The sequence below is a fragment of the Aptenodytes patagonicus genome, chromosome 14, assembly GCF_965638725.1.
Source record: "Aptenodytes patagonicus chromosome 14, bAptPat1.pri.cur, whole genome shotgun sequence".
NCBI lineage: Eukaryota > Metazoa > Chordata > Aves > Sphenisciformes > Spheniscidae > Aptenodytes > Aptenodytes patagonicus.
The window spans coordinates 7,816,946-7,961,124 of NC_134962.1; the positions used below are offsets into that span (position 1 = coordinate 7,816,946).

Consider the following 144,179-nt stretch of genomic DNA (forward strand, 5'->3'; position numbering starts at 1 on the left):
AGAGAAACCAAGTGGGGTTTTTTTTCATCCACGTTCACGCTCTTTGAAGAAAAGATGCTACACGATTGACCTATGATAGGCAGGTACTAATCACTTTATAAATATATAGTCATCTCATACTCTGATTATTCATATTAAGAACAATTACTGTAGATTAATATTTTGCCAACTGCATTCTCTGTCCACACTGTTTTGGAAAATAGCTTAAAAAGACGATTTACGTATGCTAAGATTTCATTTTTAAAAACAAAGTCATAATGAGCAGGTATTTCCACAGAACAATACATTAATCAAAGCAGGCAACAGTCCAAAAGCAGAATTACAGCGAGACAGCATCTCATTTTTTTTCAGGATGTAATGAGTCAGCAAATTAAGACATTTAAAAATTACATTCAACTCCACATAGTGATGGGAGACATAGTTCCAGGGACTGATGCTGACGTAGCAACATCATGTATGAACAATTCTGACATTAATTTGATACATAAATGTGGATTTAGAAAACGACTGTTCAGGAAAATTAGAAGACACCATTCTGACTTACAGCATCTTTTGCTATTCCCAAATACAAAGTAGTAAGTGATTGAATATGACTGTGACTCCAAAAGCTTTTATTCAATACCGATGCGAGCTTTAAAGAGCCCTCCTTTCTCCCCTGTCAACTTTTTGCCATGTTGTGCACTGAGCTTACAGTGTTTGTGCTATGTGAGTTAAGACTGAAAGACAACGGATAGATTTAGTATTTCCAGGGCTGCTAAAAACAGCTAAATAGCATTACAGCTGACTGTGAGATCATGCCCTATATATTACAGAGAAACTTTTGTCAAACAGGCATTACAGTGCAAATCAAAGATTCCCCATTTCTATTGTTTTTATACTTAAGTATTTTCATGAGTGGAAAAGACCAAGGAAACTACAATAAGTGCCTGACTTTATTACTTTAATCAACAATGCAAATATTCCAATCTTGATGCTTTACCAACAGTATGAAGTTAATGCTTTCCTAAACAAATAAATAACTGCAATAACCAAAATAAGAAAGCTCTGATTAAATAGATGGAACCCAAGACAGGAAACTTAAACAAAAAACAAAACAAACAAAAAAGTGGTGGATTTTTTTTTTAAATGTAATTGTAACAATGTCAAAACATTTAATAAAACACAGAAAAGTTGTATGGTATATTTAGAACACCTTTAACTGTCCTCAGCCTCAAGATTTATGTTATTTCCGAACTTTGCATAGAGCTGAACTTTCAGGTCAGATAACACCCTCTGAATTGATTCCACTCGGGATTCTAACACTTCAATTTCTTCTTGTAAACTTTTCTGAAAAAGAAAAAAAAAAATCAACTAGTTATGTAAAACAAACTGAGTCATGTTTGTCAGCAACGTATAAACAATAAAGAAGTACCTCTTTGCCAACTTTTTGCCAAGTCAGGCTGTAAGACTTATTACGGGGCCAAACAAAGGCTAGCATGACTTTGTATACTGAGATCCCAGTTACGGCTTACCGTGCATGCACATCCCCCTCCTCACATCATAAATCAAACGTGAACTTTAGAAAGTAAAAGGTTCAAAGGATGAACAGATCATCCCATTCCAACGCTCACTGCCCAGACAAACCTTTGCCTCCTCCAGCATCTCTTGTGTCTCTTCTTGGGAATGACTAATGAAGACATCTCCAATTTGGTAGGGTATCAGAAGTGAATCACCATCGTCAAGCATCATGATGTCATCACAAGCATCTTCCAAATTCTGAAGTTGTTTCTATTTATCAAGACGTAAGAAAGGTGGTCACTTTGTACTAGGTAAATTATTTCAATAGATACGTTGTCATGCTATCAGCCGAATAATGAACTCGGCGAGTCTTCATTTTGGGCAAAAATCCTACCTGCCAGCATGATATCAACATGTTTAATAGAACAGTTCCAGAGCTGTAATTTAGCATAAGTATTTAATTCAATGGACCTGTACCAGTAGAAATTTCTAGTCAATACTCATTATCTGTCACTAATAGGATAATTAATTGTCCAGACAAGGGGGAAACACTTCAGATTTAAATTTCACCAATATCTGATATGTTCTTACACAGAAATTCTTTTATTTAGCTAGATAACAGAAAAAAATAATAAATAAGATAGCAAATGTTAATTACTTTATTGCAAAAGTAGGATTGCTCAGAGTCCCAGCACCTTAAGCCATCAATGGAACATCAACATAAAAAGGCAACATTTTTACAATATACGTATCAGGCAAAGTCATTATAGAAAACATTTTGTGACAGTACTAGCATTTTTTAAAAACTCGGTAAAACTTCTTTGGAAATGCTATGACTGATGAAGGAAAGTGAATTAATACTAAAAAAGAAAATTAGAACCCTCTTCAGCCTAGCAAGAGAAAACCTCTGCGCTCATAATGACAATCTCTGTCAACACATCGAAAGAAGAACGTAACAAACAACTGCCTTACTGGTTCAAGAAAAAATAAATATGAACAATCTCAGGCAGGACATTTTAAGAACACTACAAACAGCCATTATATATAGACAATGCTTCATATATGACAACTAAGGAGTTCTAAGAACTGCATGCAGAAATATACTAGCGGCCTTTATTTCTCGTGACCTCTTTTTCCACTTTAACATTCTCCGGCTATTTTCAAAGTATAAGAAATTCCATATTAGAACCACAGCATTACTTACAGTAATCCACAGCCCATTTTCTGTGTTACAGCTGAAAATTAATTCAGAGCAACAACGAATAAGTGATATCTGAAGCAAATATACCTTTTTCACTTCTATTTCTTCTTTCAGCTCTGTGATCCTGCTGGTATTTCTTGCAAACTTGTTAATTTTCTGTTGATCTTCAAAAGTAACATTGACATCTTCTGCAGCCTGCAAGGAGAAGAGCTCAAAATGAAGACTTCACTTCTTACATTAACTTGACTCTCACTACAAAATTACTCTTACAAAGCTTCTGAAAAATAACTTTACAGCCGCTACGTTCTGCTTATACACTTGATTCCTTGAAACGCCTCCTCAAGGACATCAGCAATACCCACATTTAGCTGGGCAGAGGCCCTAGCAACATCCAATTAAAACACCAGCTATCCATGGCATCCTAATACCAAAGGTTGTTTTCTTGACAGCACTGACAGTTGAACCAGACACCTCTGCTCCAAGATCACTGCAGGGTACAGCGCAACATGTCGATGTAATCTGTCAGCAACACCATTTTATGCTAATTGGTCAGCCGGGATGTGCTACAGGAGATTTTAAACCCACTGAACCGTGCCTGAGGCAGACTCTCCCTGACTGACCTGCGGAGATGGCGGCAGGGGCTGCGGCAGGCGACCCGCTGCTGGACACGGGCTGGGTGTCCTCCACTTACAGACAGTTTGCGCGGCAAAAAGGGCTTTAGCCAGTTCACAACAAACTGCGCCAGCAGACTCCGTAGCGTCGGTGTAACCGCATCCGCACCTCCACGCCTGATGGCACGATGAGCCAAGATAACAACGCCAGGACCTTAACGCACCGACAAGCGACCGGGGTTTTTTCGGCAGGGCCTAACCCGGCGCGGGCCTGACCCGGCAGCGGCCTAGGGAAAGGGAATCCCCCCTCCGGCCCCGCACAGGGCTGCCGTCCGGGGGGCTGCGCGAACGGGGAGCAGGCGCTCAGGGAGGCACCTCCGGGGAGCCGGAGCGAGGGGTGGGAGGCGGCGGGAGACAGCGATGAGGCCGCGCCGCCCCAGCGCCGAGAGACGCCGGCCCCCAACGGCCGGAGGGCCCGGCCGGCCGGCCCGCCCGCCCGCCCCGGGAGGCGGCAGAGGAGCTGCCGCCTCCTCGGGGGGAGCCCACGGCGGAGGGAGAGGCCGGGAAGGGGAAAAAGCCCTCCGTGCCCTGCTGCCACACTCACCGCTTTCTTCATGGTGGCGGCCATGTTGGTAGGGCTGAACTATTCACCCTCCGCACAGAGGGGGAGCTGGGGGCACGGGAAAACGGGGAAAGACGAGGGAAAGCGCCCGGCGGCGGCGACCCTGCGCGGCTCGGGGCTCCTCCCTCTCCCCACCGCCCCCAGTCCGGCGGGTGCCCGGAGGCGCCACAGAGCACACCGTAAACCTCACCCCATCCCCGCAGCGCTTGGTACGTCCTGTTTAAAGGGGAAGAGACCCGACTCCGCCCCCCCCGCCGACCAAAAAGAGGGCTGTGGCTGCGGCCTGCCAGTGCTGCCGCCAGGTGGCGCCATGAGATGGGGCGTCGGCGCTGCGGGGCCTCGGGGCCTCGGCCCTCCCGCCCTCTCGGTGCTGACGCCGCAAGCCCGCGGGCGCCCGGTGAGGGCCCGGCTCGGTGCCGCAGCAGCGGCAGGGTGGGGTACCAGGCGCCTCCCGGGGGAGGACGGCCCCTGAGCGGGGAGCGGGGGGGCGGTCGGGCCGTGCCCAGCCTGAGGCCGGGGCCAGGGACTCCTGCGAGCTGTCCGCAGCCCTCACCAGCCAAACCAGCCGCCTTTCTGGAACCGGAGGTGGAAGAGGCCTTCAAGTTCAGATCGTTGCGGTGGGGCTTTTCAGGCAAAAATAAATACTTTTCTGAAAAGGCTGGTTGACAGCTTCTAAACAGAAACGGGGATAGCTGGCATTTACGCTGCATAATTGCCTCCACATGCTTAAGTTTATTTAGCTTCGCACAGCTACAAAGCAAAAAAAACAAACCAGGTCATCATAACATTTCACAACTGCGGGGGAGAGGCCTGGCATCGCGCGTTCCTGATGCTCAGCTGCAGTGGGTACAAGGCCCGTGATGCAAAACCCTGGGGCCTTGGTGGATGGGCACACCTGGATGTTAAGCGACACGAGGGCTCAAAAGTGACAGGATTTCTGAAGGTATTCGCACCGGTGGAGGCTGGCCCAGCCACCGCTGCTGGCAACAGTGGCTGAGACTCCTTGAGACTCTGTGATCGGCTCCTGATTGGGTCTGCCAAGACCTTGAAGAATGATCGGCATCTCCGGTACCCGTGAGCTTTCAAAAATCTTAATACACCTCAGCTACAAAGATTTCCAAGCGATACGCTGTTGTGCCAGTGTCAGGTGGGGATGGCAACAAGCCTGCAGTGTAAGATTCAGAAAGGTGTTTGAAAATATCTTCAGGTGTTTTGCTGTGATTCATCTTTCTGCTATGCCCTCCTGTGAGCTGCAGTTGAAAGTCATTAGAGTTAGACCCAAAGAAAGTACCTGGGTACGGAGGGTCCAGGGCCCTGGACGGTGCGCTTTTGAAGCGTCTGGCTTTGGAAGGGAATTTGGAAAGCTAGGTTAGAGTCTGCGGCTCACTGAGCAGTGTCTAGGGAGAATTTGGATCTCCAGAAGGAAAACCAGACAGTGCTGTGACCAAGGAGCTGTCTAGGGTCAGTACATTCAGTCCCAGGCAGCCAAAACTGCTGAACCTTTTCTCAGAGCTGCCGAGAATCGCCTCCACCAGTTTGGAGTCCAAAGATCAAAACCATTTCCTGAAGGCAAAATTTATAACCTTTCTTTGTCAAGCTGTACTTTAAAAAGCCTAATACCCTGATTGCACGCAATGGTCTTATTCTTCAAACTCTTATTCACGATATGGGAGGCTGATGTACACTTCCCTGCTGTCTGATGGCATCCAAATTCACGTTTCCTAACGTGAACGTTCAGGCGCTCCTAACGCCTGAACGATAAATAACTGTGCATGTTATCCAATGACTGTTTTAATGAAAAATATAGGAACAATCAGCGGAACAGAGTGATAGTGTTTGCTTTTGTTAGAACCCCTTGTTGCTGAGGGGGAATCCAGTCTTGCAGCTGCAGGAGAATCCTTGCTCATAGGATAGCTATACGATAGCTCATAAAAGTCCATTCCAAAGGGAATCCATGGAGAACAGTAGAAGACAACACCCAACAGAAGAATGGGTATATATTTCAAAAGTTTCCTATTAATTTCCTGCAATTAGGCCTTACTAGGAAGAGCTGAAATGTGGCATGCTCCATTCAAGTCTTAGCACATATACTAAGACCATTCTCTCTCAGCCTTGACTTTGTCCATCATAGATGGAAACAGTATAGCAGCCCTACTGCCTGCGAGAATGAAAAGTTTGGGTTCCTGCTTTATTACTTACGGAGATGGAGCTTACACCAATGGTGTTCAGCTTCATTTTGTAGTAGAGCTGGCTCAGGAGCTCTCTTTCAGTAACTGCTTTTTGCTGAATAAATGTAAGAAAGTCACAGCTACTTGTGGGAAAGATTGCAGCAGGTTTCTAGCTTAAAAATTAGTCGAGGGAAAAAAAATTAGAACTATCAAAATATTCTATAATGGATATTTACTGAATGAAAAAGTTCTGTTTTTTTCAGTTCAGAATGACTGCTCGTTTTAAAACTCCTGTTACAAATTAGTAGAAAAAACAATAGAAAAGAAAATATTTTGAGTGGCCCTCAGGCTGACTGTTACATTTTATTTTGGTGCATAATTTTGACTTGTTTCCCACTGAGGGAAAAAATTATTCACAAAAGTTCTCCCTGGAGAACTATGTTATTATTAACTTAGGTAAAAACATAATCCTAATTCTAAGTCTTTCTTTTTCTCAGAGAACAAACTCGCATCTCTCTGGCCATTCTCCTACTCTTCCCTAAGTCAGCTATCTTCTCTCTTCTTAAAGGTCCTACTATGAAAGGATATAGTCTAAACCATGGTTATTTCCGCGGGTTGATTAACTGAATAATACGTTAGGTCTGAGCCAATGTAATTTCCTTCAAGAGAAAAGGAGTGGATTTCGTAAGAATTTGATGACATGAAGGCTTTGAAAGTAAATCTTTTTCTCCCACATGCTCAGGCAAGATTTGCGGTGTGAGCATGTTGCCAAGAGTAACTTACTGTAGACCTTTCTTATGTAAATAAAAGTGAAAACAGTGCACGAGTGCAAACATCTACTCCACATTTAGTGGAGTAAGATAAACTCATTGAACTCAGTGACCTCATTTCTCTTTCAGTTGCATAAAAGGACTTGCTCTTTCTTGTACTGGTCCTTGTTGTTGTTGTGAGTGTGGTTAGCTTCACCTTGCAGTTCGGTGGGATCCCTTCCATGGTGTGTATAACCCCCACGCCCTTCATTGTACGTCTCCTTTGCGGTTCTTTTTCACATTTTCATTTCATGTTACTTGCTGTAGCCTTTTGCAATACAGCTCAGTGGGAAAGAGTCTTCCCATGCTCTTTGCTGCCTAAGTAAGTTGTTTTGAATTACCAAACTCTCTACCCTTTTCCCTGAAGTTACACAGAGCTCTTTCTCAGTCTTTGAGCATCTTGAAACACCCACACATCAACAATGTTTGTTAATACAAGATGCATTAGAAATGGAGAAAACTTAATGGAGACTTAAGTGGTTGGTTTATCTAGATTTAGCCTTTATGAAGTGGATCACTATTAGCAAAAGCCGCACAAAGTTGTACTATTTTAATTGTGCCAGTATACTAAAGGGGTACAGCTTCCGTATCATGTAGGCACAGAGCTAGCAGTAGCATGGCATTTCCGATATTAGACAACATGACTTATTGTGGCATGAAGGTCCTTATGTCAGAATGCCTATGTCTGGCCTTCTTGTACCAGCGTTGCGGGAGAATGGAGGTTGAAGAAAAAAAAATCCCCTTCTAAGGGTGTTCTTCTTTTCCAGAAAGACATGCCAGCTCTTAATGATACAAGTCTTAAGTATTTATAGGACAAATCCCCCTTAGTTTTTCATTCTTTTGTGGTCTGAGAAAAGGAAGGCAGATTTTCTCAGATTTCTAACTTTGTTCTTTCAAAGAAAGAAAATCCCTCCTGTTAGTCAAAAGCAACATCACCATTTCATCATTCAAGCCCTCCTCTATGTTCATATATATCCAGCATTAGAGTTATTAAATTGCATTAGGTCCTTTCTGCAAGTCATCCCAATAAACTTCACCCTCTGTGAAGGAAACTGCTCTTTTCCCTTGCTGTAGTGCTTTGCAGATAGTTCTGCAGCGTCAGCTGGAGCCATGAAGCCAAGGGGAGTTTCTGCTGGCTGTTTGTGTCTGAGATGGAAGCTGGAGATTCCCTTTTGCTGGGAAATCCCTTTATGGTTAAGCACAGTAGAAGACCTTACTCCACCTTTGTGGACAGTGCTTTATAATCCCGTAATTCTGGCCCAGCAGAACAGCTGTTGCCTCATGCTGGTTTTATTTAAAATAAAAGGTAAGAGCTATCTCTGCAACCCTGCCCTTCCTCACCGCTACTTGGCATCTCAATATCAACAGGGAATATACCAGAGTCCAAAATATTAGCCATGTATTCCTGTTACTCCACAATCCATCCTGTTCCACAAATGTTTCTAGTGGTGGAACATCTCTCAGTTTACCGGGAACTTTTTGTGGCCCATACTGGAAGTCTTTCTACAAGGCCTACAACTGCAGCATCAGTCTTGCTCTTTTTTGACTTTTGTCGTTCATCTTCAGTAAGAACTGCTGACAAACTACCTGGAATTAGGTCTTCAGTTACACCTGTACAGGTAGAAATAATTTCCTTTCTAAAAGCAGCGCTGTCAGTGCCAGTTTCAGAAGTCGGTATCTATTTCTTGAAAAATACACATAAGCAGGAGTAGAGTCCCGTTCCCTCCTTAACCATCGCCCTGCTGGATTCTTTCATCTTAAAGCATTACAAACTTATTTGCCACTGAATCTGGAGGCTGGTTCTAAACTCACAGCAGGTCTGTCAGTAACGTGCCCTGTCTGTAGTGTCACTCAGCCTTTCTTAGTCTGCACAAGTTTGTCTTTTTTCTTTTTTCCTTTTTTTTTTTTGGTGGGGGGAGAATCACAATGGAGTTTGGGAGAAGAGTTTTCCTCAGGGAGGTATCAGATGTGCTCATTTGATACTTTACCAAATAGAGCAATAAATATATTAAATGTTTCCCAAGGGCAGTAGTTGCATTCAATAGTCATACATCTGAGGAAACTAAACTCTTCTGTAGAGAGGTATGTGGCCAGACATTTGAACGGAAATAAACAGCAGGATTTCAGGCAAAGGCTTTATCTGATGAACTACTGATGCAGTCTGCTCTAATCCTTCCAAAAGCAATGAATAGGAGTAACCAGGATGTGGCCCAGAGGGTATTGAGTTCAGTGAAGCATAGCCCAAGTGCCTTTTGGCTGACTAATGGTAAAGGAAAATAGAGTTTTCATATTTTCTTATGGCTCTAATGAAGACAATAGAAGCAAAATGCACTCAGTTCACAGGAATTCACTACTTAAAGTTCAAACTCATCTCTTTGTGGTTTTACAGAAGTACTGCTGGATTAATAGTATCTTTTACATATCTATTACACCTTTCATCAGAAAATAATCTAAAGACCACAGACAAGGATTGTTTCACGCACACCCTCCCTGGGATGAAACACAGCAATGCTCCATGATAGTAAAGACCATCAGAAATCTCCTATTTATTTGCCATTTCTGGGAAATTTAGAGACCAGATGTTATTACCAAACTGTAGTCGTAGGCAAGATGATGATAATACTAATAACTAGCACTCCTCCTCTCTGAACACTTGCAAATGGTCATAGCCATGGTGTTGTATATGATTCAGAAGGCAATAGCTGCAAATGGCATAGAAGCTACTAACAGCTGGTTGGGGCTCTGAGTTCTGTACTGGCTCAGGGGGGAGACACCGCTTGCTTAGTCACTAACTTGACCTAAACCATCTTTCTCGTATATTGGCAAGAGTTCAAGATGCTAGCCTCACGAGAGCATCACCTATTATCTTGGTATTTCAGGGGATTTTAGAGGCCAGATATTAATATCTGTGAAACTCGTAATTCTAGAAATATAATACAGTATAATACAAAAATAACATGAAAGACTATATTCACACAATTATGCTTTTTGAGATTTTATAGCAACATGTCAGCGCAGGAGCAATAAGGTAAATATTTTTTATTATTATAAGATAAATGTAAGAAAAATGTGCAAGAAAAATATTGTTACTGTCTTTTCTTTGACAAACTGGCTAGTAACATCTCATAGAAATAGAGCTTTCGAGATCTTGGCAAGTAACAAGCATCTGTTTGCTTTCAAAAGACTTGGTATGAGGTCAGTTTTACCTCAGCAGAAACACATCCATCAGACTGAAAGTAATCTGTGCAAATGTTACAGGCTTAATCAACAAATCCAGTAAATTGCATGAGTTTGAGTCTGATTCAAGTGTTTGTATAACCAGCTTTAGCAAATTCTCTCAAGACTTCATATAACAGCTATTTTTCTAGGCAATTAAGACAGTCACACAACAACTAAAAGCTTCAGGTTCATAAATGTAGATCTTCATTTTAAATTTCAAGTGTTGTTTGAATTAAAGGGATACTCAACATCTCCTGCTTCTGAAAGCTTTCCTTGCTTTTGGCAAACAGGTTTTGTTCACTTACTTACATTGTAGAGTTATTAATACCACTAAAACTGAAAATAATTTAATAATTGTTCAGTACCGTAACACAAGTGCTACTTTGCGCATTAACTGCCTGTGAACAAGGCAACTGCACACGTAAAATGTCTTAGCAGAAGGTTAAAAGTATCATTGCATAATATAAAAATTAATAGACACGATTGCTCTTAAGTACACTGTTTCTGTAAGCAGAGCTAAAATCAAGATTAATTTCCCAATGGGGAAAAATCACCAAGAATTACTGTCTCAGAAAGCAGATAGCTGCATACATTCATTTTGGCAGAGATGCAAGTGTCAGGGGATTTTACAGCTGGAAACATAAATGCATAAATACCTACAGAATTTAGGTGCCTTTTGGATTTGGGATGCCTGAAGATCTACATTTTGCACTGTATAGAGATCTAACACTCCGTGTCTCCATGTGATAGGGCAAATTTTAACTGACTCCTTTGGCCTGAATCTTGGGCATAACTTGACCACCCAGATGCTTCTTTAGACTTTAGGTGGAATCTTTCACAGTCCCTCCTCGTGCTTCCCAGGACCCTCCTGCTCTCTATACCTTTAGGGTCAGTTAATGAAGACAGATGTCTAGATACTGCGTATTGACACAGGACTGTCTGCAGGTCTAACCTGAATTGGATGCAAGCTGGCCTGATTCTTAGATACATCATCTAAAGTCACTACCACCCACCACAAAAAATAAAGGAGTTTAATGGTAATTTATGGAATCTATATCATTATAGTCTTTTGTTGATACTGCTAAACTAAAACTGCTAAACTGGGTTATGGACATCTGGGAGAAACAAGGCTGAGAAAAGCAACAGGGCTTGTCCTTTACTAGCTTAGTGTGAAGGTATCCACCCACAATTATTGCTCAATCACAAAATCATGATTCCAGTAGGTACTTCTGGGCCATCCTGAGGGCTTCAGTTCACTCTGAATTCCCTCAATTTTCCCCTGGAAGTGTTGAAGACTAGTAAAGAGAAACCAGGACTTCCAGTATCACCTTCCACGGCACAATATCCACTAGTGAAATTCCTACCTCCTGAACGTGAACCATATGCTTTGAAAAATGAAATGTCCTGACAGATTCCTAAATGCTCCTGCTTTTTAAACTAAATGTGCTTTCCACAGTGCTGTGTGGAAGGTGAAGAAAGCTTCTAGACTTCTGTCAGTTCTGTCCAGAGAAAAATTCAGCCTGGGACAGCAACTCATTCTCGCAGCATCCTAATGCACAAATCCTTTGCTACAACAACTCCCTTCCCTGCTCAAGGAGGAGACAATTGCTGAAAGAGACGAGAAACTGAAAAAGCCCAGAGAGTGGTTCTAGTTATCAGAAGAAAAGGGAAGAGCCAGTCAAGTCCCGAGTATCTCCAAGCTGACTGTCAGAACATCTTGTCGTGGACCTCAATTTCTTGGTCTATGCTCACCACTTTCTCCCTGACTTACCTCCCTGTAAGCTTAACCTGTCTAGAAAATGAAGTATGCGCGGAGCATTGCTTTTTTCATGTATAGCAGATAATAAATATTTATTCACAGAAAAGATGATTCTTTTTTTTTTTTTAAGTAAACATTAACTATGCTTAATTTAAGTCAAGAAACCTCTTAATTTTCTTGAACCGTGTACTTACTTAATTAGAGACTCCTTCAGTAGTTGAATGTCGCAATGTTTATTGCAGAGGTAGCTATCTCAAACAGGTCATGGCCAGCTAGAAGATTCCCTGGCTGGTGGAGTTTGAGCTGTTCATCTACCTTTCTGTTTTTCTAGATCCCTCTCTAAGGATTACCTTGGTCTCAGTTTGCTCAGCAGACCTTTATTTCCACACTGCTACTGTCATCTTGTAGGAGTGTAATCATCTAGGATGCAGTGAGATCGGAAGAGTTCAGTGTTAAAAAACTAATGTTTGAGTAAAAATACAATAAAGATTTCCTTTGTTTTCATTTTACAGTGAGTGTCTATATAACAACTTTGAGGTCTCAATTTTTGAATACATTTCAGTTTCTCTTCTGTAGAATGGGAATTACTGTACTTTCCCATTTCCTAAGCTGAAGCTAAATTCATCAATATTTACAAAACTCTAAGATCCTCAGCTGGAAAGAGACATAGAATTAAAAGTGTATAAACAAACACGAGCAAAAACCTGGAATAACAACTTTGTGTTTTGACACTAGAGTTTACAAGTTGCATTCAGTTTGTCTTCCCCAGCATTGTGAAATATCTTGCCTGTGACAGAGATTCTCCCTGTGTAGTCTACCCATTTTCCTATGGCACTTTTACATCGTCGCATTTTAGAAAACGCAGGAGACTTCACGAGTACTTTAGGGCCAAAATAGTAACAAAGTTTTTTCCAACAAGGAGAACGAGTAGAGGTCAGGAGACAGGAATTGTGTAGTATGTCACAAAACAAACCTGGAATTACAGGTATTAAGAAAGAAAATCCACTACCAATCTAAAGCTCTTTCCCACTGAGGAGTTACATTGGTAATATTTAGTGTATTTGAAATGCGCTATATGAAAAGCAGTCAGTTCAGTTCGCATGAGCTCAATGCTTTTGATATGTTTTACAATACATTGGAAGTTCAGCTGTTGTGTTTCAATGAGATTTCCAAGCACACCTCAGTCTCTTAAATCCTGGTGAGGAGTTCTTAGCTCGGTGGGATTTCCAAGCTTTATTTAAAGAATGTGTTACTATTGTTTCCCAAGAGGTAGGACTAGCAATTACTTCGGCTTAGGAAGCAGCTCTAAAACTTGGACTTCAGGTACTGATTAAATATTTTAGTGATGAAGAAGATATGCTGCAATACAGCCTTTCTGTAGCTCTACAACAGTCCCCATCAGATCTACAGAAGCACCACACTGGCAGCCCATTTTTCAAGGAACATTCTCTCCTGACATCTGAGACTGCAGAAATCAAACCACATTTTTTTCTGTAGCAAAAAAGAAGCATAGAAGAATATGTATCATAAGCTGTTCAGTTTTGATCTTTAGATATTTCCTGGTCTTTGACCTAAAAATACTCCTTGCCATAGTATAGAAGTGAAGAGGGCTTTTCACTCACAGTTGTCATTAGCTGTTACGATTATTAGAAAATATTGGGAAGTCTTGTGGATAGACATCTGTGGGACAACGGTGACATCTTCACTGTTACAGGTGCCTCAGTAGAGTGATACTCCTGTGAGGATATGCCCCCAAAATTCAGTTCAAGAACCCTGTAACTACTGTCATTTTAAGATAACCCTTGATATGTTCTAAAGGTCACAAGAAAAGATTTTGCTGAAAATTAAAGGCTTGTTTTTGAGACGTCTTGAAAAGGGAGGGGAGGAAAGAGTGAAGGCTGAAAATGCCCTTAGAACTGCACTTTACCAGAAATCGAGGCAATCATTAGCTCTCTCAGCTCCAGGCCTAGCTGAGCTACAAATATACTAGCTTCCCTGCCAGAGAGTTACATCACTACCACGGAAGTTAAATAAAACCTTTTCCATTCTGTAATTTAAAAACAGCTTAATAGAGAAGATTTCGTATTAACAGGGTGGTTTCTTTCCCATAGCAGCGACGAACATGGAAAAACTGACCTGTGCCCAGTTTAGTCTTGACTCGCCTATTCCAGACTCTTCTAAAGAGATCGTTTCACAGGCACTAAGCTGTGAACTTCAAATGAGTTCATTTTGACTCCTTAAGTAGGCAGGTGTCCACAGAGCACACAAGTTGTCTCTTCTTGTCTGGTTTCTGAGAAGAATTTACCGTTGAACGAAGCCCGAACTGCGCTCAGTCTACAAGGACAGCAAGATGTGTTTTCAGTAGAACTGGTTCAAAGAAAACAAATCACAAGAATATCAACTTCTTAACGTGTTTCCCTAAAAAAAAAATTGCAAACCTTTGAACCAGCTTTAATTTTAAAGCCCGTCTAGAAAGTGTTCTGATCTTGTGGCCCACGTAGTATGATCCCATAGAAGAAAACCACTGAAATAGGGGGGCAGGATTGGGAAGGACGTACAAAAATCACAGAAAGAGTCTGCAGTGAGATGTCGTGCTTTTGTACATTTTTCTCTGTATTGATCACCGCTACCTTGGTCTTTTTATTGTTATTAATTTGACTTTGAGACATGTGCCTTTATGGGTCTCAGGTTCCGTGTCAGACCCATCTTCTGATTATTCCTCTGCTTGTCCCTTCTCGAACACACCCATCTATCTGCACATGCTGCATCTTACTGTCAGACACTGAAATAAAGGGGATTAAGAGCTGAGTCAGAAAACGCAGCTTGGGAAAGATGAAAAAAGGTAGCGTGGGGTGGAAGAAAATCAAGTCCTCATTGTAGCATACCTGTCTTTCCTGGAAATCCTCTGGTTTACGGGTAACTTTTTGTCTTGCAGCAAGATCCACAGCCTCTCTGACTTCTCTTGCAAGGAGAGGACAGAGACCTGAGTACCCAGATGACCTGAGCTGCTTTATCTGTGCTAGCACCTCTCCTGCCTTCACTTAGCATGAGAACCTTTGGCTCTCTCTGAGGGTTACTGTGCACTTTCTGATTAAAAGACTCATGGCAGTAACTGATTTTTGTCAGAATTTAATGGCTGCCAACACTAACAGTGAAGGGAATTTTGCCTTCTCAGACGGTGCCCTTTTCATAAATAGGTGGTTAGTCAGCCAGATAGGGTAAGAGCAGTCCACCCACCAAAAACTTGTTATTCCTCAGCTCCCTGCATTTTTTATTCCGTCATTTCAAAGTGCAAATTCTGAAGGAAGACTGAACTACTCAGCCACCTCTGCATTGTGGTATGACCACCACAGCCCCCCACCCCCCCACCCCCCGCTTCATGCGGATGCACCCTGGCCGCCTCACCCCCCTAAAAAGCGGAATTAAAAAAAAAAAAAAAAAAAATAGAAATTGCTTTATGAGGCCGTCGGCACGAACGCCAGGCAGCTTCACCAGGGAGCGGGTGCCGCTACCTGCCGCGCTGGCCGCCGCCTGCTCCCGCTCGTCCCCGGGGGTCCGGAGCCGCGGCAGCCCCCGGGAAGCTCCGCGGGCGGCGGGGCCGGGGCCGCCGGGAGCCCCCGGGAAGCTCCGCGGGCGGAGGCGCGGACGGTGCTGGCGCGCTGCCCTCCTGCCTCGCCTGAACCCTCTCATGAACCGCTTGCCCCGCAGCCTCCCCGGGCCGGGCCGGGCCGGGCCGGGCCAGCCGGCCCCACCTCACCCCACCCAGGGCTCCCATTGGCCCCCGATGAAAGTCCAGCGAGCCTCCCGGCTGCTATATATATACATATATGCGGATGGGTGTCTGCCACCGCGGCTATGGGAGGCTGCAGCATCTTCCTCCGGCACCCCGCCCTCACCTGCGGCCGCGCCGCGATGCGCCCCGCCGGGCGCGGAGCCCCCGCGCAGCGGCTCTTCGCCTCCTCCCTCAGCGCCCTGCGGCCGGCGGCCACCCCCCCTCCGCGGGGCCGCGGGCACCCCCTGGCCGCCCTGCCCGGCCCCCCCAGCTGGCCGCTGATGGGCAGCCTGCCCGACGTCCTCTGGAAGGGGGGGCTCAAGAGGCAGCATGAGACGCTGGTGAGGCGGGCGGAGGGATGGGGATGCTGCGGCGGGGGGAGCAGGGGAGCGCCTCGCACTCACCCGGGGGGGGGGGTCTCTTCTGCGCCCCCAGGCTGAGTACCACAGGAGGTTTGGCAAGATTTTCCGCATGAAGCTGGGGGCTTTCGACTCGGTGCACATCGCAGCCCCCTGCCTCCTGGAAGCCCTGTACCGCCGGGAGAGCGCCTGCCCCCAGCGCCTGGAGATCAAGCCCTGGAAAGCCTATCGGGACTATCGCGACGAGGGCTACGGGCTGCTGATCCTGTAAGTGGCACCCACAGCACCCGGGCGGCCCTGGGGAGGTGCGGGGAAGTGCAGGGAGCGCCGGCTGCTCCCTGCGGTGGGGGGGGAGCCGGTGCGGGCGAGGGCGGTTTCCGAGGTGCCCGGGGGATGCTGCGGCGGGCGGCCGCCGCCAGCCGACCTGCCGCGCCCGGCTCCGCGGGGACCGGGGCGCCCGCCCCGGGCTGCGCTCCCGCGGGGCGGCTGTTCTGCCGCCCGGAGCGGGTTTCATCCCCTGTCCCCCGAGAAGGGGCTGCGGCGTCAAGTTTGCGCCCGGTGGTGCGATGAAGGGGCGTCGGCGCCCGGCGATGTCTTGTTGCACATGCGGTGGGTTCGGGGTTTTTTTCGTCTTTCTTTCTGCTTTAAGCCTTCCTCTTTTCAGCCTCGCTGTTTTTAATTCAATCTAGGGAAGGAAGGGACTGGCAGAGGGTAAGAAGTGCCTTTCAAAAGAAATTAATGAAACCCAGGGAAGTTGCGAAACTGGATACCACAATCAATGAGGTACTGCGCTTTGAGAAATTCTTTCTCTCTCCCCTCTCCCCTGGACAGCTGGGAAATAAAAGCAGATCAAGTGATCAGGTTTACCTGGAGAGCTGTTGATCTGCTCTACAGTGGTAAAACCATGAGTTAATAGTCTGAAATCATTCAGGGAATAAGAAGTGCAAACTGGTTATCAGGGTCTGACCAAAAGTGAGACCACACAGAAACCTGTAGTTGAGATTGCCTGTCTCCACAGAACAATAAGATGATTCCATAATGATACGGGCTCCTTCAAACAGAGTTTTTGCTTACTTTTCTTTCATTCGGTGTTTTTTGCCTTTACTGCTTCGTTCTTGTGTTCCTCCCGTCAGGGAACACCTCCTTCTTTAACCTCTGTGTTCCTCATTGAGTTTGAGGAGCATCTGTGACAAACAGCTTAATCTTCTTTATTGTGAAACTCCAGTATTATCCCAGCATCAGACTGAAGCATTTCATCCCTGTGGAGGAAAGCTCAGTTCATCGAAGTACAAGCAGCAATAGCACGAGAGTCATGTAAAATCCAAACACGTGTTAACACGGGGGGAACTGAATCTTGTTCAACAAACAGGAAACATAAGTATTCCTCTCTCATGTGAGATTGTTACCTATTTAAAAGACAGCTGAAGTGTTAAATTAAACAGGATTTTTATTAGTTGATGTCATTTTGTTCCCTTCTTCTCTCTCTTCTCTCCACTGCTTAGGTCCTGGAGGACTTCATGCACAGAATAGATGATGTTTGTAACCACAGTGGACAAATGGAAGATGTCTATTCAGAATTCAACAAATGGTCATTTGAAAGTAAGTTGGTTTTTGCCTAAGAATGGTGTGCATTTTGTACCTGCCATGGCATTCCAGTTAAAGTATGATCAGTGATGAATGTGTAGGCTGACTATTTCCGAGCTATCAGCTACAACATCATGGAAAGTGGGTTGCAGAAAAGCCAGGGAACTATCAGTACATGTGCAAAATTCATCAGCAGCTATACAAACTCTTCTGTCTGGTTATCTATATGGCTTGTAAAAAAATTCAAAAATAGTGACTTATAAATCCAAAACTTGTGGAATCACAGTGCATTTATCTAGAGTGGGATCAGATAGCACATGACCATTTTTGTCCATCTGATATTTGTTAATTATCAGCAGCACAAGATCAATGAAATGATCCAATAACAGTGAAGAAGTATTCATTGTAGACAAGGGTTGGAAAATCCCATTTAAAATGTTTACGTTGGGATTGGGAAGCACTGGAAAAAGTTACCAAGACAGGAGCCTCCATCTTTAGAAACCTTTCAGAGTACATTAAGGAACCATCTGTCAGGAATGACTTAGGGCTGAGGAAACTGCATCAGTGGTTCCCAACAACAGGGGTGGTCGGATATAGTGTGTAACCGAACGAGCTCTGTCAGACCTGTCTGCTCTTGGCTGGCTCATCTCAGCAACCTGTGTACTGAGTTCCTGAAAGTGTTTTCTTTTCCACTGTCAGTGGTGATGTCTGATTTTGGAAAGGGAGAAATAGGAAGTGACAGCTTTAAAAAAAAAAAAAAAAAGGCAAGTGGAAAGAGGTGGAAACTTGTGGGGTGTGGGATGGTTCAAGTGTTTGCAAGTGGTTTCTGGCTGTGGAAAGGGTTAGGAGGCGTTGGACTAGATGGCCTCTTCAGACCCAGTTTTGCTGCGACTCAGTTCTCTTCAGTAGCTTTGCCTAATAGCTTATTTGCCAAATATGCCAGCCCTGCTTGGCAGAATGATCTGCTGCTCATGAGGGGATCAGTGGTGATGCTTATTTGTGAAGAAAGTGCTACTGTAAGGGCAGCTTAGCTAGATATACTGCTACTTGGGTCTGAGGCAAATGTGCAGAAGGTGTTTTGAAGTGCTGTTCTCACAGGTGTGAGTCATAGAACATTTTTCAGAAGGATAATCCAAGCCATTCCTTGTCAATAAATGGTGGACACTGTGCACCCTTTTGTTTATGTCATTTAATGACAATATTGCTTAACAACAGGTATCTGCCTGGTGCTGTATGGAAAGAGGTTTGGTCTCCTACAGCAGGATGTAGAAGAAGAAAGTCTAAACTTCATCAAGGCTGTAAAAACGGTATGGAAGGGTCTTTACCGGGGGCTGTAGTGATTTTCTGCCCCTACTACTATTAAGAGGATACCAGTTTAAATGGGTCACCTGAAAAAAGAAACTCAAGCTTCTGTGCTACATGTATATTGGCAGCGTTGCGCATCCAAGGTGACACTTATATGTGCAAAGCTAGTACTGACCATCTGACTGTCCCATTTGTGAGATGCCTAAATATGTAAGGGAAAAATGCTGTGTGTGGACATCAGGGTAATCCTGGAAATATAGTTGTCAGGTTGGTTGGTTAACTTTCCTCTCCCTCTGAGACACCTGTTGTGCAACACTGCTGTTTGTTGGGTGGGACTCTTGGAGTTGTGTAGGATTATGCAAATATGCTGGATTTGGAGGTTAGTCATTCCTGTAAGCACATCTGCTGCGCATCTTGCTGCAACTTGGACTCCGGTGATATTTATCTGCCTGATTTTAGCCATCTAAAAGGTAGGCATCTAGCCTAGCCTAGTTTTTTAGCTCCATCTGTTGTCAAGGGAGAGAGAGGCACTGCCAAAGGGTGGCTTGTCCCATTGTAAAACAGGTGTGTAAAATAGATAGGATGAATCACCCACGAGAGAAGCCTCCTATCTTCCACTGGCTGTCCCTAATTTTTAGCTGGATGCAGTCTAAGTAGGTTGAGACTCATCCTTTCTGTCCAGGATGGAAAATCTGCCAGAATCTTGACTTCCTGAAAATTGCCTCACACTTTACAGTTTAATGTTGTTCACAGATTGCAAGTAGATAGATTAAAGAAAGATTTCAAAAACTTTCTCCACGACAGATGATGGCTACTTTTGGAATGATGATGGTGACCCCCGTGGAACTTCACAAGGGTCTGAACACAAAAGTCTGGCAAGCTCATACTAAAGCATGGGATGATATATTTAAAACAGGTTATTGTTTTAAACACGATTTCTCTCCTTTCCCTTCGTCCCTGTTTCCTGCTTGGTGGAATTAACTTTCTTCATACTTGCTACTGCCCTACACTGCTGTTAATTGCTGCCTTCAGCACAGATTCAGACACCTTTGCTGCAGCTGACCACAAACCTATTCCAAGCACGGGAGCACTGTTTTCTTATGACTAACACTTAGGTCTGGTTGTGGGGCAATACCCAAACCACACTGAAGCCCCAGAAATTTGGGAGCCAGAAACGTCATGAGTCCAGTTTAATCTGTCATAAAAGTAAATAGCCAGCAAGTGCATGATCTCTTTAAAGGCAAGGTACAGGAGTGAGAAAAGGGACCTCTCTCAAAGGGACCTCAGAGGGAGTTGTTTTCTTGAGAAACAAGAATTTTACATGCAACAAAAGCCTGTTTGCTAAAAAAAGAAATTATAGATTTTCTGAACAACCTGGAATTTAGTCATAAGCCTTAAAAACAGAAGCAATTTAAATCATAAGATCAGTTTGGCTTTTTGACAACAGTTTCTGTTTATTTAAGATGAATCAGCTTTCAACATTACAGAAATTACTCTAATCCAGATATGAAGTTGAGTTTGTATTTTTCAATATTTTGTTAGTGACAGTGATAGCTAAAGATTAAGAAAGGTTTTGGCACTTGGATGGCTGTAGCGCTGAGTGATATATTTCTCTTAGATACTTGAGTACTTAATACTTCAGGAGTTTTGCTCATGCCAGCCACACGTGCACTTATTTTATTGCTTCTTAGTTTATGGGTATTAGGAAAGACACTTTAAACCAGTTTTGTTCAGAAAAACCAGTTTGACACCTTCATTTGACATGAATAGCTCCTTACTAGGAACTGGTCTTAACAATTGGGATATTCATGAGAAAGGGTGGGCAAAATCCAGTCCTCTATATTTAAGAAAAAAAACCAGCATGCAGAAATTTGGCATCTATTTTTGCCTTCTCATAGTAAATCAAAGGCTTAAATTTCCCCTTGGGGGTCTGAGTGCTAAGTCTCTTTGATTTTTTAACACCTTGATCCCCTTTGAAAATCCAACCTAATAAATTTCACACACTTGTATTTCTGCTTGCTAAATATTTCACTCAACACATCACTGATTTCCTTTCCTAATTTAAGAAAGCAGAATTTCTAATAGTTTGCAGGAGCTCCTTCTATTCAGAAGTGATTTTTGTGACCGAGTTCTTCATTTAAAAAGTGAAAATACTATTATTTATTCAGTATAATGCTCGTTGCTTGAAAAAAGAGCACAGCTTGGCACCCTCTTTCAAAATCCTGCATGTAAGATGTATTTTTGCTTTTATTTTTAAAGTGTTTTCAGTGATTTTTCCATTAATTGCCTCCTGCTCCTCCCTCCTCAGCCAAGCACTCAATTGACTGTCGACTGGAAAAGCACTCTGCCAACCCTCAGGAGGATTTCCTGTGTGACATCTATTCTGGAGGACAACTTTCCAAGAAGGAGCTGTACGCTGCCATCGCGGAGCTCCAGATTGCTGGAGTTGAAACGGTAAACCTGACTTTCCAAGAGCTTGTTAAAATTAGCATCCTTCCAACTCCCTGCTTTCTTCCATAACACCTGAGAGTGCGCTAATCCTGTAGTTGCTTCGGTGGCCTAGATGCAAGTAAATTTGTACCTGAAATCACTAGATTCTTTCTTCTGTTCATTACTCCTAGAGAACAACTCGGGTGGCTCATAATCCCTTAGGCTTACAAAATTCTGTAAGGCAGTGACCAGCCATAAATGTTGCTTTGAACTTTTGGCAACTTGTTTTTTCTGTCATCACAAATGGAGGTCTTACATTTCTTTTTGGTTTGTTTCAGACGGCCAATAGTTTACTGTGGGCTTTGTATAACCTTTCACGCAATCCACATGTTCAGCAAAAGCTTTTCCAGGAAATACAGAGTGTTTTGGCTGCTAATGAGAGTCCAAGTGCTGAGAACTTGAAGAATATGCCTTACCTAAAAGCATGTCTGAAAGAATCCATGAGGTAAAATTGTCAAATAATTTGCAAAAAGCAAAATTATCACAAAGTTTTTTACCAGCTAGTGTGTGCGAGGGAGAAAGAATTTTCTAGTATATATAATTTTGTTCACCTTGTTGTTTAGGGTAAACTATGACAGGTACATGAAGAAAAATACTGGAAATCTAACGCATTTTGTTTCTTTCACTGTAGATTAACACCCTCGGTGCCATTTACCACTCGTACCATCGACACAGAAATGGTTCTGGGAGATTATGTACTGCCCAAAGGGGTAAGTCAATTAATTTAGCTATTAGAATATTTTGTCGTTAATTAACTGTCCCGTAAGCCATTGAAGTTGGTCATATTTCGGTTTCAAAATGACTTTGCCAAAGGATGAGTCCCAGGATAAGGAAAGAGGAATTCACACCAAGAATTCCCATAAACTGAAAACCATACCTCCCTGCACTGCTGTTGGATTAGGCAAAAATATTTTGGTGTGCTATTTCAAAAAATTTTTTCAAACTTTCCAGTGATTTTCTGAGGAAACTATGACCTTTTCTGTGTTTGAATTAATCTTCAGAGAATTACATGACATCTTCTGAGGAAACTGCCTCACCTTTACTGTTGCATTATTTTTTTCCGTTAACAAGCTGATTCACTTGGTAGCTCTAAGCCAATTTGTAATGAGACTCTCTCTATTGCTTTGTTTATAGACCGTACTAATGATAAATAGCCATGCCCTGGGTTGCAATGAGGAGTACTTCAATGGCTGGACTCAATTTAAACCAGAGCGCTGGTTTCAGAAGAACGTAATAAACCCTTTTTCTCATGTTCCATTTGGCATTGGGAAGAGGATGTGCATTGGGCGCCGCGTAGCAGAGCTACAGCTTCACTTGGCCCTTTGCTGGGTAAATATTCTAAAAATGGCACTCCGTACACAATGTTGGGTTGTTCAACATTTAACCTGATCAGAAGATCTAGAAGCCAAAGCATGCTAACTGAAATGTTTGTGTTTCAGCTCATTCGCAAATACCAAATTGTAGCAACTGACAAGAAGCCAGTAGAAACACTCCATTCAGGAATACTGATTCCCAGCCGGGAGCTTCCCGTGGCATTTCACAGACGATAAGGTATGTGCATAAGGGTCTCCTGAATACATGAGACTTTTCTTTGAACCTCATTTAGAATTTTCATAGAACTGCGAGTGTAAGAGAACAGATGTTTTTCTAAGCAATGTGAGATGTATTAAATGCCATCATGTTTTGTTACTTTTAACAGAAAATATTCTATGTACTACAAAAGAAGACAAATTTTGTTTGGCTTATGGCTCTGAAGTTTGCTGTCTAGTTTTAAACTCCAAGAGAGCATGTCTTCTGTGCATGATGCAGATCAGAGATGGGGAAATCAAAATGTATATACTGTTGGGGAAAATAATAACCATTATTTTGTTATATTATAACTTCTCCACTGCATTTCTAGAAGATATTTCCTGAAAAACAGTATTTGATTTTGAGCATCAATGTACAGATTAAAAAGAAAATGCCCTAGTGAAGGAACAGTACACCAGGGTACTACAGAGTTTAGATTAGAAAACTTGATTTTAGGCAGAAGGACAAAGAAAAGAAATATCTATTTGTAAATAGTCATGCAATGTTGCAACTTATTATACATTTTTGGTTCAAAAAAATTGAATGTAAGATTTTCTCTGCTCACAAGCTTATACAAATAAGCTAACAAAAAAGCTTATTTGTATAAACATCTAAATTGGATAACTGGGTGTTTGATCTAGAATTAAGTCCTCAAATTAGAAATTAAGTGATATTTAAATACTATGGGAGATATTTTTTTGCTGGCCAACACCATAGGAAAAAACTGCCCAGTATAACTTGAGTAAGGGTATTAATTCCATTAACTCCTTTAACTGAAGTTTGTTCCGTGCTATTTGCTTTTAAACAGTCGATCACTATATAGATTCTTTTTCTCTTTAATACAGCTTGCAGAAAATAAATGACAACCCTGCTGCTGCCTTCTCTGAAAAAATATACATCGACTGGGAAAGTCAAGGCCTATGATAACCAGTGGAGAAACTGCAACACGTGTCCCTTGAACAATTGCTGAGCCAGAAATAGTACCAAGAAAAGCTCCCATACTGTTTTACTGGAAAAATGTGGTTAGTTGGGTCAGCTGTACTGTACTTAGCAGTGTTAAAAGGAAAGAAAAATACCATGCACATTGATATACCTATGCAAATATACTGATTTAGTGCAGCTGAGGGACTGTACGGGGTAGAGCTTGATAATGAGCTGTGGAGTGTTGTGTATAGCTCTTGTTAGCACACAGTGAAATTATTATAGCCTCAAGCTGTTCAACAGGCTAGCTTGGAAAGAGCTGGTTTCCAGTTTGTGGGTATCATATAGGACCTGGGGGAACAGTCACGACTGAACTGGTCCTGTTAGCTCAGAGTTGAAGAGCTTTGAGCAGTCAGCTTAGGGGAAAAGAAACTCGCTTAGTCCTTATCAAATTACCAATGTCATGAATTAAACTGAGAAGTAAGATGGCAGTCTGTAATAAGGCTAACAACAGGGCTTAAAAATTAGGGTAATTAAAGAAGTATACTTTCCCTAATGTTATTCCCTTCCTTAATAAAAGGGAAATAAGGACAAAGGTGTGTAACAGGATTTATTCCTCATGCCTGCACAGTACTTTCATTTGAACAGTTGCAATACTGTGCCTGCCACATCCTTTGCTCATACCCATAGAGTTTCATGCCTCCAACTCCCACACAAGCCATTTTATCACACCTTTATTGTAAAACCTTAGTGGTCTTTTATTGCATGAAAGGCCTTGTCCATAAATGGAATCACTGGAATCCTATGGGTTCTGCCACTATTAAATGATGATTATCCTAACAGGATAGTTACTTCATCAGATGAGTAATATAAAATGTATGTTTCAAAGAACCACAGGAAATAAGGTTCCTAAACATTTCGAAGAGGTCTATTTCTTGTGGAGATTTCAATACCTGTATCTAAAGGTTAAAGCTGTCACTGCCCTGCATGTAATACCGTATGTTAGCTATTATGGTCACTAGTGTATTTTTCCTATGATGCAGTTTCAAGTACAGGTTTATGTATATAACCGTGAATGGTTATTTTTATTTTTTTACATTCTGAAACGATACAAGTTCTTAGCATTTGTTGGTCTGTCTCCTGTGGTTTTTATGTTCATTTTCCTCTGCTGTTGTACTCAGACATGTGAATGTAACCATATTACGTAAAACAATTTGTGCATTATCTGAACCTTTCTAGTCAATTTTATAATAAAATAAAGATTTATATTTTTTTTTCTATAAATAGTCTTCCATAGTTTATTATAAAGTCTTTGTAGCATTACCAAAATCTTGTCTTTCATGGTAACTTCTTGCAAAAAAGTTGCTGTGGTACTTTCATCCCTCTGCTTAATATCCTCACTGGGCTTGAACGTGAAACTCCACAAAATCAAGTTACTTTAATTCACCACTGAGAAACTTCTGCTTTGTGATACCCCAAAGTTGCTCGATTGTGTGCTACAATGACACCCTAGCTGGGAAACTGTTTGCAAAGCCCAGCTCCTGGCCGGAGGGTATAGTGGGCACTGCCTGGCGCAGGACCAGCCCAGGGAGGTGGACCCCGGGTTAGCAACTCCCCTTAGCAGGGGCGTTAAGCCCTGCAGCACAGAGCTTTGATGCCAAACTCCTTTTGTGCCATTAATCTTCTTGCCATTCCTTCAATCCAGGCTAGCCCTAGTGTTCAGGATTGTGTTCAATCCACGCCTACAGTCCCTTTCCCTCCGTCTAATCCTATCAGACCTCAGTGAATGCTAATGTTAGGAGGCTTTCTGCATCCATAGCACAGTCTGAACTCTCTCTCCAGCATGCACAGTACTGAGGCCTCCAGGGATGGGATTGTTACATTTCTCTGCCATTATGACAAGATAAAATCAATATAAAGTTTTGAGGAAGGATGAAAACAGTTTGAACCTTTGCAGGATCAAAAGATATGATGTATTTAAAAACAAAGCCATCCACCCAGCACTGTGACTGACAGCCTGATGGTTACACAAAGAGCAAATCTGACAGTTATCAAAACCATGCTGGCTTTGCCAAGTCAAGGCTGCCTCCGGCTGAGTGAATGATGGTGTAAGAAAAATCGTACAGCACTCTGTGAGAATGTCGCTTTTCTGAAAATCATATTGCAATGTGTCTTTTAGAGTGGCTGTAGTTTGTGCTGCTGAAACTAATCTGACAGCCGGGAGCACTGGGTCCTAGAGCCCAGGGAAGGTGGGCTGGGAGACCGTAGGTGTTCACCAGATCCCCGGGGAGCTTTGGCAGCTCATGCTAAGGTGCAAGACCGTGTGGGGAGATCTACCCAAGCTTCTACAACAATAATATACACGAAGTCTCTTCTTATAGCATTATAAACTAGTATTACTCCATTAGAGCCAATGGAGTTGTGTCAATACGAAACAGGTGTTAACAGAAAGTCAGGACTATTGTTCAGTTCCAGGCATATCACATCGCTCACAAATGCGCCGACAATTTAACTTCTAAAGACAACGAAAGAGAAGAGGTGTTATCTAGTTGAACTGACCTTGATCAGCTATTTCGAAATCCTTTATTGCTTCTGTGTAGTAAATCACAGGTTCATGCTTACTGGACTGCTTATTATTTTCGCTATTTAAATTTAGTGGACCCAAAGATCTATACAAGTGTTGCTCTGAGCAAGGTTTTGACCAACTCTATATGAGCTGAGGTACAAATGTATGCTGTCTCCTGGATTTCTAAAAGTACAATAACCACTGACCTGGAAAATTTTGTTCCGGAAGCTTTGTAGATTTTCAAGTTCCTGAAGTTTTCAAAGAACTTCATTAATCTGCTACCTCAAAGTAAATGTCCAAAGCAATTTACCTAGGAAATAGGTAATTATCAAACAACACAGATAATGAATGACCAAGGCAGACTTTCACATTAAGAAACGCATATGGCTTGCTTTTTCTCGTATTTCAGAAGTGTGAAAAACAGCACGATGCTTCTGAGATTAATAAATGTCTATGAAACCTTTTGCCTATGGTCAGCTGGATAAATTCAGCTCAGTTCTTTGCCTCTTTGAAATGATTTGCTCATTCAGAATTACTTATTAAAAAGACAATGACAACACTACTTCCCTGTTATCGTTTCCTACAGTTACTCCTCAGAGGAGGATAGTTGGATCGTAAAATGAATGGAATTAATTGGCCTCCACATTAACTTTCTCAACAAGGAAGCGAACGAGGTTTACATATCCAAAAGGAAGTCAATTCTGTTCAGGCTTTGGGCATGTTAGTGGGAATGATATAGACAAAGTTGGAGCCAACTGATCTGTGCTTTTTTATGAATAAAGAATGCCAGTTTTCAGGACTGACAATCTGGCATTTTTCATATATGTTCTGTTCATTATAAGCTGGCTATTATATAGTATGCTCTGAGTCAGTCTCTGCATACACCTTTCAGTGCTGTGATTAGATGACAGATAATGTGTTCTAGTTTGGCTTCTTCCACACTGAGAAGGTTCTTTGTTCTCAAGAACTAGAGGTAGAATCCATGTCTGTGTCAGTGCTGACTTTAACTAACTGATGAGGCAAAATAACTCAAGCTCTGAAAAATTAATTCTGCAAGATGTTCATAGCTGAAGTTCATTTTAGAACAAATTTTAGGAGAACAACTCGGCATGTGCTTAATTTTAAATATGTGAAACATCATCTTGACCTCAGCGGGACTGCATGCGTGTGTGGGGGGTTTTTAATGCATTATCACTTTTTATAAAAGGAGAAAGTTTAACAATTTCCAGCATGTCTTTTGGGGCACAAATATCCAAAATTAACATAAGGGTTGTAGCTTTAGAAGAAAAAGCTGCCTTTTCACTTCAGATAATTGAAACAAAGGGCCTATTGAGGTTGAAACCACAAGCAGTCTCATTAATCTCTTACCCTGGATGCGTGTGTTGTTCTGATAACTTGTGGATTGATATGCCGTAGTGTGGGTGGCTGCATTCAATTTTTTTTATGTGTCCTTCCAGGCATGGCTTGGGAAAAAGTATGAGTATTACATTACAAAACTGAGCATTATGCTTATGCGCTTACATTTATTCTTGGGTATTTCTGAGTATTAGCTTTCAAGAGACTAAAAAACACAGAGATGCTAAATTGTTTTGTCACAGAAACAGCACACGTCCTGACCTTTCTGCCAGCTCTCCGCTCTCTTGTACCGTAGCTCAGGGCTGCAATCCCACTGCCTTAAATCCCTTTCACACACCAAGGTATAAACCAGGAATACATTTGTTGACACTGAGAAATGTAAACTAACATGAAACTGGTATCAGCCACTACAGAATCAGTACAATTCTTTGGGCAGGGAAGTGTAACTGGTACGGATGGAGACCACACTTGGGGTCTGGTTCAACATTACAGTGTACTTTTTCCAAGACAGCCCAACTCTCTGTGTGAATATTACTGTTCACTTCTTTCTTGTCTGTTTATCCAGAAGTGCATTAACACCTCATACAATACCTATCTGGACCTTATCTTCTGTATTCTTCTTTGCTAGCAGAGGAAGGACTACATTGACTTTCAACTCTTGTCCATAGTTTTTGTCTCAGCTGTATGATCAGTAGCCTGTGGCTTGGGAACAACACAAAAAGTTAAACTTAAGCGATAGTATTTGGATCCAGAAGGAGTTTTAGAAATCTTTACATTGTGGGGTTTGGATGGAGCTGAACACTTATGGAGCAATCCTCCTCCTGACAAGGAAAGCAACAATGAGACTTCTTTATAAGACAAAATATTTGTCTCCAAGGGACAACGTCAAAACAAGTGTGGAATGGAATGCATTTTATAATCAGGGTAAACTATACTTTGCTTTCTTGGGCATGTTCCTTTCGACAAGTTTGAACTCTTTGCCTCTAATTGTTAAGTGTGTTGAACGAACTCCAGGCACCGCATGTCAGAGGAGGAGGGAAGGCAGCGGAGGCAGCAGCTGGCAGGGAGCACAACAAGGCAATAAAGGGGAACTCTGAGTATGAGAGTTACCTCTTGGTCTTCCCAAATTGGTATGCACGTTTATGATACTTTACCCTCCGCTATCTACTTAGGTGCCTAGATACTTGATAATAAATCAAACAAATCGCATCTGATTCATCCTGCTATTAAACTGTGTTCCACATAAAAACAGGAGATAGGAGAGAAGCGGGGGAATGGTGCAGGTCTTGCTTACCTTGAACTAAAGGGTACCCTCACTGTCAGATGGACTTCCAGCAGCACGGAGTTGGCTCAAGGTGAAGAAAGGAAAAAATGTTCTCTAAATTTAATGGAAACAATGGAAGGAAGTCTTTGAAAAACTCACACCTCAGGCAGTACGGGTTGCACTTATCTAGACTTTCAAGTTCCCACAAAAAAGCCCTTGTTATCTCAGTTATACCAATGAAAATCACAAATAGTTTTGCAGATGAGGTCAATGCCTGAATCAAGCTTAGTCCCACTTGGTTCCGGGCAAAGGTACCCACATATCTGATCAGGGGTCAGCCAAGAGCCAGCTCAATCCATGAGCAAAGGCCATCCTCAGTCCTAAAACTGGGAGCTGCTTTGATGGCTTTGCAGGAACATTCAACCGCAGGCTGCAGATACCCAACTGTACTTTGTCAACACACTCATTATGTTGAGGGTGCAAGTTGATAGGATTAAACTGACTGTCCTACCGTAAAGCACAGGAAAAGGCCTCAGCTAGGATCCAAATTTTAGTCATTTTGAATGGGACCTGCAGAGCATCAGTAGAATAAGGAAGACTTCGAGAGCAAGGTTCTGGGCAGGAAGAAATGAAGATAGTTTTGTTCACACGCATCTTTTGCTTGGTTCAGGAGGTGCCAAGTTTTGGTACTCCAGAATGATCCTGTCTTCCCTCTGGCTATGTTTGAAAGTCAGAGTAATAGAAAAGAAAAGCTTTAAATATACATTGCTCCTTGTGACACACACATTCAGTATCTCGTTTCAGTGCAAGTGAAAAGCTTCAAAGCACACACTCCACTAAAAAAAGAAAGCAAAACAGGAGATATCTCGTACGCAGTCACTGAACACACTGATATAAATTTCTCAAGTAATTGGACACCCTGGACATATTATTAGTTTCCTATTGGAAGCTTCCACTGTAGCTTCTGCCTTTTAATAAGTGTACAAGAGATTGGAATGCCACAGAAAGGTGTTTTTAATCATTAAAGACTAAACCCCGGAGCATCTTGGATTTTCTACCTAATGGAAGCAAGTTGTGAAATTTGCAGAATTGTAAAATCTCTAAATAACTTCAAAGAAGACACAATTAACTGCTAGGTTTTTTTAAAAAAAAAATCACCTATTTGAATTGCTAATGTTATCTGATCCACAGCAATATGCCTTTACTATACTAAATAGCATACTAATTCTGGGTGTTAATTGTAATCTCTAGCTTTGAAAAAATAAAAGTTTTTCTGCTTTAAAATTAAATTGAAGCCAATGCTCTGTTTAAATATTTTTACAAGATGAAACAGACATTCTTTTTCTCATGAGTGTTTCACTGATGACATTTTTCAAAAGTCAAAGCGAATGAAACATTTGTGTGTGTGTATAAAAAATTCAATAGCCTATAATGAAGCATGGATGACATCTCTAAAAATACTTAGTAAAAACTCAGGATATTTTCCAGGCAAGGGTAGTGACCAAATAAAATTCTTTATGAAATGAAGTTTCTGCTAAAAAATTTCACTTTCACATTTTAATGCAAATTATTCATCAGTAAATGAGGAAGAGATTACTTGTGAGGTGGTAAGTAAAGGAATTTGGAGGTGTTTGTTTTTAGTAAGGGAGGTGTACAGCAGTGTCTGACATTTAGCTTTGAAGAACATGGACAAATCATTGGAGGAATAGAAATTTGTCACATAATGCAAAATAATGCTGGGTTGTCATCAAGGAAGCTATTAAAAGGTCACGTTTTGGTACAGGTTAAAAGTATACCTCCCTGAGGAGAAGCCTTAGAATAAACATTGGATTTTTATGAAGAAAAAGATAATTCCTGGCCATGAATGATTTATTTAGTGAAAATTCTAAATAACAAGGATCCAAATACACTTTGCTGTTAATGGGAACCTGCTCAATTCAAAACAGTACTCCATACAAATGTTCGATAAACATGATTTATCCATTCCAAAGCTTGAATAAAAGAAAGAAATGTTAATTAGACTAAGAATAACTATATTTTTTCTCACCAACTCCCAGAAAAGGGGGAAATTGAAAGATATGTTACTCAAGACATATCTTTGGGAATTTGGCTCTGTAAGATATCAGGCATTTGCTTTTCGTAAGAAAATTTAATATGTCAAAGTTCACGTCTAAGCGCTTTCTCTTGAAAGGACTGATAAGAAGTGCAGATTGAGGGAAACATTTGCAGTGAACTGAAATGCTGTATCAGCTTTATTAAATCCAGAAGCAGTGCTGCATCTTTGCGGAGGCTTCTGCTCAACCTACCTATTAAATACCTATTTACATGCAGATTGAAAAAGACATTTCAGGGAGAGAAAGTGCAGTAGAGTTACAAGAAGAATGCAGGCTCTTAATTGTAAGGATATTTATTTTGGGGGGCCTCTTTATAAATTATGTTTTCATCATTGATTTAGACATCTGGGGCTTCAATGACATTAACTAGCTGTCAATAAGAGTTAAACTCTGCAGCCTCTTCTGAAAATGGAAAGAAGCCAATCACACCAATTCAAAATAATAGATAGGGTAGTTGTGTGAATTTTTTTTAGGTGTGGTTAGCTAACCTGCAATAAAAGCCCTGTGGAGATTGCACCCCAAGGGAACTTCGTGGGTTCACAGACTAATTATGGGCTGTTGTCCTCCACCCCTCTCATGACCATGTATGCTGATCTCTCTCAACCATCAGACTTTGATCCAGACAAAAACCTTTTTTGCAGGGTTGGATTTAGTATGGTCAGAGAGCTGCTCTGACTCACCTCTTGGCTACAAAATTGCTGGAGTCAACAGCAGGAAAGTGGCACGAACATGTATCTGGGGGATGACACCATGGAGCTGGAAAGGGCAAGACCACTCTTTCTGAGCTGCAGCATAGCTTTGTATTAGTCAAAGGAACCATGCAACTGTACCTGTAGCTGCACAGATTGACCTAGGGAGTGATTCTCAAGATGATTCTTAGGAGAAATATGGGTGCTGAACCATTTAGTTTGAAATGCAGATCCTCAGGTTCTTATTTAGGTGAAATTAAGGCTTCTAAATCCAGGAGGATATTTTTTTTTCCCCCAAATGCCAAAGTTTCACTTTGGATATGCAAGAACCTCTCAGGAACTTTTCTTCTGTTTTGAACAAATCAGAAAAGAAGAACGAATTGCAAAACACGTCCTTGTTGCTGAACTGTGGCAAAACAAATTTCCAGCAAAGGGGCACACTGAGGGAAGTCTGGCAACTAATGCATGAGAAGATGCGCTTGAGGACATTTTCCAGGAAGCAGGGTAGCTTCAAATAGAGTTGATTCATAACTCTTGCAAAGTTTTTCTTGCCCAAAGGCAGAATTGAAAGAGAAACTAGACCAGCTCATTGCTTGAGGAATCAAAGAGTTAGCTGTGAGCCAATGGCATGCAGATATTCAGCATTCACTGCGGGGGGGGGGGGAAGTTTTATTTATGCGTGGATACAAATGAATGGAATAAATATTTTAAAATAGCATATTATACTACGGGCAGGTGGAGGTGTTCAGGGAGGGATATGGCTGATGCCAAATATTTGATCTGTGCTTTGATCCAACAACAGGGTTCTGGCAGGCGCCCTTAGAAAAATAGAGCACACATTTTTCTGCATATTCAATAGCCCCTCGGGAAGCCACTCTTTCCTCCCAGCCCCTCTTGGGTTGTGATTGGCACCCAGTGTTCTTCACTGGAAAAGGCAACAGATTTTTGAGGACATGAAAAGTACTGTGCTATATATAGAAGTCAGTGGGATCCAGGGAAAAACAATAGAAGGAGCAACTGGCAGTTCTGGGGAAAATGAGAGCTCCTGGGCAAATAAACAAAGGTGTGAATTCTGTGTAATGGAAATAACATGCTCATAAGAGAAGTTAAGGTAGGGGTTGTTCAGACAGATCACACAGCAATCACTAACACGCCTGTCTCAACAGACAGAGATCAGGTACAAGAATGATGGGGATTATGAAAGGAAATGGATATTGTGTTTGGCTGCCTGAGCCGGCAGCCTGAACGCTCGTGTTGGGGCACGGCCGGCGAGCGGGGCAGCCTCGGCTGGGCTCTGCGCTCCCGCAGTCCCCATCGCCCAGCAGCGGCACGGCTGGGGCAGGATGCCCCGGGAAGGGACACGGGTGCAGGACCTGCAGGGACAGAGTGCACAAACACGCAGGGACAGTTAAACTGCCGAGAAACATACTTGTATGGTCATAACAAAATGCACTATTCAAAGAATGAACATCTGCCATCTTCCCTAACAGTCTCACGGGATGCTCAAAATTTTACAACAAAGTGGCCGTGCAGCCCTGTGAAGCCACATGCCTAACGCTGGCCACGCTCACGCTCCTTCACTTGTTATTCTTCCATCCAGAGGGATATTGTATTTCTGTGTGATGTGTGTTGAAGCTGACAGCTCCTTGTCTTTACACCTTGCTGGTGCTTTTTATTGCAGCTGAATGAGAATGGGAACCAGGTTTGCTATTTTTCTGGACAATCTTCAAATTTCAAATTCTTTTGTGTTTGGAAAATGGAATTAAATGAAATGAAAATGAATTTTTTAGCAAAATCAAGTTTGGGACATAGAAAATACATCTGGGTGAATTCAATGTTATGCTTTGAGAAAAGGAATCTTTTAGAAAACTTGGAATTGTTTTTAAGAAATAGCGGGGCCGTTCCAAGAAATTATGCCAGGACAAAGATTTTTCTTCCAATCAAGCTCCTAACAGGTAGGTTTCAACATTATTATGTCAACAACTCTTCATTTTCATTTTCATTTTGAAAGAGTATTTCATGAAAGCTGTCTTAATCTCATGTCACATTTTGATTTTAAGAAAGTAGCTCCATCTTCAAACATCTTCAGGCACAGCATCATCAGGCACAATTCAGCAACATTAAATTGTGTAAAAACCTCGGACAAAGTCACTCTGAGTAGAAAGTGCCCAAGAAACCCTTGAGCCTAAAACACACCCTTTCCCCTAAAGACTTTTAAATCTCTGCGAGCTATATGGTAAACACTCCTTGACTCCTTGATTAATGGTTGCAGCATGAGTGATAGCCATCTAAAATTTTGCAGATGCTGATTAAACTAGTGATATTTTGTGTGTGAAAAGACCAGGTACGTTATACACATCCACAGATATGTTCTTGGTATACTTAGTTCCTTCTGCACCAAACTTCTGATTGACTGGATAGACAACCTGCCCTGTGAAACCTTTCTCTGTTCATACAGTTGAGAAGACCCTAGTGAAACACAGTCTGTGATCAGATGCAGAAAAGTTTATTAACCATGCTTGCCAGACATATGCAACACTTCATACAAACACTGTTTGAGTTAGCAGGAAAAAAACATTCATTGACCTGAGTAAGGGTATTCATCAGAAAACTTTACACTGGACTTCTGTCAAAGGTTGCACCTTTTTTTGGTGTGTGGATAATACTTAAGTCTTCAGAAATGTGCAACCATTGCTCCCTTTCCTACATGCTCTTGTCTTAGCATGTGCACACAGAATCAACTAGTTTATTTTCAGTTGCTAATCCAGAGCTAGAATCTTGCTTATATGAGACCTGGCATGGAGGACCATACATGGAGGACCATGGGAGAAACCTGTCCTCTAAAACATTTCTGACAGTCTTTGTATAACCTAGTAATATTCTTAGCTTGCATAGAAGTCATAAATACTATACTATTAGTGACTTAAAACAGGTAGATATTTTAAAAGCCCAGGTAACAGCAGTTGACTCAAAGTTAATTTTGTACTTGCTTAAAAGCAGGCAGACTCTACCTCCTTTGATTCCCCTCAGAGTACCGTCCTCTCATTTCGTGCTGCACCTTTCTGGATTTATCTCGTGCAATTGGATAGGAATTGAGGATCCATCAATTCTCACCCTTGGTGCTTATCTCAGCCTGTCAGACACCTTTCTCCTTCGCTCCTGGATAATCCCCACATGCATGTTTCATCTAACTACCCACTTTCTAGCATTCCCCGGGCTGTTTTCTCAGCCTGTACCGTATCTTCCTTAAGACAAGCTGAGCAAAACCAGACAGGGCAACGAAGATAACGCATTCTGCCCGTGTCCATGATAGGACTATCAAATTATGGCCAGAAGGCTTGTTTTAGCACAGTTATTGCCCCAGCAAGCCTGTGTAGAGAGTGACTGCAAAAGAGTATGAACCTGTTGCCATTGATGAATGACATCCAGTAGCTGAGATGCAAAAAAAAAAAAGAGGGAATGTGCCACATAGCATCTCTTTTGATCTTTTTCAAGGAGAGGAAAAATTTACAGAATGTGTCTAGACAAAATGATGATTCATAATCTCTGCAATGTCTTGCAACTGCTGGGGGGAGACAGGGTATAGCCAGTATCATTCCTTTTTTCTAGGTCTTTTCTGCTTTTTGTTTTTGTCACTGTTTCTTCCTGTGGAAGAGCATGGAGGAAAATTAGTCAGGACTGTGTTTGGAGGGATCTGGAGCAGCTCTTTTACCAAATATTTGTGCTATTCAGCACATCCCAGAAACACAAGATTTAACTACTTCACTGAATCCCTGAAAGTTCAGATAATAATGAATCAGTTGTATGAGAACTACTACTAATGTAGCCTGTTTCTCACTGGATTTGGGTCTGATGGTTGACTGAATTTTAAGAGAACAGAGGCATGACTCCACGTGTAAGTATTGCCATTGAGATGAAATACCTTTGGATGGCCTACAACTGAATAAACACAGAAGGTGCTGTAGTGGCATTAATTATTGGGTAAAAGTCTAACTATCACAGATTCTTATTTACAGGAGGTAAGGGCTGCCGACTGGAAAGCCAGGCAATGACCTGTGCATCTCAGCTGCATGCAGAAGTCATGAGACTTTATACTGTATTTTCATTGTATTTTTCATTTTGAGCTTATTGTGATGTTGCTAGTGATACATGTGGTAGCTCCTTTATAATTCCCATGTGATAAGGCTAGGTTGAACGAGCTGGGGTGGTGTACATTTCTACTCTAGAAAAAAAACCCACATCTGTTAGGTCTTCTTCACTAAACTGGTTTGACTTGTCCTAAATGTTTTCCTAAAATAACCTGTGACACTACTTAGTGTCACCTGCTGAATTCTTTTGTCCTAAGAGGCTTATTTCAAAACTCTTATACCGAGTGAGTCAACCTCAGAGTCAACTGTGAAGGAAGACCTGAAGGAAGATATGTCTGGCAATGCCATATCTAAAATATTTTTTGCAACTGCTTTGAGCTCCAGCTGGAGGAAGAATTTCCCTCATGTCAACAATTTGCTACTTAGTTGTGCTTTGCTAATTGGCTTGAGAGTTTTATGGCAATTTCTCTTAATTTATCTGATGTTGTTTCCCCTGTGCTGATGCTGAACAGTTCTTCAGACATGGAGAACAACTTTTTGGTTAGTCTTTATATACCGCAGTGTTCAATCCTGTCTTTCTTGAATGCTGAAAATATTTGTCAACTTTCTTGTAAGTTGGGAAGTGTCCAAGAAATGTAGGTTTGAGTACTAAGTGGAATGTCTTCTGGAACGGGTAGGTTCTCAGCTACATCAGCACATGCCAAACTGGGGATTACTGCAGTCACAGGATTAATACTGGCAGCTTCATAACATTGAAACTGAAATCTAATACTTTTTTTTGGTTTAGAATTGACTTCACAGTTGCTTTGCATTCATTTTGACTATAGTTAATAAAATACATTAAAACACCCTTGAACTTCATTTCAACTCATAAGCTGAAAAGTAGAAAAAACCTGCGTTATATGTTAATTTGGAAATACTACCAAAAGAGAGATTACAAATAAAGTAGATGATGCTCACCTGCTTTTTTAACACAATGTTTATTCTATAGCTTCCGAGGAATTAGCAAGTGACTCTCAGGGATCAGTGCCTCCAGGGCTCACAGAGTTAGTATAGTATGTGGTTTTTTACTAAAAAAATTAAAGTTTTATCAGGATTGGACTTTTGTGTGTCTATTTTTGGCATCCTTCAGTTGAAAAATGCACTGGCTGAACTTGCACTCCTAACCTCTTGATGGTGTTTTACTATTAATAGAAAAAGGGTTTAATAAGTAACCTGTCTCACAGTGCGTGATAATACATTCCCACTTCTTTGCAATCTGCTTCTGTGAACTTTATGACTTTATACCCACTTAAAAAACAATAGAGGGCTCTGCCAGGATGCCTGAACAAGAAGGAGCAGGTGCCTGCAGTGCTGCTGGCGGCACCGCGGTGACTCAGCCCCATGCCGCATGCGGGAGCGCAGCCCGGGCTGGCTGGTCCCGGGGTGGCAAACTTCCCCCTGGCTGGTGACCGAGCGGCCACAGCCTGAATATGCAGAACTGTGGCCAAATTGCCACAAGATTCCTGCCTCAACCCATCTGTTGATGTAGGAGAGGAGTGGCACGGGGCTGTCGGGAGGGTGTCTCCCAGGGACCAGAGATGCAGGGATAAGCGGCAGATGCAGGCTCACGAGTCTCAGCTGCACATTTGTCCCAGACTCCCTAATATTAGCATGTTAGGAGCAGGTCTGAGTCTGAAAAGCAGGGAAGAGTCATGATTTAAGAGGAAATAAAGAATCCAGATCATTTTAAGATGTCTTGTTGCACAAAGATAATGTGGGTCCTGTGCGTAAACCAAAAATGCCACCGTGGGTTATGGTGCAGCAAGTGGGAGTCAGTGTCAGCATGTAGGTAACCGGCACATTGTAGCCGTCTGACCTCGGAAAAAAGGAGGAAAAACAGTAGGAAAACCAGGCCAGGAGATCAGCATTTATTTCAGAGCAACATATGACACTCTCATGCCTAGTGGTATTTTTACTTGAAAGGTTAAGTGAGAAACAGAAATGGAGTGTTTGCTATTCTGTTCCAAGAACAATATTTGAACTAAACCAGCAACTTTGATCATCTGACTACACATTATGTTTATTTGTAAAAAACGTTAACATTTTTCTAGGCCCATGCGGGTTTCCCCTCCTTTTGATCTCTCTACGCCCCCAGTTTTCCTGTAAGGTTAGAGGGATTAATCCATATTTATGTTCACATAAGAAATAAAGTATCCTTTGTTTTTAAATTTTCCAAACTGGACAGGATTAAGACACAAATAACAAAAACATACAGAATAACTGGTTGCTCTTCCCTGCTCTTACAAGTTAAACATTCCTTCTCACGGGCATTCTCGGAGCAAGATTTCCACCAGCTCTTATCAGTTCAGAGCACACAGACACCATCCCTTGGGTAAAGGTGAAAAGGCTATTACAGCCAGAATAGTGGGAGCACAAGGTTTGGGGTGGCTGTGTCTCTGGGCTAGGCTGGAGCCAGAAGGAGTTGGCTGACAGTATAGTAAATACATGTAGATGATGACTTTCCTTTGCTAGCTCATATGAACTCCTCCGGCTCTGATCAATTAAGCAGGAGTTGAGGTAGCCCTCACCCAGAGGAGTGATGGACAGCCCCTGCCTGTTCTGAGCCAGCCCAGAGGACCCCCACTCTCAGTGGGAAAGTCAGTGCAAGTTATTTATTAGTGGTGTGTGAAAAAAGGAATGTAGCTACGTGCTGTTCTTTGAAAAGTGTTTTTCAGCCATTTTCTCTGTTTTCCACTTCTGGTTTAGTTGATGGTTTGTTATTAAAGAAAACTGATCAAGTACAAGGAAATGCGTGTGGTCATTGCCACTAGCCCCAGCAGGAGGAGGTTCAAGTTACTATATTTGCTCCACAAGATTCTTTACATTTACTTTCATTTAAAGCTTATGTCTCCATTAATTGTATACCTCCATCTTACGACAACATACAATATCCCAGATGCATAACTTCATTACTTTCCCGTTTTTGATGGTAAAAGGGATGGCTGTGCTGGAAAGGACCATTTCCATTTTCTAGATAAACATCGTTAAAGCTCCATTAGCCCTTACCTGAATGGTTTTGTTCTAGTAGAGAGACTATCATTAATTCTGCATGTTGATTGTTTTTCCAGCTAGAACTGCCAATAAGGACAGTTGTGGACATCTTGCCCAGTGAGGCTTGTTGCCTCACTTGTTGCACTTTCTTGTTGCACAGAGGATACTGAAAATATTCAGAGCCTGACTGGCAACAAAGACGTGAAAGTCTTCATAGCCACTGTTTTTCCTTTGCCATGCCAATGTTTTCAGAAGTTTTATAAAAATTATCTCCCACAACCATTTCTTCCTGAATTCCCTACAATTTTACTGAGAATTTTCTGCTAGAACTGGTTCTGTGACAAGCTTCTTTCTCTTTCACTCTGTCTCTCTCTCACCCAAAGCAGAAGCATCCTAAATCCCACATCCTAAACCCGGAGTTTGGTTTTGCATTTTCAGTTATTCTCCCCACCACCCATTCTATCTACATGCTGCACAAAGTCTTCAAAGTCCAGGTTTGTTGCAGCCAACAAAAGCATTGGGTGGTCAGTGGTGCGGAAAAGTCTAGTTGGGGTTTTCTTTAATTTTCTTGGGCAACCTGTTAGAAAAAAGCTAGTGGAAAATGATGATCAGCTCATAGGAACTTATTGCAAAAGTTTGTTTCTCCTTCTTACCAGCAGTGAACTGTGTGATCTGAACTGGAATATATTCGTCTCAGAGAATGGATGAGTGAGTTTGCTGGGATTATCAGGCTTGCTTATGAGTAAGAGCACTGCCCTTGCTTTCAGCAATCGTTGATCTAAAGGAAAACAGTTCACTTCTCATCCTTTATCTTTTATTAGACACTATTAAGGGTGGAAAAAAACCACTGGAATTTGAGGCCTCAGAAACCCTGTGCTAGTTCCTTGGTAGTGTTACAACCCATTTTACCAGTTGGGCAGCCCATAAGAGCTGTAAAATTAAATAGCAGCTGCAGAAAGTACACAAAGAATTTTTTTTTTTTTATCAAGACGTGGCTTTTCTAAACAGTGTTTTCAGCAGAATTCTGTCTTATAACCAGTCTCAATCTTTAGGTATGCAACTCAGCCTACAACTTGCAGGCAGTATCTAGACCATCAAGACAATTAAAAGAGTACTCAGCCCAGTCTTGGAAACGCCTCTTCTTGGAGGCAATTTGGGAACGCAGAGGGAGCAAGTTGCAGGCAGGCTTGATTGTATGGGCAGCAGCAACAGCCCAGTCCTGCCTGCTGGCTCCTGAAGCCTTTTCCCAATGTGTCCTTAAGAATTTGCTGAGTGAATTAACTGCACATACATGGTGAATCCAGTGCTTCCAGGAAAGCATCAAATTTTGGGAAAACACGAAATATGGTCATGTTATGTATGCGCAGCAAACCTAGCTCACACTGGGTCTACTATATGCATGCAGAACAAATATACAGCACGAATCCCTTACGCGATAAGGGAAAGGCCAACGAGTGCAGCCTATCCCAACGCTGACATGAGTACGTGACCCACTCTGCCCTGCCGGAAAGTATGGGCACTACTGCCTGAGGTAAAAAACACCCCTGTATTTTTCCTGTGAGCTTTAACACCAGTCATCAGCTAAATGAAAACTCTTATATTTTTCAATTTTTTTCCTTTTAATTGGAAATTTGGAGAATAATATATATAATAGAGGGTTTTTTCCCTAAAAGTGGCCCCAAACTGTGTAAACTCTCAGGTTAAGTGCTCAATTAAAAGGTCAAATTATCCAAATAGAAAACTGAAGTGTCAGGCAATAATTGTCTACTGGACTCCGTTACCTGAAGAGTTCATTGCACACTGACCTCGTTTAAATATTATACAAACGAGTGGTACGTGTGGTACTTCCTACCATTTATTTATAACTCTTAAAAATCCGGAGTTAGGTAAACAGCAAGATCGCTCTTCCGAAGTGTTCTAATATGAAATTGCAGGATCCACAAATACGATAAAGATGCTCTTAGAATTCCCAACCAAAATTTTTCTAGAAAAAAAGTAGTCCCTATCTCTCACCAGCATAACAAAGACTTACATTTATATAACACGATATTTAAGCTATTACTAATACATGCTAAAGAAGTCCTGTTTTATGAGCCACCCCCAGGTCTCAGCTCTGTGCTCGTACTTTTCCTATGTGGTATCTGTTATGACTCAATGTTTCAAGCTCATTCTTTACTTCTAATCAAAAACTTAGCTTCTATTTATACTATCTCTGCCTCTGGCAAACCAACAGGGACAGTGACATATGGTAATCATATCTACTGTAATCCCTGCTCAGCGCCATTTCAAAAATTAATTCAATTCAATGATTCATAACCAAGTTCTTACTTTGTAGTAGTTGTTAAAAGAAAAAGTGCTAAGAAAGCTTTCGGTGCCTAGTTGCAGCATTCAATAGCCTTTTGGTTATGTCCAGAAAAAGCTATTATAGCTCATTTCAGAAAAGGAAGGAAATGTACTTGAAGGTATTCTACTGAATAAATGTTTCTCCAGTGGAACTAGGAGTTCTTGTGGGCTACATCTAAACTGCAGGCCAGGTGGTGACTACATTTACCTGGAACATCCTATGGCTCCTTTTTGTACCATACCCCAGGGAAATCAGGAGCAGGGTGAAAAAGGTTGTGCAAAGGTCTCATCCTGGCATGGACCTGGGATGCACTCGTACATCTAATCTGGGGGCCATTCTTCTCTTTGAGCACAGATCTGAGCGCCAAGGTTGTGCACACCATCACCTGCAAAACACAGCAGTATTTCTAGAATGTTCTTGTTATTAATCTTCATGCACATTAAAGGTGGTTTCCAAAGCTTACTAAAATTGGTGGGTTCCTTTCTGTTGGGTTTGAACACGCTTAAATGAGGCCTGAAATGATTTTGTCTTTTGCACTCGGCAACCCTGACGGTGCCACATGATACGCAGATCCCCTTTCTCGTCTTATTTGTGTGTCCCCTCTGGCTGAAGTCACATGCTAACTGCAAAAACATTAACCACTATGTCCTCTTTAAACCCAACCTACTATCAGCAGCAGGGAGGCCATAACCTGGTGTTTTCTGGGAGATGTGGTCTATTTCTGATAAGGGTTATCTAATCACTTCACAAAGTTGAAAAGAGATAGCACGGACAAAAAAACCTGCCAAATATATATTACTTCTCTTTCTTTTAGAAATCTTGGGCACTGTAAGCACACATCATCTAAACACAATGATAGAAAGGCTTCCTGAGTCATCAGTTGGATTTGCTGTGAGACCTGAGTGAGTTAGCACTGACATATGAGTCACATTAAATCATTAACCCCACCTGAAAATGTCAGCATGGACTCTATGACCCCAGGGAACAAATTTAACAACACAAAAACTTGATCTGAAAAAGCTAACTTTAGAATTAGACTAGTTCAGACCAAACATAGCCAGTCCTGTGGCTTGAGAGACAACCTGAGTCATGTCACAGCTTACACACAGCGGGGCTGTGGCTGGACAAGACGGGGAGGTAGATGCATCTTCAGAAAGTTTCTCATGCCTAAATCGGACTTTTTGTTCAAAATGAGAACAAAAGAATAAAGCTAGAATAGGAAATAATTTGGCTGCCCAAGGAGTTGATCATAACAGCTGACACATTCACGTCCTGTCCAGTCTATGCTAAAGAGAGAAATTTGATAGTCAGTTAAAGAAATGTTTAAGTTACTCTTAATTAGCCAAGTGTCAAAGAAAAATCTTAGCTTCTCCTGGGTTTTGGTTGTATTTCTTTATTTAAAAGGCAATTAAAATGATAACATGCTGTGGGGAGTACCTAGGTTTTTTTAAGGATGTATGTGTATGACCTGATGATACCTTACATATTATTTTCACAGCTGTGACTTATGGTTTTACCACAGATGCTAAAAACAGACCTGGCCGTGAGTATGTCATGACGAGAACAGAGCTCTTTTGCAGCCAAACTCTCCATTCAGTCACCACAGTCACCACAGTTTGTCCATTTTAATAACACAAGGGATACAGTGTGCATTGTAGCAGCATGAAGAAAAATCAGAGTGCTTAAAAAGATGAGTCTTTTTCAGGGGTTGGCAATTAAATAGTAGAAATGTCACTTCCAGTTTGAGTTGTACAAACATGCACATACATGTGCAATTAATCAGACAAGTTTGTCCTTGGTTGAAGGCAAAAGAGAACAGATAGAAAATTCCCTTGCAGGGGGGAGGAAGTGGCTGGAAGTACCCGTGAAGCGTTATAAGGCACAAAACTGCATGAGAGTACCCCATTTCGAGTCACAGAAATGTTCAGAAACTTAAAAATAAGGTTGATTACCTCGTGATACCTGCTATCAGTGAGGAAAAGGCAAGACAGGGGATGGCTTGTTTTCTGGCAATGGAAGTTGCAGGACACAGATGTCAGAAATAGTTGCGTAAAGTATGTGCTGAACCTCAGCCCCTTGCTGACACTCGGGTTTGAGGACAGACTAGGCAAACTCAGTTTCAGACTTTACCAGTTGCCAAATGAGTTGAGATCCCATGGCAAGGTGACCTCTGCCAAATTCCCAGACAGTCCAAATCTGTGTCTCCAATAATGCTAGGTCTGACATTTCAGATGGTCTTTAGCTTGGTGTCAAGGACAGCATATGGCTGAAAGGTGGTTTCTGTTGGGGAAATTATGCAAATCATACTGGCTTGGAAAAAATTTGGTGGTTTTAACAGGACTTCACTTGAGGCATTGAGTTCTTTCTAATCCAGAATTCATAAACTGAGTGCAAAACAATTACGCAAAGATAAACAAAGTGGACAGCTACGAACCAGACCAAACAGGTTTGGAAAGGCAAAATTCCAAAGTCATACCTGCAGGATGAGTTGAGAAGGCCAGAAGTCCACATGCTCAGATTGCAATCACTGTAATGTCCTCCGGGAACTTGAACCTGGATTGGGAGAAAATACCAAATAATGGACAAAATTGAAGCTTGCTGGAACAATGGAACTTTTTGGTGGATACAATACTCTCATTTGGTGGAAATAATATGAAAGAAAATAGCTTGTTACTAGGATTGTTCTTCTTTACTATAGTTACCTAGATGCCATCTAAATTATTGAACAATCAGACTATTGAACCATTGGAATTACTATTCCAGGTGAGACCTTTGGTCAGTCAATGATCCCGCTGTCTCCAGGAGTGATCCAAGACCTTCAAAGCAAGGCAGGAGAAAGATGGTTTTAGCTAGGTACCAAACACGTTGTTCCTTATTAGGGATCTCTTAATTTCTAGTAAGAGATTGTCTTAAATCCTAAAATGTTTTATTTAACACTATTTCAAAAGCACATCAGCAGTAACCATTGCTATCCTGGATTTTTTTTCATGTGGCAGCCAATCTCCTTTGAAGGTTTCTGAAATCTTAGCTTCATGCGTGCTGTGGTTCAGCCTTTGCCATTTGTAATGGTCACTGTGTTCACCAACACACCAGCATTTGAAAAAGGAGATGCCAAGCCTAAAAGTGCGAGGTGTGAAGACATGAAGGAGACAGGTGTGGCAGGAGGAACAGCATTTACAAAACTGATAAACTCTACAGCTTATCAGGGATATAAAGGAGCCCAATGATGACACAGCTATGTATATCTGGAGTATCGCTCTAATGATTAAATCCAAAAAACCCCAAGTCCATAACAAATGCTAGTTGTGATGGCTGACCCCATGACACATGTAGCTGACCGTACTAATCAGATTGATGGGGAAAGTGAAATGCAAACCAGACACAGCGTTCCAGGCCCTCCCCAGTGAGTCACTGTTGCAGCAGACAACATCAATGAGAAATGCTGATTGCCAATTTTCCATTCTTTCCGCAGATACTGCTTCCTTAACATCGCTCTTCACAAATCTCTCTTTCCTACGCTGTTGAATGTACTCCTGTGAAGAGCTCCTTCTTGTCAATCATCTGCCTGCAGCTCTCACCAGCTTTCAGAGTAACTGAGAAATGCCACCATACGACTCAAGTGAGAGTTTGGCCTCCGAGAATTCTCATTTGTAATTCAGAGAGACCGCGCTCCTTCCAGCTGCCTACATCATTCACTTGTAACTAGCGAGGCACATATTTTCCCAAATCCACGTGCAGAATTTGCAGTAGCAGCACTTAATAACGGCATTGCCAGACAACAGGCTCCCATTGATTTAGGGCATTGTTTCTGTACATACGAACAAGTGCAAGAGTTACGTATCTGTCATCACAGCAGTGGTAACAGAGAATGACCTTTTGTCTGGCTCTTCCTCCTCAAATGCTTAGGTCTTGCGCTGCAAAGCGTGGACTCAGCCAATTTGTAAATAGATGAATACAAAGTGATTCAGGTAAGGTTACACAGGCAAAAGTGTATTGAGTCTAGCCAAAATCATCCTACGCTTAATAAGGATTAAGGCAAATTATTTTCAGCAGGTAATTCTTACATTGGCAAATGAAGTGGGAGGGAAATCATTCTTAGATGTGGATGAAACTACTTAAATCCAGTGAACAATTTTGGCAAGAAAAAAAAGTAGGGAAAAGTATTCAAATAAATTCAGAAGTTTTGTTTTCATTTTGTAAATTCTTGACATCTGTTTTTTTAAAATGAATTAGAGTGGGTTATGTAATGCATAGCTTCTGATCAAATAAAATTTTCCAGATGACCTAGCTCATTTGAGGGTTTCTTTTTCACTTTTTTGAGAAATAGTTCCATTTTGAGTCATCTCCGGGTAATTTTTTCACTCATTGAACTGCAGTGCTCGTTGTCAAGAGTTAAGAGATGTTTCCCAGATCACCTGGTGAACGCATGACAGAACTATGCAGAAAAAGAAAAAGGGGTTCCCACCTTTCAGTCTAATACCCCAAACGGAAGACTTTGCTAGCTGAAGGCATTTTGCCTTACTGGGAATACCTCTGACCATTCACAATAGTGCTGGGTAGGTGGAACCGCTCGGAGGCAGAAATGAGCATCTGCAACCCAAAGCATCAGCACCCGGGTGTGGTTCTACCTGCTGGGGAAGGTTGGGGCGGTCAGGCAGCAGCGAGGCTCAGCTCCAAAGCAGATGTCAGGCTCTAAAACCGCTCAAGAGGATGTTGCCTTTCGGATCCCGGGGACTGTTTCATTGCTGCCTCTTTTGGTCTAAAATACTGCACACAGTGCGAGACGCCTCCTTCAATGTGATTTAAGGCTGCCATCTGCCGTCAGGCTGCCAGGGCCCGGACCCGCCGGCGCAGGCAGCAACATCCCTGATCCCTGGGCCCATCTCCCTGCTTTTGCTGTCAGAATGGGGAAAATGTTTCCAGCAGGGTGAATTCATCCCCGTTTTTACATTTCAGAATTGTTGCAGTGTGGAAGTTGTGGGGTTTTTTTATAATTTTTGCTTTGTCTCATGCATTATAGCTGCCATCATCTCCCTAATTCATAATTTTAAAAAAACCAACAAACCGTAACTACAAAAGTAGCGTGGGTAATTCTATAATTTGATGATAGTTTCCCAATAAAAGCTATAGGGTAAATTAGCTTCTATATGTGAATTAATTATGTCAGTAGCAGCAACAGCCTGATCTGTGCTCTTATTCTATATTGTAAAAAAAAGAAAAAAGAAAGTCCAGTGCCTCTTTAAAAACTGCTGCTAGGAGAAGTTACAAGTTTTAATGTTGCAGTACCTTCAAACTACAGTTCTGAACTTGCATTCCCCTGAGCTTTGTGCCGTATAAACACCAGCCCACGTTGTTTCCTGTCCCGCTCAACCTTAATATGAGACTAAAAGCAATAGAAGAATTGAACAGAGAGGAATAAAAGGTGCAAAGCAGGCAACAGGCCTCTTATAATTGTGAAAAGAGATGCCAAAGGTTATCAACTTCCATAAGTAAATATGCTTACTAACGGCTGGAAAAGCTTACTGACAGGAAGATACTTAAGCCTCTGTAGTGGAAGAGGCATTAGTTAGTGAAGAATTAATTTCTTCTTGTCTATTTCTCAGCAGAAATCTTAGGTGACATCTTGGCTCTCAGAGGGCTGTCTGAGCTTGTAAATACCCAGAAGACAAAAATTAGAGAGCCTTGGTACACAAAGAGCTTTCTTCCTGTTTGTCACAATAGAGCTATAGAAAGCCTGGCTTTAGTGTTAGTTTTGTTTAATTCATGTGATTTCTCACCAGCCCTGACTCACCTGACAATGACTCACCTTGTTCAAGGTAAACTTTCATTTTATTGAATTAGCCGGAAAACACGATGTGGAGAGCAGCCACCATTTATTGCACTGCTGTAAAAAGCCTATGAAGAAGCGGTTTAGAGGATAAAGAATAGTTTACACTAGAAAAAAACAAAACAGACCTAACTATGACAAAAAAACATGCTTCAAAGTAGAGACCTATGGGGAAGAAGAAAAGCAGGATACAATCAATATGAAAAGGCACAAGTAGCAAAGAATAACAAATTCATCATTTGACTTATAGCGTAAGTACATAAAAGTCTTTTAAATATACATCACGCTGCATTCATAAAAACAAGTTAATCTTCTTGTAGTCTCCTTTGGAGTTAAGGTGACATTTATGCATTTAGTCTATGTGCATCATTTCCAAATTGGCAAATTAGAGAAAGGCCCAAGAATAACACTTGAAATGAACTGGAGCTTGGCAGAAAAAACTATTAAAAGAACTCCTCATGTTTAAATATCAAAGGAAAGGTTGGGTGGTTCATGGTTATCAGAGGATGATTAAATTAAAATAAATCATGGAGTGAGAAGACATATTCTTGAGTCTTTATTAGAAGCAATAAGAGAAAGTGTCAATAAAACAATCTCTTACATATCTCTTGCCCTTACACTACTCCTACAAAGGGCAGATTGGGAGAAAAAAATTGGTAGATGAGTCAAATATTTGCACTCTGTATTTCATAGTTTTAAGATATGTAAGGAAATCCTCTTAATTGAATATTTTAAAGCTGGACTGCCTATTTTCTACTTTAAAATAGGGAAAATGCCAGGAATCTTTTGGAAGGGTTTTGGGTCTCCTGCAAGAGCATGCTGTGCAGGACGGCTCCCAGTGTCACATCCAGGCACACGCTTCCCATTCCCTTCGAGTGAAAAAACCACACTCATTGAGGCTATCTGGGAGCCACCGAAGGACCCCCGCTCTGAGCAGGGACACAGCACGGTGCCACCCAGTTAAGTCACAACCAGAGGCAGAGCTGGACGCTGGCACACACCAACTCCAGCTCTGCAAACAGCCCCATCTGGGAGTAGCCTCAGTAACAGCTGTGCAACTGTGTGGGCAAAAAATGAGAGAGGAATAGGCGCTTGTAAATTCGGGATCGCTGTGTTTTGACCACACCGTCTCACAACATCTACCTTCATATAATTCCTATTGTGCTGAAGTTCTCTGACAACAACCCGCCCTACGTTGTGTGGGTTTTTTTAAGTACAGTTGCTTCCACGCAGTTATATCTTTACTTAGCCCTAATTATCAACGTGAGCACCTAGGTGCAGCCAGATACACATCGGGGTTCATAGGAAGGCAGGAGGATGTCCCGTCCTGCGCTCACACGGACTGATTCATTGTACGTGGTGTTGCTGGCCAAGACATTCCGGCCATTTCCAGGTTAGTGTCTATTGCCGGGGGGGGCTAACTCGCATTTCTTACAATCAGCTGTGCCTAGATCCGTGCTTCTGACATTTCACCTCCCCACTGGAGGAGGATTAAACTAGTGGAGGTATTCACTGCGTAGTCTCAACCCAAGCCAGTACTGAAGCTAGCCAGGAGACATGCTTTTCCATCCAGAAGGCATTCCCTTTGGCACCATTCCCAAAGGCAAAGTGTAATCACTCTGTACTAACAAGACCGATAGGTGCTTTCACCCAACCCACATTTGCTTCTGGGCTTTGTTTATCTGATCTATAATTTGGTTACTTTTGTGAGCGTTGCTCCTCCAGCTATCACCTGGATTGTTTTCTGTATTTCCTTAATGTTGATTTTGAGAGACATGCAAGACTTTGCGATACTATACCAAAGCATTAGGAATCTGGACAGTATTGGCTAGAGACACATAATGGGAGAGAATCTTAAAGTTTAGGACTTTACAAGTCCATGAAATAGAAGGGAATGTTATTTTGGTCATGCATCTGTATAATGAGCTAGTTCCAAAGAGCCCAACTGCAAAAGGTGTTTTTTCTAAATACCACACAGTCACCTGTTCTGCATTAGAAAAACCTCTGTCCCAGTGATATCAGCACTAATGCTAATATATTCTAGAATATGTTGACAAATTAATGTAACATCTGAAGTCAAATAAATCCTCTGATGCCTAGCAGAGAGGGCAGGAAGGAATCCCCACTGTTTGCCCTTGGAGGAATACCTGCTAGGGTTTTTAACTGGCAGTCAGAGCATCACTTCTGCCCTCCAAAACTTGTCTGTGAACTGAATTTTGGGTGTTATGAGGACTGCAGTGGGGCAACAGAGAGAAGAATGTCATTACAACCGGTCCTGAAGGACAGGGAAGAAAAGACTTGACATTAAGTTCTCACCTTAAAAAACTGCATCCTAGACATTTTCAGGTTAATTTGTGAAGGAACACAATTTAACTAGCTATTGAAGAGCAATCAATCAACAGTTTTTGGGGATGCATCTTTGAAATGGGGAAAGAACAAAAATTTTTTGCATTTCTTCAAGAGTCTGTATGTCTCTTTCTTGAAGCCCAAGAGTAAGGACTTGAGGTTTGTCTTCTGTTTGGATGCTTGGGAGTCCCTTTTCAGTAATTTCTTAGTGCTTCCCAAGCCTCTGCAAACTGATGCTGAGCATGTGGTTGGAGATAAAGTTGTCAGTCCGTTTTACAAGTGGGCAAAATGAAGGACAAAGTTGAAGGTTACATGGAAGGTACAAATCCCAAGCCTTGGTCATGGAGGACAGGTCAGGTCATACCCTGGTCATCAAACAGCACAGTGTGTCAGATAGTAACCTGTCACTCCTGGAGAGCTCCACTTACATTAGGTGAATCTTCTTCATTTAAAGCTCAAAAACTGGTATATGATTTTGAATCCAGAAGTAATTGCTCCAAGCTGCATCAGGCCTAGAATTCTTCTAATTATTTTTTTTACTAATTTTGAATTCAGATATGACAAATTAAAATCAACTCAGTTTCATTTCTGCCCCAGAAATATTGCTCCTCACTGCAAAATGAATATCAAAGAGCTTTCATGCAGCACTGATCACTTGTGGGAGGAATCACACTGGGAGGTTAGAGCTGAACTGCAATGTCAGAACTGTGGATAAGAGAAATTTGTTTAGCTGCTAGCTTTCTTATGGATAGCTTCACTTTTGCTTTTGAGAATTTTTAATATTTTAAATATTAAATTTAGGTATGAAGTTACTATCTGGTAACAATATCCCCTTCAAAAATGTATAATAGTACTGGATTTGAGTATTACTGATTTTACTGATAATGGGTTACAGTTAGACTGTAGATCTCTTGAATTGCAGTATGAATTCTGAATACCTGATAACTCCTCTTTGCCTCTTGTTTACGTTGACAATTTTTTTCACGTTGATAATTAATTTTAAAAAAACCCAAACCTATCAAAATGTTTCTAAACGCATTCAAACACAAGCACCACTGAATCAATAAAAATATGAAATCCCAAGATGTGTGTCATATTTTATTGTACATGAAACAACTGGTTTCATGAACCAGGAGGATTTACATGAAGCCCTCCCATGCTGCCTGAAATTCCTGCTTTGTTTCTCCCAGCTGGCTTGTGTCAAGTTCACTATCTACTGAGCTGATCTGCTGGTGCAATGTCATTGATGTCCATGGAGCTGTGCTGAAGGACAGGCCCGTTCTGTTAAAGCTGGGAGTTATCCTGAAATAAAGCTTTAGCTCGTAACAATCAAGAACTTGCTGAGTAATATGGCGGGGTCACAGAGTTTAACTGAAGTGCTGAGATGATGATTTCAGAAAGGGAAAGGGGCAGTGCAGGAGCTGGCAGAGGTCATATCTGATACTTCAGTGGAAGCTCATCTCCAGTGGTAGCAATAAAATTATATAATATTCTTATACTTCACAGCCATTCACTGAAATTAATGTTTCCTTGCATAGTTTAAAGCATTTATCCCTTCAGTGTACTAAAGTTAGGGCTAGCCATGCTTATGTTTTCACTTGACAGAAGTTTAGCAAATCATATTTTTCCAGGAAGAAAAATTGGCTCCAGCTGTCCTAATCCTGCAGCGACCTAAGGGACCTCTCCTGTGCTGAAGAGGAGTATTAACTCCTCACACCGCGGCAGCTGTAGGAATTCACAACTGGAGTTGTACGTAGAGTTTTCCCAGATCATGTCCTGTGAGCATGAAGCATCAAAACAAGGTGCCTAAGAGGCCAGTCAATATTGTTTTCTTGGGAGAAGTCCAAAGAAAAGAAAAGAAAAGAAAATCTGGACATTTTTCTCAGCCCAAAGCCATGAGGGCAGCTGGTGGTGAAATAAAGGTTTAAAATCAACACCGTGACAGAAAGGCAGGACTGCCGACACCGCTTCACCTTCATGGCAGTTGGCACCAGGCCTTTGCCAAGCCAAAACCTGACTGTGGGGACTTGCCCTCTGCCTGAAAGCCAGCACTTATCCCCAGCTCAGCCCATCCCGTCGGCTGCTGGTACAGTCTGAACTTCATGCCTGGCTCCTCCTCGGGACAGAAAAGCATCATAGACATGATTCACATGGATCAAGCACCCTCTTGAAGATAATTACTTCTCTTACTGCTAATGCTGCTGCAGGTTCACGCTGATTGTGACCGGGCTAGTTTCTCACTAAAGTGAAGCATGAAATACACGGTCTAGAATAAGCCTTTTGTTCCCTACTTTTTCTTTTTAGTAAGCCAAGCTCCTCACATTTTATATTTCAGGCTTGGGAAGGGGAAGGGTGATAGACTGACAGGCAGAAAGTACAGCCAGCAGGCTTCAAAGCTGTGACAGCTGGCAAAAGTCATGACCCAGCCTTTGCAGAAGCTGTATTAATGAAGTGAAATATTTAACATAGTATTGTTATATCAGTGCATATTTGATGGAAACATAAAATGCTCATACAGGAGAATAATTGTGGTTCAAATGCCTGTCCCACCCACTGAGGCGGTATGTGTACAATAACTCTCTGTTTCAGTCCTGACACAGTAACCTTTTATCTATTCTAGAAGCTCCCACATGAAGAAATAGCTGGTATATATTTTGTAATTCTCCCTCTTTAAAAAAATAGTGACAGCAGGAACCTGGGTATTTTTGTGATGGGGGAAGGAGAGACAATAACAGATTAATAGTTCTCTTCCTACATCAACACCGTGAACCACAGTCAGCGTCTGGGAAACTAGAGGTTGCAATACATAGTTTGAAAAACCATGTTCAGACTCTTTCTGGTAAGCAGCATGAGCAAACGCTTCTCATTCAGCATGGTGTTTCAGCTGAAGCGCATGAGCCAAATTCTGCTTTCACATTAGGATGAATCTGGAGGGATTCCACTGGGTTTGGTGGAATTATTTCAGAGCAAGACCACAGTAACTCAGGCTGCAGCCTCGCTTGCAATCCCTGCTGAGAGGTATGGGGAGCATGGTAATGATTACTTATGATTCCGCTTCCCTGGAGCTCCCTGCACTGAAGTAATTATTCTCTCCTTTTCATTACCCATTCAGACTGCACTGGCTAAATACAACACAGATTCAACAATTAATATGGACTCCATAAGACAGTGGGGAAAGCCTACTTGCTGAAAACATAATTCTTCAGTAATCACTAGGAATTGCTAACTGTAAAGGAGCCAGATCCAATAAAGCTTAAAACTTAAGCAGAACTTAAGCAGAAACAGTTTTCCCTGTAACTCTGAGTCAGGCATTTCAGTTTTGGAGGCACATGAGTTCAGATGTGCACCTGCTCTCTGAAAGATGGGGATGTTTGCAGTGCTGGTGTGATGTGTCTTACTCTACCTCTGCACCATCTTTCGAGCTCATGTCTGTCCCAAGGATTATGGATTTCATTCCAGGGATCAGGTGTTTAGGAGTGCCAGCATCTTATTTTGGGGTACCTCAGTTGTTGAAGCCCCAGGTCTGTAACAACATAAGTCATTGCACTGCTTCTGAGTTTCTGGAAACCTACTCTACAGTGGGTTACTGAAGTAACTTATATTGAGCTGACAAATCCGAACCTCAGAGCTCTCACTCAAAGTGTCTTAGAAATGCAAGGTTACATCTGAAGACTAAGAGTTGCTGTGTTGTTTGCCATCTGCCATCTGCACTGAAGCGTCGGATGGGGCAGAGTCTCTCCCTTCTAAAATGACTGTGTTAGCGTGCAAAAGCTCTCACTGCCAGGACAGCCTTCCCTGAGACATGGTATTAAATGCATTTGACCAACAGAGAAAATTCTGGGAGAAAATTCCCACTGGGATATTCAGATGATATTAAATGTGTTTTGGATGTTCAGATTAAGCTGAAACCACAGAATGGTGGAAAGGGAGATGGTTATGTAGATCCTGATGGATTTACTGAGTTTCCATGAGAAACGACTCTACGTCACCAACTCCATTTACTTTGGTGTCTGCTTCCCTCCAGCACTGGCTGGAACCAAATCACCTACTTCAGACTTGCAGCCCTGCTGGATTCCTTGGACCTCAGCCTGTTTCTCTGACCAAAGAAGGCAGAAATGTACCCAATTTACCCGTTCGACAGTCTTCTTGGACAGGAATGAAATTGAACTCAACAAACTTGGAATTTTTCACTGTAAAAAAAGTATCTTTTATTTCACAACTCATCCCTGTTTACAGCTGTTACTCAGCCATCAGTGCAGGGCAAACCCTGCAGACCTCAGAGGCTGGTGTGTCACCCCTCGGGCAGTCGGTCCAAACTTGCCCGGATGCCGAGGGCAGGCGGGTCCTGCCAGGGGCTGGCCTGGCTCTGGGATTTAGTTGGCTCACACGGCTCTCCCTGCTTGGGATCCGGGCTAAATTAAGCAATGCAAATGTTGGGCTGGTCCTCCCTCATCTGAAAGAAGAAGGAAGTCCATGACTCACTTCATCCATCCTCTTGGGACTGAAATGGGAAAGGCTGAGTCAAAGCTTCATTTGTATTTTGTCTGAAACTGTCAGAATTTGGCTGGAGTTATGCCTAATTTTTTTTCCTCAGCTGTTCTCCTGCAGTTTCCTTCTCTCAGCTCTCTCTAGTGTTGCTAAGGGTGTATTGCTGCTCATCCCTCCTGCTCTGCTAAATAAACCTTGACCGTAACAGCCAGATGGAAGTCCTCACCTTAAATTAACATGTCAGCCCCTTTCAAGACTACATATAGCAAAAGGAGATGCAAATATAGACCAATATTAATCTGTTCTTCAATTGTCAATGTTTGAATGGTGTTGGCTCTCATTCTGGACAGTAATAAAAGAAGCTGGCTAATCATATATAATTGTTGGGAGCTCTGTGCCATTCATTAACAGGAAGTTTTGTGCAGCTGTCAGATGCACAAGCTGAGCATTTCCTGCAGGGGAGAAAGATTTATTTGGTGACAGTTTCATTATAGATTTTGGATAGAAAAAATTGCACTTTGATCACTGAAAAATCATGAAAGAAACACCTCTGCTTTGGAGAGGATTCTCCTCTGTGGCCATCGTCCTCCCTCCACTGCCACCCAGCTAAATAATTCCCGAGCACGAGGCAAAACAAAACTCATCGTGTGCACCTCTGGCCTGTCCTTCATGAATACACGGGATGTCTTTGAAATGGCGGTAAAATAATAGAATTGGAGCTCAAATATGCCTCAAAGAATGGACAGATAATTGTCCATTAGGATCACATAACTGGGAAAAATTAAATCGGTATAAACCTCGCTCTGATCTCTAATTTAATAAGGTTACAACAGTGAAATCAAGAAGAGCATCTCAGTGACTGCACATCAAATTAGCTCTCAGTATAATTGCACTGATGTTGGAGGAATCACAGCAGAAAGACATTTCCTCTGATATTTGCTGTAGTTATTTCTGTTGTTGTAAGAGCTGCCAAAGCAGGTCAGAGAAGGATGAGCTAGGAGGAAGAGGGGAGGGAGAAACAGCTTTGATCTCAACACGAATAGCCTTGATACTGTGGAAAGACACATGGGGACATTGAGAGTATTCACACTGCCTGGCTGCAGGTATCCAACTCAGTTGCCAAAATTCAGGTATCGGACTTGAGAGGGAAAGGCACTTCAGACGGGTGTCACAACAACCTCCTGATTTGCCCAGGTTAACGCAGACTCACAGCACAGCCTGCGTAGCATCCAAAGGAGATTCGTCCTCTTACTTAAGCACTTATGTTAAATGCCCAAAGCTAGGCAGTGACCTTTTCTTTTAAAAGTATCTAAATTATTCCTGGCCAATTCAAGTCATGAAGGGGAAAAGATGCCTGGATGAATAACTGCAAACACAATTCTGTGGAAAATAAGGAAAGCGTACAAACATCCTTCAGCGATACCACCATCTGTTTGGGCTCAATTCTAAGAATAGCCTTTTTTGAGGAAAAGGAATATTTTTATTCTTATATTCACAGCACATGCTATAAGATGGAGTATATGATAATCCAGATTATTTTTTTCATGATGCACATTAAGTTTTTAAGACTGAATTTGATTACTTTTTAGAAGCAAATAGCTCCTTGGAAAGCAAATATGGTGCAAACATATACTGAATCTTAATGACATTTTCTTAAAGAAATGGAGTGTTTCTGGAATGAAATATTTACATCTTGCATTTCAAAATTATTTCATTATAATAATTAAACCCAAGGAAAAAGAGAAAAAAATACAAAAACCAGTGAATGAAAACTAGTCCAGCGTCACTGAATGGGTGACAGGTTTCGCAGCCAGGTTGGTATTTTGTGCCTTAGCCCACAGGTAAGTTTTGTTGCCACCACCGCATGTGCCATCCAGAGACCGTTCCCAAAATCAATTTTTTTCTCTGGACAGGATTATGAGACTGAACTTGTGGGGTATCATCTGAGCTTATAGGCAAAGATTTGCAATATCTAAGGTGATAAAGTAAGGGAAAAATTATAAAGCTGCTTGACCTCATGCTTGAGGACCTGCAGGAATCAGAATATCCACTCATCCTCCCATGCACTGCTGAGCTGGTGGACGTAATCAGAAGCTCTGTTTTCATGCTTAGAGTTTCTTCATTGTCCTCTGAAGCATCTGATACCATTCACAGCCAGCACACCACCCTTGTTACAGATCAGTTTCTTTATCATGGCTAAAAACATAATCATATTCAAAACCGTAAAGCAACACAAAAATAAAAGTGCCATCCGGACGATATGAGCAAGTATATAGAGAAAAACATCGCGGGGATTGCAATGGTATTCCAGTTTATTTCAATCTTGAGACACATACTGTGCAGACAACACACTACTTGAAACAAGCTGATTAATATATTTGAACACATGAAGCCGACAGTCAAGTGATCTATGTACACCAGGCTTGGATGAAAGGAAGCCTAAAGAGAACTTCTGGGAACCCCTGGCCTCAGGATATTTCATTAATAATTAAGGAGAAGTTGACATTATGCTTTTAGTATCTTCACATCATGACAGCGTTAACAGCATCGCTGCTGTCACCCGCTGTGCTGGGGAGGAGCCTTGCAGCAGGAGCTCCAGCCAGTCCCCAAACTGGTTTATGGCATCGCCCTGAGTGAGCCTTTCACAACTCTTTGCTATCACTTTCTCAAACTATAAAATAAGGATTTTTTTGTTGGTATTACAACAGTCTGTGGGAACTCCAGCTCCTGAAATCAAGTTTTATTGGCTGAGGTGGTGTGAAAACTCAGAACAAAAAGCCTTGCCCTGCTCCAGACACCCCCAGTCTGAGCATGGGCTTAGTGACTCACGTAAGGGAGCGGTAAATTGTGACAATAGGTTTAAAATATAAACACCAGTTTACACATTATGGAAGGATATTAAGATCCACTTTGACTACAGCAAACAGTCATGTCATTAAATGTAGTTTGGCTTTTTTCTGCCATTGTGGGAAAAATCTGTATTTGGAAGGGGTTTTTAGGTGTTCAGCACAACGTTGCAATTTCCAACAACTGAGTGTCCGTGTTGGGCTGCCCCGAAGCCATAAAGTCAAGTATGCATTTGAAGAGGTTTGGGTGGCCAGAACGCTCAAGAACAGAAAATATTTCGAGAAGGGCTGGGAAGGTGGACTACTCCACCCCTCTGTGTGTTTGCACCCAGTGTTTGTGAGCACTCCCTGGGCTGATTACAGGAGGCAGAGGCAGGGGCAGAGGCAGAGACAGGGGCAGAGCCACTGGGGCTGGGCAAGCAGCTCATCGCCCCGACCAGCTCTGGCTCCCAGGGGCGCTGGGTGCCCCGGCCGCCCTCCCCCAGGTAACTCGTGCTGCTGCTGTTGGTTTGGCTTTTCTTGGGTTTTGCTTTTGCTCTTCCTCTGCTGCCACTTCTGTGCCACGCTTGAGTTTAGTCCTGCCTGTGCTCTCGTGCTAAGTGATCTTGGGAGCTCCTGCAAGTGCTTGGCTTTTTTTTTGTTTGGGCTTTAAAGTGCCTGGTATAAATTTTCCCTTTTGGTGCACTGTTTTTTTCTGCAAAAGGACACAAGAACAAAAAGATCAGCTTTCTGACAGAGCGTTTCTACCAACCGGGTTGGGATTATTCACCTTCATGGCATTGTTGAACTGTTGCTTCCCTGAAAGCCCAGGGTGTGAATGTTTGAACTATTTTGCTTTTCCCATTTGGCTACAATGCAGAGTGGCTGAAAGAATTGTATTAAAAACTGCCCCTAGAGCCTCAAGGACTGTAATTCTGCATGTCCTGGATGCATGGCCAGCTGGCAGGTTGCTATTCAAATTGTTCTTGGGTGTTTCTTGTTTGCTCTAGGTGAGTCATCTCAATCCTTCCTTCTCCTGTCCCTTCGCTACTGTCTGTTGTGTGTCCATTTCTCCACCTTAGCCACTGACAATGCTCAGATGCATTTGTCCCCTGGTTTCATCACACCTAACACGTGTCTGAGTTATCTTTTTCTGCAGGAGAGCAATTGAGAGCTGCGCTGAAGGAAGGTAAGGAAACTTTCTAAAACCCTATCCTATTACAAGTCCTTCCTTGGCTCCACATGAATCAGAGCAGGAGATTCTGCCTTTCTAGCTGCACACTGACTGACAGTCCCCATGTTCACCTCTTTTCCAAAAGGCAGGATAAGGGACAGGGATGTACTAAAGAGGATCCAGTCCTTGCTCTGCAGCCACAAGGCAGGCTGCTTTTTGCATGAATTAATGCGTGCTAGGTCCTTCCTCTGCCTCTGGAATATACACGAGTTTGTTTAAGTCTTTCCCCGACACCTGCAGAGTGGACATATCTATAATGAAATGAGATGCAAAGAGAACTAAGTAAAGTTGGTTATTTTTTTCTGACATTTAAGTACAACGTATGGCAAGTTTTAGTGAGGAATTAATTGTGTACTTTTTATATTAACAGACACTGTGACACAGGCGATTGTAATATTCTAGGTTGGTCAATACATTAGAAAGGTCAGACTTATCTGGCTTTAGCCAGAGTACACAGTAGATCATGGATTTTGTTGTAATTTTCTCCCGTAGTTTTCAAAGCTTTCACCGTTCTGCCAGGACCAAAACAATGATTTTTGAGAGTGAGAGAAAAAGGAGAATTTTACCAAGCCTTGAGCTCATGCTCGGGGCCCACTACAGTTCATATAACGTAAAAAAAAGAAAAAATCTAAACCCCACAATTTTTCTTTTGGATTATTTTCTGCATTACAATAGAAGCAGTGAAGCATAATTTGGGAAAGGAACTGTTTCAGAGCTGTGTCTGATCTGGAGGCTGGTAGTTCATGTTCCTTTTTAAACCAGTCAGGCTGCATTCCAGTTTGTCTGAATGAGCCCCCTGCGAGGATAATATTCTTGAAACTTAATCGAAAAATCTGTATCTAGAAAGGAAGCCTAAGGTTGAGAATGAGTTTACTCCAGTTCCTCTCGACTTCTAAGGGTTTTCTTCTCATTTTGAAAAAAGTGTTCTTGCATCAGCATCATCTCTTTTCCCCTCTCAGTCCCCAAAAATTGTCTTGCCCCTGTGAACGTCGTCAAACCTTCCCTCATAAAATAGATATCTTGCCAACAACACCTCCCAGGTCTGGTGGAGGTTTGCTCCATACTCACAGCTTACTACAGAGACCAGCTTTGTGCTTTTCAGATGTAGAACAAAGGGCACAAATAGGTCCCACCGGGTGGTTGTACCACTAATAAATAACTATGATTAATAACCGAGACAGCAAAATCACCCAATGGAGAGACCAAGTCAGCATCCCAAGAGACAGTGTAGGGTTCACAGCTGGACAGAGGTCCTCAGTGGTTGACAGTGTCTGATTCTGCCCACTAGGAACAAGCACGTGGCCAGATTCTGAGAGCTCCCGAAGATTCACAGTTCTCAGGCAAGTCACTGCACACTGGGAGACCTCAGCATCTTTTGAAACTCCATTTGCTGGTGTGAGGACTTTAGCTGGGTGTCAAAATGGGGCTTGGTGCTTAGATTTTGGCAGCCCACGTTCAAAATGGTGGTCTTCATAGACGCAGTGGTGAAAAAAAGACACCAAATGAGAGCCTTGTGGGAGCCCCTTATTTTTTCTAAAACTTTCTTGGCTCCACATTTAATAACTTTATCTTCAAGAGAAGTTGTTTCAAATGAGAGAAAAATGGATTTGTTAGTATAAACTAGAGTCCTGGGCACTTTGGGGAAAATATAACCATTTCATGTTAATGACGGAGCTGGAGCAGAGCTCGTTTATGTAAATCTAGAGCCACATATGGGTGCAATAACATGCAATAGTCTCTGCAGCAGCAATTTCTAGATGCGATGGCAGAAGCAAATAGCTGTGACATTACTTGGTTGGCAACTTGAAACTCTGCCAAGTTGATACCATTTTGTATGTGTATATTACCACTTCTGCTGATACTCAGTTTTGTCTATAGGTGGCAGTGACCTTTCATTTTTTCTTTAAAAAAGGGAAGAAGCATACGTACATATATACCTTCCTAATTTTACTAAAGGAACTGGGCCAGGATTGTGAGGCTGTGCCGCTGACTGAGCTCTGTACCCAGAGGAACGGCCGCAGACTTGTCATCTTTTTTCAGTAGCCACTTTGCCCCGGAGCATGCTAAATGTGTAGTCGCAATACTGCTCATACAATGCAAAAATCAGTGCAATACAGTAATCTATTACTGTTGCAAGGAGGGGAAAAGTCCAAAGACATATTGTGTATGTGCATTGTGGAGAACTGCATTTGATGTTTTGGGATCATATTCCTGAGGGGGTTATGTAGCAAGTTTGTCCCATTTTTAGCAAAAATAGCCTCCAAGCCTTGTCCAGCTTTCTATGAGAGAGAGGGTTCTGGTGAGTGAAAATCTTTAAAAATTCCACATGACCACTGTGTGTGTTTTATTTCTGTGAGAATTATAAACTTGATTGTAGAAAATGGGCAATCTCTCCTAGAGTAAAATATGCCAGAGATTGGAGCCTGTGATCTCTGCTCAGTATCAGATAAAGATAACTTTCTTGACGTGAGTAGAGCTGCATCAACAGGAAACTGGAGTAATTGAGAATCAAGCTACAAATCATTGTTGAAATTTAAAAAAAAAAAGGAATTTGCTTCTTTCACTCCCCTCAGATATGTACTGACTTTATAGCACATGTGAAAAAGGAAGCACATAACCTGCAAATATTCCATCCTCTGCTTAAGTTGTCTCCTGGCATAAACCAGGCGGCCCTGTGAATGGAAAACAAAAGTAAATCCTCCAGATTCAACCAGATACTAAATTTACCATCGAGACTAAGCAGTAGGATTTGAATCTTGTTTTCTTCTCTTCCGATAGGATAATACTTAAAGTTGCTAGGAAACAGAATTACATAGCAAGGACAAGAGGCCATTGTACATCCATGGGGAAACGTTGGCTGTTTTCCACCACAAATCAGAAGTTCTGATTTATAGTGGAAATATCAGTTGAGAAGATAAAATCCCTGTAAAATGACTCTGCACTCTGAAATCAAGGCTCAGTCCTACAGCCACTATTTATGCAGCGATTCGCGGCAGCGCACGACTGCAGTTCATGTTTCAGCATCAGTGGGGGCCATTCAGTGTCCAGCGCGGCACTAGGCACTTAGCAGAGAACAATAACCATCTCTGGAGAGAGGCCCAGCTTGGATTTCACATCAGCTAGGGTGCAGCATAAAATAGAAACCAGATCTGGACCATCCCTATAAAGCAAAGGTTTGTAGGTTGGGGTTAGCAAAAAACCACAACCAGTTAGAGCTCTGTAAACAGTAACTGGAAGCAGGCGCTTGGGGCTGTGGGCTGAAAGGAGAGCTTGCCCCCAGTTCTCGCATTCAAATTCTAGTGAACATGATTTAGCAAGACTACTCTTCTCCTTCGTTTCTCCAATAGCCAGGGGCTGTTTAAATAAAACACTAAAGAAGTTGTTCTCATCCATACCTCTGCAGCTTCACTGATTCATACAGGCATAAGCCAGAGCAATAATAAAACAGAAGAAGAGCACTTGATACCCGTGGTGGCTGTGCAGGACATCCAACAGGATAAGCACTGAGGCTGGAGCTGGCTCCAGCCCTCTGCCTTCCTCTCTTTGGATACCTTCCTCTTTCAAGGTGTGGCTCAGAATAGTTTCTCCTTATTTTTTATTTGTGTAGCTTTAACAGTATATATACATATATATCCTAAGCCAAAGTCAATAGGAACCTTTCTCTTAACTTCAATCTGGTTTGCCCTTCAACCATGTTGCAGGGAGTGTGTTTGGCCCCAAAGAATTTACAGTCCTAAAGCGTAGTGAGCTCAGAGGGTACATAAATGTATTTTAAATTAAGGGGAAAAGAAAAGAAAAAAACAAAACAAAAAAACCCAACAGGTTTATGTGTACTTGTACATAGGAAAGAGGCTAAAATAGAATCAAACACATTGCTCCTGAAACAAAGTTTAAAGATATCAGAACAGTTTCAGTAAGTGTTGAATTATCTAATGGACTAATAGTAATTAACTAGCTAAGATTATGCCTGGATTGTAGTCACAGCTGTGACCCCAGTAGGTATGAACATAAGAAAGCCATTTGAAACTGGCTAACTTGGGTATCAGTAGTGCCACACCTGTGGCAACACAAGATGCTCGAAAAACGCATCCAGGACCACAGATGAACGCTGCGGTGGCTGGTTCATGTTGTCTCTGACTTGCTGCAGCTACAGTCTTGGCAGTGCTTGAACTAGCCAAGGAAATGTAGCTCATTACTTCTGTGAGCTGCAGTCGACCGGTGAAGCTATCTAGAGCAGACCAAATACTTCCACAGCCACAGGCGAGAATTTTACCCAGAGGATTTGTTATACATAACTGCAGGACATACAGGGCCTAATTCTCAGAGTTTACATGCATGATGTCTTTACATGCTGCCTCTTCTCTCTCTTCTTTTTTTTAAATGAAAACCAAACAAAAATATAAAACCCCACCACGCTGCTGTAATTTATTCATATAATTTGGTCTTCTTCACTTTATTCTGCTGCTAGCTCCATGTTACTATCTACTGAGTTCTAATTAACGATGCAGGTGTGATTGCATCCAGCTTCCCTCAACAAACAAGAAAAATTTGTTAGATTGTACCATTTTTAGTGAGCAGCTGTGAGCCCCTATGCACAACTGGGTTTGAGTAAGACTGGTTGGTGCAGACTGATGACTAGGGCAGGTGCCTTTGGGAAAGCAGGTGGGACTTATTAGGAATTTAAACAGCCTCTCAAAGTCTGTCACCATTGGCTGTCTCTTAATTTGAATTAGGCAGTAAATGCATATTAATGAGAAACAAAGGGTTATCTGGTTTGGTTTTTTCTCTGCCTTACAGGAACCATGGGGAATACAATGAGTGTCCCAGAGGAAGCTGAAGAAGACAATACGTGCACAGTGAAGAGCTATCAGGTAAGCAGGAGTTGCCCACTCTCATCTTCCCTGGCTATTGCAATATTGTAAATTTCAAATCCCGTGATGTACCCAGTCCTAAGAACTGTAATATTTGCTATTTCAGGCTCTATCTGAATCTCCTGACAATATTAAAAATGGATCCGTTGCATTTGTTGAGACTCATTCTCCTGCAATGAACGGTGAAGGTACGTACTGGGAAAGGGTGGCATATTTGCACTTCTTTTGCCACCAGACAGGCAGAGAGAGGTTTATATTGGAGCAACAATAAATATTGGTGCATGGTCTCAGATTAAAAGATGAGCCCATGTTTTAGCTCCTACTTGTGAATCAGTACATGTGGTTTTTCAGAAGCTTGAGAGTTTAAAGATAATGAAGAGTAAAATAGGAAAATATTTCCAAAGTCTTCTGGAAGCTATTTGTTTAATTGTTCTAAGAATTTGGTTCTGTATCTGGTCCACAAAAAGTGGTTTTATAGACTGAAGATTTTGGTTAAGGTGAAGTATTACAGGGCAGGAGTGGTTTGGCACTGGTCCCTTTCAGGCTGCTGCACAAACCTCAGGGTGTCCTGTGATAAACTACCTCTGCTTGGGCTCTGGTGGAAATAGCACCTCTAACAAGCCTTGGAGGAATCATTGCTGCAAGGAGCACAAACTGGGGCTCCTGAAAGGGGCATGATGCAGCAACGGCACCAATGCAAGGGTCAGTGGCCTGTTAGTGAAGTTCGGTGTTTGTGGGGGACACAATGAAATGTTGCTTTGCAGACTGGAATAAGAGAGTGGTTCATGTGTTGGAAGGGGGAGCAAGTTGTCTTTAAATAATGTCATGGCATCCCTGCTGCTAGCAGGGAGTTACCAGGTGATGATGTTGTGCTCAGATGCCAGATTGAAATATCCACTGGTGTGGAAACTGATAGTCTGGAGGGGATGTAGGAGACTATAAAAAAAAAAGGGGGGGAGGGGACTGAATGCATTGAAAAATGTAAACTTATGCAGGCTAGAAACTGAATTTGTTGAGCTTTAAAATATTCCCCAACTACTGTGGAGGAGTTACATTTGCGAAGCAAATGTTTGTGCTGTTAATTAGGCTGCTTTGCTTTGCCAAACCTGTTCTCTGGTCACAGTGGGCACAACTCTGGGACTATATAGAAACTGGGCTGTTATATGGAAAGCCACTATAATTTTCTGGTTATAAAAGAAATAACAATGTGCCCAAGACTTAAGGGTCTATCCCCAAATTGCCTAATAATGATACCTAAAGATAAGCAGCCTAGAACAGTACAAAGCTTTGCAGAAATGGAGTATCTTGGGATGGATAGAGTAGGTAAGACAGTAATGGGCTGGAAAAAAGACTATTGTATTGCTCCAGGTAACACTGATCTGCTTACCAATGAGCTCAATGTGTCTCACTTGATTTAGTTTTTGTTAAGGAGCTTGAGGAAGGTGTTTCAAGGGATACCTGAGATTGGCACAGCAGGAGTTCACCCTGCTGATCTGGCATTTACATGATTCCGAGGAGTGCTTACCACGTTCCCCAGGTTGTTAAAATATTGAGTGTAGGAAAGGGTGATGGAATCTTACAAGCCCAAAAGAAATGTATTAGTGTAAATTATTTAAAGCCCAGAGTAATATTGTATTAAGGTGACAAAGGGAAAAAGAAGGGAGTAGAAAACTGCTTTGGGGGGGACTTCTTTTGGTGACTGCAATAAAAGACATTCTTTTAAAACATTCTGCATGCACTTAGCCTTCTGGGGGTGTTTTGAGCAGTTTAACATTAATAAAAGAAAATTTTGCAAAATTCTTTGCAAGCTGGTTACAAAAAATGAAATAAAATTAAAAATAAAATCCAGGCCCTAGCTACAGGTTCTCATCCACAAGATTGTTAAGTCTTAGAAACCACCTCTGCATTTTTTTGTGAAACCATATTTCTGATCCTTTCAGTAGCAATTTCAACAAATGATATGATAGAGATGTGAGCACCTCTTTGTTCATCTAAACATTTCCATCTTGTTCTCTGATTTCTGGTCCTGTGTTCTTGAGTAGGTGCATTGCTTTGACTTCAAAGATACCAAACAATTATTTATTAACAAGGAAATATGTATAGGGATATTTTTTTCTGTCCTGTTTGTCATTTAGAAAAAGTGATTTGCTGGGAAAAGTACTGTAAGGTGGTAGGCATTTTACCTGCAGTGATGTTATAACATAATTGCCTCTGGACCTGAGGTTTTGCCGTGAAATGCCACTTCTGATCCTGAGCTGGGCCTTAGTGGCGCCTTTCATATATAGAAACCTTCCTTGCTCTCATTCTAGAGGTAGTAGACCTTCTTGAAGAGAGCAGAGTATGTCTAATCTGCAGTGAGATCTTCGTAAACAAAATTTGACTGTCAACTGCCTGTGTTTGGATTCTAGAGAATTTAGGGTATAGCACAGTAATTCATAGAGCTAGATAAGTAACAGCTGGGAATGCAGCATGGCTGACAACATTATTACCAAGAAGTCAGTCCTATTTACCAGAATTTATTCAAACTGTGTCACGAGACTGATGATGTAACCCTGATCACCTCTCTCCTGTTACTGTTATAGGATGTATTAGGTATTACTCAACTACTGCCAGGGCAACAAGAGCATGGTGGGGGACGATGGCGACTTGTTTCTCTTTTTCTGTATGCTAATGAAATAAAATCGATATGCCCCTATTATGTATAAACTGTGGGTGTTAGTGTAGAAGTTGAAGAGTTGGTGGGAGTATGGGTAAATCACTACTCAGCAAGTGCATCCCATTTCAGACCTATTTGGGTGGTCTTCATAGCAGGACAGCAACCAGGTTTTCAGGTGATCACACCAGTGGCAGGCTGGACCCTGGGCTCCCCATGGAAAGGTGCCTGTCAGCAGCTGAGCCCCACTTCCAGTGTTGGCATCTTGACGATCTGGTGTGAACTACATGGCCTGAGTATTAAAAATTTGGCTCCAAGTGGAGATAACTTTTCAAAACTACATATTCATGGGCAATCGCTCTCATCCACAGACATGTCTCTCCTCACCTTTCAGCACCTCATTAATTTCTCCTTCCACCTCTTGTTGGCTTTGGAGCCTTTTTGAGCAGCATTGCTTCAGCTCACATCTCTGCAGATTCAGCCATGTTAATTTTACCAGTGTTTTCCTTGCATAGGTTTTCTTTCTGTTTTCAGAATACAATAAAAACTAACAATTCTCTCCAATCTCTGTAAGGAAAGAAAATATTATTTTGTTATTCATTGTTAAGAGAACCTTCTCAGCCTGTTACATCCCGTTGAAAAATCTAAGCTTAGACAAAAATAATCAGACTGGTGTGGCAATATGCAGATGGTACTGATTACAGTTCAGAATCCCTGTTCCATGGCTAATTTCCTAATGCTATCTAGCTATAATAAGTCAGTTTAAATGGTTGCCTACTAGACAATAAAAGCCTGTAGCTGTGTGTTTCTGCTGGTGTAAACCAGCATAGTTCTGGGAAGTAAATAAAAGCCAGATGATTTACACTAGGTCTGAAGACCTAGAAAATAAGTGTACATTTTACTCTTAATATATAAAATGAAGCATATGGCATTGTTTTACTTAAATGGATTACCTAATTAATGTAATTACTAAATCAGTTTAAGTAGCAAGTTGAAAAATTGGACTGTCCTGTGTTGATATTACTCGTATTTTAACTTTATTAATGTTTAAAAAGCAGTTAAAATCATTAACTATTTAGATAACACTGAAATCTCACTGGTTTGTGTAATGTGATGAAGGTCTTGGTGAAATAAAAGTGCAAGTGCTGTTTGGAGATAGAAGTAATTCCTACAGAAAATGATAGTATTTCTAAAATGAAATAATGCAAGAAATAGTACTGTAATCTACTTTATGGTCATAAAGTGAGCACTTCTGGAGAAGGCAAAAGAGCTGCAAAAAAGGCAAGTGAAGCAAGAGGATTTTATTAATAGTGTTAGATGTATGTTTGTGGTCTTTGTCTTGTTAGTTTGCATTTCTGTGATTGCCAGTGATCTGACCATGTGCTGTGCATTAAATGGTATAGTTGATAAATGAGTCTATGAAATCTATATCTGCTAACATAATGAAAAAAAGAATCCAGAGAGTTAACTTAATATGACCAGAGGAAGTAATGTTATTTGGAAGACCCCCGTCACCATCTGCTTCACATCTGGGTGAGCAGATTGGTGGCTGGTTCCTGACATTTGCTGCTTCTGCTCAAACAGGCTGACAGATGTGTGGACTTAGGGATTCTTTCCATGGCTTGCCTTTCCTGCTCCTATTGATTATCGGGGCTGCAGACATTGCACAGAGTGCTACCATCCACCGTCTCCTCCAGTACTGCCATTTAAATAGTAGTGGTGCCCTTACTGCTACTTCATGACAGGTTGCTTTGCAAGCAAAAGGATAACAAATTTGATCCTGACTCTTCCTAATGTTTTGTGTTGGCCTTTTTGAACTTTAAGTAATATAAGTACTTGGTGGACAACAGGTAAAGGGAAGAAGGCCAGAACTAAAAGACGCGTATCTCTGAGATTTGCACTACATAGAGCAGAAATGTATCAGGAGGACAAAATGGGAAAAAATTTTGTTTGTGTTCGGGCAGCCATTACATGCAGATTAAAACATGACCGGCTCATAAAAAGAAAGATTACACAGGGAATAAAAGTTCAGTTAAGATGCAACTCCTTTGTTCCAGAGCATAAATCTGATTAAGCAAATTCTGCTACTAGCCAGTATCTAACAGAAATGGGTGTATAGCAATAACTCTGTGCCTGTAAGGTGTGAAACACAGTGTGGTTTTAGTTGGGTTTTCTTTTTGAAGAATGATCATTACTATTCTTGCTGCTAGCTTCTCTTCCCCTATTTCCATTAATATCAGTAAATCTGTTAGGTAAATAACAATGCTAGTTAACTTAGTGAAACAAAATTATTCTTAGAGCATAAATGTACTGTCAACTTTATTTGCATGGAATAGTTGAGCAAGACTGCAAAAGAATATTAGTATGTTTTTTCTTTTTTAAGAAAGGGGGAAAATGTCTTATTTTGGAATTCTCTAATGCTTCTGAAAACTCAGTCATTTAGTCTTGTCACAACAGTTTTTGGGGGTCTCCCACACAAACACGAGGTATACTTGGAGATCTGAAAATTTTACATCTACTGTAGCATTATGATACCACCTCGGTTCTAAATAATGGAAGGAAAAATTAATCTATGCAATATCTATAAAAATATATCAGAAATGTAAATTAGAAAATTCACTCTTTGTTGCTAGGTATTTAGATTTTTAAGCCTAGTATTTGCTGCAGTAATTCATTCAGGGCTATTATAATCCATTGTGCTGGCCTATGCTGATGGACTTCTTAGTGCCAAATGTTGCCTTGTAGCCCTTAATGGTTCCTTCATGGCCATTAAAATCTATTGTCTCCATGATTATTTAAACTCCAGGGAACAAGATAATGCTGTGGTACTATAATTACATTGCTAAGCAAAGTATCTGTTTAAGTGGCTTGTATTCAAAATAGTCAAAGATACTAAAACCATATTTGTAGCTAATGGCTTGCTCCATTCAGTTTCAAAAAAACCTGATTTTTTTTCCTATTGTCAAAAGTAACAACATCAGAAAACGTTTTCTCCTAGCATTTATTTTATGGCATGTTCACATGCTAGTGGCCTACAAAAGGAGATGTTTATGCTGAAGACCTTGCCAGTTCAAGTTGTTCCTCATTCAACAGCTAAAAATTACTTGCCCTGTGAAAGAGTCAGTAGGATAAATGGCAGGAGGTGAGAAGCTGCCAATGTAAGACATCACAGGACCTTATTTTATATATTCCCTATGTGTAAGTATTAGCCATGAGGGTGCATATCACTGCTGAAACCAGACTAGCAATCAAAGGCTAAGGAAAAGGAGCATGTTTTAAGAAAGCATCTGAAGGATTTATCTTGGGCAAACTGAGCATCAAAAATAGATGTCTGCCTAGTACATGGCTTAGGCTGCTGCCAGGAATAAAAAGAGCAAACTAAGCTTCAGAGAAAATCAGGTTATAGTGGAGGAGGGGGGAAGGCAATCTGGAAGTGCTGGACAGAATTGCTTTTGGTCCCACTTGAGGGAGTTTGGCTGCCATCTGTTGTGTGCACCAGGCTGAAGTCTGGTTATATTCCCACTGATTAGCAAAAGCAAATCAGCTGACAAAAGCTCAGGCAGCCTTTTCATTTATGTCGGACTGGTGGCTCTGAACTTCCTTTCATGTCAGTCACATCCTCAGGATTCCTGCCTGCATCTGCCGTTCCCTCTGGTCACGTGCTGCATCTTGGTCCCAAACACATGTGAAATAGGTGCTTTGCTGCAGGCACTCCCCACCGATGTTTTCTGAGCTCTGCTGCCTGCCCATGGGGTTCTGGGTACACTAGGTCCCATAATGAACACAAATAATTCCATACCTATATGGTCAGTTTTGCAGCTCGTGTGGTCAACTTAAAGACTCTGCTCACCCCAAGGCTTTGTCCGTTATAATATTTTATTTGCTGGTTCTGTCTACTAAAACCTAAGCACTTGCTTTTTAAAATTCAGTGCTAATTCTGCAGACTTGGTCCCATTCTGTGTCAGCAAACTTAGTGCTGTTCTTCATCCTCAGCCTATGGAAGTGCTTAATGATAAAGTCAAGGATATGAAAGGAAAGGGTACGAAGTCTGTCAGCAATTACTTCTGGGCAGGGAAATGGTACTGACATAACATTGCGCTAACCATTACTCTTCTCTGTACAGCTTTTCTTATAAGACAAGGAAAAAATGTTGGTCTAATCTAGCAAATTTCAGAAAATATATTCTTATTTTGAGTGTGTTCTTACACACCATAGTGGCTTTGTGCAGTATTGCCTTTTTAACATATCCTGATGAAGGGAAAGAAAGGACAAATCTTTTGTAGTGTGACTGTCTTTTGTTAAATACTTGAAAGGAAAATGCCTGTGTAGTAGTAGTAGTATGAAATGCAATCTCACAGCAGTGCTGTAAATTGTATATTGATTTTCGTTTCAGAGCAGTTATTAATCTCATTCAGAATGAGTAGCTTTGATCTACTTGCAGACCTGGCCTAGAATTTTGGAGGTTTTGCTTCTATTCCTAATTCTGCCTCTGGATTGTGGAATAAGTTTGGAAAGAATGGCACTTCTGTGTCTCCTTAAAAACAAAAATATCATGCACTTTTCATCCAAATACTGCAATTTCAAAGCCTGTCTCCTTTACAGTTTGCTGTGAATATGGCATGAGTCAAACTCTTCTGTTCAGCCCACCACAGCAGTGTCTGCTCTCTGGTGGTGGGATCTGCTTTGCCTGGTGTCTGAGCAGACTTTCCCTGAAACAGTTTGAACTGTTTTGACACAAAAGACATGCTGCAGAGCTCATGCCAGTGATATTTTCCAGGTCTTTCATTCCTTCCATGATAATTAGAGATAAAAGGAGCTTGATAGGTTCATGAGCTACTTTTTGTTTGGTTGATTTTCTTAATGATGAGCTTATATTCCTATTTTTATACTAAAGACAGTTTTCCTGTGTTTCATTTTTTATCTGTTACATAAAACAGAAGTTCAGCATCTATTACAATTATTTTCCAATGGATATTGTTTCTGCTTTCTCTAGCTGGGGAAGGGTTTGCTTTTTGCTTCCTTCCCAAGTTTCCAACTATAATTAGAAGTTAGTGCTTCAGTTCTTTTTCATATAGTACTACAGGAGGCTTAGGAAAGTATAACTGATACTAAGTGGCCCTGACTGAATAACTGAATAGGTGGTTGAGTAGCTAATTATTTGTACCTTTCCTTTGCATGTCAGTATGTTGAAATAGGTGCTCATGAAATATTGCAGAAGAATGTTACCGGCAAAGGATTCTTGCCAGCATGAGTTATTTTCTTACACTAATAGTAACAGAGAGAATCCAGGGAAAGAAACTAGAATGCACACAAAGAAGTGAAAATCTATTCACCCGGACAGAACAGGCTGCACTGAGGTGCTCTGGCCCCTCTGCATGCTTGCATATGCCCAAAACACAATAAGAAAGCAAATGTCAGGTTAAGAATGTTAGAAGTAGAGAAGTTAGGTGCCAGCTCTCTGGCAGCTGGTAAAATCCTGGCCGCAGTCGTGAATCCTGCCACCACAGCCCTTACTTTGTCAGCTGTTGCCTCCACTGCTGGCAAGTATTTCAGTAAAGTCACTTGAGATTCACGCTGGCATGCCGCCACGCTCTGGCACTTCTCATCTCTCGGGTGTATGAAGCTCCCACCTCCTGCTAGTCAGGACCAACCCTGAACTGTGAAACAAGAGTCCAGCGGGGACTCTCGGTCACCGAGTTAAGGCCGTGGGGAAGGGGATGTCATGGCTGGATGCTGGGGCTCTGTTCTCCTCCTGCCTTTGCCCAGGGATGTGACCAGGGTCCCTGGGCACTGCCGCGGGAGGACAGTATCAAATGGATACAGACACATGTTATACAGTGCCTGCTGATGCTTGCATGTCATTATGCAAAATCCTTGGGGGGCCGGGGGGGAAGTCGGGGTAATTTTCTGTGAAAAGCTAAGGGGTAGTTTTGACAGCTGTGATCTAAAAAGGTTCTGCTTTCTTTATCTTAAAAAGGAATTTAAAAAATGAAACTGAACACTAAAGATCTGTGCTGTGGAAGACAAGCATTTTAGTCAGGTTTTGTTGGTATCTGGGGTTTTATTTCTGTTAATGTAAAATGTGAAGGGCATAATATTGACTAGACTATTACAATTATCATTTGAAATAATTTTAATTTTACACTGAAACTGACAATTTTAAAATTCTAATTTAGCAAGTCAGTTTGAGACTGTCAGTTTTTCACAGTTATAATTAAGTAGATCTAAATTCATCCTTGAAATCTGTGGCAATGATTGACAGGGAAATCGGATATATTCTAGTCAAAGTAGGGAAGAGAAGCTCAAGCTGAGGGGGAGCTGTAAGGTTTACCTCTTGACAAGCCTCCTCTTGTTTACTGGGGTTTCACACCACATAATCTGTGATTCAATCTCCCATCCACAAAACAGATACAAGAAAGATTTTTTTTTCTTTTGTCTCTTGTTTCTTTTGTCTCCTGTAAAGCAGGAGCCTTCTCCTCCTGTCTGCATACACAGGATTAGGGATTTTCACCTCAGCTGTATTATCAAAGTGCCATTGTAATATAAAATAATAAAATACATTTTTAAGAGGAAAGATTTTTTCACATCTGCAGTGTGATGGCCATGTATGTACACAAGTGGGAATTATCTGTGAGAATTTTGAGGGGTGGGGGAATGTGATTAAGGGCCATATTGTTTGTGGGTAAAAAGAGTCAGAAATGTAAGGATAAGAAGCCTGGCTCAGATGTGATTTATAAGTATTCAAATCAGGCTTAAACTAACCTACAGACAATAGAGGAGAAGTGCAAGTAGAAACTGTACTACGGAGAGTAGGCAGCAAGGCAAGGAACAGCGCTGGAAAAATGAATGAAATAAGTTATGACTGCAAAGCCCCGTGGGGAGTTTGGCAAGCCAGGAAACAAAATCAGTCCTTGCAGTTTCCATTCTTTTTTCTCATTTAGCTTTGGCAGAGGAAAGTGTAATATTAATATATAACTTTGTCTCAAGTTTTATTGATTTTATTTTTTGCATATTACTTTAATTTTAATTGGCAAGTAAATATCCTCAGCATGTCCACCAGGCTAAGCAGTCAAAAACCTGGGCCGTTATCTGACTTTGGCAGCTGAGAGGGGGCTGTGGAGAACATAAAACTTGCACTGACTTCAATGAGGAATGACAGGAAAGAAAATCAGATGGGCAGGTCTGATAGATGAGCGGCAGCTTGTATTTAGCACAGGAGGACAACAGGGTCTCTAAACAAGCTGCACTTTGTGTGGTCCTCCCTGAGGCTCCATGTTTCAGAATTAGTTTATTAAAGAGCAAGGTCACCATGATTAATTGTACAACCAGTATAACTTCTTTGCTGTGCTGGATAATTACTGTTTTATGCTTCTGTTTGTAGTGGATGCAAAGGCAAGTGTTGCATGGGATAATGCGGCCGTTTCTTCCCCGAAGACAATGGAGCAGAGCCCCGTTCCCGACGCGGGCGGGCAGAGTCTTGGGAGCGCTGCCAGGGGAGCTCTGCCATCTGCTAAATCCCGCTCTGTCTTTGCGTTTTCATGGTCTGTACCAGGGCGTACTGAAGATCCAGCTACAGATTCATCAGTTGGATCGGTGAAACTTGATGTCAGCTCAGAGGCGCCCGGAGTGAACAAAGCACCAAGTGACAGCGTGGAGGTTCCCGCAGCAGCTGCACGGGAGGAAGGCGCACATAAAAACCTGACCTGGGCCCCGCCGGCAGCCTCGCTTCGTGACATCGATCTCACAGCATCAGTGACACCTGAGGGAGAGGATGCGGCAGCCTCAAAGCCAAAACAAGTAACCTTCTTTGACAGGATCTTCAAACTGGAGAAGGGAAAGGAAAGGAGTAAAACGCAAATTGATACCCAGGAGGAAAAGCAGACTTCAGACCTTCCTGACGGGCGCATCACAGTGAAAGAGGCTGCTGGATTACAGAGCACATCAAACAGTGTCCCACAGGGGAAGGCAAGTGCTTGAGTAGGAATATCCATTTCACTCTTAATGAAACCTCTTAGGAATATTAATAGCGCAGGACAACTTAATGTCATGATGGCTGTGTGAATGAATCGGTGCTGCTCTTAAAAGTATTGCAGGTAACCCCCTGCAGGGATGGCTGAATAAAGGTATGGGAGAAGAAGCTATGGTGGAGTGGTAATGGCTCTGATGTCTGCCTCATGACTAAATGCTGGCATCTGACCTCGAGTTTAAATTCATTTGTATTTCTCTGAAAGGTTTAGGCACGATAGCTGTGTTCATGCGCCAATTGCCGGGATGATGAACAGCAGCCAGCTACAAATGAAAGCAAAAATACCTGAAAGTAAAATTGTTTCTTTGCTTTAGGAGCTTGGAGTTTGACACTGGATCATTTTAAAGAAGTTCTTTAGCATGTTTTGTGCCATTCTTAAAATAGTCACTCTTCTTGAGCCATAGCTGCTTGTTGCATACTCTACATACCAGAATAAGGAATATTATGCAGTAGCAATTTTTGCACCCTTAGCTATTGTGATTTTTTTAGTCGAGGCAACGTGGTCCCTTAGAATTGATTTTACAGGATAAGAATGAGATATAAGAAATTAATTAACTTATCTGAGAGAGCATGCTAATCAAAGAAAGGAGCTGAAAACAGACATGAGTTTAGATTTTACAATTTCTGCAAAGTTTGATATCAGTAACTATAGTGTAGGATTATTTTTCAGGTAGTTAACTACTGAAAAAGTCCATCCCTTGGATGGGGATAAGTGACATAACTCTTATTAGTTCTGCTGGAGAGATGCCAGTATACACTATTTGGTGATCTAGCTCAAATCCTGTCCAACATCAGGAACAGGAGAGAGAATCTAGCTGCATGGCCCCCTCATCAGAATCTATGTGTAAATGCCATTTTAATAGTAACTGCTTTTATTGGCCTAGTTCAGGCTTACAAGTAAGACTGCTGTATGATCGCTAATGCTTTGAATAGTGTTGAACATAGTTCACAAGATGCTCACTGCTTGCACTGATGACACTGCAGGTTGTCCCCCAAAGTCTCTTCAATTTCTATTCTTCTACCTTGTCTTCTCTATCTTATGCCTCCTCAAATCTGAAGATCACATTTCTTGTATAAACTTATAAATGGTAATATTTTTCTGAAGATTCATTTGTAAGACTAAACAGTTGCATTTTTTACCATTGCCCTTCAAAAGTGGCAGCCATCACTAGTATTTCAGACCGCCGTGTACGCTCATTTAAAGAATCTGTAGTCTCAACCTAGCAGAATATCAAGTCATTCATTACATAAACAGAACAGGGTGAATAATTCAGAAAGAATAATCTATTTAGTGCATACTGGCACCTCTGCTTGTAGCTTATAAGACCAAAGCCTTTCAACACTAAATTCCTGCAGATATTTTTGACTAATGCACAGAAAGAATAAGTTTTGCCTGTGGCTTGCAAGAATTGTGACTTTTACAATCAAATGCAAAATTCATAATTTCTTATTTTGCTGTGATTGCAGACTACGGAGTGTGAAAGGTCATGGTTCGTGCTGTTGAAGTAGTACAGTGTGAAACTCTCTGTAATGAAATAACAATCTGAAGTAGCTTTAACCAGAAGTCAGAGTTAAACATTTGCTGGTAGCAAATAGTCATGTTGGGAAAGCTCAAGTAAGCAAGTGTTTGTAATGAGCAACCATCAGGGGACAGGACGAGATAATCTAAATCTTCTTCTGCCAGTTCAAACAGATACTAGAAGCACTGTTCATTCAGATCAAGCTTTTTTATACCAATAATGCCTAGCTTTCTTATTAATTTTGAATTCTGTTCCAGTCTTCAGCTTATACCTATCCACATCCTGAGCCTCACTAATGGGAATAATCTGGAAATCCCAGGCACTCATCAGCTGTAGGTTATGTTTGCAGGATCCTAGCCCACACAACAGCTTTTTGGCGCCTGGGGGCCTGCTTGAGGACAGGTCTCCTGTTTAACAACAGTGCCTGTACATCTTTTACACGTGTCCTTAAAGCTGTTCCACTGAAAATCTTTGAGGACTCACAAAATCGGGGTTCAAGTCACTCGGTGTAAATGAGTGGCAGAACTGTATCACAGGGGAGAGTGAAATTTTAACCTCATCCTTGAATTTCTGGACTATGATTTTTGTCTTTTATTCTTCAAATACGAAAAGGAGTATATGTTGGGGGCAGAGAGAAGTTAAGGACCTTTTCTGGGAAAAATGTCAACTAAACACTTCTGATATGTTGCCAAACTTACTTTAACTCCATTTCTAAAACAAAGGCTGTGGCTCTGCCTTGTAGCACAGTTGCCTTCTGTTCCCTCTAAAGTTGCTAGTTCTCATGTAGGATGGGAGAACGACCAAGTCTAATTAAATTGCTGTTACTGTAGTAACTACAAACTGTTACCAAATAATTGTACTAGAAATCCAGATATTGCTGCCAACAGTTTCTTTTTTCTTTTTTTGGTGGATTATGACTCGTAGTATCTGTAAAAGCTAAAGGCAAAGCAAATTTTCCCTGAATTGAGTGCCAACACAAAACAGCATTGCTGGTAAGTAAGAGAGAGGCTCCACAGTTGTAGCTTAAGAGCTGCACAAACATTCTGTGTTTGGTGAACCACTCTTTATTTTTGTGGTCTACAAAACTACATTCAGAACACAGCATAATTAAAACAAGGACAGAATTCATGAATTCATGAAGCATTTACTATGTAAGCCAAAGAAAAGATAAATTATATGCCTGAAATGTTTCACTGAGCCATGATTCATACAAACAAAAGTGCTGGCAGGAATACATTCTTTTGATATGTTTTCCTAATGACTGAACTGAAACTACAGTATAAGTATTTAAGGTGTTTATTACCCCCAAATTTGGCTCCTCAAAGGAATGAATTGAACATTTACATAGTATCTGTTAACTTCTAATACTGACTTTCTTCTGTTGTTTCTAGAATTTTCTTTCATTATTTGCCTCCGGGGCTTTGCACAGCATATTATGCAGTGAGCTGCTACAGAGGTTTTTGTGGTTATTTGACTACAGCTCTGAAAATGTGATATTGTAGGACTCCACATTATCTCTCCCTGATTTATATGCTGATGGCCCGAGTCTGTGCTCCTTCCTACAGCAGTATTCCCACGAAAGCGCAAGATGGATCACAGCATCTATCAAAGTCCAGATTTGAGCTGTATCTCGGTAGCTAATGGCAGCCTTGGCTTTGGAATCCTGGAGTAGGGTTCCTCGTGCAGTAGTGGGTTATTATGGGGCCCGTTTGTGCTCTGCAGATCAGACTTCAGGGATTTTTGGATGGCATCATGCCTCAAGCTCTGCACAGTCTGCAGTAGCTTTCATTTCTGCAGGACAAAGTGTGGCTTTAGCAGGGAGATACCCTGGGACAGCTAGTGCTGCCAGTGGTGGTACCTGTCACCTCTGCAGTTGTCCCGGTTGGTATCTGCTGCTGATAACAGCTGTTCACTATGATGCGTGGCAAAAAGATCCCTTCCTCCTAAACAGAGTGCAGCCCAACACCAGAGCTTGGGCTTGTGGGTGTAAAAAAAAAAAAATTTGCTTATTTTTGTTTGATAGCATCAAGTAGTAAAGAGTTCGATAGCATCAAGTACTTCAGTTATGAAGCTAGTTTTGTTTAGCAACATATCTTCTGTCTCCTGCTTCTTTGATCTCTTGCCTCACACCTTTGTTGCCCCTTTAATATCTGAAATAGAGCCAGCATTTTTCATGTGACCGGAGCTCCTTAGATAGCGTCCCTGGAAGCAGGGCTGCCAAAACTGGCGTGGCCACATGTGTTCTGCATGGGACATATTGTTCTTGGAGCCACTCTGGCCCGTAACTGGCAGCTGGACAAAGTGGTGTGTTAGACCCTTGTAAGAAACTTCTAAATAGCCTGTTGAAGCACTCTGAACTACTGTGCTGTGTTTCTTCCTGGGTAAACTTGGAAAACGGTGGGTGGAGAATTACAGAAGTCTGTTCTTGTAAGTAAAACCTTGCATATTTTAACTCTTTAAATGCTGCATGGAGATTGGCCACTCCATGCTCATCTTTCCTGATGCCAAATTAGCCCTCCGAAGTTTTAAAACAGTTATGCATCTTTAGTCTACTCCTTCCTTTAGTGAACTACAGGAATGTATGTCCTCTGCAAATCCTATACAAATATTGTGGGGTTTTTTTAATAGCCCAGTACAGGGAAAAGTTCTCAAGAGTATAATTTTATTTTAACTTTTCCTGGTAAAAATGGCACTAAACAACTATGTTTAACTGGCAGGTTAGGAAAAAACCCTTGGTGTCACTTAGACCTCCAGGCAGTCTTTGAGAGCAGTGATTCAAAGATGCTGTTTACTGGAGACACCTGGACAGGCTCATCAGTTTTATTTCTTGTCCTGATTTTTTTCTCTGGAGTAATCTGGGCATCTAGTATTCTAATAACTGCTTCTCTAGTCACTGTTTCCTAAGTGACCAGATGTGTACTGCTGTCTAAATAGTTGGGGATGCTAACTTCTGCTGAAGAATTATGGCACTGCTATGATTGTCTGTTCAATAACGTCTCAAATCCCCTACCAAAGTCGAGGCCACCATCATGCTAGGCACAATTTACTTTAATAATAATTGACAGATCCAGCCCTGCACTTACAATGTAGACAGATAGACAAAAGGGAGGAGGATTATTGGTAACAGACTCGGATGTTACCAGCCAGATATAGTACTCTTAAATATTAAAAAAGGAAATGCTGAATGGGACATGAGGACTTGTCTCAAGTTGCTCTCTCCTCCATAACATTTGTGTTGGCTTTACCTGTGCAGGCTCAAGGCAAAAGTGGCCAGAACGGCAGGCAAATTCAGCGTAAAAGGGTGCCAAGGTCTCCAAAACTGGTCCAAGAAGAGTTTTTTAAAAACCAGACCCTTGTTTAGGTGTCTAAACAGAAACTGAGTAAAACATAATATTACATACTTGTGAGTGCTTGAGCACTGGAAAACTATTTTTGGGCTCTGGGAACTGTAATTCCAGGAAGAGAGGGAGCAGCTCCATCTGGGTCAGAAGAATTACTTTGGGTTGTTGCTTTTTTCCTTCTTTTAATCTGTACCCTGTTTGTGTTTGCTAGATAAAAATTATTTCTGGAATTGCAGAATACAAAGTATCGGAAGCGATTTTTGTGTGGTACAATCAGACACTGAGCCATCAAAGGCCAAAATCTCAGCGTTTGTTCCTATTCACAAGTTCAGCCTTGAAAAGAGAAAAGCGGTGTTGTTTGGGATGCTGTGTGCAACTTTACTTGTGTTTATTATACTTGGTAGCTGAAAACAATGTTCCTCCAACCAACGGCAAATGCTGAATATATTAGAAAAGAGGGGAAAGAGATGTATAAAAGCTCGATTGTTCTGAATACGTAGGCTGAAGAAATATGGTTGGAATTAGGGTTGTGACTCTCAGAGCAACATAATGCAAGTCACAAATGTTACTTTTGCATTCCACTGGAAATTAACCAAGCTAGGACTGAGGAAACTCTGCCCTCTTTTTTTAGGAGATAGATGACTGCAACCAAAAAGACCTACAGCAGGACTCAGCAGGTGTCAACGGTCTCACTGCTGAGCAACCTGAAAAGGCAGAGATAAAACAAGACAACCCCCAACCAGCTGCTGCAATAGATAACTCCGTCATGAGTTTCCTTAAAACACTGGTAAGCTTTTGCCTTTCCTTTTCATCTCTAGGCTATGCTTTAAATTGCTTATAAAAATCCCCTGTGGACATGTTGAGCTAAATGTAACATGTTTGCTGTCACGGGCACTGAGTAGTAATGAAGCCAAACAGATGCCTTGGAGAATGACTTGAGAGCGATAGAGATGTGTAGGTACAGTGCGGTTATGATCAAATGATGATGACTGACTCTGGAAACTTCCTTTTCTGCATAGATACTGGTAGACCTGGAGGTACTTAGCTGTCTTAAGGATTTTCTGCATGATGAAGCTTCATTTTGTAATACCTCTAAAAGTTCATTTTTATGGATTAATTGGATGTATAAGTTTGAATAATATATCTTTGGTCCGGATAGTTTTCATTTTAGCCATTGACTTTAAGTTGTTCTCAAGAAACATTTATATTATAAATTTTCCCACATGGGGGAAGCAATATTTGTACTTTCACCTTTGTGCTAGAAGAAGCTGCTAGTTTCAAACATATGATCTTTCAGATCTTTTGAAAGACTGAATTGGGTGTGACTGTTTGTTTTTCTCAAATACATTTAAGGTCTCCCCAAGCAAAGCTGAAGCCAAAAGTGATTCTGAAGACAAGGTAGGCAAATTCCTCATTCTGTCACTGGTCACTAGATGTTTTTGACACAGGTATTTCCTCTTCATTGTGTTGCTTTTTCCCCAATTTTCCCCATTTGAAGCAATTTAAAATATTTTCCCCTGAATAAATTTGAAAGGAAGATGAGCATAAACAGTGCAATCCTTCATATCATATGTTACAATCAAGATCTGAACTGTAGCATTTTCGGCAAGGTTGATGATGACCTGGTAGTGCTTTTGGTTGTTACTCTGACTTGTCCTTGATCTAAAACTACAGGTCCCTGCAGTGAAATCCTCCTGAGTCCACAGAAAACTCCATTTGCTCATAGAGCTGTGCAAAGCTTCAGGTTTTTCATTTCCAGTTGTGTATACGCATGTCTCCTTTATCCCTCTTCACACCTGCTGGAGCTGCCACATCCTGGTGGGGAGGACATGTGAGGTCCCCCTGCCTGTGGCAGCTCTGTGGCTAGGTGGGCAGGAGCCTGCTCCCACCCCCCTGCCCTGCAGTGCATCCACAGCTACTGCTGGGTCCCCCCTTGGGGCGCAGGAGGATGGGCAAGGATCAGCTTCCCACTGAAATCAATAGAAAGCAGAAGGAGATTCCAACATTTCCTCTCTGGGACTCTTCTGGCTGAAGCACCCCTCTATGGACTGTGCTACAGTCAGGGCTGATGGGCTGTTCCTATGCAGCAGCTGAAACCTCAGGAGGATGATGGAGCTGCTCTGAGCAGGACTGGGACTTGCAGGGAGGGCTGTCCTTCCCTGACCGCTCAGGATTCTTCCCTTTACTTGCAGAGATGAGGATCAGGTTTGGTTTTTTTAAGCGGGGTGAACTGAGCACTCAAGCTGTTCTAGTACAATGCATCAGCCTGACTGCAAGTGTGTGATGTTCCCACTGGGAACTGAAATCCATATTGGCTGGACAGGTACAGAACCAGTCTGAGAAATGCTCCTCCGTGTAACAGGCAGATGCGGCCTCTTGCTTTCCTCTCTACAAACCATTCGTTTTTGGATTCCACTGGCAAGAGGAAACTTGTTTTTAGTGTCCATGGTGCTTCATATGTGAATTCAGGAAAGCTTCATTATCATAGCTTTCATTTGCTATTAGAGATATTGAAAATATCAGATTGATCCAATGTATTTAACAAACTTGTAAAAAAAAAAAAGTGGAAAAACCTAAACTGTAAAAATTAAGTTGAAAACATAATCTTCTAAAATGGAAAAATGCAGGTGTTTAAAGACTTCTCCTTTCCTCTTTTTTCCTGTTCTGTTAGTGTCAAAACTTACAATAGTTTCAAAAGAAACAGAAGTGAGACAACTTGTATTAAGCTGCCTCCTCTCTTCTAGTGTTTCAGTGGCTCACAGGCATATCACTGACTGCATAACTGGGAATTTCCAGATTAAATGTCATTACACATTGTTATAACTATAATAACTAAAGCTTTTCTTGCAATGCCTGTGATAAAATTAAACACAAAGAATAAAACCCTAAAAAAGGAAATTATCTTTCCATGCAACTATCAGGTAGCCAAAATCACTATAGGCATCAACACTTGTTTTCTATCCTATTATCCTTTTTGTCCCATTCAATTTTTTATATAGCCTGGTACTAAAATGGTGGTCAGTCTTTACAGAAAACTTGGTGAGTACGTGGGAGATACACATCACTCCCCGCTTATAGCTCAATAATTCTGGAAATCATCAACCCGAGGGCTAAGGTCTCCCAAGATACCCAGAAAAAGTAGTTATCAAATTGCACTGTTTCAGTAAGACTTAGCTCTTTCAACAATTTCTGAAAAATCCAGTTGTTTAGTCCCGTTTGCATACCTGACTTTATCAAGCGCAGCCACGTGCTTCTATAACAGGTGACTGTTGGTGTGGGCGTACTGTAACTTGGAAATAAATATGCTGTTTGGGTTTGGTTTGCTATCACACCTGTAAGGGTAAACAAATCCAGATGACTAGTAGGATATGCAAACTCACTATATAGAGGTTAAGTGGGAGTTGTTTTTTACAAAGAATTCCTTTATCTTCACTATCTTCCTGATACAAAGAATGACATTTTCACGATATCAAATGTTTAAAAGGTTAATTTATCTACTGTCATAGAAAAGCTGCAGATTTTTCAGCTGATGTGTATAATGAAATAATGGTCACTTTTCCCCTGAGAAATAACTTCTGTCTTAACAGTATAGATGTGTTCTTAAGTGAGGCTTTCCCCTTTGTGCTGTCTGAGCCGTGGGGCTCCTGAATGCCATGGGGCTTTCGCACGGTTTGGCTGGCGCTGGGCCCGCTGTGCCTTTGAGTCCTGGTCGCGCTTGCATGTTGGCTGCTCGTGCCACCCCCTTTGCAGGGAGGAGCTGGGTTTTATCACACAAGGGCTGATACGTTCCCAGTGTCTCTCAGCAGTGCTCTCCCATGGCTAAGAGGACAGATGAGCTTTCTCATAAATCTGAGAAACAGCCACAGCCCGCTTCAGCTTTGCAAGGCATGGCAGCATACTCCCTCCTGCTGAAATGCAGAGGTGTGCGGCATCAGTGAAGCTGAACTCGGTGTTTTTTGTAGCAATGCGCTGTCATCAGCGATGCCTCTGGCTTTAATCGGCTGGCTAAAGACATGTATGCTTTCACCAGCCTGGGCACACCCTTAATGATTGTCACTTCATCCGTGTAAACACAGGAGTTTAATATGAGTTGAGTCATACTTCCTTGGATTAATTGATCCTTTGCAAGTTTATACTAACCAACATGGCATTCAGATTAGATCTGCCCCAGACCATCTATTTGACCCTTCTGTAGCAGATCCTGACTTGTTCCCGCATCACTATGTTCGGGAATGCTGAGAACGGTACAGAGTACTGCAGGGAAAAATGGCCAAATTTGATGTGACTGGCCACAGCCTCTTCATAGTACAAAGCACTTTGTAGGAAGCATGTAATTGCACTGGATGAAACAATCTTGAGACCAAGATCTCAACTTCACATGCTCATACATGTTATGTTCTGTACTCTGGACATTTCCTCCTACCCTATTAGTTGTGGTTAACCACAGTGCTTGAGGCTTCACATTGTAAGTACTGTAGGCTGATTGGTTCTTTGCAGTTTGGGTCTCTTCATGCTTCCATAGTTCCTGGAAGTTTTTGTCAACTCATTTTAAAGCTTTTTACTGGTTAGAAGCTTTTATTTTTGCCTTGCTCAAGTATAAAAGAAAACAGAATTGAAGCTTGCAAAGCTAATTACCTGGAGGATGAACACTTGAGTAAATTGTCATTGAAATATTAAAATTTGTTTCTTCACTATATATTGGCCTAATTCTTAATTAAATCAGGACGTAAATTGCCTAACGGAGATCTGAATGAAGTCCAGGATACTAGCAAGTAGTAAGTAAAAAATACTACATCCTCCTTTGTACTAGGTAATCAAAGGCATCTTGCTGCTTTAAAACCTGACACTCTGAGACACTGAAGAGTGAAGAATGTTACCCCATATTATTTGTGATTAGTCATATGTTATGAGCATATGTATAGTGCAGTTACCATAGAACAGACTCTTGTGTTAACTTGTTTGTATGTTGAAGCTTAGTTAAGCAACCTTGGAAACCTGTGTTTTTGTGTCCCCCTCCTTTTTTATTATTGAAAAGGTAAGTATGGTGAGGAAGGAAGGGAAAAAACCCTATTGTTCATGACATGAAAACTTAAGCTTTTTTCCTCCGCTGATAAATCCAGAGGGTAGTGTTGAAGATTGAGGGGCAGGGGGGTGAGGGGGAGACAACGGAGACTTGAAGAGTGAAGTTTTGAGGAGGTACTTGAATTATGATTTTAAAAAATATTTTTTCCAATGCTGTGAAAAGTTATATGGAACATTTTAGCAAATGTTACTCAAGTTTTTCCCAGACTCGTAGAGAAGTCATGTATCTGAGTAGACCCACCTCTACCCTATGCAGGGTAATTTAGTCTGCATTGAGCTGCAGGTAGTCTATTACCACTCTTTAAAAATAGCCTGATACTGCTTTTTTCCCATATAGACATCTATCAATGTTTCTTTATTTTATAGCCCTTTGTAGTGGATTTCTCAACGTGCTGCCTAGTTTTTTAGAGATCCAGTCTCTAACATCAGTGGGTGATAATTCCCAAAACAAGTGCCTCCTGCAGATATTTGGAATGGAATGAAAAGGAAGCAGTTCTCATTCAACACTTTCAGTATCAGGCTATCATTACTATTTTTCATTACCTTCATTTTTAACTAATTTCATGAACATTAGTGCAAACTTTGAAATATCTTATGTAGCATATATTATGGATATTCATACTACCCTTTTCCTAAATAATGCATTATGCAAAACATTTTAAAGTCCCTATAATACTGCAATAAAAAGAATCAAGGTATTTTCAAAGTTTTATATATATGCCTATTTTAAGCTTATAAATCCCAAATTCAATTGGTTACTCATGGATTTAAATACAGAAGTCTCAGTCTTTGTGGTATTTGGGTCTCAATTTAATGAATCATTTGGGAAGAAATTGTGATTTAATTTTGAGTCAACTGGATTGCCCTAGCTTTTATATTTATTTCACTACTCACGTGAAAGAAAGTCTACGGAGAACTGAGTAATTAGAAGAAACATAATTTGTTGTCCAGGGCAAAAAGGAAATGTTTGGGTTTAATACTACATGTATGAGTGTTTAAATGTTTTTCATGAACCAAATAAGAACTCTGCAATGAGTACTCAACTTCAAATGCTGTTGCACAAAAGGGATCGAAAGCGGAAAAAGGTCATGGTGGGCAACCTGCTCCGAAGACAGCGGCAGAATCCCAAACCAAAGGAGCCAAGAAAAAGAAGGCAGAGAGTCCCAAGCTAGGACACAGTACATTTAGTAAACTCTTTAGGCATAAGGTCTGTATGAAACTCTAGCAAGAGCAGAACCCTGAGCAGTCACAGATGGCTCCTGTCACAGAGCGAAGTTATTCAATTGGTAACTGAAATCAGCATCTGGCCAGCTGTGCAGTGCTCTGAAAACTACTGGTGTGAGCATTTGTGCCACGCGTTACGAAAACAATCATGTGCAACATTTCTCTTGCTACACCATCTGTGAATTCAGGATTCTGAAACAATTCCTCTAACCTTCCCTGCTATGTGCTTCCCAGTTAAGCTTACTAATGCTGACTAAACTTCCCTGGCCACTTACAATAAAAATAAAATTAAAGGTACTGACAAACAATGAATTATGCAGACATGAACAGCGCCTGCAATTGTAGGACAGGTTTAAGAGCTCAGTCCAACTACAATTAAGGCTTTATGATCCACATTGCCTTACTGTGCACTGCCATGTGGTTAAAATTGGTGATTTGGCGAACTGGGGCATCTGATATGGCACAGAAGGTTGGAACACAATTTCCTTCAGAAATAGTTACTTTTCACTCAAAACAAGAAAAGTATTTGTTGACTGAATTCTAAGTTTAGTTTGGCTGGATTAAGTTTGGTTTTCAAGGGTTCTTTAAAGCTGTTCAAAATACACACTTTTTGTGCAAGTGGTTGTTTTACAGGACTTTAGCTTTTATCTTTAAAAAAAAATCACTGAAAACTTTTTATCAGCTTTGGTCTCAAGGTCCGTATTCGGGCATTTCTGCATTCTCTGGATAAGATAATCTGCCATGATTCTGTGGCAGGGAAGCAGAGAATTGTAGCTTTTTAGCCCAAAGAATGCAGAAGCAGAGACCCTTCCACTGGGGGAGGAAAGTTAATTAATATTTAATGCTCACTCGAAACACCCACATGGAATTTCTGGTGAGTTAGGGGGCTTTATAATCAAGGGCACAAGGCAAAGGGAGTTTTTTTTAAGATATTTTCAAAACAAAAATATTCTTTCGACTCTCTCATTTTTCAGATAAAATGTCATCTGCATATTACTGAAGGGAATAATAATCTTCCCAATGGTTTTAAGCCTATAGCTCTTGCCAACGGCTTAAAGTTAAGATCTCATCTTGTATATACTACATTGATAGCTAATAGTTTTGATATTTAATACAATTAAAATATTAATTACTTGTTCATAATGAATTAGAGCTTCCTGGTAAAAAACATACCTGGCTGGCATTTTTTAAGGTGCTAAGTCTCTTCTACAATAGTGCAAAATCTCGCAGTGAGTTGTTGGCAGAGATGGTTGGTTTTCATTAGGTTATTTGATAGAATTTTAAAGACTTTTGGTCTGGAATAAAAGCAGTTATCTTGAAGGAATGCAACAGCACTAAATTTTTACAGTAATAAAATCTGTCTTACGAAATGCCATTACTTTTTAAATAGTTTTTGCTTGTTTCTAAGTTATTTTCACAGCTTGCTTTCCACATACAAAATACAGAAGCAATAAGTGGGGTATCATTTATGACATATTAAGAATAAAGGAGATGGATTAAAATGGTGCAAACAGTTTGCTTGTAATGCTGATTGAAAGTGGAAATTCAAATCAGAGCAGTGATGTGACAGGGAAGCCCTGAAGTTATCACCTCCAGTAAAAAAAAAAAGTAGTTCTATTTATCTCTTTTCATTTGAAATGCGTTAGCATGATGTGTCAACTAGACAAATAGGTAGTGAATTTCTTTATTTGAAAGATAATTTTAATATATGTAGTCATATTTAATTTTAAGCACTTCACTCTCTCTGAAAGTTCTGTCTCTGCAAGTCTTCCAAAATGCACTTCTCAGTACCTTAGTTAAGAAAAGTTTTACTATTAGGTTAACAAACATTGTCTTCTGGTGTCCTGTGTTTACATAAATACTAACTTTAAAGCAACTTGTGAATGTTGTTTTCAAACAGAAATGTGCCTCCTAATATAAATCCATAACGTAAGCTGATGGAATGGGATTTGGCCATTTGACCTCAAAGACTGAGTTTGGATGGCATTTGACAGCTGGGTCCCTGACAGTTCTTTTCTTCCCATCCATGTATATTTTGCCTTGCATTGCATGCCAGTTTTGCAGTATAACTGTACTTATTTATGGAATTTTGACTTGGAAGGGTTAATCACTTAATACTGAAAGTATTAGTACTGAAGCCAGCTCGTGGCATTACACTACTTTTTACCACTTGCTCTGGATCTTGTTCATTAGAGCTAACCACAAAAAGAAGTTCTTGGCTCCTGCAAAATAACTCTCACCTATTCTTTCAAGAAATCTGCAAAGCGTGTGGCAGGCTGCCTAAACCCAGAGGTGCTGGGCTCACATTTACTTGAGTTTGAGGCTTGCTGCTTCTCTTTTTGTACAGCTCAGATACTCATCTTCGGCGTAAGCTATGCTGGATGTTAGAGTCAATAGACACTGATACGTATCGCTGGCCAGAAAGGAGTTTAACAAACTGGATCCCTCCTGGCTTCGTGTATTTTAATGAAACCAGGAGACCCATCACTGAATAATTTTTTTTTTTTTTTTTACAAAAGAGTAAATCCCACCTAATGCACAAAAGTGTGAGTGGATGGACTAAACCAACTTCTAGCACCTGCAGAGCTTCTCTTTGTAGAGCTGCAACTCCTGCTTCTAAGTTATAAAGCCACCGCTGTTCTGTGCCCTTCATTTCCATGCAGTCATCTGCCTATGTTTTGTATCCCAGAAAGCAAAGCCTCCTGCTTTGAAGGCGACATTAGCATGTCCCTGACTGGTATGCAATTCCCCCAGTGGAAAAGACCCAGCTCTGGCTTGTCAGTGCGCACTGAAAGTTGCACATGCAGACCCAGCTCAGAAAAAAATCTCTGCTAATATCTTAAAACTCTGTGGAATGTCTTACCTGAAGAAACTGGGAATGCATATGTAAATACATATATTTCTAAAGAACAAGTTGAGGACTGCAAGCACAGCAGCGTGAGCACAAAGCAATTCAACGCAAGGCTGCAATGCTGCTGCAGGTAAAAGGATGCGAGCTAGCAGTCCCTTCAGGCAGCCTTGCCTCTGCCAGAGATCAGTTTCCATGGTTGCAGGAGCCAGGACTTTCACAAACATTCGCTAAAAATAATTTGTGACACAGACAATTCCTGAACTGTGTAACTGTGAGCGCTGACATTGCCAGAGACAGACTTGTCTTTGTGTTTTGTTTCCCTTCAGGCTGCGAAAGAGACCCAACAGACAACTAATACCAAAGTGAGTAGGATGATTCAAGTTATCTGTACGAATAATGCAGTCAAAGGGTGATTATTCCCGTTGTCATTTTCAGTCTCAAAGACACTGTTTTAATTTCTTAATCAATTAATCATCTCTGTTATGAAGGGTGGGTTGCTGTATAATTTGCTTCCTCTGTTCAAGACATTACTTCATTTGAAAGGACAGGGCAATGCAGCTCATGAGCTGCACTTTGTTGCTTGGTGTGTCCTGTGCAATGATGGTCCACTGCATGCTTACCTGTTGTACCAGATGATGCCTGAACATGCTGCAAGTATCTTGTCCTTCACATGTTTCCAATAGCCTATGTGTTCACGTTTCTTTCTAGAGCACTGAACAGCAGCCTATTACCTCTGTAAAATCAGACAAAAATGTCCCTTCCTCTCAAGAGCTGCAGACGACTAAGCAGAATACAAAAGCCCCTGAGCCTGCAGCCCAACAGCAGGCAGCAGCCACTGAAGCCCCCAAAGAGGTGACGAAGGAGAAAGCATCATCCACTCCTATGCCACTGAGCAAGCTCTTTTGGAAAAAGGTACGTCTGGATTTTGGAGCTGGTCCATCCCACAGCACCATCTTCACACAGTGTCTAGAGTTATTGCTAAGCATAGAGTTACAGTAAAGCAGTTAAATCTGCAAAGTTGAGCGTGTCCCACGTGCTAAATGCATGAGGGGCATAAATGATATATGCAGTTACAAACGCATACGTGAGCTTTGGGCGGTCACATACACATGGCTAATGATGGCAGTTAGATTCCTGTAGAAGAAACTTATAAAACTGTGTAGTCTTTTAAAACTGTCTGTACTATTTTTGAATACTATTATGGAAGAAGGAATATTATTCTGTCCATTCAACAAACTTGTTAAAAATCCTACAGAGATTATAGTAGTCTTTACCAAATTATATCGATAATAGAGATATAGCTAGAAAAACACACTTCATTTTTATGAGAACTGTTTGATTTAGTTCTAAATGTCTGAAAACCTGGAATCTGGTGGGTTTATTCTTACTCAATAGATAAAAGTTTCATACCAGAATGGCTCAGTCTTTAAGTTTGGGGATTGAGGTTGATTGCTTGGGAAGACGTATTTTTCCTCAGGTTAAGTAACATTTTTAACTAAAACTAGGACTAACTTTAAAAACATCATTCCTGTTTCCATGATCCTCAGTGGTTTATAAGCTGAAGGCTTATTCTTTGCTCATTTCATTTAAGAGAAGACCTGTATTAAACTTTACTGAATCACTGTATGTTGAATAACTGCTTTCCTGGGCTTCTGTTCAAGTTTAAATCCCAGAAATGAAATGCTCCCAAACACAGAGATGCTGACTGAGCAGCTAGCCCCGCAACTTCTTTAGCTGTATTTTCCCTACTGGGCAATGATACTGGGGATACAGTTTGGGTATGTTACTTATATTAAAAAAACCAAAGGTGTTTAGATATTTACAGAGTAAACATGCTTGAAAACAATCTAAGCTTGAGACTTAATTTCCTGTGGAACTGGGTGAATCAGGTTCTTAGAATGAGAGGAAAGTTGTAAAGAAGAGGAAGAGGGAGGTCTTTAGTATAGTTGTTATTGCTATGGAAACTTCTTCCTCTGAGTAGTCTGGCTTATTTGAAAACAGAGCTGGGAAGCAGGATGCATGCTGAACATCAGGACAAAATAAGAAAAAAGAGGCCTTCTGGCAAACGGTTGTATGCAGTTTCAGTGTAAAACAGAGTAATAAATCTGGTCTGAGGTTCACTATTTTCATAATGAAGTAACAAGGCCCCCTGTGTTTGAAAAAGAAAAAGCATGTAAGAAGGGAGCATTTTCTTGCAGAACAATAATGAAAATCACTCCTGTGGAGGAGCGATTAGTAGTGATGGTTGGTTTAAAAAAAAAAATCTGATTAGTTTGGGTTAATCTTTCAAAATAACATTTTGAAATCTTACCAAAACCTTATGTAGTTACAGATATTTTACTGCTTTGTATAACGTAGGTTCTGCCCACAGCGAACAGCAGCTCCCCATATCTCATAGCTAATCTAAAACAGGTCTAGGTACCTACCCTGTGTCTTTCTAACCTCACAACAGTCTCCACTGAAGTCCTGGGATCTCAAACATCTCGGGGGTATAAACCTTGTACCAAAATTCTGTCTTTTACTTCTGTTTGTTCATAATGTTGGGTTTAATTTATCTTACATCATCGCTAAAATAAAGCTGCTTACAACAGTGAATGGAAAGTGTAGAGAACTCTCTGTAACTCCAAGCAGGTTTTGGTTGCTACCAAAAATATTAAGGGCTAGTTAAATCACTTACCCAAATGCACTGAACTACAATAGTACATGAAACCTGACTTTTAACTTCATAAAATGAGGTCATTTCTGCTTAGTTAGAAGTTCTTGGGTCTGGAATAGTCCCGAGACCAAATGTTTTTGCAAGTTTTCTGGAGTAAATTTCTGCAGTAGAGAACTGACTTTGGTCCTAAGGATTTAAAAAAAAAATCTGCCTGCTTGAGCATTGAATCCTTACCTATAAAAAGCTGATGTTGCTTTACTGGATTTTCTTGACAGGGAGTAATATTATATTTCCTTTGATGAAAGACCTTGGTGACCCAGCCAGTTTGAAGCTAAAAAAAAAAAAAGGATAGATGTAAAAAAAAAAAGTCTTTAGACTACAGGTTAGCCTCAAACTCAGCTTGGTTTGAGGATTCTCTTTTTTTTTTTTTTTCCTGCAGTGATTTTATCTTTCTTTCTGGCACCCTTAATGTACTGCCCTTTTGCTAGGATAGAGAATCGAAGCTAGCAACTGCTCCAAATAGGTGTATAATTCAATCATGTAGTTTTTCTTTTGAACTAACAAATAGCAACCACAACACTCAATAGATCCAGGATTCAGGTCCAGCTTCTCTCTTTCCAGGCAGCCTCTCAAATATGTATCTTCTGATGAGCTTTTACTTCAAAGTAAAGCTAATGAAGTGCCTGTCAACACGTTGCAGTTAATGCCGCTGCTCTGACTACAGATGAATAAATATGTAAAAGAAAGAAAAAAAAATATCCTCATTCAACTCCTCAGATGGAAATTACTTCGACTGTATCTGCCCCATTTCCTGATCAGTCTGCACAAAAGTTTTTATAACTGTTACTCAAATATTTGTCATACTAGCATTTTTTGCAAATACTAAGGAATATTAATGGAAAATTAGTTAGTGATTTCACATGTTTGTGTTGGAAACCTGGTTTTCAAGACCTTGTAGATATCTGATCAGGGCTAAGAAACATGACGCTTCATTTATATCTGATCAAAGCATGCCAGTAAATGATAGAGGAAAGTGATTGAGGGAGTATTATTTAGTCTGCTCTGTGAACTATCTTTAAAAGCAGATATATTTTTTTTTTTAAAAACTAGAATCTTAAGCTGTTGCAATTCTGTTGCCATATGAACACAGAAAAATCATGCCCTTTCTACTGAGGGGTATTTATGCACTGGTAATAAAACAGCAAACTGGTTAGCTATTAAGTGAAGCAGAATAACACCTTTTATTGCTGAGCCTGCAACCATACTCTGCCATAGGAAAGCAAAGATAAATATTTGGGTGGAGTGTGTGAGATAAATGTTAAAATTACCAAGGACTTATCAAGTTCCCATACATTCCAGGATGGGAGCAGTTTACCTGCTCCCATCTTGGAATATACCGCCTATCAGGCAGGAGGGAAGGAGATTCTGGCCATTTTTTGCTGGGTAAATGGATGAAGAAACTTTAATGAGAATTCCCCCTGGTTGAGGGAGTGAGGAGGACAATAAGCAATGGGCTTTCGGGGGACATTTCACAACCTGACTGCTGGCATAGGTGCCATTCTTACAGCAGGGAGGGCCCTTAACCTCCTTGACCCAGTGAATAAAACCAGTAGGACTTGTGGGTCAGAACTGTGGTCCTGGGCTGTTTACAGACCAGTGTTGTTTAACTATAAGCTGACAGGGATTAATTCTAATTGGTTCATCGTCTGAGCTGTTATAACTCCTGATCTGCTGAGTGGCACCTTCAGGCAGCAGCTGTAGGTCACAGGGGGCTTCAGGGTGGAGGTCGGAGAGCATGTTGATGGCTGAAGCTGAGCTACCTTAACTGCAGTAACCTCTGTTGTCTTTGCATTGGCAAAGGAGGGCAAGCAGGTGGGTTAAAGTCTCTCTAACCCTCTCTGCTTTCCTGCCTGTGAGTCTGCAAGCGGCAGGAACAGATCTCAAGCATGACTGCTCTTTTAAGCGGAAATTTCTTGAGCAAAAGGTCATCTCTCATATATATTAAGATAAAAGAAAAGCTGCTTCATAAAGAAGGTATGACCAGGAAAAATACAAGAACTGTTCCTTGAGTCTAATGAAATGCCATGGAGAGTGCCAGTTCAGACTCTAGCACAAGATCAAAGCAGGGTATAATGTTTACCTCAATTTTGAGGAAAAATGCAGCAAGGAAAAGGAAAACTCCTATCGAAGTTATCCAGGTCACAAAATAAGTTACACTCTCATAAAGCAACAGTTTGGTCAGGAACCTAGATAAGAAAATGGTGTAGTAATAGTTCCCCAAAAGAAGAACCAGAAGACGACTCAAAGAGTAGACACAAACTTTCCACCGTGACTGTTTTAAGTAAGCTTATTACTAGTAGAAAACTAGGGACACTGTCATTTAAGAGATGGAAGAATGCTTCCCAAACATAGTGAAACACAGAACCTAGTAAAAAGTAAAATACTCTCCATGGTGCATAACAATAGCTGCTGACTTAGGTTGAATTTATTACAATTTGTGTCTAAGGAAACTGGAGACAGAATTTGGACTCATGAATCCAGCAACCTCAGTTGATGCAATTTATAGGTATAAGGTGATAACTTACCTTTATGAGAACACTTATGCATTAAAGACTCATGAAGCTGATAGAGCTGAGCTCTTTGCAAATTATTATTATATACAGACTGCAGTTTAGTCCTAAAACTCGTCACAAAGCTTGATATTTTTGTCTTTCTCCCAGGTGAAGTAAAGAAGTAACAGCCCATTGCTCTAGAGAACTGTTTAGGTTAATGTAACATCATTCAAAGTTTATTGACTTTTTATTTTTGTCAAGCTCTTCCTATTACACTTTCAATTCCTGCCAGAAACACCTTGGCGATTCTCTTGAATGCACAAATGGAAATTTCTTCCAGTTTCTCAGGGGAAACAAGAACAAAAATCAAAAACTCTGTTCTTAAGTGTGTCAGAAAACCTTCTTAGCTGAAAGGGGTTTTCCCTTCTACTGAAAGACCATGCACAGATGATCTCTGCATCTCTGAAGTACACAATATACCATGTGTCTTCAGTCCAAGAATCTGCCACCTTGATCAGTCTTATTTGAGAGAGTTTTGTGATGTCTCTAGAGTTTCCTTTTGTCTCAGCATATCTGAATGCCCTGATCTGGTTGCATGGAAGTTGTGGAACATCCAGCCTTGGAGATACTAAAAGCTCAACTTGACAAGTTCTTCAGCAACTTTGAGCAGGAGGTTGGACTGGGCCTCCAGAGATATCTTTGAGATCACAAAATCATAAAACAAAATCTTCAACATCTATTAATTCAGTGTTACAGAGGGAGATGAGTATACAAGAATGATTCCTGGAGATAATTACAAGAAATTTATCATAAATTTCTTTAATAGCAAGCCTAAGATCTCAAACAAGATAACCTGCATCAACTTTTATATGCTCAATAGTACCAAATTAAAGTAACTGCATAGGTACATTGGATATCTAAGTTAAAAAAAAAAAGTAAAAATAAGGTATTCTAAAACAGGATTTAAACTTTCCTAAAGCCTCCTATGGAATACATCAGGAAATGTACAAAAAGTCACTGATTACTTTAAACAAATCAATCTCTCTGAATAGTTGACTATCACTTAGTTCTTTTCTTTATTTAAATAGACAGTGCTTTTCAAAGTTTGGCATCTTGCCCCAGGATGCATTTGTTATCAGTAGTGACACTAACGCCATTGCATAGACATAGCTTGAGAGACAAAACTCATTTGGGTTGCAGCTGTAACAGCGTAGCAGTAATATGATCCCAAACTGTAATCTTTGAATGATGAGCTCCCAGAAGCTAGGTTGCTGCTTTATTGAGCCACTGTTTCAACTCATGCAATGAATCATTTCCTTCAAGCAAATAGATGGTGAATTGATTATATGTATGTGTGAATAGGCAGAAATATAGATTAAAATTATTATAGATTGATTGTCTCAAAAATGTTCATAAATATAAATTAAATCTACAATTCCATGGGGAAGTGGGCTGTGCTGCAGTCATCTCGGGCAGCAGGGGACAAGGAATATTTATTCCCTCATCATTCTTCTCCCCGCTACCCCACCCCCAAAATGCTCGTTTCTTCCACAAAAGAGGAGTGAAGAACAAAGCAAAATCTCTCATGCTGCTGTAGAAGTCCATGGTGAGTCCCCATCTTGCATGTGGGGTCCCCCCAACTCAAAAAGAATGACAGAACTAAAGGGTAAAATACTGAGAGAAAAATGCATAAATATATCGAATGGCTTCTGTATCAAGAACTACATCAATTAGACTTTTTTTGCTCAGAAAGGAGTTAGCAGAAAGGAAGATGACAGCATACAGAATGACTACTGTAACATAAAAGGTGAACAGGAAAGATCAGTTGTTGCTCAAAAGCAGTAGAGAGTATCAAATGAAATTATTTAGTGACAAACGAAAAGAAAGTACTTTTTAAAAAAGCATACTTTAGCTGTAGAATTCTTTGCCACAGGGTGCTGCTGGATGTCAGGAATTTATATCAATTCAGAAATTGTTTAGCTAAATTTCTGTAGGAAAAAAATCCATCAAGGGCTATTAAACTAAAGATACTACATGGGAATCACCGAGTTGAAGACAATTGGAAAAGTATATGAGGGCAGTAGTACTGTAAGCTGCTGCTGGAGGAGGCATCCATTTTTGCCACTCTGAGTCAGGATCCGGGGCTGCAGAGAATCTTTGGTGTTACCTTTTAAATTGTTCTCGTGTCCATGTGGCTAAAACTAATTTGGTCAAAATAACAATGAGTATGCATTACATGTGAGTTCCTGTAAGTACATGTAAAAATTGTGAAATGTAAATAATTGAGACTTATTTACAGCAGTTCTTTCCTATAGTAACCATACTATGCATTTCAGCTGTAACCATGCTGGTATTTTAAGCAGCAGCATGTGTTGAAATGCCAATACCTAGGGTAACAGCTTCTATTTGATTCAGTATTGGAGGCTGAGGGTGCAACTTATCCTGCTTTTATAGGGTTCTGTACCTTCCTGCAACAAGCTGCAGAATGATAAAGGGCTTGCTTCAGGTCAAATTACCTGGTTATTAGCATAATACCTTCCTTTTATGGCAGAAAGGAAGATACTTCTTTATACAATTACAGTGGGATGGGGATTAATTAGTAGTTCTTGAGGGCACAGAAGAATGTTATTTACCAGGGCAGAACAGTCAGCTAAGGAAATGCATGTTCAGCCTCCTGCCCAGCTGTGCCTCCGCCTCCTACAGCAGCAACGTGCCTCCTGTTCACATACTCTGCACTGCACAGGTCGTCTTGTTCAGCTAAAAACATTGAGCATTCCCAGGATAGCCTTGAGAAGGCTGTGGAATGAGACATGCAGGAGATTAATCAATAAATCTGATGGGGATCCATATTTCAGAGGAATTTACAAACCGCATGCCTCTGGTTTGAAGTACTAATATAATAGAAGGAACTTTCCGGTAATTCACAAAAGCTCAGCGGGACCCAAAATCCTTCCATAAAGGCAATGTTGCTGAGCACCCAGCAGCTTTTCTTGAATTCAAATGAGGGTCATCACTATCAAAGAGGGTGACTGTGACCCGTGGGATTACGTGAAGTAACAGATGAGCTACTTAACTACCTTGTACCTCAAGAAATCATTCACATCTTTACAACTGGGAAGAGGAGCTAGTGCTGCAAATGTGACCAGCCTGAGAACACTGGGGCTGGGACATTGCATTTGTGTTTCACTCTCTAAGAAGGGTGCTAAACGGAGTTTTGATGATTAATAAAGCCCATGGTGTGTTTTAATTAATCATATTCTTTCTTTTGTGTGCAAACTCCTGGATATGATCTTTCTCATTTTTACTGGCTTTATCTGAGTGTCATCTACTCATGGCACATAGTATTGTAAGTGTAAGTAACTTTGTTTAAGTTTTCTTTTTAAATCATAATCAAATATAAATTATTGTATTTGGGAACTGGTACTGCAATTCAAGAAAGGCTATTTCTTCAGTTGTTTAAACAAGTATTTTAAATCTCACCAGCTTCTATACTTTTTTGAATTGTGATGAATCAAATTCTTGAAAAACCTATACAGATACAGTGATGCTGAGAATGCTTTCATGCCAAGTTTGTTCATGATGTACCAACTTACTGTACTGCTGAAGCACTTTGATTGTAACCTCTTTAAAAAAAACTCACTGATTAAGTCCGAATGTTTTCTCCACTTTCTTAATATTTGCCCAAAATAACCCCAGAACGCACTGGAAGAAGCAGAGATTGTAAGCAATGAGAAAGCAGATGCGTCTTCAGAAGCTGTGGCTCCTGACAAAGATGAGAGTAAGAGCCCAGAAGCCACAGAAGTGAAACCTAGAAGAGAAGAAAGTAAAACCCCCAAAGCCAACCTGAGGAAGTTTTTTAAGCTGGTAAGCAAAACGCTGAATTTCAAGAGTTTTGCGTGATGTGTTCATTGCAAGGCTGGGGGTGGCAATTCTTGAAAAATCTTTTGAAAATAAATGTCTGCAAGAGTGCGAGAGTGATGCTACCCCCATGTCCAGAGGTGGGTGCGTGCGTGTGACCTCGCCCCGCGCCCCTGAGCCCCCCCGGCCCCGCTGCCCCGCGCCCCTGAGCCCCCGGCCGCGTCCCCGCGCGTCCCGCGTCCCCCCGCGCATTTCGCGTTCTGCATCTCCCTCTCGTGGCTCGTCCAGGAACAGCCCCGGGGCTGCCACAGCTCCACGCACTCCCGGCTCCGCCTTGGCCCTTTTTCCCCCGCCGAGGTGGCAGGGGGCAGTTCAAGGGGCTTGATCCAGCATCCGCGATCGCCACCGAGGAAGCCTTCAGCTTCGCAAACCGCTTCCAATGGGTGATGTGGGACCTGGGCAGATGCTGCTAGAGGAAGCCATCTGCTATTAGCCGCGGCAGTATCAAACGTCCCCGCACTGCACCATTGTTAAGTCCTGTGCTTGCTTCAGGGAGTCATACTTTTAGTAATGAAACTTTTTTTGGCAGCTTATGTAGGTTAGCTAAACTGGCACGTAAAAGGATACAATCGCTGCTTCAAAGATGTTATACGTTAGATGGAAAAAAGAAAGGCACAAAGTAGAATCTAATCCTCCTTCCTGGAAGAAGACTGGAGGGAAGAAGGAAACCACTGAGGTGGTGATGTGGCTGGCGTCGTCTTGTGGTTATAGGTATGAAGAGCTGTCCTGATGGAATTGTGTACAAACAACAGCCGGACAGTATCCCTCAAAAGAGCCTAGAAAAGTAGCCAGGAAAATAATCCCAGTCTAGAACTAACACTTCTCTGACTAGAATTGTAGCAGGCCTTGAGGATTTATATAGCAATTGATCTATTTTGGCAAGGTTTGCAAATCTGTATGAAAGATTTCTATTTTTAATCAGTGCTGGTTTATTTTCAGGTAGCTACATGGTGTGGGTGTCTTATACGTTAAAATGCGACGAACGTAGTTTCTTGTAACACAATGTAATAAATAGCCCAGGTTGTCCAAACTGTCTGCGCTCAGGTACGTGCTGGTACATACAGCTGTGAACAGTCACATTGTCAACGGTTAAAATTCGTAAGTCGGACCCTAAAAGGTACAAGCGACACCCCAAATCCTGATTTATTTTTTTATTTCCAAAAGATTAGTTTCTTTTATTTTCAGTTGTTTATTAGCCTCAGCCCAAACCATGATGGGTGCATTTACTTTTTCTTCTTCAGAGTTACTTTACTACATAACTACTCTAGTGTATTTGAGGATCTAAGCTAAAATTCTTAATATCAGCCAAGAATTGTGCACCTAATGTGCCTTTAATTCCAAATAACACTTTACCAAATTAGTCAGTTTGGAAAAATCTCAACCTTATTCCTAAACCCAAGGGGACTTGTGGTCATCCTGCGTAGAGGCTCGTCACCATGGCACATGCTAGGCATGCAGAAGGTGACTCAGGAGCAATGCATATCAAATACTGACCTCTGTGGCAACCATGACTTCAAATCATGTTGCCCTACCAAAAAAATTAGCACTGATTAAAAAATAAAGCTGTTCCATCTTAGTCACCATGGATGAAAACAGAGCTGTGTTAAAAGCGGTAGATGTAACGCTGCTCTAATCAGAGCAGGGGTTTAATCCAGATTTTTGGCCTAGAAGGACAGAACTAGTACATAGGCAGCAAACATCTTACCCACATGGGAAACGGAATTGTATTAACTACGTAACTGGTTTTGCAGCTCTTTGAAACCTTTAGTATTCATCTGTTCTACTTCTGGCTATCAATTTCCAAACAGATCGTGGATTATTTTAATATATTTATTGTCCTTGAAGCACGTCCCAGGCTGTTTCCTCTGAATAGCTTTTGGACTACTGGATCACTGCCACGCTGTTGCGCACAATCGGAGCTATGTAGCTGCCCTACAGCTTCGTGCCGACTGGTCAATAGGTATTTCTGATTCCTAAGGCAGACAGAAGGATTTTAAGCCACTGCTAAACAACTAGCTTCTGTAAACCTTTTGAAGTAGTGGTGAGTCCTGAAAATGCATGAAATGTTTAAGACTCCAACACAGGCTTGATTTTCTCACAAGTAAAAGTGGGGGAAGCTCCAGTGCTGTGGGGCTGAGAGCTCAGTACTGTAGAGGTGTCTAATAGGGCCCTTTTGCTCAGAATAGCTATACTGGCAGGCTGTGTACTGGAAGGTATAATTTCCACTCGGAAAAGGTCCGTTTCCATTGTAGTTTTCTCTTGAGGTCTGGCTAGCCTACAGTAACAGCTGCAGAAAGTGCAGGAATTCCCGAGCCAGCTTTGCAATAGCTAGCTGACGTCCTGGTAGCGGCCTAATTCTGGCACCGTGGAGCTCAGAGCAGAGTAATTTGCACATTTTGGGGGGCTGCCATTTGCAGCCTCCCCAGTCCTCATGCTAATGTCATTACTCTGCTGTTCATACTAATGCTAGTTACTTTAAAACTAACTCAGACATACGAGAGTTTACACTGCAGCTCTGGCCACAGCGTGAACGTACATTTGAGGAGCACAGCAAAGGGCCTGACATCAGACCATCCCCTTGTGCTTTCTACCTGCGTGAGGAACTCAATCCTTAGCACCTCTTACCTGGAGCACTGGGGATAAAATGATGTCTTTGTGTGGTTGCATCTGTTCAACCTCTTTCACTTGCAAATCTGGACAAACCTCAGCCAATGCCTAAATGTACCTTGTGGTGTTCCACCTCCCACAGGTGACACTGGGGCAGGAGGCTCCTGGAGGTGTGGGAAATGCCTTGAAGCGGCATCAGAGCCTGTACAAACTGTGCCATCCGTGTGATGCAGGTCACTGACTCATCCAGCAGGTCCCCTTGGAGCACTCCTCCTGCCTTGCTGCAGATGGAGCGAGCCGTAAATTCTCATAAGATAGGATCTTAACAAGCTCAGGTACTTATGGTCTCTGAAACGAACCGTGCTTGTCAGTGGGAAGGAATGTGGCAGGACTTCCTTGATAAAACCCAGTATGGTCTCTGCAAATAAAATGTCCTATTTCTGGATTAATCAAGATGCTCCCAAGGAGAACATATCTTTCTGGAATAACAAAAAAGATTATTTCCAAATTGTCTGCAGTGTCTGTGCTGGCCTGCTTCCTCACGTAAATAAACTTTTACATAATAAATAGCATTTGGAACCAAGAATAACTATTTTATGTTGTCCCATCTTAATTTTCCTTCATTATTCATGAAAATGTAGCAAGTCTATTGCCTGTCCCCATCCTCCTCCATTTAAAGATATGCTGATCCACCCTTATTGCCACAGAAAGCAGAAAACCCTTTCAGGAAGCTTTCAGCAACAGCAATCCTAAATGATCAAAGGCAAGGATAAGAGGTCAGCAGTGCTCTAGAGAGAAGCCCTTGTGATCATTACGTATATGTTTCAGTGAAGGCAAGAGGGAACTTTGTCTAGGCAAAGACCTCAAGGTCTTTACTCTGTTATTTATGTTCTGGTAAAAAAAAAAAAAAAAGATGGATTACTAAAGGTTGGCTAAACCAGGGTTTTTTCTTGTTTTTCTGTTTTGTTGGGTTTTTTCTAGGGGGGGGGAAAGGTAACAAAGTGGTTGCTGTTATAGCACAAGCTTTTTTTTTTTCTGAAAGCATTTAAAGACTTACTGAAATAGAAATGCAAACTAGATCTTATCACAATACATCTTCATACGCTCTGGACTGAGTTTCTATCCTGTAATGTTAAGACAGACCACACTGTGCTTCCTCTCCTCCGTTTCTGCAACCTCTTACACAGATAAAGAGTCACGAGCATAAACATGCAAGAGATTGAGCAGCGGCATGTTCCAGAAAGAGAATTTTTTCCACAATTTGTGACAAGTAATGAATCGTCTTGGAGTCGTTTAGTTTTCTATCGTGCTGCTGCTACATATTGATTTTCTGTGGATTTATAGGAAAACCAGAGACTGAAATAGGTCCTTGCAGTAACACCATACGTAGGATCAAGCTGATACTGTTGTGCTTCAAGTAACAAATCTACAAGCTGCAGAAAACCACAAATCCGCCTGATCTATCTTTAGAACAAAAGTCACATCCTTTCATTGTTTTCATTGAACCTGTGCAATGAAAAATGACATTTAAATTTGAGCACTTTGAAATTCTGGAGTTTATTTTATGCTTTACTGCTAAGCTCTGTGGCTTATATGGTACTCAAGAGAATACTATGTTGAACCCTTTAATACACTTTTTATTTAAACTTGTACATACCCTTCCTTTTGTTTCTTTTCTACTACTAATTGTAACTAAACCTTAATCTAATTGTCCCAAATCTTGTAATATTTACTCATTGAGCTAGTTTTGTCAAACGGGTTTTTCTCGTTTTTAAATCTAGATAGAAACAGGAAAACATATTTCAGAGTCAAGGTTTGCTCTGAATGACCTGCCTGTGCTTACAGCCTCAGGGCCTGCTCTGATTGCCCTGGCTGGGAAGAGTGGGCACCAAGGAGGGCCATTACTTAGATGTATATAGAGAGAAGGCATAAACTGGAAAGCAAAAATGGTGAAAAATGGATGCTGATGATAAAATATAAAAATATATCCATAAAGCTGAGTGGTTTTTAATTATTCATGGGATATGTACTTAGTATGATCGTTAAAAAGAAAGGAAGTCCCACTAGATCTTATGAGACAGATTTGTCTCTGAAAAGCAAGCAAAAGCTCTTTCCTAGAAAACTACAGCGGCAGGGCTGATAGCACTGTCTTGTTTACTGGCTGATACGATCTCTGGTCTACTGTGACCTCATTCATATTTCTCAGGCCTTAATGGGACATCTGACTTGCAAGAGACAATCCCTTCACGTAGGAAAGAACGAGCAAAAATCTGCCTTGGAGATGTGGCTATTTAAAAAACGTTGGTAGAGTTTCTGAAATGTCTGGGTTTGTTTTAGAGTTGTAAAGAGCATCCTTAAATCAAACCTTGCCTTTTTTGATTCGTGTGTGTTTTCATATTGAATTAATGCCTCAAACAGGAACCCAGTTAGAAGTCCTATAATCCTTTGTTATTTTAGTCAGTGAAGGGTGATGGAGGGACAACCAGTTCAGAAGAGGTAAACGGCCCAAGCCCCAGTCACCAAGTAAGTGCCTGGATTTTTTCATCTTTTGGTGATGGGTTGTTGTCACCTACTTCCATACAACTCTAGCTTTTGAAATGTAAAAATCACTGAAAGAAAAGTGCTACATGCTCACCGAGCTTCATATTTTTACGTATTTCTTTACTTATCTATTTATTTTAACTATTCATGCTATTAAACAAGATTTGAAAGGGTCACTATCAGATTTTAAAAAATGCTTTTTTCCCAGGTGTGTTCTTTGTCTTAAAATAACTAGTGTTTTTATGTTCAATTTTATTCCTATCTCTCTTGCTATTATTTTACTTTCTGCATGTACCTTGGCTTAGGCACTGAAACTAAACAAACACAGCTAGAATAATTTTTACTTTGTTGATTTACTTGTCTGCTGAGGAAAGGATCATTTAGGTGGAAACTCTATAGAAGAGAAATTAAAGTGAGAATGAAAACCATTCACTGCAATTTAACAAAAGCCGTGAAAATATTTTTTTCTGATTCTGTTTTTATTTCTTTCATTCTGTGTTCATAAAAGCTAAATCAAAACTTTGGATGTGACCTTTACGTTATATTCTTTATGGCTTTAAAAATGCTTCAGAAAAATCACATTTTCATTAGAAATACAAATACTGTTACCTTTTCTGAGAGCCAAACCTTCATCTGTTACAAGTCAAGATATCCAGAATAATTACATTCAGTAATGAGAGATAAAACACAGGTTCTGTGTGTAGACACAGGGTTTCCTTTAACCTGAGAGCAAAACTGAAGTTGTATTGAAAACCGACCTTTCAGAATTTCCTTTTTTATTTCCTTTTTTAATTAATAGTAAAATTATTTTCTCACTCTTCCTATTTTCATGATGTCCTATCACACTAAGGTTAATCTTTATGAATTATTTCTCTAAAAGCATCCCAAATATAGAAGGTCTTGTCTTGTGACATTTTTTCCTTATTTCATACGGCAGCTTTGTGAAATGATCTGGCTAAGTGAGTAAAAGTTACAGTCTAGGAACTACTTTTTTTTTATTTTAATTAGTAGCCAGTTTCCTTCCATTTTTTTAAATCAACTTATTAGTCTTCCTTCTCCTCTCACTTGCACTGGTGTAAATTAGCACAGTTTTATTACACAGAAGGGCTCAAGGAAGACTGTATCTGCTGTTGACTTTTTCCTTTTTTAGAATTTCTGTGAAATGATCTCCTTAAATTACGCTATTGCATCTCTGGAATCTTTTCGTCACTGCCATTCTGTATGCTACAGAAATGCATTGCAACACTGATCCAAAATCTGCAGAAATTGAGGGGTCTGCCTTTTGCACTTAAAAAGCAGCTTTGGATTAAGGTCTTCTGTAACATGATGGGGAAAAATACTATCCTGTTAATCTTTTTTTTTTTTTTTTTCCAGTGCCACTGTTAATGTTGAGAGAGTAAAAGCAATCTGTCAGGTGCAGATCACCCTTTAGAATAAGAAACGTTAACATGTTTCATTATTCATAGGCTTCACTTTGTATTTCCTGAGCTGCTCCCATCAGTATAAAATATGCCAATTTCCTGCCTTTCAAGGTTAATATGAAACACCTCAAAGAGATTATCTGATTGGAATTTTTTTCTTATTTTGCCTGGAAAATGTATTATGAATATTTTTTTAAAGTGTTTTGTTTGACTAACATCAAAGGCCCACACGTGCTCACAGAAATAGTCCTGTTGCATCCAGTTCGGATTGGGCTGCAATACTGTAACCATGAGGCACCTACACAATCAAACACGTGTGGTGAGAAAGATTCGACTCTAATTTTACACCCGCAGAATAAACCCACAGATTTCACACAGTGTTAATAAAGGTTAGAAGTTGTTCTGGTACCTTTGAACTCAGATGTATCCAGCCTCATAGCTGTATTTTGGGTGCTGTGGTTATTTTTGAATTGAGTGTGAACGTTTGCAACTGTACCAAAGAGAAACATTTCAAAAGTGAGCTAAGGCAAACAAGAGTAAGAAGGATCTTGTCAAACTAACTGATGGGTTCAGCAACCGAGAGCTTCCCGTCTGGTAGTTAAAATGAGTCAGAAAGAGAGAGACAGAATTAAATTTGGGTTTATGAAATTCATCCTTGTGCTGGGAGAGCTCCTGCATCATTTGGGCACTCAGAAGCGCGCCCAAGCAGGTCTCTCTCCTCAAGCGAGGTGAACAAGATGCAGGTAGTGTGTGGTGTCTGTGCAGCCCCAGACGACAGTTCTCCTGTACTCTGAGGTTATTGAATCTGCTTTAATAAAATATTGACACTCAGATAGTGCCTGCCTGTGGTGTATGGGGCTACTGATCACCTGCATCTTCAGATTTCATGTGCTGTCTTCACGTATCTCCTGCAGAACTAGAGCAAAGACTAGCTTCATGATTGTATTTTTTAAGTCTAAAAGCAGTCAAATCCAGATATAAGCAAATACATACACATGTTATGTCTGTCCTTTGGAAAAGGAAATAGTTAAATACAAGCACATATTTTGTTGAGGACTTAAGCTAACTGGTCAAGATGGAATGTATTAAATAGTTGCAAGTTCTATAATTTAAATGTAGGGGTTTTTTAAGATTAGGTGGGGAAGAAAGGTGAATCAAGTGAAAAAGGCCAGTGGTAGTATTGCTACCCCTCTCATTCTTGTTTCCCCAAAATTAGAGTGGCTTGAGGGTTTTTTTTTTTTTACATAGATATGAGACGTGTATTTGCATTCTGTTTCTCTAGAGTTTCTGCTTTCAGGTTTTTCTCTGAAATCGTGTCTAAAAATGTATTTGTTTTTAATGAAAGCTAAGCTTGTCATGTAAGTGTATAACCCTAAGCCTTTAAAAGAACACCAAATATTTCAAGACTAATGGTAAAATCCGCAAAGTTGGAAAAATTACACAGCATTAAGCTCTGGGCTGTGCCCTGAGGGCAGATGTAAGATTTCCAGCTTTTCAACATGGCAAATTTGTGTGTTGTTATGTTAATAGATAAGGCAATATGATTTTTTGCATAAGAAAAAAGAAAATCCTATTTGTTTAAAGATCTCCTAGCAAAAACACATCTAGTCATTTGCTACTCTGCAAACAGTGACAGCTTCATTGTCTTATCCTTTGTTTGCCAGATCTGATTTTTCTCCTGTGAACTTCAAACATATCCCGTACTTCTCCGAGTTTCAGAATCTTTTCCTTTACTATAAATAGGTGCTCTGCCATTGTGTTTGTCTTTGGAATACTTGCTATCTCTTCTTTTGCACTTGTACGTGAAATTTTCTATGATGCTGTGGCCTTCCATAGCCAAACCCTATGTTGTTAACTTTTTGGTGGAGTGTTGCAGTTTTATAGCGGAGTTGTTTTTGCCCTTTGCTTTATGGTGTCTTTTACTTTTCTCTCCCAAATCTTTCCCTTGCACTTTTTGGGTGCTTTCACAGCCTGGGATGCAAAAGCTGGGGGAGTCTCAGTTGGCAGTGCATGCTTGTGATTCTGCATCTTTCCATGCGTGTTCTCTGCCTCCTAAACCAGCTTCAGCATAGACATATACGTAAATAAAGCAAGTCCATGCAGGGATGGTTTGATCTTGCAGTCTTTGCTCACGTAAGTAGTTCTAAGAGCTCCCTGGGAGTCCTTCCCTAAGTCAAGGCTGCAGGAGTTCGTCCCAAACTCTGTAAATGAAAACCTGTTGGACAGCAGGATTTCTCCCTGCCAGGTGGCCTTTCATTTTTTAATATATTTATGGATCACCTTCCAAAATGTTTACATTTCACACTAAAAATAACCATTGTTTGAAACTGCTTTAGACATTAAACTCCACAGAGAGGCCAGTTGCCCCAGCTGAAAGCGAACCTGTGGGCCAAAAGAGCAAAGAGAGTTCAAAAGACAAGAAGTCTACAGTGGAGCTGAGCAAGCAGAAAGGCAGCAAACAGGAAACCAGGGAGCAGCCAGACTCCAGGGAGCAGCAAGCAGCCGAGACCGCCTCCATCCAGAACGGAGGAGATGCTTCAAAGGAACCCTCCTTCAAGAAGACGGAGAAGAGGCAGTCACTCGGAGGGTTTTTTAAGGGCCTTGTACGTTAACTTGATCTTCTCTTTTTAGTCATTTTTCAGCTGATGTAAGCACCCAGCCTGCAAGCTGCTAACCATGGGAGATTTGTGCTCGGATGGAGTGCAACTTCACAAGCAGCTTGCAGGACTAAGGCCAAACAACAGCAAGTTTTTGGGCAAAGGCGAGAAAACTTGGGCCTCAGGGTACTGATTCACAGGCAGGTACGGTTTACTATGGGAGAGCTATAATTGTTCCCACATCCCTGTTTTAGAGGTTTGTGCCTTGGCTATGGGGATGACTCAACTGTTCCTGTAGCAGGTACTGAACCACCTACAAATTACAGTGTGTTTATTAAGGAAAAGTGGAGGTGCTGCCAGTTTACCAGAGCAACCTGTCTGCCATGGTGGTGGTTCAGCTGCTGCTTCAGAGCAGCTGGGACAACCCTGCAATGCGGGAAATACCTGCAAGGAAAAAAATCAAGGTAGATCACTGGGTGGGTGGGAACCAGCATAGTGGTCACAAGATGAGCGCCTCATGTTAGCAATCAGTTATAGACTAGTTAAAGCGCACAAAAAAATACACATGGTATTCTTTCTTCCTGCTGTTTTTGTTAAATCTTACCCTAAATTTGCTATGCCCCCTTCATTGACATCTGAAATGTAGAAATGAAAGAATTCAGCAAACTAAAAATCTGAGTTTCTATAAGGCTTGGTGTTACTGATGCAATTATTGGTTCCTCAGAGCATTAAATAGATGAAAACTTTTTTTCTCCCTTGTCTATATTCAGGGGCCGATGTAGAAACAAAAGCACAGGTTAGACCTGGGGCCGCCTCTCAAGCCTCGGCAAGAGGGCAGATTTCCGTTGCTTTTTATAAATAAATTGGAAGGATGCAGTTTGCTCCTCTTTCCTCTCATTGCCACAACAGCAATGAATCCACAGGGCTGTGGGGTCATTTTTAGCATCTTCTGGAAACCTTATGTGTAAACTGCGCTTCATCACAAATTTCAAGCGATGCAAAGAACCCTAAACAGATTTGACTGTTACCTGCAATGATTGCTAGTGAATCTGGCTCCCCTGAGAGCCATACAGCTTTTTTTTCCTTCCTCCCTACCTTAGTTCTAAGGCTGTCAGGAAAGAAAAAGAGCTAGGCAATCTCCAGGTCTGAAAGAAAAGTCAAGCAATATAGGTTGAAATGGTAATGCAGAATTGAAAATTAGCCCTGTTAGGACACCGGGTTATAAAGTTAGGCTGCCATGCAGACCAGTATGACTCAGAGGCAGATGTTTTTCCACATCATAAGAAGTGTTTAATTTGCACACATTTCACAGAATTACTATGTATCCTACAGAGGGCGATTTGCATTACCAAAATAATTACATATTAGAAGGGGAATTAAGAACAAAAGAAAAATAACTTTCTGTAATATCGATTAGCAACAGTTCAGCCACTTCTGCTTTCTGTTTCACCCCATTGTTCTGGAGTAAAATCCTGGTCCGCTGTGAGTCAGTGGGATTTTCCTGTAGTTTCAATGGAGCAAGGAAGTCCTGGAGCTCACCTGGGGTAACTACCAACTTGCGTTGGCTTCCACTCATCTTGGCTCCCAGTGAAGTCAAGAGGAGAAATCTTTTTGCTTAGCACAATGTGAAAAAGCCAGGGTATTGTTTTATATGTATCTGTGAATTATACTAGCTGATTGAAGTTATCAAACACATGCACGCTCACATGCACTTTTCTTTCCTCCCTCACCCCCTTTGCCTCCAAATTCTGTATGAAATTTCCATTGTGCACAACATCGGTGCATGTGTGTAACATCTGATCCACGCTCACAAGCATGGTGTGTAGGTGTTGTATCCCGCTCTGGGTATTGGCAACCTCCCCCCAGCAGTGACATCAGGAGTTCCATTATTTAAACCACTTAGATGATGGTAACAGATCTCTTGCGTCAACTGGAGGGGAGGAAGACAGCCACATTTTTCTGGCATAGGTTATCTAGAAATGGGGCAAATGTTAACTACCTCTATTATTTCTGGAGATAATTGAGATTTGTTTTTCTTGTCTGGAGATTTGTTGAAATTAGGCACTGACAGCCCTCCTTTGTCAAAATTCTCACTGTAGCCACTGTGTGAGAAAGGGTTTGTCTGTTGACAATTGCACTCTATTTTGTATGGTGTCATTCACCCAAGCTGTATCCAAAAATCTTTCACAGAGTTTAACAATAGATACAAATTTAGAATTATTCCAGAAAGGGAGATACGAGGAAGTGCAAGCTAGTGAGGAAACATGCTTTCAAGTGCAAGTTCATGAAAGACACAGAGAGAGGCAGGAAAGGTGTCTCTCATTCAAAGGGCAAGAAAAAGCTTTTTGATCAGGAGAGGAGATTGTGAAGAGGTAAAAAGACTATTTGGGGAAAAAAATGCAGAATAAAGGTAGAGGAAGTAGAGATGTTCTGCGAGATATTTTTGCTTGCTCGAGTAGTATGCCAGACAGTTTGGCTGTGTAGTCCCTTATCTTCTATTGCAATTATAGAGGCCAATAGTATTCCTATAGCTTCCCTCTCCCACTAACAAAAGATGGCACTTTTAGAAAAAAAAAAAGTTACGTTTTTGATAACAGTATAGCTGATTTGGTCAGTTTATTGTGCTTTTGAACTGGGGGGGGGAAACAAACCCACAACAATGAGGTCTGTCTATGGAAAATGTCTCACAGAAAATGACTACCTCTTTTTTTAATATCCCCAAGAAGATTACCCACACCTAAGAAACCTAGTTCTGTAATGCTTCTAAAAAATAATCTACACATCTCCTAGACGTGCTAGGAGTCCCAGGAAGGTGTAATCATTAATCTAAAAGTATTAGATCACACACAAACCAATGCCAGAATTTCCCTTTCAAGATACCAGCTCAAAAATCTGGTAATAACTCAGCAGAAGTATTAAGCTTTATGCTGATAAAATGGAAACAGGAGAATATTTAAGAGGGGGATCCACCAGGTCTTACTTGCTCATGTAATCTGCACCCACCAAGCTGCTCCTAAATTCTGGTGAGCTATTTCAATAGCAGCTATTTTAACACCACTCTCTCCTGAATCCATCGATTCCTCTGGGAAAGGGCACAGAGTTAGAGGATGTCATAGTGTAGGAATGCAGTTGATGAGAACAACTCAGTTCAAGCATCTGCTCCCAGTTGGGCTAACAAATACTGAAACTTTTGATAGAAATGGAGCCACTTATGCAAGCAAACAGTGTTACGGCCCAGCTGCCTGGTTTTAGCACAGACGATAAGGTCCAGTGGCTGTTCCTATGGTAAAAGAGATTAATTTATAAGCTATATAAAATGCAAAGGTATTCAGTGAGTCTTAGAAAGATTAGATTACAAAGAAAAAAAAAAAGCCCAGAAGATTAATGACATTGTTTTCTGAGCTGGAATAACTCATACTGAAGTTGTCAGAAGCTGGGAGTGCTTAGCATGTGGAAACTATTCTGATCAGAGTATCTGGTATACTGACACAAACTTCTCCTGAGCACAAGCTGGAAAGAAATATACTCCAATACCATGACGTTCCTTTGTGTGCGCTTTAAAGTGCTCTGCCCAAAATAATATGTTCCAGCTTAGCTGTCACAAATGCAGGCAACTTCCACGGCACTGAAAGGCATTATGCAAAGTAACTGAGAGCAAGACCTGAGCCGGTGGTACCTGTGCTTCTGAATCTGAGGGCAGAGCTGGAATTTGTCCGTTAAAAGGGCAGGAACAATGTTCTTTATTTCAGACTGGGCTTGGAAATTCCAGTTTAACAAGAATCATCAGCCAGTCTCCCTCAAAGCTTCCTGCTTTAATCAGCAACCACCTTGAAAATGGGTGCAGCAGGGAGACTGTAGTGTAAGAAAATAACATATGATACTTCTGCAAATCTGCTAAATGAGTCAAAATGGGGATTATCTCAAACGAGCTCCCCCTCCTCTACTCCTCCCTCCACCCATCTATAGGAAGAATGGCAAATTAGCATCATCTTGTTTCCTAGATAATTCTAGAAATGGCTTAATATCTTCATGCATCAGACAGGAACAGCTACAGTTGACAGACTTCGTTACTCTTGTAACGTAGAAAAACTTTTAGCTGATGTGTAGGTTTTTAGGGTTGCTGGACAAATTTGGAATCACTAGCTCGTTTGCTATTGTTCAATGGATATTGGAACCTATCACATTTTTTTATGTGTCTTCCATTTGCTGCTACATATAAGTGGCAAAAAAAATTTATTCTGTTCTAGAGCATCTTCCAAACTCAACATTGGTGTAAGCAAACCCATTGCAGCCAGTTGAGCTGCACAAGATTACAGTTAGTTTAAGACAGGGGATTCTTTTAGTCCATTGTGATTTTTGGCTGCTGTTTTTTATACTTAGGTTTTCAAAGGTGAAAAGTTAAAAGAACATCAGTGAGATGGAGTCTAATCAGTATAAAAAGCCCACTGTTTTTACTTCCCTGAAAGGGATGAGGAAGTTGAGATCTTTCACTCTCCGGGTCTGACACAGAATAATCCTATGGTCACCTAAAGTGATGAGTCAGGTTTCCAGTGTGAAACTACTGTGTGAAAGGAAAATTTACATATGATTTTGCACAGTTCCTATTGTAAGGAAAGCACAAAGCAGTCACCTTTAGCTTTGTCATGCTGTTTTTCGGTTTAGCATGTAATGGTTTAGGCATCTGGCTACAAACAGGATTGGCATCCTACACAATGTAAACAGTGACCTCTGAAACAGTGTTTGTGGATCCATTTTGCTGTCATGTTCTGAAGTTTCGATAGTTTCAAGGCCAGTAAAATTAGGGCAAGGCATCTTAAACTAAGGCCAAGTTTTTATCAATTACTGGTCAAAAATTTAGTTGGTATAGCCAGATCTATGCATTTCCTTCATCTAAGCCAGATTAGTGTCTCGAACTGGTTCCAAAACCAGAATTATATCTGTATTGTAAAAAAGCTTTATCACTCTAACATTGTAAAATACCTGTCATGCATGAAAGTATTTAATGTTCCTTTAACTTAGGGCAGACCAAGGATGGCTATAATACACTATTAATCATGCTTGAAGGACTCTTAGCATGGTTTCAGTGAACCATTTAGGCCAGGGAAATTTTAGAGAAAGTTATGCCAAAACTACAATACTACAAGTACACAGCAACATGTCTCTGGTATGTTAGTCCAGTTTCTAAAGACAATTGCTTTCTACGCTGACTGGGAAAATTATATTAAAATAGCCAACACATTTAGGCAAAGTCGCAGGCAGCAGCTTTCTGGGGTTGTCGTGATGCAGATGGTGCTCATATACTTATGCATATTAAATAAAAGGCAAATTAAGAAAAGCAGAGAGGTGAAATGAGTGGAAAATATCTGCTAGCAAGCTCTAACACATAATCCAAACCTTAACTGTTCTGAAATAGTTGAAAATTTTTATAAATTTCTATATCTTATTCCACAGGGCTCCAAAAGGATGTCTGATGCGGAAGTGCAAACAGATCCAGTGTCTATCCTACCTGCTGGGAAATCCAAGTAATGCATACACGTGGCTGCTGAAGGATCAGCAGCTCTCTGTAAGCTCCCTTGCAGTAGAGATGACTCATTATTTTCCTTTACATGGCTCTCATCAAATGCCTGAGGCTAAAGCAAACATTGGTGTATCATTTAAGGTATATCATTTACAGGGTTTGTTCATTAGATGTTAGAAAGCAACTCTAAAGATCATCAAGCAATGTGTAGTATATTTAAAGAAAGGTCATGTGGATGATTTTAAGTCTATAGAGGGTAGAGCATGTAAGGTAAGAAAGTGGCAGTGAATTAAATAAATGGCAGAAAAAAATGCACGTGACAAAGGAATGCAGTTTGTGCAGCAAGGCATGAGCAACAAATCCTCAGCTTTAGAGAGCTTTAAAGCATCCAGGAAAAAAAAAAAATCTCCTTTGATAAATGTTATACTTAAATGTAAAAACAACCAAGTCACCTTTTGTGGTTTTCAATAGAGCTGAAATTAGCAAAAAGTCTGCAGTATAATAGAATCAGTGGTTATAAAGTTATGCTTCATGTTGGTTATTAATGTAAATTAAAACGCTAAAATGCAAAGGCTTTATATGATTGAGACAACGTCTCTCTTGTCTTGGTGAGGTGGGATAACAAATTAAAAACTATTTAAGGTTCTAATAGGAACACAAGGGGGCACCCGCGTCCCCACCGTAGTCCTAACTCCAAGGCTGTACCTACAATCCTGTTATTAATGTTTTCCAGATGATAGGAAACTTAGTTGTTTCATCAGATATTTGTTTATATCCACATTTGTAATTAATCCTAATAAAAACCAAAATCCAGGCACCTCCCTGCTTCACAAGACTCCTGTAATAACTGTAGTTAATAAATTTTACAGAAAATTAAGATTTCTGTGGTTTATTCAACCCTGGGCTAACCTGGACAGGGAACCGTGGGCCTGACGTTTTAATCCACACTAGCATCTGAATGATACAGTACTGTATATTTTGACCTCCTTATGATTAAATAAATGAATACTTATCCTTTCAAAAAAATAATTTGCTGCTTTAATCTTAGAACAAAGTTTGTTATTTACATCCCTGTTTTCTGATGATTGATGTGATGTTAAGGCATAAATCAACACATAAAAACCCTGCCTGTGAAGTTAATAGCTGTCATTCTTTATCTGAGTAAGGATTACAACTGGAAATCAAGTAAGAATTCTGTAAAATCTGCAGAATTACATTTTTAACTAGTCATAGAAGACAGAGGTAAAAGAGCCTTGTTTCTCCATACGAGCCATTGTAGGTAGGTGGTATTTTTGCACTGGCCTCTGCAAACCTGTGAACTTGCAGCGGATGACCAAAACTTGCCGGTGGTTCTATGCGCAGACAGCACAGACAAAAGGTCCTTTAGTTATAATAGTACTTTCTGTTCTCCTCCCTAGCACAATGGGCCTTTGATGCCATATAAAGTGATATCAATCAAGAGTGACTGCTTACAGATTTCAAACCTGATTCGCAACGACCTACTTCTACATCTGTGTAGGACTGGTGGCTTCTGTGCATCCCCATTTATGGTAGAATGAGAGAAGAATTTGGCTTGTTATATCCAGCTTTGCTCCACAAAAGTCTTAGGCTTTGTCTACGCTACAAGAGTATACAGCTTTAATTAAGTCAATGCATATAAAGATACATACAGTGAGACAACCACCATGGTTACGTGCTGGTATGAAAGTGCCAGATGTCAGCATAGTGAGTGTTATCAGAAAAGAGGAATAAGCTATCATGCTATTTGGTGACTTCATACTGCTGTTATTGTCTCTGTATTAGAGTAGTATTTAAGCAATTTTCAAATAAAAATATGCTCTGGCTAATTAACTATATTCTAGACTGTATCTATATGTTATTATATTCTAGACAGCATAGATATTAATATTATATTACAGACAGATCAGGCCTTCTGTGGAAGAGAACAACTCTTCCTTAGTCCACGCTTTAGGAGCAGGTCTGCGTTGATTGAATTCTGTATTCCCAAGGCAATTAGGACTGCTGACCATGTGATTTGACCGTATCACTTGGCAATGGGACTAATTTCAGGAATCAGGAAATCCTCTTGGCAGAAAAACAAGAAAAACAGTAAGTTTGGCTGCAGATGCCCCTTATGCCACTGAGCTATTATTGCAGATGAAATAACGGTTAGTGTTGGCACTGCCTCCCATGTAGAAATTCCCCGTTTTGTTTGATTCCTCTCTGATAAGAGGAACAACACAAGCTTTGAAGAAGCAAGTCAGCCTTCTCATAAAGCAGCAACACATGGAGCCCCAAGAGGAAGAAAGGTCTTAAGAGATGCATCCACAGTTAAGTTGAGCTTCCGCATTCCACATGCCATATAAGAAACATAAAAGTACAGCTTTTATGTTCAGGCCCGGTAAAGCTTAACAAGTCATTTGGAAATCAAAGCTTTGGAAGAGGCTGCAATCCAAGACAAAGGAAAAGAGCAGCCAAAGCAATACATTGCATTTAGACTCTGTTGTCAACAAATAAGCTCTGGTTTTATGCATAGGATCTTTTGAGGGGAACTGAAGCAGATCAGACTGCTTCAAGGATCTTAAAGTGTTTCATGTAGGCATTTCGGAAGAATTTTAAGAAGCTAATGCAATCTCATAAATATAAAAATCCCAGGGAATGGATTAAAATTGCTACTTTTTGTATAAGAAATGCTTCCCTCCAATGGACAGATGTTTATTCCCCCCCCTCCATAAAAGAGCATGTTCCTGGGTGAGGTTCAAGGCTCTGCCCCACGTGTCCCGCTGCCTCCAGGATGAGCCCTCGGTGAGCCAAGCTCGCCATCAAAGCACGGAGAAGCGAGCAGCTTTGCAGCAGGTTGGGTGCCGCAGGTTTTCGTAACCTGAAAGCAAATTATCTCCCACGAAAGTATATCTGAGCTCAATTGTTCTTCTCTGGAAGCTGTCCAGATGTTTCACTCCACTGCATTTCAAGAAGGTTTTTATAGGTAACTCCTGGCAAAACTGCCCTGCCCTGACTCTTACAATGCACAGCCCAAGTAGAACAGTGTGATTTCCGGTATTAAGCAGTCTGCCCATTAATTCTGCGCATAACCAGCAGCTAATTACCAGCATGCACAAAACAGGTAATTGCACTTTAGCAGCTATTATTTATTTGGTGTAAGCATTGTCTACAGACCCTCGCCTAAAAAAGAACCCCAAAAGCCTGGTGGTTTTTTGGCCTGCCCTGTCCACTGGTTGTCTCGTGCGTGCCTCAGAGGGGGTGTCTCTGAGGGGGCCCCGTTGGAGGCCACGGCCAGGGCGGCTGCAGCAAGGCCTGGCCAGGCCTGTCTCCATGACCAGGCCTGTCTCCATCGCCAGGCCCGTCTCCATGGCCAGGCCTGTCTCCACGTCCAGCCGACCACCTGGCCCGAAGTCGCCTGTCCCTGTCCCCAGGGTGGGGAGGGGGACTGGCAGAGTTGTCACACACCCACCCCACCCCACCCATTTTAGGGGACGGAGGGAAACTGAGGCAGTGCTGAGGGCCAGGCCTGGCCCGTGTCTGTGCTCGGGGACAGTAGGTTTGTGATGGCTGCCGTGACCCCTCCTGGCTTTTCTCTGTTGGGAGTGCTGGGATGGGGCCTGTTGGTGGCTGCAAAATGGCCACAAAGTGTAAGGACTCACTTGGTGGGTCACAGAAAGAAAGAGACCTCGCTGCATGTGACCTGTGGGGGCTGAAGTGTTGCTTTAAAGGCTGGTGCCAGAGCAGTGCCAGCTGTTTGTGTGGGCAGGCACCACACCTCGGTGCCCCATGACCTGCTCCACATGCTTTCAAGTCCCCTCGGCCTCCTCCGCCTGCCGCTCCTGCCCCGGCCAAAGCGGGGGGACTGCCGAGGAGTTTCTGCGGGTCCCAGCTCCTGCAGAATATATGCCTGAAAATATCATAATTACACTCTTGTTCCTGCATAATAGGATCTTAGGAGGTTCCTGTTGGGCCACCTGTCTGCTGAAAGCGTTTGTTCTGTTGAATCGTGTGCATCCATTGATCACGCTGTATTTGCATTCCCAGGGAGGTTTGCAAAGTGATAAACACCTCTGAGAGTATCTAGAAAGTACAGACTTTCTCCCTGTTGACCGTGCCAGACCTGTGTCTACCCTCAGCCTGGTGTTAAGCTGGAGCAGCTTTCCAGTTGGAAATCTGATTAGGATCTTGCCCCTTGTAAGTACAAGATTCTTTGCTTTAGGAGACGAGGGGTCAGTCTGCTCACACTGAGACCACAATCTGACATCTAAGGGAGTAACACAGCTGCTTCCAGGGTTTGTGCGTTTCACATTGCCAGCTCTGCACCCAGGGCTTACAACATGTCTTAAGACTACCTTAATACCTCTTTATATGTAAATGTTTACAGCTGGCTTTGAGGTGACTTATGCAACAAAATCCATGGTTTCATACGTAGAAAAGATGGCACGACAGAAGATAAACAGAAACAGTTAGTGCACAGATGAGTTGTGGCTCTGGGAACTGACCCCATTTGTGAGGTTAGAGATGGAATAGGTCTGACTTCAGTATATTCATTTGAGAATATCAGTGAAGAATCTGGATTTGCTATAGACTCCACCTCTTCTGGATAACACACCCAGGTCTTTACTGGCAACTTCAGCAGTTTAGCAGTTCTGAGAACACAAAAACAGGAAATTCTGCAGCAGCCTTGACGGAGGCTGAAGATGCATATAAATTCCTTAAAGATTGTATTATTTTCTGAAAATAAATTATCAAAAGCCTTGAAGAATAAAACCCTTATCAACACTCTTTGCTTTTACTTAATAATTTCCTATTAAATTTGTCACCTACTAAACTGCATAGCAAAACAGCCTCCTGCACAGGAAGCATTAGCGATTTGACTTTAAACCGGAAAGGTACAAAGTCCAAATTCCTTCTTTATCACATCCCACTGTAAGCAGGTGATGCAGCATTCGACACTACCCCTTCACCTACCTTTACACAGAGTAGGAGTAAGGTCCTTTGTGATTATCGCAATGCGTGGGGAATGATAAAGACAGACCCTGGACACAATCTTCAGGACATTTAAAACATGATTAGAATTTTGCAGATTCATCTTTGTTGCAGTACTTCACAAATTTTAAGGATGTTTGTGATTACTTCATTAGAGCTGTTTAGAAAACATAAGGGAAGTGAGGATTAAGCTGCAGAGTTTTCACTTTTTTTTTCTGTCAGCAGTTTCTAGTCAATTAGAGAAATAGATTCTTAGTTGGTATAAACTGAAATTGTGTTACTTGAGTAAATGAGATTGAAGTAACCCATTATGTTGAGGCACTGCCATCACAGGAAGCTTTCTCTTTGCAGCTTTTGAGCACTGGCAGTGGCTTTCACAATTGGAGGAAAAGAATTGCTTGTGAAAAATTTTCTTGTAAAATTGAGCTTGCCTCTGAAGCAATCTTTTTTCTTTTTTTCTTTTTCTTTTTTTTAACCACTGATTCACAGTATTGGAAAAGCATACAATTATCAAATGCCCTGTTCCTACACAAATAGATTATGTAACGCCCGATAAGCAAAAGACCAATAGAAATAAGAGCATATGTCTGTCTGGTAGAACTGAAAATCTTCCTACCACTCATTCACTTTAGAAAGCTCAAATCAAAACACTGCTGTCATGATTCCTCCACAGGCAGGTTGTCATAGAGTGCTGCATTCAGGGACCGTCTCCCTTCAAGGGCACAAACAGACGGTTTGGAAGAAAGTGTGGGACTTTGCCAGCAGCTGGCTTCAGCCTCCACTGGTGTGGGCTGGGAGGGAGCGTGGGTTAACAGAGCAGTGGGCAGCACTGTAATCACCGCTACAATGCAAGGCTTGTAGGAACAGCAAGAGTTTAGTTTGCAGATGTCCTGCTGCCTGCTTCTGATCCCATATCTGTTCCTTCTCACTCAGGCTCTGTACAGGAGACCATAAATTCCTATTGCTACATAGTTTACACTGTTTCTAGTAATTATATGAATATAAGGGGTTGTTGCCACCACTCTGGAGGTGATTCCATGTTATGTATAAATGCACATCATGCTTCATTACTGAGGAGATCAGGTTCCTATAAACATCTAGATAAATAGATACCTGGTAAGTTCCTGAAGCCTGGTGATTCTCACTGGAAGTACTATAGGAGACTTGCAGAAGTAAAACTGTGCTAGGTCTTCAGCTGAAGTATTTCACAGCCTTGGATATTTACCTCTGTAAACTAAAATCCCTGGGTGTGACCTAAGATGACTGAAAGGCGTCCTCTCACTCAGCTGCTAGAAGAATAGGAGAGCAAGCAGATGGAGACAGTAACCTCTTGTCTGCAGCACAAATTAGCAGGCATTCTTCATCAAATTCAGTAATCAAGGCTAGATAACTTTATTAGCAGCTATTTATTGATACAAAATGACTGTATCTATATTCAAATCCCCAATCATGGAGCAAAACCTGGCCTTAGATGTTATAGAAACAATTCCCTGTAGCCAGAGAACCCGTTAATGGTGCACCCTGGAAGCATTTCAGTGATTGCAGCTAAGTGCTTGCAACTGTGCTAGCAGAGCACCCCTGGCAGATACATGAGCTATACAAATTCAATTCCAGTGTGACTAAATCTACACTAAGGCTTTTATCGATGTTGTGGATATACTTGAAAATCATTTTTGGCTCTCTTCTCCCACCCTCTCGCCTCCACACAATCCTGCCAGTAAAACCGCCAAGTAAAAACTAGGTTTTTGTCTCCATCAATCTGCTGTTGCGGTGGGGTCTGCAGGTCCCACAGAGACCTAGCAAGGGTTAATTACTGCAGTGGGGTGAGTCAGCCCAGTTGGTTTTCATATATGAGTTGCTGAGAAGGTTTAAGCTCCTTAGAAAAGGATGGGGTAGGAAGACAGAGCTAGCACATTAGCTGCTAGAAGAAAGGCCAGTTTCGGACAGGACCAGGTAGGAGCTGTGTGTTACTGAACCACCCCTCAGGCAGACAGGCCAGTGTGGGATTGTCTTGTTGTCTTTTCAATCTGGAGTATGTGCTCAGCCTTTCACGTGGAATCCATTTATGGCCTCCCAAGGAGAGACCAGTCCTTGATAAACTTCTCTGGGTTTAGCCTTCTCTGGAGTTCGTGGTGTGATTTGTCTGGAAGTGGCAATGTCTTAGCTCAAGCCCTCATTAAAAACCAACCTTTCAGAAGTGTTGTGCACCTGTAACCCAGTGAAGCAATATGTTCTCCTGCCTTTTTGTTAGAAGCCTAAATGTGGACTTAGCTGCCTATCTTCAACCCTGAAAACATAAACAACTTTGACCTCCGTCAATATTTCTTTAAAGTTGAATGGTAATGCTAAAATGTAAATTTACCAAAGCCCAGAAGTACATAAGAACATTCATCACAGAAATAACAAGCTTACTTTTTAAAGTTGCCTTTCCCTGTAAAATGTGCTGGTGTTTTGTAAGTAGGGGACATGTCACTTTAAAGCCTCACTGAGAGACCCAAGCAGGGCTTGTATTGAGTATCTTGATGTGAGAGAATCATGGTGGATTTTGGCACATCAGCATCAGAAAGCCTGCCTGTGCCAGACAGCATGAAATATTGTTTCTTGGTGTGTGCTCTATAGTAAATACTTCTTTAGTCTATTTTTATTGGGTTAATCTTGGGGGGTTTTGTTTGGGGTTTTTTTTTTCTTTCTCAACAAGCAAAAATCTCTACACATCTTAAGTTTGTCGTCTATCTTGATTGTTGCAAAGAGGTTTAGAAACAGTGCAAAAGGAACCTGAAGTCTGTGGTGTGTTCAGAGTGTACAAGAGATGTGGCGTGGTGAGGGTTAAGGCAAATCTGCCTTCTTTCATTGTCCCATGTCACCGCCTCAGTCATGATAGCTGACCTGCAGTGATGTAATATAATATGGACACTGAGGCTTTTAACAAACGTCACTTTGAAACAAAGCATGTGCTTTTAGAGAAAGTTGTTTGTTTTAACTGAACCCAGAATTAAGCATTCATCATCTTGTCTCCTGTAAAGCATATTGTTCTAGCTTGGAGAAAACTGAAACTAAACCATATGCTGAAAGTAGAAGAATTTAGAAAAATTTCCTCTCTTTCCATCAAGTCTGTGCCTCACTTTTCTAGCTTCAAGGAAAAAAAAAAGTAATTGCTGTAGACAGGGTAAAGACGGTAGTTACTATTCCTAGTCCATTACACATGAGTAGGTACTTTCAAGTACTTGGAAACAAACATTGTACTAAAATTACTACTGGTTACTGGCAGAATTACTTGTAAATGTCTATATTCTAGGATGGAAATAGTATTTAGGGTTTTGCAGAAAGTGTTCCTTAAGCTTTTTGTTCACAGATGTATCTTTGTTCTTATGTACACACATTTGCCAAGAATTTCCTCAGCAACTAATGATTATGCATGCTTCAATTTTGGGGTCTTTGACTTGTAACTTCTCAAAGAACTTAACCTTTTATGAATGCTGATTCTTTGGCAGTGAGATATTGTAAAGATCATCCCAAATTGACACTATTAGCATGCTTTCAACCTTCTCATTTATTTTGAATTTACTCCCCCAAGTTGACTCTTCATGAGACTGTAGTGTTAGCTCCTATAAAAGTTGAAAAATATCATGTTAGTTTGGAACTCGATTTGTAAGTTTGGGAACAATTTGCTATCTGTTTCTGAGGAATATTTTTTATGTTTTCAGGATCAAAAATTTATTGTCAGACTCCATGCACTGATCACATTTATCTAAGTACTTTTTTTATATCTGACTTCCTCTTAATACATTTAGTTGATCTCTGCCCTATCAACAAGAGAACATGAAGTATTTAAGTACTTCTGAAAGATCTGTTTGCAATCTGAGTATTAAAACTAATGTGAGTAATCCAGTTGTTATCACCAATAAACATCTCATATTTAAAGTGAGATCTTTATTCCAGTTGTTAGTCTGAATTTGGACCTTGCTGTTAACTGTCTATAGAGGAAAAAAAATTCTTCTCTGGCTGGAAAGATCAGTTTTTGCAAGTTAATGCAATGTCTTCAAAATAGACACCTCCAGTAAGATAATGCATTATTGTTCTTACACTTATTTGTACTTCATAGATGTAATTTGGCTTCCTTACATTAAAGCCAGAGATGCAGAAAGTGCTGAAATACTGCCCAACAGAGGAGGGGAGTTTGTGGTGCAGTGAGAGCAACACAAGTCACCTTTAGGGCCTTTCCCTGTTGATGGCTGTTTTCCTCATAGCCTCCTCGAAGTGCGATGTGAGACGGATGGAGGCCTTGTACGCCACCTCTAGCAAAGAGGCCAAAATGGGGCTGTGGGGCTTGCTTATCCTCTGCTGCTCATGGGAGCTCGCAGAACCTGGGACTTCCAAGTGGAAGACCCTGAACCATGCAGGGACAAGCCAGGCTCTTCCCAGAATAGTATGCAAGGAACATGTAAAAAGATAGCTACATATATTTGTTTAATTTCACTTTTCTCAGCATATATTACACCTGAGACATCTCTCCACAAGACAGGTTTGGTAACTGTCTCCAGGGGACAATGTTTTCAGCTCACCATAGCCCTGATTCACATGTGGTTGTTGTTCAAGTGAGATATGTCCATGCTTAGGCAAGGTAGACTTTTTTTTTCCTGTTGCATTTGGTGGGATATTTAACTTTCGTTATCAGAACTAGTCCTGAGCTCTTTATGATTTAATATCTGTCCCACAAGGAGGTTTAGGCTTGGGCCAGATGATGAACACTATATAAAAGCTAATGTTGCTGCACTGTATAAAGAATCAGCTCAGGTGGAAAAGGGAAGGTGTGAAAAGGGAGGTGTTCACAATGAAATGGACTGCAAACAAGCTGCTGCAGAACCATATGCACAACCTGTTCTCAGCAGTGAAATATTAAAGATGAAGCAGATAAAACAATCCTTGGTATTGAAAATAAGATTACTGCTTTCATGCATGTGTATTAGCACTGCAGCCCTTTCCACAGATGGACACTATTAAAAGGAATAATCAAATATCAACATGTGTTTCATACAGAAAGAGACCCTAAGCTAACTGGCTAGCAGGAGAATTTTTGTATTTATTTATTTTTATATTAGAAAGGTGACCAAGATTTTAAGCTTTTTGAGGCTGATACTGTGTGGCTGATCTGGTGGTGGTTACTGGGAACTCGATGTGATCCTCACCTCAAGTTCCAGTCTAACAAATGCATAATACATATTTTTTAAGAAAAAGTATAGTGCATGAACCTGATTTCACACAAGGTCTTGTCACCATTTCTGGTAGGTTTCAACATGCGCAAGGATAACTTAGATGTCAAAAATTGACTTGCTTTTACTGTAATTAAATGGATATACATCAGGATTACCTAAACTGAATTTACTAGAATCACAGAGTGCAGAACAGATGCAATGCTGCAAATCTTGAGTGGCACTCGTCCTCTCCCAGTATGATAAATATTGCAGCTACTTACTGAATTACTTAGCATATGACATTTCTGAAACTGATTGTGGACATAGCAGGGGAAAAAGGACACCGCACACAGATTTGCAATCGTCACATCAATCTTCCCGTGAGTAATCGCAATCCCAGTTCTATTCAGACTGTACAGAGCAGTTTCCTCCCCTGCCTTCCTGGCAGAAAAACAGATAAAATTGTCACTTCCCCAAGTTTCTTCCTCATGCGGCAGCTGAATCCCATCTCCGTCCAGCTCTCCTGTTCTGGGCTTCACTTCCCCAGCGCCTTTGTGTCTTGTGAATGCTGTGTGACTCTCCATTCTTGACGTGGTCTCTTCAGTAAATCTGAAAAAAGTTGCTGCTGTTATTACAGGAATTGAAAAGTACTTTCCCAGAATTACATATATTTTTAACCACCAGTTTATCAAAGTTTGCTGCTTGAATTTCTGTTAAACTCTCTTTTCTTACATAGCCCTGCTGTTCTACTGCAGTTAATCTGTTTGTCTGTAATAATGTTAGGTTTGTTTTAACTTTTATTGAGGCAGTTGATAAAATCCTGTGGATTACTGAACTCAGTAAAATCCGTATGCCCTACAATTGTATATTACACAGTACTTCTTGATCTTGCAAATTCACTAAATGTCAGCGCAGTGGTACCAATAAAATCGTATACACTGCTTTTCTAACAGGGCAAGAATGAGTTGTTCTGTCCAAAAATGACTGTCTGAAACAGATTTTCCATGAACTGTTTTGTCAGTGTGTGTGCGTGCATGTACACACATACAATCCCAGCATTCCTGGGACCTCATGGATTAAGTTCCCATAAGCACACATGATATAATTTCTTCCAGGACCAGATTCATGTGGTAATGTCATTGTTGCACAACTGCTTTTCTCAGCTTTAAAATAAAGACATTAAGTACTAAATAATCAAAAGTTTTCCTCCTTACCTCCCTCACTAATTTTTTCCAGTATGAAATTTAAAAGCCAAAAATAAAAAAGAAAAATAAAAAAAGTGTTCTTCTGTATCAGAGGTACAGACGTTACTTTACATTAAAAAGAGTTTCATTATCTCCCCCTTCCCCACCCCCAAAACAGAAGTTGTTTCAACGTCCTGGCTTGTTACTGCTTTCATACCAGCAATATGCTTTTTGGCATGTACTGTACATTACACTAACAACCCAGCCTGCCAACAATTTAATAGCTCTGCTATGTGATTATAGTTTTCAGGCCGTACCCACTTTATTGACACAGTTTCCTTTTACTATTGCTTAATATCACTTCCCTCCTCTTTCTGCCACCCCCTTCTCTCCCCACCCACGTTATCCAGCCACATCTTTCTCTCCAATGCCAGTAGAGGGCACTTGGACTTAGTTTCTTGGACGTTTCAGTCCCTAAAACTATTCAAGCAGTTGCACTTGCAGGGTGTTTTGGGTTTTTTTATCGTCCCATTCATAGAAACCTGGAGACAAAAAAAAAAAAAAAAAAACAAAAAAAAAACAAACAAAACCAAACAAACCAAAAACCCAAACCTACGTGATCAAAATTTACATAGAGCTCAGGGAGGGGAGAGTGGTGCCTGTAGGTGAAGATGTGCCAGGGATGGGGATGTCACTGCAGGGGAAGATGCTGGGGGACACCATTTTGGTAAACTCCAAGTCATCTGTTTTCTTTAGGAGGATCTTTCTGATCATGGAGGCAGGCTAATGAAAGGGTCCTCCAAAATGTTTTCAGAGCAATTTCTTCACAGGGGTGCTCTGGGTAAATAACGCTTCTGCAGCCTCAGCGAAATGGTGGCTTATCCTAACTATAGCTTAGCGCTGAGCGCAGGACAACAGCACGCACCTCCAAACCTCCCTGCTTCTTCCTCTGTTTACTCTTTGATATTTTTTTATTCAGGATTTACAGCTCAAGCTGGATGTTGTGTCCAGTAATCTCTGTTCAGGTTTCCTGTTAATCCTACCCTCCTTCACAAAGAATAAAGCAATGCCACCGTATGGTTTAATTCTTAATATTTGGCTCAGAAGAGCTCCTGCTCAGCACTGTTCAGGGTATCACTGGAGATGAGGTTTCATTTGGTACCTGTTCTGGGATCCCACTGATTAAAAGGTGATGTGGGTGTGTGACTGTGGGAGTGGGGCAGACAAAAGTGAAGGAGTGTCACTGAGGGGGAGAGGGGTGATGATAAAGGGGAAATGAGAGAGCTCTGGCTTATCTGCTGCCAAATCTGCAAAAACCACTGTACTTAGGACAGAAAAAAATAATAACGTGCCTAAAAATGTATCTATGCAAGCACCACAGAAGTGCTTTTAAATTAAAAAGAGAGAGGATAAATGAGAATAAGTGCCTTATGCATACAAAAAGACATATTCCCCACTCCATTCTCTCTTTGTCTTTCAAATGCAGAAGAAACAAAATGGTCGAGAGAGATTTGGTCGACACCATAACACGGGAGTCACTTTTTGTGCTATTGTGGATGTGTTATTGTTCTTCTTCTCTTACTGCCTTGTTCATATTAAGAATGAAATAAAAACAATGCTAATGACAAGAGAGGGACAAAGCCGTGCTGGGACAGATGGCTGTCTGAGAGGAAACATGCTTACCTGTGTACTTTACCACATTGCTTTGAAGAAAAGCTACGCTGTTTACTCTCACCATATCCTTCTCAGAAAGCAACTTTCAATTTTCAGCTTGAGACCTATGAAATCTCTCACTGTAAACCTTTCTCTCCTAACACTGCCACCCAATTGGGAAAGCTGTTACCTAATAGAAGTAACTGAAGCATGTCTGGCACAAAATATAAATAGGGTTGGTGGCTGACAAATGCACACAGTTAAGCAAAGACAACTGATTTGTGATTTTCATCTGTCATGAGTGTATATACAGTTGTACAGTCAGTTCTGTGCTTTTAGTTCACACATAAGTCAGATAACTGTATAACTGCTTAGTGAAATACATAATTGCCTAGTTATGTACGTAATTAATTAAATACCGTATGCAGTCGTAACTGCATGAGTAAAATAGGAGTGCAGTCATACCTGTCACAATAGGCTGAGCTTGGACAGACAGCTGAGTTATTAATGAGAAATATACTGGGACAACTGGAGTCCTTAACTTGTCATCTATGTAACCTCAGCAGAATAGCTGCTGTGGAATCAGTCACTTGTAAAAGGAAGTATTCTTATCCTGCAGTCTGTACCAGCCCAAAGTATTCAAGGTCCCTGCCCTAAGCTGAAGCTGAGAAATCATTTGCCAGCATTTCCGGTATTGTTTCTAGTGCAAATTCAACTGGGTTGAAAAAGCATACTCAGCAGGACCTGTATAGAGTGTGCATTATCAGTTATGTCCTTTCAGCATAAAGGAAAATTTTTAGTTTCCTACTTTCATTATAAATCAGAGAAGGCATTGTCTTTGTAGTATCTCAGTCTTTTTGTACAATAGTTCACACAACAGGGTTCTAGTTTGCGGTTGTGGCTCTTAGGAACTATGGTATTTCCCGAGACTGAAAATGGTGAAACTCTTCTAAAACTGACTAATACATATTTCAGTTTAATAACGGAAAAAGTGTATTCTGAACTCTCCCTTTAAAGATAAAGGATGGTTCCTACTCAACGTGGTGTCTGAAGTTCCTGGTATTCGGTGTCAGCATTCTGGTTCAGGCAGATATGAGTCACGGATCCAGATCAAATTTTTGTGTAAATGAGGCAAATGTTCAGGTTCTTTGGTCGGTTCTGACAGCCACATCACTGCACTGAGATTTCTTTGGCGATAAGAATAAGTATTTAAGCCGGTTGGCTGAAGCAATTAGCAGTTTACCCTTTAATCACAAATCACAGGTTAAAAGAGAAGTTATTGGAAGGGGGCAGGTACTTAGATAACAGGAAAAAAACCTAAATTTAATTTGAGGTCCTTGTGCTTACAATTGCTGTATTTTCATCCCTGGAAAGTTTTGTGTATATTTCTGACTCTCCATGCATTTGAATCCTATGATGGACAAAGGCCTAGTTACCAGAGCCAGAAAGATTTTTATTTATATTTTTTAACACAGTCTGGAAGGAGAAGGAGAAAAATAGTCAGTTGGCCTAAGTAAAGAGTATTACATTTCCCTGTAGCTTTGCCTGGTGTAAGGAAGGGCGGGATAACCTGCTCAGGTGTTCCTGTTGCATTTCTGTCAAGCAACATTTTCAGTAGTGCTGTTCCTGTAAGTCAGTCATCCTCTTGGAAGGGAAGAGGTGGCACAGGTTGGAGCTCTGAGCTTTTGGGGTGGTTGGGGAGCATGGAGCAGTGCCCAGGGTGGATGCAGGCTTCCGCTTCTACTGCAGGATGATGTGTACCCATGCGCAAGGGCCACGGATGCACACCTTCACCTAGCTGAGGCTGAAGAGTCACTGCCCCCTGCCTGGTCTGGGGGCCAAGTTGCTTATGGGATTGGTCCTAAGCCCACCGCAGGCAAAAGGAGCCAGGTTGGCAGAAAACTTCTCACTTTTCTGTTCAAGTTCATTGATTTCAGGCCAACTGAGCCAGAGGCAGCCATAAAAAGCAGCTTGCGAGCAAATTCTGAGATGGCAGCAATGAGCAGCTGAGTGGGGACAGAGACCTGCCTGTGGTTTAAGATTCAGTGATAAGCTACTTCCAGCTTTTCCTCCACAGGGAGGCATTGATTTATTATATAAAACAAGGAGTGTCACCAGGGTGAATCTGGGCAACCAGCATAAATCTAGTTTATATGCTTCCCTCTCAGTGTTCATGTACCTGAGTAGTATAAGGAGATACAGTAAAAGTTGTGGTTAATAAGACAGTAAGAAGCATAGTGAGGAAGGGCATATTTTCAGATAGTGCTTTTCTGGCCATAACTCCCATGAATGAAAGCTTGAAATAAAAAGCACAAAAAAATGCACATTGTACACTGATACACAGTATTTGGTCAAATGTTTGTTTGCAGGGCTGTCAGAACTTGCTAGGAGTAAAAATCAAAACAAAAACCCCACACACTACTTCACATCTGCCACTGCCTGACAAACTACACAGTTGTTTTCTTGCTTCTAATAAAGATCACACAGCAACTAATACTCTATCAAAGCTTAAAGACCAAATAAATGCAGTGCTTACCTCCAAGGGCCTGTGCCCTGGTTTTATTGGCATGCATAACGGAGGCAGTGTCGTGAGAGGCTTGTGAAATGCAACTTCCCACATGCAGCAATGCTTTTTGAACATCTTGGTGCCGATTTTCTTAAGAGATATCTGTGTTCTTAGAAAGAGCATGTCTGTGCTCTGAGAAATCGCTTATTTTAGGCTTGTCGATAAAACTCTGGAGAGAGAGGGGGAGAAAGAGAGTACTGAAAGAACGATCTACCAAGTACAGCTAAGAATATTGTTTGCAAGGTACAGAGTGGTTTATTGGAACCAAGCGATCAATATTTTGCAGGATGATTTATTCTGTGAAGCAGGAACAGCGGTTCCTTCTTCAAAGCCCACCAAGAGACAATGGAATTGAGCCAGAAACCCTAATTCTGGAACCTGATACATCCAGGAAGATTCGGGGATCTATACCCAGCCTGTGTGCAGTGACTGATAACCTATCTGAAAGCTCCTGCCTGTTTGTGCCAGAAGCCGTTGGTGCTATCTATGTCAGAGAGAGTTATAGAAAGAGAAACTGCTGATTTTGTTTCCACACAGAAGATGTTTGAATATTAATGTGCTTAAAAAGAAAAAAAGACTCATAGTATCTGGAGTAGGGCAGGCGACATATACAATGTCAGTGAGAGTCGAGTTTGGGTTTGGAATGAGCAGACTAGGCTGAATAAAATAAGCGACCCAAATCTGAACTGCAAGAGGCTCAAAACATTCTTCTTCTCTCAAAATATTGCTTGGTGTGGCCCACTTTATCATGAGACACTTAAATGCCTTAAACTTAGGCATTGGGTAATCTGTTTAGATAAAAAGTAATATTTTGTAGAAAGAGATAAAATAAGTCACAGATTTCATCACAGTCATCATGAATAATCTAATTTAACCCTTTTTTGGTTTTAAATCACCTGATTTGAGTCTATTCACAATGATTCATCACATAGCTTGTGCAAACAAACCGTGTCCTGTGATTTTTCCATAGACAGTCCAGGAGGAGGTTTGTGGTGTTCAGTTTTTTGTCACATGATCGGCCACAAGTCACATTCTGTTATTTCTGTTTCCTGTTTGACGACAGAAATAAGAGATGGCAGGTCTTGCAAATTATCTGATCTATTATGCAAATAAAACCCCAGCTTTTGAGAATTTTCCCAAGGACACTTTTCCTTCAGACTGTTCAACCCAATATGTGTTTTGCGTCAGTGCTCATGATGGAACTGCTTTTCCACAGTATTCCAGAGAACAAGGACGCACAAATCTTTGTTCTCCACATTTATACACCTTGCTTTATTTCTTTGGTAATGCTTTATGCATCTTTGGTTTAAAAGCTGCATCAAAACTTTGAAGCTGGACAGTTGTTCATTTGATGTATCGACACAGGCCAGTTTCTTCATGTCCCTGTAGAAAGGCAGTTTGAGGATTTCATATAAAGACTGTGCAGCTACATGCACAAGTGGCTATGCATTGCCACTCTGGCACTAATTGCACGCACTAGTATAATTTAAATTAGACATGAAACTGTGCAAAGGCCACAGAAACATTGCAGGCCTGTCAGACCATACAAAAATAGTACCTTTCAGTTGCGATGGGTGTGCTGTTATGGTCCCAGCATTATTGTCTATTAATATTTGAACCAAAAAAGAAAAAAAGTAGTATAAATGAATGATGGTTGAGGAAGAGATTTAAAACAATCCCACACTCGTTTCCTGTAGCCTGCGTAACACTTCTTTTAATAATCTCAGCCACATCGTTTAACATTAGTTTAAATGAAAATGAAAGACCACAAGATAAGATCACACAAAAAACAAAGGTCGCTAAACTAATTCCATGTCTGCTAATAAAAGATATTTTTATAAAGGTATGTTTAGCAAGAAGATACTTGAGAAAAAAAGTGCATGTTCAAGCAGTGTCTGTCAGCAAACTCATTTTGTCATTTGACAAAATCGTACTTGCTGATCGTAGTTCACATTCAGTTACCTTTGGAAATTAAAGGGGCTGAAGGGGTAGGGAGGAGACATGTACATAAAGCAAAACCCATCATATAGAATAGATGTCAGGTTATAAGAATAATACGCACTAAATTCCTGTTTTAAAAACCTATAAATTATCAAACAGTAAATAAGGCCAGGCAGCGTAGCATGTACTCTGTGTCACTTACTCAGCAGCAAGGGGTGTTCTGGAGATGGCAGAGTCTGGTTTAATCTGCAAATTGGCTAATTCACCCACGGGAAATCAAGAGCTGATTATATGCAGGACTCTTGGAGTTGAAGTGCTTTATGAAATCACATCAATGTAACCAGAATTCTGTTCAGGTCAAAACCGGGAAGGTTTGACGAGGCTACCTTTAAACTAGTTTTAGGAGAAAAGGATGGTATTTGGGGGTTTTTTCTGTTTATTTTATAGTTTTGACTACAGTGCTATCTATTCTAAAAAGAAAAATACAGCATTTTCAAGTCTAAAATTGTGAAACTTTTTTAACATTTGGAATAAATCCAGTAATTCAGTATCTCTCAACCCAAAGTCAAGTCAAACTTTCTGCAGAACTGTAGTTTTATTTTCTGGTTTTAGGTGTAACTGAGAAGGGGGGAAGGGCTAAATGAATTTTGTTATAATTAGGTTAGAACAGAATACTACTACTTAAAACTACAGTGTATGAAATAAATATTTCTAATTTTTAGATGAATTTGATAGTACACGAGAACTATTGTTTGCACAAATTCATGCCTGTTAAATGGCCATGTTCATCACTGTTATAGCAGGGTGGGCTTTCCTGGAAGTGCACCAGGAGCAGCTCTGTCTCAATAAGACAATAAGAATGACCACTGTCTGTTTCCAAATTCCCATTTGCTTTCAGATTAAAGTGAATTTCATAATGATGAAATTGGTCATGGGTGATTTCTAGCTGCAGTTATTTTGGATGAAGAAAGGGGATTTCTGTTGTTACAGCTTTTAGTTTTGCAGAGCCTGTTTGGAACAGTTGCTTTCATTTTGGTCATTTAAGCAGAGAGAGAGTTACCTGAAATATATAAACATCACAAATCATCACAGCAAATTTTACTGATAATGTGACGCTTGATGACTAGGTTGGATTTATACAACATAGATATAATAAAACAATGCTAGCAAACTTTGGTTTTGTGTCATGTATGTAGACCTTGAGTGTAAATCAGTATATGCCTCAGTTTATCTTCATTCAATGCACTGATTTTAAACAGCAGTTTCCACCGGGCAGACTGTACGTGCAATTTTCTAAATTGTGAGTTTAAAATAAAAAATGAAAGAAGTCTGGGCAAATGGTCCACTTACTTCCCTGTCATTTCAGGATTCTTTCGTGCTCTGGACCTGAGGTTATTTATATGAGAAAATCAACTACTAGAAAATATGTATTTAATAATTTTGCTGGAATAACACTTGTTGTGGATTAAGGAGTTTTATTCAGTGGCCAGTATTTGGGCACCACTGCACTGAAGGAGAGTCTGTAGTGGACTTCATAAAGTGTTGGTCATTACTGCATTTCAGGATCAAAGTTCTTCTGGGATAAGATCTTTGTTTATAGAGAAGTTGGGTTGGTGGTGTGTTTGGGTTTGCTTTTCTTTTTTCTTTACTTCATTTTAGTCAGTTGGTTGCACTTGCAGAGTAGAAGGGACTATCAATATTGTGCTTGTCTCCTACTGGAGAGACTTTTTAAGGGAGACAGTTTTGCAGCCTGTCCTGAAGATGCTCAGACTCTGGATTTGCCTGATCTCTTCGTTGAAGACTGCTGTGTAGCCAGCTCCCCTTGACAGAGAAAGCTTTGTCTCTGGCTCTCATGTGCTTCATCCTGAGCTTTGTGATCTGCATTTTCCCAGCGGGGCACAGCTGTCACGGTGACTCATAGACTGAAAATCACCCTTTGATGTAGCTGTGTCTCTAACCATGTAGTATGTTCTCCAGTTCCTTGTCCAGTCTAGTTTTAAGTGATTCAAACACCACTCCTGTTAGCAAAATATTCCATAGTCTAGGAGACTGTGTTGCTATTAAGTCTGATTTCATTTCAGCCCACACTATTTCATGCCAGTCTTTGATGTTTACACACGTCAAATGTTTTAGACTGTTATCATATCCTCCCTTAGTCATAATTTTACCAAATTAAATGCATTCAACCTTTCTGTTGTTGCCTTTTTTCTTTTTTTTTTTAATAAATTAATTTACCCAGAATCATAGTTATTTTTCTATTCCCTGAGTTAGCAATAGAACCCGATAAACAGATGGACATTGAGGGGGGGGAGAAGAGGGAATTTATTAAAATCAAAGTGAGTTCATACAGAAATATTAAAATATACTCAGCAATGTAATAAACTTTAATTGAAAGGATTAAGGTTTTTTTTTTTTTTAGATAGAAGGCTTTCTGTAAAGATTACAACAGTTGTGCAAATTAAGTCTGGGGTTGGGTTTTTTGTTTTTTTTTTAACAATCCCCTCCCTGTCAGTTCAGAGCTCCTTTCAGTGGTTGGATTTGTATGATTCTAAAATTAGTTGGTGACTTATGTTATTTTCTTCCAGGGTCTTCAATGGTGATTTAATTTAGCACATTTATGATTTATGTGAAATTATTCATTATGCAGTTGACCTTATGTGAGACAATGAATTGCCCCTTTCAAACAATTGACTGGCTTTTGGAGTGTAGTTAAGGCTGAAAGAGGAGCAAGCAGATAATACCGAAGAGACTGCTTGGAATTTTAAACTGATATTAGGATGGTCTTTGAGCAGGCAGGGAGGCTGGTGCAGGCTGCCCCGCATTTCCTCCGTGTCTGGAACATTAAGTGTTCAAGTGTAGTAATGGTACTTCCTGTTAGTGGGAATTGTTTAACAGCGGATCACTTCATAAAGTGGAAGGGCAAGGGAAGGGACTGAAATAGCTGGGAATAGGAAATTCCTGCAGAATAGAGAATAGAGAAGTAAAACCCTAAAAGGCCTCAAAAGCGAGTAATTGAGGAAGATGGAGCTGCAGTAGCTGGAGGGAGTGGCTTCCCTCTCTTTTCAATTAGTTCAGTTTGCTCGACTCTCACTGGTGGGAGTGATACGATCATGAATGTAGACACCGTGATGCAGGGTCCCACTCTGCAGTTACACATCACGTGTCCGACACAAAAAAAAGTGATGCAGTCTCTCTCCCCACAAAGCCTTTCTTTTTATTTTTTTTCTTCTCTTTTTCAAACATCTAATTGTCAATTAAAAATCGCACTATTTTTTCAAATGGTTGGGGAAATGCTATTTTCCAGTGGGATAGGAGAAGAAAACTTTACAAGCTGGGGGAGGGGAGTAACAACAAAGCACTTATTCTTCCCTTTCCCCTCCCCCAGTAGAGGGAGGAAGCAGAGGAGTGGTAGTAGAAGTAGGAAGAAGAAAGGAATTAAAAAGTAAAGAAAACTTGAAAGTGGCGTAAGGAAAGGAATTTAAAGGGGAACTGTACACTTTTTAGCAAATGTTTGGAAATAGGGCTAAATTCTGTGAGGTAATGAAAACTCTGGATTTCACAAGCCATTTGCTTTAATTTTAAGCATACGCATTGTCCTGCTGATAGTTTAGTTACTCTGATTTATTCCGACTGAAGGTGTGGCCTAAAGGTTTAGGATAAAGCACAGATGAGAATATTTGTGTAACATCCTCGCTGTTCATATGTTAGGGGAGAGGTAAGTAACTTGGATAGTTTCACTCAAGAGGTTTCATAACCTTTAAACTGGGTGTGTGCTGATTCAGTATGGTAAAAGCAGTGTACAAAATGAGTTAAGCTTTGTGTGTTGCATCCTATTTTCTGAGGATTAGTCCAACCACCTGTTACTAAAACATGAAATGCAGTCAGAAAAACAATTACATACCTTTCCAGGTGCATACAGAAAGGCGCACCGTGGGTGAAATAATTGCAGAGCCAAGAAAATTTTTGTAGGGAACACATCAGCTTTTGTCTTTCAACATGAAACATTTCCAGCAGCTCTCACTGTATGCCAGCTTTGCATTTCTGTGATTTTTGTACTCTGACTTCATGCACACACATGTGCACACACACACATGCGTGCACACACTCGGACAAAATCTACTGTTCACTGAATCTTCTGTTTGATCACAGTTGCACTGTTCAGACTGTAGATAAGCGAAGATAAGCAAAGTATACGTTACATGCTTGAAAGCATGTGCTTTTCCAGTCGTGGCTGTACGCACAACATAGGCAAAGGATATATAATATTGACCAGCGTGCTGACCGGGGGGAGAATCTTTCCTGACCGACTGTCCTCTTTTCAATCTTGGTTTCAAATACAGACATCTTGTTTTGTTTCGTTTTAATTACTCTGGAGTACAGCTGGCTTGAAAAGCAGGGTTTCCAGTTTGCAGGGATTTCTTTCCTGTTTGTTGTTCGCTTGCTCGTTTTGAGCTTGCTCTGGGTGCTGGGGCGATGAAGTTTTCCGAATCCGCCCCCAGCTCCGCAGCCCGCCAGGGGAATTGACAAGAGCAGCGGTGAAACCCAGGAGGAAGCCAGGCTGGCCCAGCAGCTGCCCCGGCCCGCCTTGGCTGGGCTGGACCGTGCCCCAGCCTCGGTGGCTGTTCGTCAAACCCCAGGATGTTTTCAATAACATGTTTCAGGCTTAGCAAATTGTGATTATCCAACAAAACCTCGCTTTGTCAGAAAGTTTCTGACCGGCTTTACTTTTGAGTAACTTGCTACATCTGACCCCAGAGAGTAAAAGCCTCAGCTTTCTTGGGGCAGGGAGTATATAAATACCTGATAATGCACGCCCAAAGTTCTCCCACTGGGATTAATAATAGTACATAAATATTTATAACAAAAGTGAGTTGTCCTTGAATTAGATCTGGCGACACCATTCAGTTTTGAATGGAATTGAGCCCGCTTCTACCAGATTTGTATCTGGGCCTGAATTTCTGTTCTGGGAACTGTTAAAGCAGAGGCTGTTTGGCCTCTTATGAATGCAGCTCAGTAACAACCCGTCGGAAAACTAAAACTGGAAAAGTTCCTCATTCCTTGTTCCTCATTACAAGGCAGAACACTTAGTTTTTGACAATGACCTGTACAAGCGTTAACTGCCTGTTTACTAGCAGTGTCTGAAAACAGCTTTAGACCCTTTGTTCATCTACTTAGCAGCTGTAACAATAGATAGGTGTGTGAGAAAGCAGCAGCTACGATCTCTTCCTCATTCACTCGCTGTGCTGGCAGCGCTGCATCAGCTATGCAGAAGAAGACGGTTTGCAACACCAAGTTGCTACTGGCTGTGTGGCGTCAGTTTTGCTCTTTTCTATTTCCTTAACAGAGAGGGTTTGGGTTAAAAGAGGAAACAAAAATGTGCAGCCATTCCTATCTGAAAACCAGACCTTAGCTCCCAGTGGTTCTTTTCTTTTCCTTTCAAAACATGAGCAAGATTAAAAATAAAGAAGTGTCAGTGTGCTAATGTTTCAGTTTCTAATCAGTTCACAAATGGCAGGAAATTAACTGGCTTTTCATGAACATCTGTTCCACTTCTGGCTTGAAAGGTTGGAGGCAAATGCTATCTGTCAAATTTAATAGCAAGCATCAGTAATAAATATACTTTTCATTTTTCACACGCGTACCCTCCCCCATTTCTCTATTAGCCATTCAAAATGGTACATTGTAGCCAAATGCATTGTTTTCTTTTCCTCTTGTATTTGGGGGGAGATGTGTGTGTGTAATATATGCTGTTAATTAAAAGGATGATGAACTGCCCCAGAATAAGGATCAGGTAAAAAGTTGTGACTACAGTACTGCAATGCTGTACACCTGCTGGATGTGTTACGAGCGAGTATAACAACACTTATCCTGAGTTCTTCTAGGGTGAAATTTTCTTTTTTGAAAACGTCATAATGGCTTGGGAAGCAAAGCCTCTTTTTACTAGTATTATTTATTTTTAAGTGACTTGAGGAACTAAAGGTCTTGTTGCTGTAGCAACAGTCTCTATGGGGATGTCACATCAAGGTAACTTTATTTAATTCACCTTTTCGTGCCTAGTGTTCCCATACAGCCAGGTTCTTCAGGCTAAAGTAATAGTACTCCACAGGACGGGTGTAACTCATTTTGCACTGAGCTTATTTTTTTAAGGTTGATAGGAATCAATGAATATCTAACCACTCTGGTAGTCAGTATGTCCCCCAGGAGAGGACTTTGCTACCACTGCCTTGCCTCACACTGGGACTGGAATGCCTGCACATTATGCTCTTTTCATTGCTGTTGGTACTGCGTACTAGGTGTTGTCTCTTCATTTAAAAAACTGACAAGCGTCCAGGATTTCTTGTTCACTACTACTGGCTGATAGGGAATTCACAAGGCCGGAATCATACGTGGTGTGTAACAGCTGTGCTTTTCTTGGTTCCCTGCGGACATGGGACTTGAAATCCTTGATTGAAGAGACATGAGGATATCTACATTATACTCTCGTAACAGTGATTACTCCTAAAGTTGGTTTCAGTACCAATTCAAAGAAAAGTTGCTCTAGAGAACAGAGAAGCTAAGCAAAACCTCAAGCAATGCACAGAGTAGACCGCTGCGTTTTGAGCAATCCAACAGCTGAAATAGAGAATGACAGCCCAGATAATGCAACAAATGGCCTAAAAAGCACCAAAAGTTTCCCAGATTCCCCCATGGGGTCCGAAGAGGAGGACATTAATCAGGACAGACAGAGGAATCTGTAACCAAACAGGTTTGGCCATTACACAAGAATACCATGCAAACATGAAACTAGAGGAAAAGATCTTTATCAGCACCTAGCATGCAAAAACATACAGAAGGGAAACTCAAACAGTATTATGTGCTGCGGTACTATGATACAACTGCAGATGGATGTGTTAGCTTGTTTTCCCTCATTACTGGCAGTAATTACTGGCACCACATTGAACATTCAGTAAAAGTACTTGCCTCGGTCTGCTTGCTCGGCATCAGAACTGCTTTTCCCACTACTCTGATTGCTTAACTTGACTTGAAATAAGACTAGGGCTTTATGGGGCAAACAGGCCAAATTGAATCAAAGGACTTCAGAATTAATACATTTCTTTTAAGAAGAATTATAAGGTTTTAGAAAAATTGGTACACACTGTCTTTAATCATACAGTGGAGTTAATGCTAATCTGCAGTGCCATAAGGAGAGCTCAAACAAGGGGAGAAGGCTGTTTTCATATTTCAAGGTGAAGCAGGTCCCTTAAATTACCTATGTAGCTGATGTTTCTTTCTGTTCCTGCCCCGGTGAGAGACACGCTGTGCTGATATTACCCATGAGAGCACTTTCTTGATTTGCCTATTGCCTTTTTGAACACCACTTTACTTAGCCCTTGCTCCTTGTTAGTATCACCCAATGTGAGTGTGGCTGACAGTGGAGTCGGTGTGCCAAGGGAGAAAAGTTTGACTATTACTTCCATCCACCTAAATCCAATGCAGGAGCCTAACCACTGTGTTTGTAACAGGGGCTTATCCAGCTGAGGAAGACCTCATAAGGAAATCCTGTGGTGGAAAGGAATGCCACTGGCAAAAGGCACTCCAAAATGATGGTCACTGCTGTAGCTCTTCTCCCCCAGTACCAAAAGGCCAATGGGACTACAGAGCCACCAGGCTCGTCCCATCACTCTGGCCATATTATCATGCCTTATCACTGCTCATTATCATTATCAATACTGCCTGACAGAAGTTTAAAAAGAGTGACAGAAGTTTAAAAAGAGTGTAAGTCATTTACTATCATTCATCTCTAAATTCCCAAAGCTTCCTACAAAGCTGGGGAAGAATTGTCCTTGTCTGACATGCGGGAAACTGAAGCAGAGCAGATGTGCTGAGAGATAGAGACTTGCTCACGCTACCGTGAACAGCAAGCTGTAACTAGGAGTCGGGTTTCCTCAATTCATTGAATAGTAAGTGCTAGGTTCACATTGTTCCTTCCTTAACAGTTAAAAAAAATTAAAAACTACGTACTGCATGGTTGATGACTTATAGATCCTTATTCAAACAGACGCACACATCTGGTTTAATGAAAGGAAAAGCAATATTGTCTATTAATGAACTCTGAATAATTATATTATGCTCTAAGCATTGAGTACAACAATTCTCACTAGGGGGGGAAAAATCATTGAACAAGAAAAATAATTGTCTCACTAGCAATTACCATTAGAGTATTAAAGAAACTGATGTACTTATCATTAAATAGTCTCTCTGGAAGCTTTTGTTTCCTAATAAAGTGCTCATCTCGTGAAGTATCACCAGGAGTACAGTAATTTGATTCTGATTATGAGCCTTTACCTGCTTACTAGAGAATTGCTTGTAAGTATTAATAATGGAGCCCCACCATGGGAAAAGAAGGTACAACTGACATTCTCAAATTATGAAAAATAAATCATTAAGGCCTAGCTGCCCTCCTCATCCTCTGTTAGCTATGTCTTCATGGCATCAAAAGCACATGAGACCCTGGTGACAAACTATATATCATGAAGGAGCTCTAACACTTTTCTTCAGCCTCCAGTTGTGCCACACTATTTGATTAGACCAGCAATGGGAGTGAAATTCACCCCTGTGCTACAGGGTGCATAAGATTGTCAGTGGTAAATGACTGGGGGGATTGATTTGCAGGAGCTCTTCGGAGGTTGACTTTCACTCTGTTAAGAATGGCAAAGGAAATGCTTTAAAAGAGAAGGTGCGAGAAGGATGAGGGGAGACCTCATCGCTCTCTACAACTACCTGACAGGAGGTTGTAGCGAGGTGGGGGTCGGTCTCTTCTCCCAAGTAACCAGCAATAGGACGAGAGGAAATGGCCTCAAGTTACGGCAGGGGAGGTTTAGATTGGATGTAAGGAAAAATTTCTTTACTGAAAGAGTGGTGAAACATTGGACCAGGCTGCCCAGGGAAGTGGTGGAGTCCCCATCCCTGGAGGTATTTAAAAGACGTGTAGATGAGGCGCTTAGGGACATGGTTTAGTGGGCATGGTGGTGTTGGGTTGACGGTTGGACTCGATGATCTTAGAGGTCTTTTCCAACCTCAATGATTCTATGATTCTAAGGATGTAGGTAGACAGTACAGAATTCCCTGTTCTGGGGCCACTGTTCAGAGTGTTACAACACGCTGTTTTTTCTTGAGATTGCACAGTTTAGCCCTCTGAAGTTGTGCTTTTTGATTTGCTTTTTCTTATCAAGATGGACTATCTTCCTCTGCAGCCTAGTGTTCACATTGGTGATTCTTTTCACCCACTCATTACCCTTAGTTTTTTTGCTTGCAGGTGGAGAATCTTCCAGCATGCTACATAATATCACCATAATCTCCCCGGTATATTGGGTGGATGGGGAAAACCCCCACCAATAGATAGTTTGGTATTTAGTTTTGCTTTGGCTGAAAAATACAACATAAAGCTACAGTTTCCACCATCACACTACCATTTCAGAAATCCTAAGTGTTTCCAGACAGAAGACAAATACATTTATGCATATCAAAATGCCAGTAGGTTTCTACAGCCATCCTCCAAAATGGCAAGGCACTTATTCCACTTTCTAAACGTATCACAGCCTCCTATGAACATAACTTTAGAAACTCAGAGCTCTGTAAATTTGCTCTTGAGTTTCTAATGTGTCCCAGCACAACCTGTTAGTTCTTGAAAAACTGCCACAAAAATAGCATTAACCTTGTAGTTTCATTTTTAAATACAGACTATTGTAAATCTGCAGAATGAGGTGTGAGTACTCTGAAAGGAAGCCTCGTAAGGAGAATTAAAGAGAATTTTTTTTGATACTAAGTGTTCTTAATATACCAAAAAGTTTTGTCTAAAAGGCAGATGACACATTCCCTGCCTCTGCTCACCTCTGCTGCCCTTTGGCTATCCAGGTCTTGCGGCTGTCATTTTCTTTAGACACTGCCTAACACTTAGGCATTGATACGATCAGCGCTTCGCAACAGAAGCCCTTTATCCCTGCCATTAATCATTTTGCTAAGTTACTTTATTGCAGTTGGTGGCAATAAATGTGGAATAAGATGCTACATTTGTCCCTAAATGATCTCGATTTATGATTTCATATTGTAGGGTCAGAGTCTACTGGTCTGTCTTGTACTGTACTGAGTATGGCCTTGTGAAGCTCTGAATGCCTATATTGTGCTTTATTTGAAAACCCTTACCTGAGAACTCATGGAACAGCAATCAAAGAGGCACACTCTGATGATGGTGGTTATTATGCTGTCAGCCATTTAAAAAGCTCTTGACAGAAAAAAAGCTTATTGAAAAATAAGTGAAAACATGAATATTTGTCTGGCTTTCTGTGGGTGAGAATTTCTAATGAGGGTTCCAGAAATTTTTTTATATGTCTTTTCTGTAGATTTTATTTCCTCATCTCTTACATGTGTGTTTTGCATAATATTAATGCTAACCTTTGAGTCACCCACATCCTGGTATGCATCACCACATTTTCTGTATGAAACAGAAGAGAATCTTTACATATTATCAGACGCACACAGAGTAATAATTTGTATTTTTCTCCTCTTTCCTTCTGGAAAGGGGGGTGAGATACCTGTACTGCAAAAATCTGACACACAAACTTTTCTGAAAAAGTATTATCTATGGAACATGGCATGCTCTTCAGTCCATTTAATTTGTGTGCTGTTCAGATACAATTGTTCTTTAAAAAAAGTCATATTTCTCCAATTTCTTCATTTTCTCACCTACTGTAACTGCTATCGAAGCCAAAACAACCTCTGCTGTACTGTAGTCCTCCCCACCCCATGCCCCACATTAGTGTTGCAAACGATTGCTATCTTTCAAGCTGTCATGGTTTTCATGTCTTTTGTACCATTTCATGAAGCTCTTTGTATTTAATTTAAAGCAAGCCTGCCAGGGCTAAGACATCTTTTTTGTTTCTTGGTTTGGTTTTTTGTGTCTGTGTGTTGTTTATATATGTTTCTAGTATTGCAGAGCTAAGAGGAAAACTTGAAAACATGAAGCCAGGATATACAATACACTCAGAATGTGATACGTTTTTCCCACGCTGTGGAACTTGGTCAGCTCTGGGTTTTTTCAAGCATCTCAGCAGGTTAGATGTCTAATCCCCCTCATCTCAGTTGGAAGATCAGTTTGTCTGGAAATACTGGGAATATTTCCTTTATTTAGACTTCTTCGTTTCCCTGAATCTTGACCTATAAGCTTTCTCCAGTTTGGATTACTTTAGGCTAAGATAGCTAAGTCTTTTAAGCATTGGAGCAGTAGAAACTAAGTCTACATTTATGCCGGAGTGAAAGAAGAATAGTATTATAGTATATACTAGCTGTTGCTTGTTTTAATTCAGGTAGCACAGGTAAACAATAGCAATGTGAAGAAACAGCAGGAAGAAAAAGTACTCTAATTGTATTCAGGATACTCTAAGGCATTGCTCCTTCTCCTTTACACACTGAAACCTCTTCTTCCATCCATGTCCATCAAGCTCTGTTTCCAGCTGGAACCCTCAGACCCAAGGAAAGAGTCAGGTAAGGTCTGGAGGATGTTAAGTGCCCAACCATGGGATCTGCCCGCATGAGCTCAGTGGAGGCTTGCCTAACCAGTCACAGCCTGGGAAGTAGATCAAAAGATAAATGCCTAGGTAGCTTTTGAGGATCTGTGTCGAAGTTTTCCATCTGTAAAATGGAGATGGTAGCACTTATTTGACATTAACACACTTACGCAGAAGAGGTGTAAAAGTACTTTATGGAAGTCTGCACTTGTGTAATTACAGCTACTCTAGCCATCTCCTTAAAAAGCTTCAAAAACAAGTTTTAAAGGCTTAAAAAAATGAAGCTACTAAACATAAGGATTCTACAAAATGTTACAACCCACCATGGAATTTCAGAAATTTCATTTAATCCAGAAAACAAACAAAACAGGGAGTGGCATATAAAGAACACAGTTTTTATCTCCACAGTCCTCATTTGTGTGAAGGGGGAGGTTTAGAGCAAAAACAAAATGCAGTCCCTTTACACTCACAAACTGCTTATGTAGAAACCTTAAACTCTCATTTGTAAACCTTTTAATGTTTTGGAAAAGGGTGTTCCAGTAGTGTTTTCACACTAAATTCTATGTCTGCCTACAAAATAGATACGCATTCAGTCCAAGCCGGTGAAAGGCAATCACAAAAAGAGCACCCAAGACAGTTAAATGAAGTCATTCTGTCTGGAGCTGGGAGAAATCCCTTGGGTGTTGCAGCTCTTCTAAGAACCTGAAAGCTTTTTGTCAGTAATTCAGCACATACCTGACCAAAAAAAAAAAGTTGCCTGACTGGTTTTGTTGTTTCAGCTGTGCTGAAGCAGGGGAAGCAAACAAAGCTTTAGCATTTCAATTAAGTTTCAACTCTGATGATATTTTCAAGTAAATATTTATCAGCGTTGATGCCCTCTGAGTAGCCCAGTTACAGCATTTTATATTTAACAAATTGTTTGTTGCTATCAGAAAAAAATAACGTGGGTATTTCTTGCAAGGAGGAAAAATGTCATCCCAGGGTTCCTTCCCTCAGTAGTTAACATGTTCTGGTGGCAAGGAAAATAGTTGTTTTCTTGTCTCCTGTGCTGGAATTTGTAATTGAAAAGGGGAAGTCTCACATCTATCTTTTAACACTTGACCAGATCAATTACTTGTGATATCAGAGCTTCACGATCTCAATACAATTTGCAGTAAACGTAGGTTATTTTTTTTCTACCTTCAGGAAGTGGGCTGCCAAGCACTGAGATTCTTTCTGCTCCAATGATATAAACAAGCACCAAAGGAAGTCAGGTCAAACTCTCATCTTTTCCTTTCTACTCCACGCTGTCATTAAGAAGAATAAAGTTTTGATTCATTTTGCTGCAGGTTTCAAGCTGAATTCAGCAGAAAAATACAAATGCATTTTAGTGTTTTCTTTTCAATATTTTCAAAAGATCTTCCAATTAACTGGTAATAATCCCAAACACAGCATTCACAAGAAGCTGTGGGTTTTATTGTGACTTGGCAACTTCAAAGTAACGGCAGCCGTGAGATTATTCAATTGCAATTCTTGGCAGCAGCTGTTAAATCTTAAATTGCTGAAACATTATCTCCGATGCAGTATGATAGACCCTAGCAAAATTCTATGTAAACTTACATGGACAAATTTGAAACTTGCATCCTTCCATACTCCAGTAAAACTAAAAGAAGTTAACTAAACGGGGAAAAGGCCTTAGGAAAGTAGTGATCACCAGACAGCATGGAGACAGCTTATCTCTTTGATCAAAAGATACTGGTTTTAAATCACAGGTAAACACGCTTTTGAAGTATACCAGACTATTTAATCTGTAACCACCAACATAAATTATTTTTTACCCATTTTAATCAGGAAAAGTGAACATTTCAGGTTAGAGAGAAAGTGTCTTTAGCAAGGTTACCAGGTTATCCTGCAAGATTACGATGTGTTTACCACACCCACTCTAGCAAGACACTAAACACACTGTTAAATAACTAGAAAAGTACTGACTATAGAGGACCTTTTATAGGCGTGGCTGCAAAATCTAGGAGTGGCTTTGATTGGTATTTATTCAGCCCAGTTATTCAGTTGCTGTGATTAACACATGTGCCAATCTTTTTGCATTTCCCTATACTATTTTAACATCTACTACTCCTATTTCTGCAGAAGCAGCTAATCTTTTGGTGAGACACTGGCCTTGTGGAGTTGGGGGTCAATGTGTAATGTTTCCTATCTCTTGATATCCCTCCCTGTCCATCCTTTTTGGAAACATGATTGTTATAAGTAACCGAGCAATTGCTAGAAGAAAGAAAAACTAAATGTGATTAAAGTTTGAACTGGCCTTTTATTTGCATGCATATAGCACCATTGCAACGGCTCTTTCTCACAGATTTTCTTCTTTCCTCCTTTAATTCTATGTATATAAAAGTTCAATTTCTTTCAACAGCTTAGGGGAGGTGAATTTGATTTATTGAGGGATTAGGGAGGGTTGTTATAAATGCATGTCTCTTCATTCAGTAACTCAAGCTTGAGGTCAAATTGGATGGGGTGCAGTCACAATTTGTCTGTGGTGATGAACTTTCATTATCTTAATATCCCAAACAAGGTACCTGCTAGCAACAAAACCACTTCCTTTGTATCACTGGGTAAAAAAAACCCCTGGGTCTGTGTATTATTATCTGCCAAACTTTAAAAATCTGCACTTCCTGAAGAAAAAGTAGCAGAACAGCCGAAACCATAAGCTCGGTGCTCAGCTGGTTAAGGGGCTGAATATTTGGTAGGTTAATCTCTCATTATATTTGGTAAATCTCTCGAAGTTAAATGACTTCATTCCTTTTATCTGGGTTTAGTGGTCTACACTTCAGCGAAAAAGTGGAGGAAAAGAGCAAAAAGTAAATATAACAAACTGTCAGGCAAGCAGACTACAGCTAGAAGACTGGTCTGATGTTAAGGAAGTACTTTGGAGAAATACATTTAGGTCTGCAATGTGTGTAATCATTGCAAAACCTGTTTTTCTCACAATGAATTGAATCAAATTGTTCTGATCCTTCTAAAGTCAAGGGAAGGCAAAAGTTATTTTTACCTCAGAACATATTTACATCCCTGAAAATGATCTTTGACTAGTTTAAGGACTTTTTACTGCTTAGGTGACGAGGTAAGAAGAGGAGGAACCATTCTTTTGACTCTGTGTTAAAGATCCTTGTGGTTCTGTTCTGACTACAGCAATTTAATATAGGGGTGCTCATACTGAAAATGTTATTAAGGATAAGAAGTGGGGAGAAAGTGAGAGATTTTTGAAGGTTAACCATAAAAGCTCTATCTAAAGGCATACCACAGCAAAATTCTTTCATCCAAGCTGCGTGGAATATCTGATTCCCCTTTCAGTTCCCACTGCCTTCTGCAAAGACCGAGTAGTAGAAGGTGAATTTGGAAGGAAAAAGCAAGATCTGAGAACTTTGCCCTGTAGATTCAAGTGCATCTTGGAACAAAAATAGACACTGAGCTGTCATTACAGGGTTTTTTTCCTGCCACTGATGTGGTATACACCAGCAAGTCATCTGTAAAGCAATTAAAAGCTTTTTGTTCTAGCTTAGAGAAAGAGAAGTTTCTCCATGTATTTTAAATGTTGAAATAGGTCCATTAGATCCCTGATGTGGACAGACTCTAACTTCCAGCAGCATCTTGACATTGATTGAATATCAAACCAGTTATT

The 144,179-nt window shown here is 40.9% G+C and overlaps 3 protein-coding genes across 8 annotated transcripts; 2 read left to right on the top strand and 1 right to left on the bottom strand.

Annotated features, from left to right (window-relative positions):
* Positions 1-337: 337 nt before the first annotated feature.
* PFDN4 (prefoldin subunit 4) lies at positions 338-4,002 on the bottom strand. The gene is made up of 4 exons (XM_076352426.1): positions 3,914-4,002; positions 2,786-2,893; positions 1,624-1,767; positions 338-1,326 (listed from the first exon to the last, which is right to left on the bottom strand). The coding sequence occupies exons 1-4, from the start codon at positions 3,935-3,937 to the stop codon at positions 1,195-1,197; spliced, it is 408 nt and encodes a 135-aa protein (XP_076208541.1). The 5' UTR covers positions 3,938-4,002; the 3' UTR covers positions 338-1,194.
* An 11,739-nt stretch (positions 4,003-15,741) lies between these two features.
* Positions 15,742-25,164, top strand: CYP24A1 (cytochrome P450 family 24 subfamily A member 1). Its single transcript, XM_076352204.1, has 12 exons — positions 15,742-15,999; positions 16,094-16,284; positions 16,707-16,800; positions 17,520-17,616; positions 18,817-18,908; positions 19,711-19,822; positions 21,215-21,360; positions 21,675-21,841; positions 22,028-22,106; positions 22,531-22,725; positions 22,836-22,947; positions 23,811-25,164. The coding sequence occupies exons 1-11, from the start codon at positions 15,742-15,744 to the stop codon at positions 22,944-22,946; spliced, it is 1,542 nt and encodes a 513-aa protein (XP_076208319.1). The 3' UTR covers position 22,947; positions 23,811-25,164.
* A 32,097-nt stretch (positions 25,165-57,261) lies between these two features.
* BCAS1 (brain enriched myelin associated protein 1) lies at positions 57,262-113,294 on the top strand. Of its 6 annotated transcripts, none has more exons than XM_076351939.1 (14): positions 57,262-57,332; positions 57,986-58,015; positions 62,858-62,931; positions 63,038-63,119; positions 72,966-73,549; positions 79,103-79,258; positions 79,825-79,869; positions 84,620-84,760; positions 87,955-87,990; positions 88,337-88,540; positions 96,533-96,700; positions 101,819-101,884; positions 105,660-105,926; positions 111,372-113,294. In XM_076351939.1, exons 3-14 carry the CDS (start codon positions 62,863-62,865, stop codon positions 111,444-111,446), a joined length of 1,893 nt encoding a protein of 630 aa, XP_076208054.1. In that variant the 5' UTR covers positions 57,262-57,332; positions 57,986-58,015; positions 62,858-62,862; the 3' UTR covers positions 111,447-113,294. The 6 variants fall into 6 exon arrangements, with proteins under 6 accessions (XP_076208054.1, XP_076208055.1, XP_076208059.1 ...); XM_076351940.1 differs by lacking the exon at positions 57,262-57,332 and having other exon boundaries at positions 57,924-58,015; positions 111,372-111,483; positions 112,857-113,294; XM_076351944.1 differs by lacking the exon at positions 57,262-57,332 and having other exon boundaries at positions 57,924-58,015; positions 73,137-73,549.
* Positions 113,295-144,179: the final 30,885 nt, after the last annotated feature.

Bases quoted from the DNA above. Each gene is read 5' to 3' on its own strand.
- CYP24A1 (XM_076352204.1), top strand. From the start codon at position 15,742: ATGGGAGGCTGCAGCATCTTCCTCCGGCACCCCGCCCTCACCTGCGGC. The intron at 16,801-17,519 runs GTACTGCGCTTT...TCCACTGCTTAG, and splicing joins TGGATACCACAATCAATGAG to GTCCTGGAGGACTTCATGCA. The intron at 19,823-21,214 runs GTTATTGTTTTA...CTCCCTCCTCAG, and splicing joins GGATGATATATTTAAAACAG to CCAAGCACTCAATTGACTGT.
- PFDN4 (XM_076352426.1), bottom strand. From the start codon at position 3,937: ATGGCCGCCACCATGAAGAAAGCG. The intron at 2,894-3,913 runs GTGAGTGTGGCA...TTCTCCTTGCAG, and splicing joins CCGCCACCATGAAGAAAGCG to GCTGCAGAAGATGTCAATGT. The intron at 1,768-2,785 runs GTATATTTGCTT...CTTGATAAATAG, and splicing joins AAGAAATAGAAGTGAAAAAG to AAACAACTTCAGAATTTGGA.
- BCAS1 (XM_076351939.1), top strand. From the start codon at position 62,863: ATGGGGAATACAATGAGTGTCCCAGAGGAAGCTGAAGAAGACAATACG. The intron at 87,991-88,336 runs GTGAGTAGGATG...GTTTCTTTCTAG, and splicing joins AACAGACAACTAATACCAAA to AGCACTGAACAGCAGCCTAT. The intron at 88,541-96,532 runs GTACGTCTGGAT...AAATAACCCCAG, and splicing joins GCAAGCTCTTTTGGAAAAAG to AACGCACTGGAAGAAGCAGA.